The following is a 144,179-nucleotide window of genomic DNA, read 5'->3' on the forward strand; positions in this document are numbered from 1 at the left end:
AAAGAAACGAATTTAGTGGGAAGTTGATCATGAAAAACTGTCAGGAATTCAGAGGAATCTTGCCAAGTCTGTGGACTTCTACAATCAATGGGAAAAGGTTAGAATTAAGCTTATCTAGATCTCGAGAGGTCCTGAGACCACAGTCGATAGCTGGGTTATACTATATGAATTAAACATCTTTCCAATGAGGAGCAGCGTTTCGTGAGGCACAAATGAGATGACATCTGCTTTCTCATAAATACATCATGTGTCGGGAAAAATGGAGGAGGTGGAAACATAGTTAAGTCTGTAAGGAAGCTGTGGAACTAAGGTTGACAGAGAAAATCTCACAACTCCCATTGTAGAGGTCTCCAAAATCCACAGAGCCCGAAGAACCAAAGAGTAAATCCATTAGTCACAGAAGTCCAAACCAGTCACCAAAACAAGGCCCCAACTCAGCTCTCTGAAGGCAGAGTGCGGATCTAGGGGTCTTTGAGCCCCCCGGGAAGCACTGACAATGCAGAAGCCGGCCTGGGAACCCCCTGCAACAGACATTTGTGTGTGAGCCGAGGAGTCAGTTGGAGAATTGGCCACATTCAAACAGTCAAGCAATGATGAATGAATTATTAATTCAAGCCCAAACCAAAACTAAGTCATAATCATTAATATTGCAATAGACTTAACTCCTGATTGTTCACATGGACCATTAGCCATCCCTGGTGCGTGCTGAGAGAAACCTCATCCTTCCAGATTGCCGAGATGGAGACTGAAGCTACCTCAGTGTTTTCTGTCTGAATGGGGGCTCTGAACAATACCAATAATTGACGTAGTATCCAACGATGTCAATCCGCTAATCTTATATAACCCTCGCTGGAGGTAGTGCTTGTAACATGACATGATTTTTCGTGTTTTCTCCCTTCCTCTACTTTGATGTATATGTTAACTGAGAGAACTGGCTGAGAAAAGATGGAAGGGGGGTCGAAAAATAATCATCCGTAAACGGGATGACCAGCTGCCAAGTAACCAAGAGCCATCCGTCCTGTGTCAAGGATCCTTTATGCTTATTTCTAAACCATGGGCCATGATTTAAGCAGAGCATTATTGATATCAGACCCAGCAGGAACGGAACTCACATTCTTAAACTCCACTTCCAAAAGAGGCACACACTATTATCTTATTTATTTTTTGTACATATACTTCCATATATTACATTTATTTGTTTCCATTATAAAACTCTTAAAAGACATGGAAAACTATTAAATATCAATTTCTCAACTGCAGCGTGGAACAGCCACTTCTGACAGGACCTGCTACAATAGAACAAGACAGAGTGTGACCTTTTGGAGCAGTCAGATTCCTTTACTGAATACCTGGAAGTTGGAGGGGAAAACGGAATGTGCAGACAGATGCTGTTTCCTTCCATGTCTGCATCTCCTCCCACCACAGTTTGATATAAAGCATCCCAAGCCCTGAGATGAAATCCCATGACACTGGTAGGATCAGAACTGCGACTTAATATTTTCAAGTTCATAACAGGAGCTTACTTCAGCAGCATCTTGAATCTGCCTGGAGTGTAGAACTGAAAGTTTACAAAATGGGGACAACTCAGAGCTTATTACTTATTTGATTTCAGTCTGGTTTGATCTCTGCTTCATCCCTTAAGCAGGGAGATCTTGTCCTGTTATCTCCCTTCAACAGAGGAGGTTGCTGAAGCTTATAATGGTTACAGTGATTAGTTCAAGTTCACAGATTAAATTCAGAACCATGATTTAAATCCAAGACTTGTGACTATTAGGCCACCGTCATGCCCATGGCCCTTCTTCCTTATCATTTGCTACTGCCCCAAAAGAGGGCTACATGTGGCCACCCCCATCAGATATTGTCCATATTTTTTTTCCTGCTGCCCTGACCCTTGTTCTAACTATGAACTGAGTCCTTTTTTTTTTTAACCTATTTTTTAAAATTATTTTAAATTGTGGTAAAATGTACATAACATAAAATTTACCATCTTAACCATTTTAAGTATACAGTTCAGGGGTATTAAGTACATTCCCATGTTGTGGCAGAGCACACACTATTCTTAATTGACCAATGGATTTTAAGTAAAAACAACACAGAAATGCTGGGCTTTAGAGCTTGTCATCTCTCCTGCTCACAAAACAAATATTGGAAATAATTGCTTTTAATATGCATCAGGCAAAAATCTCTGATGTGAACAGTCCCCGCTAGACAGTTCCAGTGACCTCTGGACTGGCCTCCAGGTGCCACTGCCCCAGTCCACCCCTCAGCCTGCTGGGTCCAGTCCCCATAGCCCTGGCTTAGGCATGCTGGTCCCTGTACCGAAAACTCTGATGGATCCTCACGCTCTATAGTGCAAGTCTATGCCTGTTAGGTTAGCATTCATAAATCTATCGAGTGCCTCCGATGTTGCTGTGGAGCCACTACTAACTACTGCTTCCCTATCTGCTAATGACTGCTGCCATGTGTGAGCCCTTCCTATGTGCTCAACACCGTAGGAAGAGACTTGGTCATCTCATTTAATCCTCTCATCAAAGTTAAGAGTTGTAGGTGTTGCTGAAATCAGTTTACAGGTCAAGAAACTGAGATGAAGCCGAGTCAGGCACTTTACTCACAGCTTCATTACTGGTTACGTGGGTTCTCGTTTAGCCTCTTGTTCACCTTCCAGCTCCTGTCATAAAATGGGGTGGTCGTGTTTTTATCTGCCATAGCACCCCTCAATCTCAGGGGAGAAACTAGCTTCAAACCCAGACTTATTGGGAGAGAAAAAAATATTTTAGCAGCCTAGAGCAAATATAAATTGGTAAAGGAATCTGTGTTGATAAACAGAAAAGCTACATATTCTGTGACTCAGCCATTCTACAACTAGGAATAAATACATCCTGAGGAAATCAGAACCATGAGTACACATTTGTCTGCAAGGATGAACACTGGAGCATTATTTATATTAGTGAAAACAACACTCAAGTCCAATAAAAAAGGGCTGATTAAATTATACATATAGTTTATACACATATCCATATTATAATAATTGTTAAGATTATTATTAAGAGTGCTTACCATGTGCCACTCATTGTTTCAAAGGCTTTATTGGTATTAACTCATTTAAACCATGTGGTGGATTGCAGTATGATCCTTAAAATGAGATTGCACAGGAATACTTATGGCTTGAGAAAATGTTCATGATCTTTTTTTTTGGCTGAGCCACGTGGCTTGAGGGATCTTAGTTCCCCGACTGACCAGGGATTGAACCAGTGCCCCCTGCAATGGAAGCACGGAGTCTTAACCACCAGGGAAGTCCTGTTCATGATCTATTGTTGAATGAAAGAAGCATATTTAAAAATTATGTTTAAAAACTATAAGTTTATAGCAGCTTTATTCATAATTGCCAAAATCTGGAAGCAACCAAGATGCCCTACAGTAGGTGAATGGATAAATAAACTGTGGTACATCCAGATAATGGAATGTTATTCAGTGCTAAAAAGTAATGAGCTATCAAGCCATGAAATGACACAGAGGAAACTTAAATGCATATTCCTAAGTGAAAGAAGCCCATCTGAAAAGGCTACATACTGTATCATTCCAACTATATGACATTCTGGAAAAGGCAAAACTATAAAAACAGTAAAAATATCAGTGATTGCCAGGGGATGGGGTGTTGGTGGGGAGTGATGCCAGGTGGAACACAGAGGTATTTAGGGCAGTGAAAATACTCTAAATGATACCATAAGGATGGATACAGGTCACTATACATTTGTCCAAACTCATAAAATATACGACGCCAAGAGTGAACCCCAAAGTAAACAAACTATGGACTTTGGATGATAACAATATGTCAGCGTAAGCTCATCCATTGTAACAGACGTCCCACTCTAGTGTAGGATGTTGACAACATGGGAAGCTGTGCATATGCTGGGGGCAAGGGGGTATATGGGAAATCTGTTCCTTCCCCTCAATTTTTCTGTGAACCTTAAACTGCTCTAAAAAAAAGTCTTAAAAAAAAAACTACATAGTAGAAGTAAAATGATAGTAATTAGGTCTGAGAAATGGAATTACTATTTTTTATTGTCTTCTTTGTAATTTGGAGAATATTCCACAATAATAATCACTTATTACTTTTTAAAAAAACTGATTTAAAAGTAAACACATAGTCAAGGTATTAGATGGCACCTGAGGACCTGATGGCCAGAGCATCAGGCAAGGTCACTGATAAATAAGTGAGCCCGGCTGGCACATTGGCCAGGGAGCCAATGACCCTGGGGCTGACCACAGGGGCCCTCAGCAAAGTGACCCAACAAGGGCCACTCTGTGCTGTGGGCCCCGCCTACTGCCCTATTTGCTCAGAAGTTCTGCTGCTTTGAGGCCCTGGCACTGGGTCACCAGGGAGGAATCCAGTCACTCTGGCCAGCACTAAAAACAGAGTTCAGGGCCTGACACACTCAGGACCAAGATCAAAGGTCTTATTCTAGCTGTGAGAGGACTTCGCTGTCTGGCTCCTGCTGATTTTTTGGACTCAGTTTTCCACGGCTCTGTGTCACAGAACTTCACTCCAGAAAGACCATTTTCTCCTAACTTTCCTATGTCCCCATAATGCACTTTCCTCCTCCTGCACGCTTTCCAAACTTTCCTTTCTCACTCTCTGCTCCAAATATACCCTTTCTTTATTTCAAGTCTGTGGATGATGCTGATGAAACATGATAATGTTGATGCAAACTGCTCTAAACTTAAGTGTAATCACAATAATAACAGCTACAATTTATGTAGCAGTTAGTGTGTGTTCTTTAAATACACTGAATCCCACTTAATCTTTACAGCTCTTCTGTGGGCAAGTACCAGTGTTCTTCCTTACAGATAACGTATTGAAGACTCAATGAGGTGAGTTCATTGTTTACTTGGGCATGGCAACTTATAGGCAGTGTCCCAGGGGAGGCATCACATGGCCCAGGAAAGCCCACGACTTCTGTCTGATTTCACCCCAGGACTGGAGTCTCAGCACACTGAGTGGTCCTGGGCTCAGCCAGGCCCCTATGGCCTGCTCAAGGCTTGGCAGAGAGGAAGAGTGATTCAAGAGTATGGACCCAACTTGAGCAGCTGCATTGAAAAGATCGCTAGAAATAGTTTCTTTACATACACACTAATTCCTGAAATCCTTTTCTTAGAGGATGTGGCATTTTTCTTGGGAGATGGTATTTATGAAAGAGTATATGACTACACATTGTTTGTTTACTTTGGTCTTCATACGTAGGAGTTGACCAAATTCAGGAATCATCACCTTCACAGGTACTCTGGATAGAGGATGAGTGAATTTAGTTCACACATGTATGCCACACTCCTTATAACAATTCATGCATTAAATATGTGTGAATTGAGCCATATTTTAAAATGTGCCTATTAAGTCTGATAGTTAAGGGAATTCTGCTGTGAATTAGTTTTAAAGTAAGGACCTTTTTAAAGTAATTAGTCCCTAAGTTTTTTTGGTAACAACTTTATTGAGATATAATTCACTTACCTTGCAATTCGTGCATTTAAAATGTAATTTCATGCAATATATGGTCTTTTGCAACTGACTTCTTTCATTTAGCATAATGCTTTCAAGTTCATCCATTGTTATAGCATGTAGCAGACGTCTTTCCTTTTTATAACAAATAATGTTCCATTGTATGGCTACATAACATTTTGTTGTCCATCACTTGATGGACATTTGGGTTCTTTCCAACTTTGGCTACTATGAATAATACTGCTATGAACATTCGTGGTCAAGTTTTTTGTGTGAACATATGTTTTCAATTCTCTTGGGTATATACCTAGGAGTGAAATTGCTGGGTCAAATGGTAGCTCTATGTTTAACTTTTGGAGGAATTGCCAGACTATTTTCCAAACTGGATGCACCATTTTACATTCCCACCAACAGTGTGTGAGGGTTTTGCTTTTTCCACATCCTCACCAGCACTCGTTATTATCTGGCTTTTTATTAATAGCCATCCTACTGGGTATGAATTGGTATCTGGTTGTGGTTTTGATTGGCATTTCCCTGACAGCTAGTGATGTTGAGCATCTTTTCCTGTGCTTATGTATTTATATATTTTATGTGGGCATGTCTATTAAGATCCTTTGCCCATTTTTTAATTGGCTTATTTGCCTTTTTATAATTAAGTTGTAAGACATGGGGAATATAGCCAGTATTTTGTAATAACTGTAAATGGAAAGTAACCTTTAAAAATTGTATTAAAAAATTTAAAAATAATTAAGTTGTAAGAGTTCTTTACATAGTTTAGATACAAGTCCCTTATCGGATACATGATTTGCAAATAGTTTCTTCCATTCTGTGAGGTATCTTTTTACTTCTGGATGGTATCCTTTTAAGCACAAAAGTTTTAATCTTGATGAACTCTAACTTATTTTTTCTTTTGTTATTCATACTTTTGGTGTAAGAAACCATTGCCAAATCCAAGGTCATAAAGATCTGTCCCTATGTTTCCTTCTAAGACTTTTCTAGGGACTTCCCTGGTGGCACAATGGTTAAGAATCCACCTGCCATTGCAGGGGACACTGGTTCGAGCCCTGGTCCAGGAAGATCCCACATGCCACAGAGCAACTAAGCCAGTGCACCACAACTACTGAGCCTGCCCTCTAGAGCCTGTGAGACACAACTACTGAAGTCCACACGCCTAGAGCCCATAGTCCACAACAAGAGAAGCCACTGCAGGGAGAAGCCCGTGCACCGCAAGGAAGAGTAGCCCCCCATTCGCCGCAGCTAGAGAAAGCCCGCATGCGGCAATGAAGACCCAACGCAGCCAAAAATAAATAAATACAAAGAGTTTTAAAATTTTAGTTCTTACATTTAGGTCGTTGATCCATTTGAGTTAATTATAGGTCCAAGTTCATTCTTTTGCATGTGGATATCAATTTGTTGAAAAGTCTATTCTTTCCTCATTGAATTGTTTCCTCACTCTTGTAATTCAATTGACTGTACTGTGAGAGTTTATTTCTGGATTCTCAGTTCTATTTCATTGCTCTATATGGCAATCCTTATGCAAGTACACTCGCTCTCTCTCTTCTCGTTACCAAGTTCCTTTATTATTTCCAAAGGACACTTGATGTTAGCTGGGAACAGAAATCGCCCTGGCTGAGCCGTTCAAGGAGCTTAGAAAGCATCTTTTTCCATTTGGTCAGTAATGTCACCAGCAAGGCCTCTTTCACGTTACCTGTTGCAGTGCCTCCGACCTGGGATTCCTGTCGCAGAGATCAAGCCGGACTGAACCCTTCAATTGTGCGGGAGGAGAGCGGAGAAGCCCGGCGACCTAACAGAACCGCTGGAGGGCGCCCCATCTCGCGCTCCGCGCTTCCTGATGTCCTTCCTCCCGGGTGGAAATAAGGGTCGCGGGGGCCGCCTGGATTTCTTCGGCTTTTGCAAATGTCCAAGTACTCCAAACCCCTAGTTTTCCCGGTACTCTTTACCATAGGCGAGGGTCCCCGAGACTGTGCTTGGGCAGGACCTTAGAACCTCGGCGTCAGGAGGCAGGAAGGCGCAGCCCCCATGAGCAGCCGGCAGGGGAAAAGCCGCGGTCCCCACTGCGGGACCGCCCCCACGCCTCCCCAGACCCCAGATCACCCGGTGGTTTGCGGGGCCGAAGCTCTCCCGCTGCGCCTGCGACACACTGGGCCCCAGCAATTGCGAAGTTTGTGATCCTGGGGCGATCTCTCCTGGCTCACGAGGTCTGAAAAGCAGGCCAATTAGCTGTGGGATGGAAAACAGTTTTTTCTGCCAAAGAGAGTTATTTCCAGTAGATTCTTACGTGGCCTGTTTGTGCTTCTGCTCTTCTCTCTATTCAGCTGGCCTTCTGCCACAGAGGCATTGGCTAAGCAGTATTTGAACGGATGTGACATTAACATTTCCCCATGTCCATAAGAATGGTTCAAAAGTAGCATTTTTATCCGTGAAAAATATTACATTGTCTGATTGTATGGTAACTGACGTTTAACCATGTCCTCCAGAAAGAGACTGGGACCTCTGTGGGGCACCGGCGCTCGGTTCCTAACAGACCTCCCTGGATGAAGCTGTGTGTCACCGGCATTGGTGTACTGTCACCAGCACTACAGTCACGCCCCATCTCCCCAACTGGGACAATCCACAGGCAACTCCCATCACTTCAGGGTCAGTGGCCAGGTGTGGCCTGGCCCTCAGTTCGGGTTCTTCTGTAAAATCCATGAAGCCTGACAGGCTTTGGGCTACAGAAAAAGACAGTTTTCCCAATGGGGTGTGTTAAGATTCTACACTTTAAGTGGACCAGTTTATTTTTAATGTCAATCCTGAAAGAAATTAAATGGGAAGTTCCTGTTAGACACGGGCTGTTTACAGTGTTTGTGGGAACCTAAGAAATTGCTGGGTGAGCCCACATGAATCGACCCAGGTGCCAGGGTCTGGGTGAGTCAACACTGGACACTCAACATGAACAGAAGGGCAGACATAGGCCTGGAAAGCGCCCTGTGTGCCCAGCAGATTCCCTGAAGCCTCATGGCATTGCCTGTAGGCTTGATGGAGTCTGTGGCAGGACCTCCACGGTTCATGCCCATTGTTTTTGCCTGTCCCCCACCTCACTGGATGGCCCCTGTAGAGCTGCCCTAGTCACCCTCCCAGCCTCAGGACCCGTGCATCACTTGCCAGAGCAGGTAGCCCCCTCTTGACATCTTTTCTTTACCTATAGATTCCCTCTGAGCCCACACTTACCTCCCTTACCAGTGTGAGAGAGCTCTTTGAACGCATGACACATGTGGTGCCACTGTGTGTTCACATGTATTTTAGATAATAGGAATGGTAGTGGGCTTTAGACCCTGTTCTGTTTCTTAACCTTTCTTCCTCAGCCCTGTGTTGTTGCTGTGTATGTATGGTTTGTCGTTCCTCGGGTCTCTATCAGTCTGATGTCAAGAAAACCAAAACCACTAGATGAAAAACACACTTCAGCAGTTTTGTATGGTGCTGACTTGCTGAGATTCCAAGACCCAAACAAATGTTATCCATGTTATCTTTGCATTTCACTCACGAGGAATTATTCTCCTCGAGATGCACATAATGTCAGATTTTCTTCCCTCTGATTTATTATGAACCACCCACTAAAGATTGGGAGGTATTTAAAATCAGTTTCCTCCTTTGGGTCCCACAAAGACTCTGGGTGGGGGTAGGGGTCACACAGCCCCAGAGAGGTCCCCCAGGTGTCCAGACCAGGGTGGCTCCCCCCTCTGGGCAGTGCTGGGCCTCACCCCATAGCACACACGCACTGGCCTCCTGCCTCCATCTGGAAGGACCCTGCCAAGGAGGGGGCCTCCAGGGCAACCCCATGCCCTCCCCGCTGGGCCTGCCCAGGGCCCTCCACACGGGCCCACCACGTCCTGCAGCCATCTCTCCCTCACAGGTCTGCGCAAGGCTTCTTCTTCCCGGCCCCTCAGAGAGAGAGGGCAGGCTCAGGCCACTGTCTGCTTTTCACACCTCCAAAACACAACACATGCATTCTGCCCCTTTGTGCCATGACAGGGCATCAGCCTTAAAACCACAAAGGTTTTCTGGATGTAAGGAGGGGTCTTAAGAATCTTGAGATCTTAAGGATACCAAATTCTGGTTCTCTTCCTGGAAGAAGAAACATAGCTTTCATTTTTTTCCTAATTAGTCATAAGTCGACTCTGCTCCCACCCCACAAGGATGAACAGAATTACTTAAACAAAACATCCACAAAACTAAACAACCAAAAATTCTCAACCTCTCAGCCAGCATCCTGCTACGCTGATATTTACCGAGCACTTGCTGTGCTCTAGATGCTCTGCTAGGCACTTGATAGAAGCGAGCTCATTTTATCTTCACAACGATGCTGCAAGGAAGAGATAACACTCTCTGTGCTCCAAATGAGGAATGTGAGACTTAAAGAAAAAGTTGGGGAACTTCCTCAGCATCGAGTAGTAGAGCCAGGACTGGCACCTACCTGATTCTTGTGGTTGAGATTTGTGTAGATATTCTGGGTTGAATGGATTTTATAACCCAATGCCTTTCATCAATAGAAAACTGCATACCATCTGCTAAGCCTTCCTTTGTCTAACGGTAAGGACAACTTGCTGGATTACATAGTGGATTCTGCCTGCCCCTCCCAGGGCTCTGCCAAAGCTCCAGAAATTCATTCTGTTATGTCTTTTGCTGCCCTGGTCACTGCCTTCCTGGGATGAGCAGGGCCAGGCTCTTTCAGAAAAGGTTGACAAGAAGTTCAGCCACAAGGAAATTGGTCTCCTACTTCTTCTCCTTCCCCTCACTTTCAGGGGGATTGTTTATGTTCAGTGACAGAACCAGACAGCAAAGGGAAGGCCCTGGAATTGGACATCCAACAGCAGGTACCACAAATCACCTCTCCACAACATCCCCAAGAGAGACTCCAGTTGCTGTGAGGTCTCCACTGGCCAGGTTTGACTTTGACTTTGTGGGTTTTCACTTCTTTTGAGGCCAAACTAGTCTTTCACTCTGCCAGCCCACCCGTAGCCCCTTGGCTGTGTCAACTTGAGGAAGCAGGAAGCATCACTCATCTGCTGCATGTTTCTAACTATGGAAAATTACTTCCAAAGGATGGACTCATGAATCCAATTGTAAAGGTGCTACACTGGCACATTTCTTCACTGTAGCAACACCCATGACTATGGGCCAACTGCCTTAAACATGGGGAAATCACTTGCCATCAATTGCTCCTTTTAGTATAAGAATTCCTTAAGCTGTAGGTGAGGAAGAGATCATCCCAGTCAGACAGATGGAGAAACTGAGGCAAAGAGAGGATGAAGGGCTTGTTTCTCATCAGAGAGCTGGAGAGCAGAACCTGTCTCATGCTTTTTCCCTCAGACCAAGTTTTTCCACCTGATGCTATAAGGGCCCACACCAAGTTCATGGCCCTCAAAATGCCTTCTATTTCTTAAAATCCAAAAACATGAATATAGCCCCAGGAACTTAGTGCCACTGCAGCTGCTGAGGCCAGGAAAGGTTACTCAGTGGAAGGAGCCTGATGCTGGGCCAGTGCTGCCCCCTGGTGCCCACTGGGAGTTGTGTTCCCAGCTCTCCCAAAGGGGGATCCTGGCACACACTTGCTCCCCGCTTCATCTTCTCCAGAGAAGAGGGATGAGGACAGACCGGCTTCCACCCACACATCCATTCCTATAACTAGACCACCTGCCAGGCAAGGTCAGCAGGCTTTTCAAGTGGCCAAAATAACCCTGTGAGGGCCCACAGTGTGCTGTCACAACCCCAGGAGAAGCACATGAGTGTGTATCAAACCCCTTTTCCAGAGAGGTCCCCCATCCACTGAGAACATGGTAAGGTCACTGGGGACTCCTAGGCCAGGCTGATACTCAGGAGAGGTCAGTGTCTCCCCCTTCCCAGCCACCAGAGAGCTGATGCCCTATTGTCCTTGACCACTGCCCAAAATGGGCACCACTGGGGTGATCATCCTCCCCTGACCCTAACTTCTCCCTGACCCAGTCCCATTACTCCTAAGCATTTCCACTGGACACTCAGGCTGCCCTACACCATATTGCAAAGAGAGCAAACTCCCCTGGTATAGGCTGAAGGTTCCTTCCACCTCCTTTCGTTCCACCTCCTGCTCTCCCAGCTCTTCTCAGATCTGGCCTCCTTGTGATGTTCAGGCCCCCATGAGAGTGAGCAAGAAGCAAGGAGGAGAAGAGCCACCGCCAGGCAGGCTGGGCAGGGCCAGGTCAAAATGTACGGAGGCTGTAAACCCTTAAAGACTAGCACCCCGCCGCCCATCCATCCAATTCAAAATGAAAACCAATGTAAAATTGTAAACAGTGCCAAAAAAATCCAGGATTCTGACAAAATCTTGGTTTCCCATGGAAAATAATTTGATGTCTCTTTAAAAAAATATCAACCTGCAAACTTTTCTCCTCCCCAGTTTTTGGAGACATAAGCGGAAGTTTGATGTGCCTGTTGGGCAATGCACACAGGGTTGGGGAGGGAGGGAGGTGAGGTAGAGTGTGGAGTCTCTAGTAAGAACAGGAGTGGGTGGAGACAGTGATGGGATGGGGAGAGGGAACTTGAGATTTCAGAGGGGCAGGGCATGAGGAGGGGGCTGCTGGAGAGGGGAAGGTCTCTGGAGATGAGGTGGCCATGGTAGCCCCAGCCATGGGGCCTCAGGAGTAGAGAGGAGCCTTGGGAGGCCACCAAGGCCTCCTGCCCATTATGCTAATCTGGGCTTTGAACTGGCTGCACTGGGTTCTAGAACAGTCATTGTCACTCTCTGTCTTGGGGAAACTTGGGGCCAGTATGCTAAAGCCCAGACCAGGTCCAGGCCAACGTCAGAACCCACTGGAAAGCAAAGGGAGAAGAATGAAGCAGTGATGACTCACCAACTGCTGCTCCCAGGGAAATGCGATGGTGTGGAAGGCACTTGACCATGGCTGCTGGATGCTTAGAGACAAGCTGTCCATAGTGATCTCGCATGGTTTGCAATCAGCTCAAATCCAATCCCTTCCATTTACATGACTTCAGACTCCAGTTAAGTTACTTGACTGCTCCTGCCTCAGAGAGGTAGAATGGTATGTAGAGAGGCAAACTCAATGTTTTTTCTCTCTTTCTTAACTATTTTTTAAATTATGGAAAATATATATAACATTAAAATTTCATTTTAACCATTTTTAAGTGTACAATTCAGTGACATTAATTACACTGACAGTATGCAGCCATCACCACCATTTTCAAAAATATTCAACACTCCAAAGCAAAACTCTGTACCCATTAAGCAACAACTCCCCATTTCCCCTCCCGAAGGGCCCGGTAATATCTGGTCTACTTTCTGTCCCTATAATTTTCCTATTCTAGATATTTCACATAAGTGGAATCATACATTTGTCCTTTTGTGTTTGGTGTCTTTTTTCACATAGCATGTTCACCCATGTTGTAGCCTGCGTCAGAATTTCCTTTTTATGGCTGATGAATATAGTCCACTGTATGTATACACCACATTCTGTTTATCCTTTCATCTGTCCATGGACACTTGGGTTGATTCCACCTTTTGGCTATTGTGAATAATGCTGCTATGAACACAGATGTGCAAATACCCACTCTAGTCCTTGCTTTTACTTCTTTTGGGTATATGCCCAGAAGAGGTATTTCTGGGTCATATGGTTATTCTATGTTTAACATTTTGAGGAAACTTTAAACTGTTAATGTTTTCTTTATGTTTGGTTGTAATGTTCTGTTTCAAGAGTCTAAGTTACTTTTTTTTTTCTAAGTTACCTTTGTAACATTCTTAAAACTCTTCCCTCAATAAATTAATAAACAGTCTTGAAGTGTTTCTGAAACAAAAATAAAAGCCAACAGTTGAGTGGAATTCAGGGTTGGCGGGTGCTCTGGGAGCCCCCTGGAAAGCCACCTCCTGGCGCAGGGTTGCAGGGTGCGTGAGGATGCTGCCACCTTCTGTCCCAACAGCCACCGTCCGCCGCTGACACTCGAATGGCGGCCCGTGGGAGTAAGGCAGGGTCTGTATCCACAGATCCTAGCCCCCACTTGACCCCAAGAGATGGGAGGCCCGAGAGGGAACTGGCTGGACAGGCGCGGGGCAGCCTCGAGAGCTACTTGCATGGGGAGCAAGGCCCTGCGCGGGCTTCTAGCACCGGTGGGGCCAGGCTGAGGCCACTACCTTCCACTGCCTTAATCTTCGAAGCCCCCTTGAGGTGGCAGTGCATTTCTGTCTCACCGAGGAAAGCGGAAGTCTTGGTGTGCGAGAGAGGACACCTGGCTGTCCCGTGCTCAGAGGTCAGATGGAGAGAATGAGAATGAATGAACGAATGGATGGTAGAGAGAGAAGTGACACCTAGGCTCAGGTGTCAACCTGGCCACTGATCCCATCCAATCAACTCACAGGGTTTATTGGTGATGAAGAGGTCCAGGCCCAGGGATGCTGAGTTGATTCCCTTTAAATTTATTTGAAGGAATATGCAAGCACAACAGCCAGAACTGGGAGCTTTGGGCCATAATGCAAAGTGCAGTGTACATAAATATGAACACACAAATATATAGTTGAAGATAAGAACACTCAAGCAGGTCCATGTAGCAAGGGACTGAGGCCTCCTGACATCAACTTGTCAGTGATCTGACAGGATCTATAAATGTTAAGTCTTATTAAAAGCTCATTAAATTTCATCAAGTTTTGATTATTATTCTATTATATGAGAATTTCCTTTTTTCTAGGAAATACACACCTATTTAATATAAAGGGCATCGGGCTTCAAAAGACTCAAAAATGGTTCAGAAAAAAGTACTTTTTGCCAAAATTGAAAATCAGAAGGAAAAAAGTTCATTAAAAACCTATAAATGGGGGGACTTCCCTGGTGTTCCAGTGGTTTAAGAATCCACTGTCCAATGCAAGGGATGCGGCTTTGATCCCTGGTCAGGGAACTAAGATCCCACATCCTGTGGGGCAACTAAGCCCACGCGCTGCAACTACCAAGCCCGTGCGCCCCAACCAAGACCTGAGGCAGCCAAAAATAAATATATTTAAAAAAAAATCTATAAATGGGGAGGAGGTATTTGACAATCTGTTGTGGGTACCAACAGGAAGCCAGTCCTGTGAGGGGGGAAGTGCTGAGATGTGGGCTTTGGGTGCACCCATGACCCATGGAATAGGGGCCAGTGTAAACCCTGGCCCAGGGTGGGCAGCAAGGAGGGAGGGAGAGAGGTGCAGTCTCATGGGGGCCAAGGGGTCTGCCTGGGTGTGGGGAAGAAGGCTGTAGGCCAGGTGGAGCTCCACAACAGCCAACCCAGGCAAAGCCCGAGCTGGAATGTGGGGTGTGCATGGAGTGAACTGGTTCAAATGCCCAGGTTGGCTGCAGAATTGGTACTTCATTTACCCATAATCCCTAGGGGGAGACAAGTTTGCAGGGGAGAAGTGGTACTGTTTGGCTCACAGTTTTTACTTCTGTGACCACGGCTTTGCCACCCACCCTACTGGGCCTGTTGTAGTTCTTCACTGTGATTTTTCAAACTTTCGGGCAGGGGAAGAACTCTTGCTCTCTTCTCTGGTTGAAACTGTAAAGATGGAAGCCTGGAGTTAATTAAGGCCGTGGGTTGGGCCTGTAGGGACATCTGATCTGAGTGGGGAGGAGGCAGTGGATAAAATATTCTGCGTGATGCCTCCCAAAAACCTTGACAGAGGTTTATGAACCTAAAAGGCACAGACTTGCTGACTTTGTTGATGTTGACACATAAGCCTATAGAAACTCGCATATTTGGGCAAGAAGATGTGTACAGAAATGTTCACTGCAGCGTTATTTGTAAAAATGTTTATTAAACAAAATACTTAAATAATTTTGTTTATTAAACAAAAATTTGAAAAACTATTTATTAAACAAAAAGATAAAATGTTGTAGCAGTGGCCTCCTGGCACTCCAGCTTTTGTACAGCTGCCTCCCACATTGAACAGGGCTGAGCTGCATCAGCAATAAATAGCATATTGAAGAAAGGACACTGTGTGACTTCCAAAGCTAGGTCATAAAAGACATTGTGGCTTAAACCTTGATCTCTCTTGGATCACTTGTTCTGGGAGAAAACCAGTCACCATGTCAGAAGGACAATCAAGAAGCCCTATAGAGAGGTCCATGTAGTAAGGGACTGAGGGCTCCTGACATCAACTCGCCAGTGATCCGACAGAGTCATCTTGTAAGCAGGCCCTCCAGCCAACATCTTTAATGCCATCCCCTAGTCAGAACTACCCGGCTAATTCCTGACCTGCAAAAACTAAGAAAACAAATGTTATTATTGCAGTTTACATGTTATCATTACTAAGGTTAGAGGGCAGTTGTTGCTTTGCATACAGCAATGGATAACTAATACAAATATTATATAATTTTACAGTTAAATTTTAGTCTTTTTTTTTTTGCTTCTTTTTTTATTGGAGTATAGTTGATTTACAATGTTGTTAGTTTCAGGAGTACAGCTAAGTGATTCAGCTTTATATATATATATTTTTTCAGATTCTTTTCCATTATAGGTTATTACAAGATATTGAATATGGTTCCCTGGGCTATACAGTAGGTCCATGTCGTTTATCTATTTTATATACAGTAGTGTATCTGTTAATCACAAAGTCCTAATTTATCCATCCCCCTCCTTTCCCCTCTGGTAACCGTAAGTTTGTTTTCTATGTCTGTGAGTCTGTTTGTTTCATAAATAAATTCATTTGTATCATTTTTTTAGATTCCAAATGTGATATCGTATATTTGTCTTTCTGACTTACTTCACTTAGTATGATAATCTCCAGGTCCATCCATGTTGCTGCAAATGGCATTATTTCATTCTTTTTTATGGCTGAGTACTATTGCATTCAATATATATACCACATCTTTATCCATTCTAGTCTGCTTGTTATTAATGAGGGATTAAAATGGCCATCTCATAGAATTCTACAGATCTTTCACTGAGAATCTATGTGAACTCTGTATTTGGCACATAGCAGGTACTCAACAAACACTTGTTGCTTTGCTTTTCGATGATTTTGTTCCCTTGCCTCAATTTCCAAGTGAGCTTTCTCTCCTTTGATAAATAGGAATTCTTCCCAGTTTGAATACTGTCAAAATGTTCACATTTGGTAGGATGAGTTCCTCAGTCCTCATAGTACAAGTTGGAGAGAAAGCCCATCTCCTCTTTGGGACATGGGTTATACTTGGGTCAATCCCAACTGAATGAAGAGTTCACAGAAGTGAGCTTGTCTCAGTGGCCTCTTCTCCATCTTCCAAGCATGACTACGAGGGATGAGGCCTAATTAAGCACTAATGAAGTAGAGGTTTGGGAGAGAAAATGCCAACTTGAGTTCCTTATACCTTTACCCAGCAACCCGAAGGTCTAAGGAAGATTTAATTTTGGTGTCTGAGTGAAAGAACTGTGTTCCTAAAATGTTAATTACAACACTGCTTTTTTTTTGGTTTGAAACGTAAACCACACTAAGCCATAGATTTGTATAATCAAGAGATTTATCCCTAGGGAAAAAATTGACAGCTATCCCAACTCCCAACCAGACAAAACATATATTCCTTTACTTCTGAAAAGCAAGGGGAAAAAGCTCACATTAACTCTGGGGTCTGTGCCACGGCACCTATCACTTCACCCACCATTTGCCAAGTTGCTTAAATTACTAGCTTACCCCAAACACAGGGAACTTTTCTGGGCTTGGAGCATACATTTAAATATGAAAGAGCCCAGTGAAATTCAAAGACAACAGAATTAAATGAGGGGGGAAAAAGTTGTAAGCCCCTGCTAGACCTAGTTCAGTACCGCACACTTGGATGAGAAGCAGACTCCTACTCGTGGGGCTTCTGTGGTCTGCTGTTTCCTTGTAAGTATCCAGGGTGAAACACTGTTCCTTGCAACACACCTGTAAGCTAGGAAGCTAAGGACTCACTTTGAAGAAGATAACCAAAAATAGACACTTGTTGGCAGCGTCTTACCATCTCCGCCAATTAGCCTCCCACCTTATGCCAAGTCCTCACAGATCTCTATTCTCAGAAGTGTCAACTACTACTTCTTCTCCCTATCCCAAAGGATTTCAGAAAGCCTGAATGGCATTATGTTTCAGCAGGTCCACAAACACTGCATCTGGGTGGCCAGTGGGGTTTCAGGCTACCCTTTGAGAGCCTGGCACAGAACAAGGTCTCCTTTCACTTGACCCTCCTTTGCTAATACAATGCTGTTTGGCTGGGCCCAGCACTCCATGGAGCAAATGTTCAGGCCAAGAATAGTCTTCATTCTTCCTGTGAAGCTTTGAAAGTCTTCTAAAGAACACAGGAAATTGTCAGTCCCTATTTTCTGCTGAAAACGGCTGACACTAAACTCTGAACATTCTATGGATTAATCCCAAATCATGGGAACCAAGTTTTCTGGAAAAGCAGCAATGTTTTCATAGATGAGATACTGATAAACCATCTCAGCATTACTTCCAAAGAAGTTCAAGTTTTATAATTCCCATTACTAGCATTGCAGAAAACCTGCTCTTAACCAGAATTACCTTATTTCCATAATGTACCCTACTGTTGAAACATACCTCATTTAGTAACTCCAAAAGGCTGTGTACAAAGAAGCAGGTCTGGACACTTATCATGGCACCATGCACACTTACCTAAAAGTGGGAAAAGACAATACTTTTGTCATGGCCCTGGCATCACCACATCCATCAACATTCTGGGAGAGGAGGGAGGTGTTGAACTGTTTTTGTTTTTGTGTTAATTGAATTTTCTTAAAATTCAAGGATAATCTCTCAAGGTCCAGACACCTTCACGTGTGCAGTCACAATGTAATCTTCACTCTGAACCAGCAAGGGAGATATGGGCCCTACTTTATGGCTTAAGAAACAAATATTCAGAAAGGAAAGGTAACATAGTTTATACAGAGATGGGATCTGAACCTAGATGATTAGCGTGTCCAGTGTTTTCTAGCACACACCAGGGGGTCATATGGCATAAGACTGAAGCACACAGGTCCTGGTGTTGCCAAGACCAGTTCAAACTCCAGCTCTGCCAGTTACCACCCGTCTATTGGGTAAGTCACTAACCATCTCCAAAGCTGTTTCCACATCTGTAAAAGGATGACACTGGTATCTATTAAGGATTAAATGAAGATAATGCACATAAACCATTTAGCTCACTGTCTGGGGTAGGGTAAATATCCTAAATGAAGGACATGAACTTTTGTTTTCACTTGCAAGCTATTTATTAGAAAGGATTTCAATTTACTGGAGTGGCAGACAATAATCTTTCCTTTTACATCAAGTAGGATACCACAGCAGTACTCACTAGGACTTCCTTGGGGATTAAACAATAACTGAATATTAATCATCTACATACTACCTACAACCATACTAAATCAAGGGCTTCCAAAGTAGAGTGTACTAAATAATTCACTGGGACTTGGGAAGAGTGCTAAACTTTTTTTCAATTTTTAAAATTTTGTTTCATAATATTCACATTAACATAGTGCTACATGTATATGATTTACTATACAATTATAATCAGATACATGCTCAAAAATATTTTCGTAAGGAAACAGGATCAGGTTTGGAAACAGTGATCTAGATGACGTGCTAAGTCAACACTTTGCTCTTGTTGCGTTATCAGACAACCTTCTTTCCTTCTTATTTTTCCTCACCTACTATACCCTGACTTCCACATTCCTAGGTCTTTCTCCAAGAGAATAAAAGGCACAAAAGGTGCAGGTTGTACTGTGACACTAAGCTAATGAGTTTGAAAAGCAGGAGTTTCTATCTCCTCAGCTTTCAAAATTACAACCTGAGCTACACAGAAATAAGCCGTATGTCCAATTTATTGTCAACTTCCCCAGTTACTGGTGAACTTGATAAAATCAATTAGATCTTATTTCCAGTAGGTGGCAGTAAAACTCTGCCATGTGGTGCCCAAGATGTTCACTGGCATTAGTGCATACTTGGTCAGTCTCACTTAATTAAAAAGATGGCATAGTGGTTAATGAGTGACTTCAATTATATAATGCCACTGACAATGGAGACTAGGTATTGCCCGTTTTGCTGTTTACAAGCTAGCCTTTCCTTACGCCTTCCTGAATGTTATATGTATTGTGAATAATCACCTAACAGTTGTCAAAAATCCACAGGCCATATAACAAAAAAGCCCTCAATATGCTTGAAAAGCTTGGAGTCAACCATCAAAAGACCCAGTCAAGTTGTATGGGTCCTATATCAGATTCAGATAAAACCTTAGGCATGACATGGATAAAGACTATTGAAAGTTTTCACTAGGCAAGTAGAATAAAGGTGACTTTTATAAAGTTATCACAATGTACAGAATTTTTAAATGGCATCTATGAGAACCTTTTTCAGCAGTACTTACCAGTTAAGCAGGTGGTCAATATAAACTTCCTCATTTTGCAGTCTCCAAACTCAGTAGGTTATTCTTAACTTCCTAAAACCAAACTTTTCTGGTTAGGGGTGTTAACCCAATCTCTCTTAACATAAGAACCAAACCAAACAAAAAAACCCCTGCACGTTTACTTACAGTTATTCCTGAATATCTGATTCTGGTCTTGAAATGAAAGCCAATTTTTTTTTTTTTAAGCCATTTGTAGGGCTTCCCTGGTGGCACAGTGGTTAAGAATCCGCCTGCAAATGCAGGGGATACGGGTTCAAGCCCTGGTCCGGGAAGATCCCACAACTACTGAGCCTGCGCTCTAGAGCCTGGGAGCCACAACTACTGAAGCCCGCACGCCTACAGCCAGTACTCCACAACAAGAGAAGTCACCGCAATGAGAAGCCCGCGCACGGCAACGAAGAGGAGCCGCCACTTGCCACAACTAGAGAAAGCCCGCACACAGCAGCAAAGACCCAACACAGCCAAAAAAAAAGGCATTTGCACTATAGTATATTCTCCAGTAGAGGAAAGCATTTTAGGATTAACAAAAGTTTTCCAAGACTATCTTTAACTAGTAATGGTCATCAAATACGGGTAAGTATTTACTGCAGTATTCTTTTTTTTTTTTTTTGCGGTACGCGGGCTTCTCACTGTTGTGGCCTTTCCCGTTGCGGAGCACAGGCTCCGGACGCGCAGGCTCAGCGGCCATGGCTCACGGGCCCAGCTGCTCCACGGCATGTGGGATCTTCCCGGACCGGGGCACAAACCTGCGTCCCCTGCATCGTCAGGCGGACTCTCAACCACTGTGCCACCAGGGAAGCCCTACTGCAGTATTCTTAATATCACGTTTTTAATGCCCTATAAGATCTGCTTTAAAAATAGCACTCCAGGGCTTCCCTGGTGGCGCAGTGGTTGAGAATCTGCCTGCTAATGCAGGGGACATGGGTTCGAGCCCTGGTCTGGGCGGATCCCACATGCCGTGGAGTAACTAGGCCCGTGAGCCACAACTACTGAGCCTGCGCTCCGCAACAAGAGAGGCCACGATAGTCAGAGGCCTGCGCACCGGGATGAAGAGTGGCCCCCGCTTGCCACAACTAGAGAAAGCCCTCGCACAGAAACGAAGACACAACACAGCAAAAATAAATTAATTTAAAAAAAAAAGCACTCCAGGGTGAACTTATATGTAAAGTCAAGATTCTGTAAGGTGAATAATCTTCCTAATATGCTTTACACTTTATATCTATATATCTTTGAAAAGCAACAAGATCTTTCAAGCATACTGATTTGTTTAAACCCACCAGCCTCTGATGTAAACAAAAATATTGGCTAATCAGAAATATCAGTTACTTCCTTCTGCTTGGATCACTAATTTTAAAAAGTAACAGATATGATGAAACTTTTTAAGGTAACAAACTGTGTTGCATTAATTATACTTAAAATATCATAAAGCATTTTGTTAAAATCTATATCATTTGACCTTATAGTGAAAAGAAATTATACCACCCTCCTTCCAGTTAAAAAATTTCAGTCCAAGTACTTGTGAGTTCACCTGGGGAGTTGAAATTCATTCTCAGAGAAATAACGTGTTAATAGGAGACAGAAATGAGTAGAGAGATACTATACCCCATTAGTTAGTTAGTTAGAAAATCAGGGCGTATGCATTCTAAATGAAACAAACATACAAGAGAAAAGATAAGAGTTACAATCATGGAGGAAGCAAATTGAAGCTGAAAAGCTTCTTTCCAAACACACTGTACACTCTTGTATATCAACTGTAGAATATTTAAGACCCCACGCTCAGTTACATCACAACATTGTTTATTATGTGAATTTTTTACAATACAAACAAAAAAATACAGAAATGCAATATATGAATACAGCTAAATGCAGAATGGTGACTTTTTTTTCTTTTCAATAGGCCATGATTCCCATTTCTAGTAAAATAAAGAGACTGCACATAGGTAGAAATAGGTTGGTTGTTAGCTTCACAATTTTGCCTAGAAATGATCTATAAATGCATTTTTTCCCCCTGCTACTTACCATAAAGTGTAAAAGGGAATTAAAGTTTCCTTGTTGGTTCCTACCATATGAAAGATGCTATATTCTATTTTAGCAGGGCCAATATACGGAAAATACCTAAATTAAATGTTATTACAAAAATGAAGCAGTAATGAGATTCTGGCTAAAGAGGGCACTAAATGAGAATAATATATATTTAAAGAATCCAAAACAAACAAACAAAAAAAGAGGTTGTTATAAAAAAGCTCTAGGTGCGTTGTAAGCATATAGGTTTTTTTTTCCATGTGTATTTTTAAACAATGGAAGTGTCAAAAAATAGGGTCAACTGTGTTAGACTAAATTACATTATTGTATATGTTGCACTGAATGGAACCTTTGTATTATAATTATCATAAAGAAGCATAGTTTGCATCATATTATGGCAATTTATCCTCAATGAAAACCTTCCAGAGTCCTTTTATTTTGGAATATCCTGTAAACAATCAAACTACCAGAACATGATTGTACAACAGTAAAATGTTTTCTTGCATTAAATTGAAGACATCTGTTTAATAAAAAAAGAAAACATAGGAAAGGTACTTAGAGCTGTTAGTTTCTAAGTACACAACACCCTAGACAATTAAAGGCATCTTAATCTCCGTCAAGAACAAAAAATAATAATAATAATTTTTGTCATGCTGTTAAATCCATCATTAAGGATAAAACCGGTGCAAATTGGTCAAACGGATCCAACAAACACTGATGTCCAAGCTGGCATGTTGGCAACTAATATGTAACTGGTGGTCAAAAGAGGGTTTAAAAGATCTTCCCTTTCTTCTTGTTCTTTTCCAAGGTTCTAAATGATTAAAGGAAAATAATCAAAATGAGTGACCACTTTATAAACACAGATAACATATGGTAGCAATAGCTAAACCAACTACAACTGTGTTGGATTTTCAAACACTACAATTTCATTTAAAAATTAGATTTAAAGTTAACAGTAAGGACAATACTAGTCTACAATATTATTTTCTTGGACAAATATTTGACAAAATTCCAAGACAAACAGTAAAAAACATAACAAAAACCCATTTTTAATATACAAGCACAATTTTTCCTAAATGAAACAGTGCAAATCAAAAAAGATCAACTGACATCAACCAGGGTATCCTTTTCTCCTACTGTCATTTGCATTCTGAAATGCTTCGCTTTTACAAATATATTTTCTTCTTCCTTGGGGAAAAAGTTAATAGAAGGATAGTGTTGAAAATCTTGAAAATGTTTAGCAGTGAGCGTAAAGTGTAGAATCCTTATAGGGATACAACTTTTCAGTTTTAAATGGGACTAATGAGGAAAAGAAGAAAACCAAAGTACAAATACTACTGATTTTTGTGTAAATTAAGAGTAACTAATTAGCTGCATTAGGAATTAGATATCCAAAATTTTATCTTAATGAAATAATTCAACACAATTAAGACATACCTCTAAATGTATAAAAGATCTTTGTAGCAGTGTTCTCTATGTTTGCCAAAAATTAAATACAACTATTATGTCCAACATTTGATGGGAAAAGGTGAGCAACTGATTATGGTGAATCAACTGAAGAGAATGTTATGAAGCCACTAAATTATGAAGATTGTTAAGTCATGGAAAATGTTTACAGTGAAAAAAATACTGTTACGACAGACTGCATCCATCTATATAAAAGATTCATCCATGAAAATTATCTGTGCTTGGGATTTATGATAATGGATGATGTCTTTTTAAATGTTATTTTAATGTTTTTCAAATAAATAGGAAAATAATTCTTTAAAATATTAATACACACATTTCTTGGGAATCTGATATTAGATACCTTGAAGAGTTCTGTTGCTCTAAAATACGTTGTTGGGCTTCCCAGTTTGCTTTCTCATCTTCAAACTGACGACGTTTTTCCTCTAATTCTTTGTGCTGTGCTTCCAAATTCTTTTTCATTTGCTCATGGCGCCGTTGGAGCTAATTCAGAGCACAATATATAAAATAAAACTGTTTGAGAAATCACGAGCAGAAGTACATTTCATCCAGGCATCCTAATGAGCATTCAGTTCTTATGCTATAAATTCAAAGTATCACCTGGTTTTAGCACTGTCTAAAATTTTAGCACTAAAATTCCTCTGCCTATAGGACTTACCACCCAAAAGGCCAGTGATCAAAGAGAATAATCTTGGTAAACAGGGAAAAAAAGAGTACAATAAGCTACAGTGTGTAGCACTTTATAATGGGCATACCCTATCTTATCATCTCATTTTTCCTTACTCACAAAACATGTAGGAAGCTGGGCAGGGAAGACACCACTGCTCCCACTTCATGGATGACCAAACAGTTGCAGAGTTTATGTCACTTGCCCAAAGTCATTAGCCAAAAAGTGGCAGAACCAGGATTTGAACCTGTCTTGTAATTCCAAGTTCAGAAAGCTGAGACAAGTGAAATGAAAGCAAATAGATGAGGATCTAAGAGTTACAAGATCACGGGATAAGGTCCCCGATTCTTAAAAAGCAGTGTTTCTCATTTGTCAGTCTTCGTACAAATCACCTGAATGCTTGCTAAAAATATATAATCCTGGGGGCCTCCCTGGTGGTGCAGTGGTTGAGAATCCGCCTGCCGATGCAGGGGACACGGGTTCGTGCCCCGGTCCAGGAAGATCCACATGCCGCGGAGCGGCTGAGCCCGTGAGCCATGGCCACTGAGCCTGCACATCCGGAGCCTGCGCTCCGCGATGGGAGAGGCCAGAACAGTGAGAGGCCCGCGTACCGCAAAAAAAAAAAAATCCAGAAGCCGAGTCTTTATAAATTGGATTATTTAAAAAAAAAAAAGAATTAATGCTATAAAGAATGCTGGCTGAAAGGTGGAGAACACTCATGCAAAGTAACTGCAGAAACAAAGAGCTTATCTAATAGTTCATTAAATAATTCATTTAGGTGCTAGTTAATCCATTTCTGAGGAAAACAGTCATAGAAAAAAAAACTACAGCGAATAACTAAGAACTACTAATATTAAAAACTTTCAGATGTCCAGGAACTATGTTTTATTAAAGACTGTATTACACCAATGAATTATCATCTTGAATTTGGATTGTAATTTCGCATACAACTTGTTTTCTTAATTACTTTGTAAACCCACAAAAAGTGACTTTATATTCATTCCCATTCCAAATTATTTCATGCAGTTCTTACAAAACAAAACCATCTAAAATATATTTAAGCAAACATGAATCAAATTTGAGGTAACATCTTCCTGATGACAGCAAACAAGTTACTAAGAAAATGTCAGAAAATAGGAACACAGGAAAATGCCTTTGGTTATTTAAAAAAAAAATGCAAGGGAATTATATACACACAATTCAGAATAGTCACCTCTGAGAAGGAGAGAGAGGGATACAATAGGGGAGAGACACAAAGGGGCCTCAAATGAACTGATGATGCCTTATATTTTTAAGCTGGACCACAGGTTCACCAGTGTTCATCATTCTTTACCTGTATATTTCTGTCACATATACATATCTTTGTGTTAACTGCATGTAGGTTAAAAGTACAGGTCACAATCCCTCACTTCCTAGAAACCCTTGGGGTTAGATGTGTTTCACAGTTCAGAATTTTTCAGATTTCAGAAAGCCAATACTACTTAGAAAGGTCTATATACTCTATTTACAAAACAACTCCTGGGCTGTCTAAGGTAGCACCTATAACCAAACACATTACTATTTTTTGCAGTGAAGTATATAAATATTCACATCAAGTGGGATAAAACTATTAGTTCTATGTCTAGTTTTGCAGTTTTCTGAAATTGTGGATACATGATTGTGGACTTGTCTAGTGATTAAGAACAAAGTTAAGTGTATTCAAATAATGGCTTACAGCTATGCAGCACAGACCAAGTTAATTTATCTTTCCTCTCATGTAAAAAAGGGAAATGGACAATAATATCCATCTTGAAGGGCTGTGGTATGAATTAAATGACATAATCCATGGAAGATGCTTAATACTGAGCCTGATACACTGTGCTGCTGGATATTAGCAACTGTGCCCCGAACAAATATTTCTAGCACTTGAGAAAAAACAGTATTAAACAAGGTTAAATAGGTTTCTTCACCTATATATTTACATACTTATATGGCTTACTGAATTAGGAGAAACTTGGTCGAGATCTCTTTACAGGTCCTTTTAATGTTAATAAAGATTCTATCCTTCAAAGAGCAGTTAAGTTTCGCAAAACTCTGTTTTCACCATTCACAGTAATCGTAAAAACTCTCAAAGGGTTCTATAACTACAGTTTTATAATTGTTTGTTTATAACATTTACTCTTAGGAGCAGGCCCTAAAATAGGTCTATACCAAATGTAAATTCAACTCCTTTTAGATTTTCATCATAATCTAAGTGTGAAGATAATGCAGACTCTTGATTACTCCTGTTTTTATTCACCTTCTGATACGGATTTTCCAGATTATTTATTAATTAGTGAAGGGGTAGAGACTTGGATGGATAGGTCTAATAAAAAGCTAATTAATAAAAAAGACTAAACTTAATCTCCTAAATGTCGTCTTAATAACAGATGCCAGGGATGCTAGTTCTGCAGTGCTTGGTAGTCTTAGACCAGGAGGAGCTATTCTGTATCCCCACTGAATTAAGCATATGATAAATACAACAATAGCGAAAGTTTTTTTTCATAAGAGATTACATGAAAAGCCCAGTGATTTAAGAGAAATCTAATGTGGAATAAAAACATTTCCTCAAAATTACTAAATACTTTACTCCATGCATTCCTTCTACTCAATGGATCAGAGTATTTTTGGTTATGTATTTAGTCAGAGAAGGTTTATGTATTTTATGCAGTAATTCATTACAAAAGCAAAGAGACCAACTGTAAGGATCTAACAGACTAGATCGGAGTCTCCTTTTAATATATTTAAACACAAATATTATTATATTAGTGGAGTCACATATAAACACAGGGATCTCACTGAATTTTATCATTAAAAGTAATTTGAGAAGTATTTCATATTAATGTCATCCCATATATTTAAAAGTAATTTTCAGCACAATGATAATAAATCTGTGCTGAGAAATTATACTTAAATTGTTGACTTATTTTGTGTTTACCTAGAGTTTCTTCTACTGCTCTTGGACATCAAGCCAACTACTTACTGTATAGATGCTTGTGTTAGTGTGGTTTTTTTCCTCCATCTTTTCTTATCACTTATTGAAGGATATGTCTTCATGATCTTTTTGATTAATAGAAACTAAATATATGCCTCAACATCTAGAGAGATTCCAAGGTAGTATATCAGCTTGCTGGAATGCTTTGTCACTACCCTACCTGATTTTTGTTAACAGTCGGAATTACGTTGACACTATATTACAAATAAGGCCCACCTCATTTATAAAAATCACATTTCTTCATTTTTTCCTCTGTCTGTAATTTACCCTGGCATGCCTATAGTTTAACTAAGGTTCTTTCTTTTTCATTCGTATGCAAATAAGCCTGGTCTATTATTATTACCCTTACACTAGTTTTTATTCTTACATCCACCTAAAACTCTGATCTTTACTTTTCTTATATTGACTAGATGGAATGGCTTATAATTTCATTTCTTATAACTTGTTAATTATAGCTAATAAAATTTATTGTAAGTATTCTACTATGTCTTCCTACCAAGTATACTTGTATTCAAATACATATTAAAATATATATTATTGTAAACATAGTGCTTGCTTTTATTTTTCCATTTTATTGTTAGCATATTTGAAAAAATCTAGAGAAAGGTTATCTATGAATTTTATTAAAGGTATTTTTTAAAGGACTATTGTGCCTATAAAAGTTGAAAATATTAGGTTGATTACCTCAGCTTCAGAGTCCTTCAGTTTTTGAACTTTTTCTTTGACCTTCATCTCAAACACCTGCTCCATCTCCATCTCCATCTTCTTCATCTTAGCTACATGCTCCCTTCTTTCTTCTTCCATTTGTGCAAGAGGGCTCCTGTGAACATTAAAGATAATCATTAAATGTCTAAAACTGAAAAGTGTAATACAAAACTCTGAAACAGTGATGAAAACAAATGAGCCGCTGTGTGCCATTACTAAATTCTCTGCTGTTTTTTGAAAACAAGTTTCAAAATAATTTTTCAATTATTCTGACACCACCTTAAATGACATGGAACACAGATTTGAAGTTTTATATATGAACATGTTAAAAATTCTTTAGAAACTTTTAAAATTTATAAATATTTACAATTTAGAACTTCCTTCCATGAAGTTTCATAGCTAACTTGAAAATCTCTAGTGAATAATTATGAAAATAGATCTACCAAAGGCAACTATTAGCAGAACGTTTCTCTAAACCTAATGCATATCAAATCTAAAGATAACACATAAAATAAACTGTAGAAGGAAAATGGAAAGGACACGTTCCTTAAATACATTCTTAGAAAGGAAAACTAGAAGAAAATTACTTAATTTTGTATTTTAAACAAAATTTTAATGTGAAAAAAGGTACTGAGTTAATGAAGTCAATACATGTAGAATATTTTTAGTTCTATAATTTTCCAAGTGTTATAATCTCTCCTTTTAGACGACTACTGACATCACAATAATTCAAACCTATTTTGGTTACTGAATTGATATGCTAGAAAAAACTACCAGGCAATACCTAGAACACTCTTCGTTTAGGCAAGCAGAGTATTTCTAGGCCACTTAATGTAATTTTAATGCTCTTGAAAAATTCATTCCACCTATGTCAAATATTTTAGTGTCTTAAGTTTTAAAGATGGTCAGTGATCACACACACATCAGAGAGAGAGAGAGAGAGAGAGAGAGAAGAAGCAAATGAATATCTTGACATTTCTGAAATGCCAAACAATAGACACAAGCACAGTTAAATAAAAGTAGTTCACTCTATTGACATTAAACTCCACAGGCTCAAATCTCTGCACAATTTTGTTCAAAATTTTCATGTTGAAAAATACTACAAATGAGCTTTATGTGAAGGCTAGTATATTTACAGACACAAGAGAATAACCAAGTACCAGTAACCCATTACAGCCCCAGGGAGGAAACAAAAGTGGGCTCTGTGGCTTTCACGATCTCTAAAAACAATTCAATACACTGGGACAACTTAAAAGAGGCAGGCCCTTTTCTGACTTTATTGATAAAACATGTTTATTTTGCCTCCACAAAAACTGGCTTTGACCATTTAATTGTACATATTAAATTGGTGAACTTTATCTCAATAAAGTGGTTAAAAAGTTAAATCATGGCTTAAAAACAAACAAAGTCAGGCTTTGTATTTCATCTACAACTTCAAGGCTAGTCACTTTAATCCTGATTTGACACACTTGATTATGGTGACTTCTCTCCTTACAAGGCTGAGTATTTTGACCATTACAACACTATTCTACCCTCTCAAGGAGGAGGACAAGAGAGCAAGATGGAAAATATTAAACGAGCAACAGGACAGAAAGAACACTGGCTACTGATTTTTCTTAGCAAAAAGGAAGGACAAAGATGTGATGTACTGTTGTGACCAAAAGGATTTGGTTTTCCAGTTAGTGTAAGTTAGAACAAAATGTTACTTAACTAAAGGATACTCCTTCACCAAAAGAAAACTTACAAACCTTCAGTATGTCTTAACAATTAAACAATTAATCAGAAGTTCTGAAAATGAAAATAAACCAAACATTAACTTAGAAGAAGAATCAACATTCAAAAAGTGAGGTAAACTGAAATAAATTTTAAAGCATAAATATCATTATTTCATTAAAAGCCGATAAGGCCCTTCATATTAATATATTTCTCATCTTTATGGCAGGTGTTTTTAATATAGGGGCCTCAGATCTCTTGGGCAGAGTGTCAATGAATGCCCTGAAATGACATACCAAATAAATGTGTGTTTGTGTTGTGTATTCATGCAAGCATTTTTCCAGTGAGACGGTTCAAAGCTTTTGCTTGATTTCTGTAAAACTCACTTCTGCCACTCCCCAAAACATTTTTAGGCTCTAGAAAAAAAAATACTCATAACGATTTTTTAATTGGCAGTCTTAAACAACTGAAACTGTATGTTTAAGCAACTTAGATTATCCAACAATACTGCTGCAATTTGAAAACAAATATATTGTAAAAAATTATAAAAAACTAGAATTTAAAAAAATAAATTAGAATTCACACAGAATTGAGATTTTAAATATATACTCTTACTTATAATAACCTATCTATAAAATGCTCATTTAATTTCATCCTTGGGAGGAATAAGGCAATCCATATAAATGTAAAGAATTTGCAGTATAATTTGCACATGAAAAGGCTACCACCTTACCAAGAGTAAACACTGGCATCTAGATTATTATTTAAATAACTCTTGGGGGAAAACAGAAGACTGCAGAGAAACATGCTATGATGTTTTGAAATTTGCTTTTAAATTCAAAATTTAAATATTAAAAATCTTCACATACTAAAACTGCTTATGTCTTCGGAAAAACAACCACTTACATGCCTTCAACTGTGTCATATCTAAAAGAACAAAAAATACAGAGACTTAGCACACTTAAAGTAAATGACACTAAAAGCAGCAACTAAAGGCAAATCCACAGATTTCACAATAAAAGTATGTGCCCTAAAACAAAAGTTTATGGCCAAATTTGTTGAAGCTAGTTAATTTCTTTTCCAAATTCTGTTAGTAATCCCTATACCAAATCATTATAAAAATAAATAGGCTGTGCGATTATCTTCTGACAGCCTGCTCAAATTTCTAAACTTATTTAAATATGTATACTTTCAAAGAAATTAGCAATATTTCACATTTGAGATACTTTAAGCTTTTCAGCCTTGTAAAACTACTTGACCCCTTAACCAAATGAAGTGATATTACAGTATTATAAGAAAATGGTTACACGTATCTAAAATGAATTTTTGGAAACCTCTCACCAGTCAAAATGGTGTTTCAAATCTAATTTTTAAAATAATTAGCACCCCAATTCTAGTCATTTTTATTAAAGTGATATTTAGAAAACTGTAACACAAAATTGTGCTTATAATGTAGAAAATGCAGGAAAAAGGATCACTTTTTAAAAGATTAATTTTATTAATTTTTTATACAGCAGTTTCTTATTAGTTATCTATTTTATACATATTAGTGTATATATGTCAATCCCAACCTCCCAATTTATCCAACCACCACCACCAGCCCGCCACTTTCCCCCTCTGGTGTCCGTATGTTTCTTCTCTGCATCTGTGTCTCTATTTCTGCCCTGCAAACCGGTTCATCTGTACCATTTTTCTAGGTTCCACACATATGCGTTAATATACGGTATTTGTTTTTCTCTTTCTGACTTATTTCACTCTGTATCACAGTCTCTAGATCCATCCACGTCTCAACAAATGACCCAATTTCATTCCTTTTTATGGCTGAGTAATATTCCATTGTATATTTATTTGTACCACATCTTCTTTATCCATTGGTCTGTCAATGGGAATTTAGGTTGTTTCCATGACCTGCCTACTGTAAATTGTGCTGCAATGAACTGGGGTGCATGTGTCTTTTTGAATTATGGTTTTCTCTGGGTATATGCCCAGTAGTGGGATTGCTGGGTCATATGGTAACTTTACTTTTAGTTTTTTAAGGAACCTCCATACTGTTCTCCATAGTGGCTGTATCAATTTACATTCCCACCAACAGTGCAAGAGGGTTCCCTTTTCTCCACACCCTCTCCAGCATTTGTTGTTTGTAGATTTTCTGATGATGCCCATTCTAATTGGTGTGAGGTGATACCTCACTGTAGTTTTGATTTGCATTTCTCTAATAATTAGTGATGTTGAGCAGCTTTTCATGTGCTTCTTGGCCATCTGTATGTCTTCTTTGGAGAAATGTCTATTTAGGTCTTCTGCCCATTTTTGGATTGGGTTGTTTTTTTTATATGGAGCTGCATGAGCTGTTTATATATTTTGGAGATTAATCCTTTGTCCGTTGATTCGTTTGCAAATATTTTCTCCCATTCTGAGGGTTGTCTTTTTGTCTTGTTTGTAGTTTCCTTTGCTTTGCAAAAACTTTATTAGGTCTCATTTGTTTATTTTTGTTTTTATTTCCATTACTCTAGGAGGTGGATCAAAAAAGATCTTGCTGTGATTTATGTCAAAGAGTGTTCTTCCTATGTTTTCCTCTAAGAGATTTATAGTGTCCCGTCTTACCTTTAGGTCTCAAATCCATTTTATTATTGTGTATGGTGTTAGGGAGTGTTCTCATTTCATTCTTTTACATGTAGCTGTCCAGTTTTCCCAGCACCACTTATTGAAGAGACTGTCTTTTCTCCATTGTATATCCTTGCCTCCTTTGTCATAGATTAGTTGACCATAGGTGCGTGGGTTTATCTCTGGGCTTTCTATCTTGTTCCATTGATCTATATTTCTGTTTTTGTGCCAGCACCATATTGTCTTGATTACTGTAGCTTTGTAGTATAGTCTGAAGTCAGGGAGTCTCATTCCTTCAGCTCTGTTTTTTTCCCTCAAGATTGCTTTGGCTATTCGGGATCTTTTGTGTCTCCATACAAATTTTAAGATTTTTTGTTCTAGGTCTGTAAAAAATGCCATTGGTAATTTGATAGGGATTGCACTGAATCTGTAGATTGCTTTGGGTAGTATAGTCATCTTCACAATATTGATTCTTCCAATCTAAGAACATGGTATATCTCTCCATCTGTTTGTGTCATCTTTGATCTCTTTCATCAGTGTTTTATAGTTTTCTGAGTATAGGTGTTTTACCACCTTTTGTAGGTTTATTCCTAGGTATTTTATTCTTTTTGTTGCAATGGTGAATGGGATTGTTTCCTTAATTTCTCTTTCTGATCTTTCGTTGTTAGTGTATAGGAATGCCAGAGATTTCTGTGTGTTAATTTTGTATCCTGCAACTTTACCAAATTCATTGATTAGCTCTAGTAGTTTTCTGGTGGCATCTTTACGATTCTCTATGTATAGTATCATGTCATCTGCAAACAGTGACAGTTTTACTTCTTCTTTTCCAATTTGTATTCCTTTTATTTCTTTTTCTTCTCTGATTTCCGTGGCTAGGACTTCCAAAACTACGTTGAATAACAGTGGCGAGAATGGACATCCTTGTCTTATTCCTGATCTTAGAGAAAATGCTTTCAGTTTTTTACTATTGAGAATGATGTTTGCTGTGGGTTTGTCGTATATGGCCTTTATTATGTTGAGGTAGGTTCCCTTTCTGCCCACTTTCTGGAGAGTTTTTATCATAAATGGGTGTTGAATTTTGTCAAAGGCTTTTTCTGCCTCTATTGAGATGATCATATGGCTTTTCTTCTTCAATTTGTTAATATGGTGTATCACACTGATTGATTTGTGTATATTGAAGAATCCTTGCATCCCTGGGATAAATCCCACTTGATCATGGTGTATGATCCTGGAAAAAGGATCACTTTTTGTCATCACATTTCAAATGAAAGTTTTTTTATTAGGTGACTAGAAACACCATTTAAATTATATCATTACCTGCCTGCTTTTTAATGAAAACTCTTCTTCACACACGTAGATAAGCTAAAGTTTATAAACTTAAACTTGTCAGAGAAATTTAAAGCAACTCAGTCAAAAAAAATGAAAAGACCTGGTAAAAAAAATTTTTTAAAAAGGCTACAATATAAACTGAACAGCACATTAAACCCCCAAAGATACAACTTAGCTCCTTTTAGGGATCTATTCAAGGGGTGACAGTTCCTGAAAGCCACCAGATGACTTACCCTTTTCATGTGACCAACAACAGAATCACAGCAAGGACCACACTTAAGGCTGACCCAGTAAGGCCCTACTGTGGCTGTCTTACATGACCCACATTTTGAGTGTAATGGAAAGACAACCACATTTCATTTAAATTATGTGTGGTCTTTTCTGAAGAACTCATTAAGCAAATACATTTACATATTTTTGCTTCAGTGGTGTGGTAGGTCACTATGCATACACACATGTAGCAATTTTCATACAAAATTTTCCAAAGGAATTTCACTTAAAATAAGAATTTCAAAGAGCAACAAAAATTTCCAAACATTCTGGGAAACAACAGTTACCAGCATTTTATTTTGCCAAGTGAGAGTGTTAAAAATAAATGTAAATAAAACAACACTATCATTATATTTTCATGAAAGGACACATGAACAAGAGTAAAAGATATAACTGAATAAATTACTTTTTTTTTTGGAAAAACTTGGGACAAAATTCAGAAAATTGTCTTTATATCTCTTTAGATCAATGAAAACTTTGTCATGTACCAAAAGAGTTCTGAGGATTAGCCTTTAGAAACCTGTATTTTCAGTCATTTATAGGAATTCAGTTATCCAGAGTTTTCCCAAGACTACAGATGGAGAAGGCTGTAGAAAACAAAAATAAGATTAACATATGGGAAAGAGGTAACGCCAACCTGACCACCTCAATAAAGCAGAACAGATATAGAAATAAAGTGAGTCACACAAGTTTTCTGGCTTCTCAGGGCACATACAAGTTATGTTTACACTACACTGTAGTCTATTAGATGTGCAGCAGCATTATGTCTTAGAAAACAATGTATATACCTTAATTGAAAAATATGTTATTGCTGAAGAATGCTAACCGTCATCTGAGCCTTTAGTGAGTCGTAGGAGGAACATCAAAGATCACTGATTACAGATGAACATAACAAATATAATAATAATAAAGTTTAAAACAGCAGTCCCCAACCTTTTCGGCACCAGGGACCGGTTTTGTGGAAGACAATTTTTCCACAGACTTGGTGGGGGGCGGGGGGGTTGTTCAGGTGGTAATGCAAGCAATGGGGAGCGATGGGGAGCAGCAGATGAAGCTTCGCTTGCCCGCCACTCACCTCCTGCTGTGCGGCCTGGTTCCTAACAGGCCATGGACCGATACCAGTCTGCGGCCCGGGGGTTGGGGAACCCTGGTTTAAAACACTGTGAGAATTATCAACGTTAACACAGAGACATGAAGAAAGCAAATGCCGGTGGGAAAATGGCAAAGACAGATTTGCTTGATGCAGTGTGCCACAAACCTTCAATTTGTAAAAAACACATTATCTGCGAAGTGTAATAAAGCAAAGTGCAATAAAACAAGGTATGCCTGTAAAAGATGTAAGGAAGACCATGAAGGAAGAAGCAAGTAAAACTTTAAAAAAGCATGTTGAACAAAAAAGGATACCTCTCCCCTTATGGGGGATTACTTTAAGAGATCTGCAATCTTGACATGGTTAATTCTCCACTTTCCTTTACAACCTTGTTGAATCTCTTTTAATTTGGAACCTGACCTCCCTTTCTGTTACTTCTAACCATCCTCCAGCCTCCGGACAGGGGTGGGCAAGATATACTCTCCCTGAGGAAAACAGATGACTTGATATTTTCTTTGCCAGACACAAGTGATACCTGAACAGCTGCTAAGAATAGAGCTCACTTTTCCAGACTCCAGCCTTGAGACAAACCAGTATTTGATGAGACAAGCTCAGCTATGTTTCAGATTTTAACCATATAATCAAAATCTTGGGTTTTGTCCCCAGCTTTACTGAGATATAACTGACATATAATATTGTCTCAGTTTAAGGTATACAATGTGATGTCGAGGACCACTAACATAAACAGAAAGGCACATTTTGAAACATATAAACCAAATACCAAATATTTTTATTTTTAACCCATGGTTCAGTACACTCTACAGTCCATCCAAAACTGGCTCCGAAAATTAAATATAAGAAAATTAATCTACTCTATGCTTAACATTAAAAAAAATAACTTATATTCTAAAACCAAGTGTAATTAGCACTCTGTGGAGCGTACACTGCCAGACAAAGGTTAATGTAACTATAAATTTTAAATAGATGTATATCTGTATGTGTATTGTATAAGAACAATTAAAAAACACAGGTCCATCAGCAATCAGATGAATAAATGACCTTATTCGCAAGTTTCTTTCTCAAATTCCCTGCAGATACTGTTTAGAGACCATACGAAGTAATAAAGTGATAAAATGACCACTTTTTTTTTTTAAAGGACCAAAGTTCAGTGGTCTTCAAACTGAGGTCTCTATTTATATGAAGAGACTTACTTGAGTCTGTGCAGTTTTAAGAGAATCAATTTCCAGATCCTCAACTTCCATACAAAGTTTTGCCTAAAGTGATCTGCCTGAAAATTTCCAAGTTAACAGATAGTCCATTTCTCACATTACAGAAGAAAGACCTACTCCTTCTTACCTATCCCTTACTAAGGTACACTGTACCTGAAGGTATGAAAACCTCCAGGTGACAAGAGAGAAGTCTCTTTCAATGATTAATCAAACACTATAACATAAACCTGTAAGAGTGTATCTCCAAGTATTAAACATGTTTCTATTAAGGGCATGGTGTGGTGTTAGGTGTTAGAAACATGGTATTTGGGTCCCTGTCAGGATGCTCTGAATTAAGATATATAGCAAAGGGAGGTGGCTGGAGAACTGGCAATTTCTCTTTAATGACTCTACCTTTTCCACTCTGAGCTCCCTGAAACCTCAATCTCTCCGTACCACCATTATCAAAGGATGCATTGCTAGGGAGAAAAAAGTCCCATGGGAGCAATACAAATAGAACATCAATAAGAAGCCCAGACTCACATTTGCTTACTTTACATATTTAAGTATTAGCCATTCTTTTCAGTTATCTGTGGATGGGTTCATAGCTATAAAGAAAGGCACCTTACATTGGCTAAAGCACCATAAATTGCTGGTACTGATTTTTTTTTTCCCAAAAATTCAACTGGAATGAACAGCTAACATTTTCAAGACAATACTAGATACAATCAAAGGATAAAAATTCCAAGTGACTTCTTTCAGATTCAGTATGTATCATTCAATAAAGTAGTAAAAACCTAATTTAACAAATCATATATCAATGCCTGTTCTAATTCCAACCATTCCCCAGTTGGTTCAATCTTCAAAAATATTTATTTTTCTATTACTTAAAGGAAAATTAAATAATATACTAACTCCTGGGGCAATCTGCTTTTTAGCAGTACAAACTTTTTTATTATTTTCATAGGCAAAGTTTAGACATGATTCATCTCATTAAGAAATACATTTCCAATAGAATCCTACTTTTCATGTTTTCACCTGGATTATAGTTTAACTCAAGTAATCCACACTAGAATTCTGTATATGCAGAAGAATTTTTAACACTATTTTTCTCTGAATTACCTTACCTGCATCCAACAGTAAAAAATATCCCAATAGCACTATTTTAAAAGTCTTAAATTCAAACTATGGAAAAAAAATCCTTATTTCTAGCACATTAACAAACGTTTAAAAGAAAAAATCGAACATTAAGTGCATACACTTAATGTATGCATATAATGAAAGATATGTACTGACAATACATTTCGCTTTAACATATTACAAAACTACCAGTGGCTTTAATTGTGTATGTTTTTCTTTTAAACAGTTAAAAAGTCCATAAACTAGTGAAATGCATTTAAAATGGATTCAATTTTATGAACAATATTCACTATGATGGATCTTTATATTTCTGTGCTAAATAAGAGTTGTTTGTTTGATACAAATTCTGCTAAAAAGAAATAGATTAAAAACGTTGCCTTTTTTCATGCACTGAACCTTACCTCAAGTAGAATCTTGTATTTTAAATATTAAAAAACATCAATTTTTAAAATAGCAGTAGTAAATTCCTATAAGTCAGTGTTTTGCAAAGCATGCGTTCGTTACTAATCACCTATATCGAAACCATCAAGGGTTAAAAAAAAAGGACGGGGGTGGTGGATTCCCTGGCGGTCCAGTGGTTAGGACTCCACACTTCCACTGCAGGGGCCATGGGTTCGATCCCTGGCTGGGGAACTAAGATCCCACGTGCTGTGCGGCACAGCCAAAAAAACCCCCTCAAAAACAAAAAATCACCTAGGGTGCTCATTAAAAATACAAACTCTCAGGCCCATCCCACATGTTTTGAATCAGAATCTCTTGATAATGACTGAGTCTAGAAATTTAACTTTTTACCAATTACTCTGGGACTTCCCTGGTGGCACAGTGGTTAAGAATCTGCCTGCCAATGCAGGGGACTCAGGTTCAAGCCCTAGTTCGGGAAGATCTCACATGCCGCGGAGCAACTAAGCCCGTGCACCACAACTACTCAGCCTGAGCTCTACAGCCCGTGCGCCACAACTACTGAGCCTGCGCTCTAGAGCCCGTGCACCACAACTACTGAGCCTGCGCTCTAGAGCCCGTGCACCACAGCTACTGAGCCTGCACTAGAGAGCCCATGCTCCGCAATGAGAAGCCCACCCACTGCAACGAAGAGCAGCCCCCACTCTCTGCAACTAGAGAAAGTCAGAGTGCAGCAACGAAGACCCAACGCAGCCAAAAATAAATTAATTAAAATTTTAAAGTAAAAGCAATTGCTCTCCGGAGATCTCTAAAGCCAAAAATCTAGAAACTGATCAATTAATTTCCTCAAATAAGCAGGTTAATAATAGTGTAAGAAGAAATTCAAAATTAAGAAAGAGATTAGGGGCTACAACCCAAACATCATGAAGAAAATAAACACAGAGTTAGGTCCAAGATCAGTTTTAAAAGAGAACTGCTTGTGACTCTGCCAATGATTATTAACGCTTTGTGCACTTTCTTATGGAATTTAGGGCCACTGCGGAGACATAACTAAAAAAGCAAAAAGGAACATTTTTCTCTTCCATTATAAGGAATGCTGACCACTATAACACAGTATTGCTACTTTGAGAACTTGCTTCCCTTATTATTTATTATGCAGATGATCCTTCAGGATTATCCTCTAATAATATCAATACATAACACCTGGCTAAAAATGTACATACATTGTTAAAATGGTTTTCATAATACTTACGGTCTTCAACAACCCCAAATAAAGGAAAAACAGACATGGTTACCATGGTTAACAGACATGGTTACCAAGTTTATACCAGCTAACTCACCAGCCTCCTCACACATCTCTTTTCCCTACACCATCATAAAACCACATCTTGAAGATACTAGCTCAGGTGGGTGAAGCTATACACTCAGGAGTCACTCACACCACTCTACCAACCAACAGAAGAAATCCAAACTCCAGCTAATTTACTCCCTGGAAATACACAATAGCAATAGAAAAGGTAACCAAGACTACAATAATTAAATGTTCCTTTTGTTTGGTCCTGTCCCTTATTTCTATATAATCTTCTAGTAAACACTCTGCTTCCAAAATGGTTTATTTTAAAAAGACATAATAAAAGGTAGAAGCTCTATGTTTATTCTTTTTAAAGAGACTATGGGATGTTTATCTTAAAGAGTAAAATGGGTTTAAGGGTTACTTGGTAGAAACTGTTCTCTTCCCTTAAAAAAAAAAAAATGCTGAAGGAGTTATTTGATTTCTAGTTGGGGATCTATTAAATGTGTTACATAGGTTATTAAGATGATGGCAAAGACCAGAAGAGAATGCATGGCTCTTTCACTTAAGGAACAAGGTTATAAAACTACACTTCCTCCAACAAACAAAGCTTGACAATATAAATTTGACTGTTGTACCTAAAGAACTTTATCCCAATTTTCTATTGAGTAGCCAAGAGGAATTTGATGAAACAATATGATTGTTTACTACATAAATAATACCTTTTCTGGAGGAAACAATGTATACTTACTTAGTAAGCTGCCCTTTATTCTTGTTATTATCAACTCCATTATAAGTCACAGCTGCCAGTTTTCTGCTCCGGTAGTTCTCATAGTGTACATTATTAGTGACATCTTTCAAGTCCTGCATGTGTGTTCTGTCATAAAAAATGACACATCAAGAGTTTGCTTCTATTAAGAAAGCTTTGGTGTAAATTCAAAATTTTAGTAAAACAAAAATTTCAGACTTAAAATGAGCAAAAGACTATTCTTAAGGGAGATGGCATCCATCTGTCTTCATTCACATGTAAGGCAGAGTAAGACACAATGAGCTAACTTGACACCAATGGAAAATTAGGTTCCAGATGAAAGTTTAGGAGCATAAATCCTCTCAAAGCAGTTACTAAAGAATGACATTTCTAGAGAAGAGTATTTACCTTTTTAGTATATATTTTATTTTACTAGAGAAGGAAAAGTAGATTAGCTCCTACTAAAGTTCACAAAGCAAAAGAAATTGCTTTCCTTTTAGCAATATTATTAATATTTGAGTTTTTATTCAGGTAATACATAGGGACACTTTAGATCACATATCAAGTTGGATGCAAACTGGGGAATTTTAATTTTGAGTAAATTTCTGTTTATTCAAATTGTCCATTAAATGTGGTTATTTTGGTTAAATGAATGTCTGCTCATAGCGTATCTATCATACATAAAATCAATCCATAGGAGACAACTATACAATACATGAGACAATTTCATCATTCCTTAATGTTTCAAGATGCTAAAAGACTCCCTGAGCTGCTCTACGGTATCCTTTACCAATGCAGCAGTGTTTTTGGATATACGTAGTGTGGGAGTATTCTGTATCATTTGATCTTCCCTTTTCTCATCATCCATTCCTGCAGCTGCAATCCCCCATCTTTCATCTCCACCACTTTACCAAAATCCCCTTATGGGAGACAAACATAAAGGTGTTACTCTGTATTTATTCTTCCTGATATCCAGGAAACAGTTATTACTACTTTCCCTTTTGTAAACAGAATGTGATGTTCAATTACTCTGATTCACCTAGTATTGGACATTTCCATGCAGTTTTCTGATAGTTTAACTCCTCCTATTTCTAAGACTGTGTTTTCCACAAGCCTCATCTCCCTTTATACTCTGTCCCTTGATGAATATATCCTCTCTATGGCCACTAGAGTTACACCTAAAGCCTTCTGTACTTCAGTCAAGTCAGACAGTTCCTTACTCCTAGCATATCCAATGACTGGGACTGAATAGTTCATGTTAATTTGTCACTGACTCTCAAACTTCAGAATTCTACTGCTTTGGGAGCTCTCTTTGCAGTCTCGAAGTCAAACCACTCTAACCCAGGACAACTTTCTCCTTGGCGGTCAGTCATTTTTTTGGTACCAATATATGTTATAGGTGACACCACATAACGTTTTCAACTATACTGTAAACTCCCTTTTACAAAAAACATGCCATCACCTTCTGTACTCTTGCCACAGATAGCACATAATGGGCTCTTTAAAAAGAACTGATTTGAAGCTGAGTTATAATAAACACTGTTGACTTTCTAAAATTACTGTTATCAGTTTCTCTAAGCAGAGAATAATGACTGTGCCAATATGAAACAATCTTCTTGTAATTTTTAAATATTATCTCATCAATGAATCACTGAAAAATAACTAAAGGACCTGAGGTAAAGTATTTTAGTAGCTGAAATACAAGATGTATAAAATAAAAATAAGGTGGACTTATTAACTAGTTGTTAAACTATTTTTGTTAATGTCATCAACATTTTAGATAGTGAAATATTCTTCCCTTTTACTAAAATAGCTTTCTTTATGATTACCTGGTTCTGGTATTTTTCAGGATATAGAAATCTCTATTTCCACTTACTTAAATATTTTACTTTATCCTTTTAAAAATCAACCCGTTCCTCCACTCTGAAAATAATTAGTAATATAGTTTTCTCCACAGTTTCTGGAATTTATTCATCTTTTCCATTTCTTATTGCTGATAACAAAGCACTCTCTTCCCTCCTTTTGTTTTCCTTCTCTATTTGATTTCTGCACTGTCCACTGCCACACCCTGAAACTTATTTTTATCAAGTTTTCCTCTTTCCATTGTCTTCCTTGGTTTGCCTGCAACAGCTAGTTCTCTTAATTAGTAAAGTGACACAGCTTTGAACTTGAATGTTTCTTAGAAGCAACCACTACTCCTAAATTTAACCTGCAGGATTTCAATTACTTGGAACTTACAGACATATGGAACACTGGCATTGATATTTCCTTCATGTATTTATTAAATATCCACTAGGTGCCTTTATCAAAGACATGAGTTACATAATATATACATCGTTCTCATCTCTCCTCCGAACTTAAAAGGAAAAGCAATAAAGTAAAATATTCCTAAGCTTACCATTTTCAAAGCATACTTATCAAGGATGTTTTACACGTCTCAAAGACTATAAATGAAAAATTGTGTTAAGAAGCCAAATGAACATCTAGCATAAGTGAACATTTATGCCTTAGGAAAGAAAAACAAGTGTGCTAAAACAAATTTAACAAATAAATGAATTTTTTATTAAGCAAATTTGCCTAATCATCTACCTCAAGGAGCTGAAGCCAATATCTTCATCCTACTTGTTTAAAATGTTAAGTAGGACCACTCCCAATCCCACAAATAAACATTTAATGACTGTATTTATCCTAATCCATCTTAAGGCATCTATTTCCATGAATCTCTTCCTATCTGACCCACTCCATGATAACATACCACTTACCACTTACTCTGAGTTTCTTTAATACATCTAAGCAACCTCATCACAGCACACATCTACTTATATATTACATAATTTTAGAATTTTTTATATTTTCATACATATGTATGATTGTCCTGTTGCTTTCCTGTACTAAATCTTCCTGCAGGAATGGTCCTTCCTGCTTATAATGCTTCCATACTAGTGAGTCCCACTCACCAGATGTCACTGTGTACCTTCAAATGTTCAAAGTCTAGCTTCTGACTCAGTAACTAGCCTTCTTGTCTATAGTATTTTAGGTATATAGGCAATTATTGATTGCATATTTAAAAAACACATAAGATGGGCTTCCCTGGTGGCGCAGTGGTTGAGGGTCCGCCTGCCGATGCAGGGGACATGGGTTTGTGCCCCGGTCCGGGAGGATCCCACATGCCACAGAGCAGCTGGGCCCGTGAGCCATGGCCGCTGAGCCTGCACATCCAGAGTCTGTGCTCCGCAGCGGGAGAGGCCACAACAGTGAGAGGCCCGCAAAAAAAAAACCAAAAAACAAAACAAAACAAAAAACACATAAGACAAATTTATAGAATATCATTGTGTCAGGCACTAGGCAAGTAGCATAGATTTAAAATTGAGGAAAAGAATAAAATCAGAGGGAATGTACTGGCAATTAATACTTATGAAACATTCCTTACATATATAATATCATAAGAGATTATTAGCTCTTCTGAAGTCACATCTTAAAAATGGAAGTGAAAGGAAAGAGTTCGTAACAGAACCTGAAGTGTTGTATTCTCAAAATCAAGAGATGACCACCCTTTCATATGCATTTGCTCTTCTCCCACTGTGTGAGGCACGGCAACCCCAATGGCTGAATTAACTCCATCATCCACTTTCTACCAAAACACCCCGTCATGAGGTCTTTTGAGAAAAACCAATTACATGGCAATCTCTTTGATTTCAAAATTCACTTTCATCTCTTGTATATTTCTTGAGGTAGCAGTTTGACTCATATTTTCCCCCACTTTTAAGAACGATCTTATTCTTGTTCCATGATTTCCAATTATCATCAATATGCATGTTACTACTTCAACATAGCTCAAGAGATTCCTGTGTTTTGGGAAAGTGAATAGTATGAAAATGAAGAGACACCAATTTAAGATGACCATCTAAAACTGGAGGTTGAAGAGAATAGTACATAGTGAGGGTCTGGAGAAGCAAGCAAGATGAGAGAGGAGAGAAGTAGCAAAAGGGTATGAAATGGCATGAGAAAGGAATTTACCTCAGCATGAAAACACTGAGGTTCATTGTGATCCCCTTTCTGTTCCTTGCCCACTAATGTCTCTGGTTCTTTTCAACTTTTTCTTCAGGATTTCCCTCTCTGCTACTGATTTTCCAATTCAGGATTTCCCTCTCTGCTACTGATTTTCCAATTTTCCAATTCTGCTACTGATTTTCCAATTTTCCAATTGGTCCTCTAATCAGAAAATCCTCAACGTCCTGTTCTCACATGCTTTCCTTCTCTTTCATCAGGTGCACAAGGTACAATTTAGGAGTAATGTTTTCCCTCCTGGGAGGAAGATCAGTTTTGTTCACAGTGTTCCAGTAATAAAAACACTCCACTCACCAGCTACCAAGCTATGTATTTTTAAATACTCAAAGTCAAGTTTTTGACCCAAAACTTAGCCCTCCCTTCCACAGTTTCCACATTAAAGAGGAGCAAAAGCCTTTTCCTTTCCACTTTCCATACCTCTTTCAGTATTAAACCTTAACACAAAGTATAATGATCAAGAGACCCATTTTCCTATATATCCCTAGCCACACAGCCTATTTTGTATTTTTGCTCTTGACTTCAAAACCTTGGCAAAATAACCCAAGTTGTCTCTATGCAGTGCTTACTGCAGTGCTTACTGCGGTGCTTACTTCAGGGCTAGAACGAAGATACCACTTTAAATTAGCTAAATTTATACAAGACAAAAAGTTAAATCTGTCTAACTCTAATTTTATTTAGGGGAAGAAAAAATTTATGTTATTTTCATCATTACTCACACTTACCTTATCAACATATTTCTTAGAATTGTAAAATCACAATGTTCACCATTTTCAACTATAAAAAAAAAATAGATCACATACATTATTTCCACTAAACCCAGTCTTTTCAGAGGAAACTGGGTGTTAACAACAATGAGAGAATATGCAAAATAGCTTAGATCAATTTTTCATTAAGATTTAACGCTGTAACATAGTACTTAATTTAAGGGCACATCAGACGACTGTGCTATATTACTTTATTGTAGTTTAATCCTCAATGATAAAATATAAACCTAACAAATGAGCTCTCCAAAAGCAAACAATTTTGACATTTTGAAAGAGGACATCATATATTTCTCTTTATTGGTTGAAAATATATTTATTCCATAATAAAATGCATTTTAAAAATTCAGTGTTGGGGGTGAGCAGGGGATCACTTTAGAAAAACTTCCCTGAGGTAACTAAAATGAAAACTTGAGCCAAGAACATTAAGGTTCTTTATTTTTTAAAAACGTATCACTAAAAGAACACTCTTTGGTGGGGGAGGTACCTAAAACTAAAGATACAAAGCAATTTCTTCTGTGCGTATTTCTAAGGGCTGTACTAGTTCTAAAGCCTCAGCTCAGCAACTGAAGGTTACATGGCGATGACAGAGCTGGGAATGAGCACAGTATCACTGGTCGGGAAAGTCACTGATAACAACTAACTTGGAAAATATTCTAAAAATTACAGAATTTTTCAAAGTAATACCAACAAAGAGAACAATCATCACTCAAATCTTGATTCCAAGTTACTATAATACAGAAGATTAAATATTAGTAAAACCAGTATAATAAACACAAATTTGGGGAAACATGTCTATTGCCAAGAAGGCCTTGTTGAGAATTGATGCTATAACTAAGATTTTATTGTTGTTTAACACTCCTTAAAAAATTAGTAGAGGATCTCTTAATAATGAAATCTTTTTGCTCTAAAGATGTGATGCCAAAAAAGGTGACTTCTGCCCTGAGGAAAAGAAACTGTGAATGTTTTAATTGAGCTTCTGACAGTTCTCATTCTTGAGGGTCCCAGACCCATCTGAGACTCAGATAAAAGTGACAGGCCTTTTCCAAAACTGTTCTCAATTTCAGAAGGTTTATTAGATCCCTTGGAAGCAATCTTTGGTCCCCACGTAAAGAACTCCTGCATTGTAAGAGTTTTCAAACAAAAAAACAGGAATAGACTTAATGGTGAGGCAGAGGTGGCAGGGTGGGTACTGACAAGTGGCTTCTAAAGTACTACACCGTTAAGATTTAACACGTACTTGCCTGACTTAGTAGGACACAAGGTCTGAGAAACTTGAGGAAATGAGACTCAGTGAAACTGAATTCAGAACTATCTTTGAAAATCTAGACTGTATCAATGCAGTATGCATATCATACTACTTACTATAAATACAAATATTTTTAATCACATTTGTGAGATCTTATAGAAAGCCATTCACTGAAGAAAACCTTACCTTCAGCAACACCCCAAGGATACTGCCTTCCTCTGACCCTTTTGCCATTAACTTCAATGATAGTATTACTACCTACCACAGCAAGAGGTAAACGGTCCTATAAAACAAAGTACTCTTGTTCAAATATATCTCTGTAGTCCTCACAAATTCAATAATAAAGAAGTTACATTACTCAACAGATAAGCAAAAACAATTATTACCCCGACAGTTTCTGCATTCATTTTTATAGGCCATTCAATTACTATTTAGTAAAATGCCATTATATGGTATTGTCACCAATGTAAACAATAAATACAATATTTTCACTGAAAATTTAAGAATACTAAGGCATATGCTGATCAAATTATTTGTTAAAACATCATTCCAAAAAGAAGCTGCCCCATATTGGAAAAATTAAAAAGGATAAAAAATATATTAGCAGTTAGAGGAAAAAAATGAGGCTTGTGGCTAGCTTGCCTACCTGATCACAAACCAACCCTAACAGCCCTGGAGGCAGAGAATGCCATTAGTCAGTACATCATTTTTAGGTCCAGGGTACTTAGGAAACCACTATAATTTAAAAATACAGAAAATTATGTCGGTATAGATTTTTGGTTGATTCTTATGAAAGGACAAAAGAAAACATATTTTTGGTCTTAAAACAAAGATTAAGCATAACAGTGCTTAAGAACAAATCCTTTCCCTTCTTATTACGCCCCCCTTTTCTTTCCCATTACCTGTTTTTAGGGGGAAAATTATAAAATATCAAATCAGTTAACTGAAAACCACATGAAGACAAGAATTACATTATTCATCTCTCTATTCCATATAATGCTTTATGATACATAATAGCCAAACAACAAAGTTAATCATAAAGTTGAATTCAATACTGAATAACCTCTCTATTTAGTTTGTAAGTCAACTGTTTAAAAACACTGATATTTTTGGTCTTTCCAGCAGCTATTATAGTATCTTTAAGTCCCTAAAACATTTTAGTATATGTATGGGAATGAACCTACCTTTATCTTTTTAACAAGCTTATTTTCTTCTTCATCATCTGTCTCTGGGAATTCATATATTTTAATTTTATGTTCTTGGATTTCTTTCATTATCTAAAATGAAAGAGGAAGTCAGCAAAAGAGCATCACACATAATTTTAGTACAGTAGCCTTATTTTTATTATACTCTTCTTAAACTCCTGAGTCCTCAGTTCCAGTTCCTTTACTGTTTTTCAATGATGCAAAATGTCATCTAAAACCAAAGTACTATGCTAGTCTTTTTTTTAACCATAAAGTTGATATATAAAAGTACCATTCTCAAAATCCAATTACTGCAGAAGTGTTAAAAGTCATATGGTTATAACCAAAAGAGTTCTAAAAATGATGTAAGAACCCAGAAAGGGATTTCTCTAGCTGATTTCTACTCTAATGGCTTTAGGTCATTTATTTATAATGACTGAGATACTTCCTCTAGATAAACTCTTACCAACTGTTTTATTCATCTGAATCAACAAAGCTTAAACTCACCTAAAATTTTTAGTAGAATTTAGCAAAGGTAAGGAAAATTAAGTATAGCATTGGCTCCAGGAAAAACAAAGTGCACACTTATCAGAAAATATCCTTGCATGTACATGTGCATGCACACAAATCAAGGAGCAACACATATAAGATCAAGCAAGCACACAGGGAGAAAACATGCCCTGGAAATTAAGAAGCTAATGAGTTTATAAGAATAATCAATGAGAGTGCAGAAAAAAGAAAGACAAACTTATTAATAGCATCAGAATGACCTAGTTCAAATTAAATTATCTTGTCCAAAATCACTCCAAATTCTAATAAGAATACAGACATCTAAATAATGTTGAATACCTACCCTATTCAAACTCATAACAAACTGATGGCTAATATACCTATAGCTAGCTCCCTGCCTGTACTGGTAGTTCAGCACTTCTCTCACTGCCGGGGTCCCCAGCAGCAGTAAAGGGAACGTAAACAAAATGTGCAACACAGTTACTAAACCAGACAGAAGTAAAACTGCCACTGAGAAAAATAGGACCACATATTTTTTACAATTGAGTTATATATGTCTATATACAAAAAAACCCAAGAAGATAAACGATGAGATGTCAAATACATGACTAGAAGAAGAAAGGAACACTAGCAGCTAGCTCTAGGAGCAGTGGTTCTTAGTCAGAGGTTGTATATTAAAATGGCCTGAGTGAGCATCTTCAAAATAATGAATACAGAAGCCCTATCTTAACCTACAGAACCAACTGGTAGAAATATGCTCCAGTAACTCATTTTGAAAAAGTTCTCTAGACGACTCTGATCAACACCCTTGGTTAAAAACGTTTTTTAGGGCTTCCCTGGTGGCGCAGTGGTTAAGAATCTGCCTGCCAATGCAGGGGACACGGGTTCGAGCCCTGGTCTGGGAAGATCCCACATGCCGCGGAGCAACTAAGTCCATGCGCCACAACTACTGAGCCTGCGCTCTAGAGCCCACGAGCCACAACTACTGAGCCCGCATGCCCTAGACCCCATGCTCTGCAACAAGAGAAGCCACCACAATGAGAAGCCCGTGCACTGCAACGAAGAGTAGCCCCCCGGGCTTCCCTGGTGGCGCAGTGGTTGAGAGTCCGCCTGCCGATGCAGGGGACACGGGTTTGTGCCCCGGTCCGGGAGGATCCCACGTGCCGCGGAGCGGCTAGGCCCGTGAGCCGTGGCCGCTGGGCCTGCGCGTCCAGAGCCTGTGCTCCACGGCGGGAGAGGCCACGGCAGTGAGGGGCCCGTGTACCACAAAAAGAAAAAAAAAAAAAAGAGTAGCCCCCGCTTGCCGCAACTAGAGAAAGCCCGTGTGCAGCAACGAAGACCCAACACAGCCAAAAGTAAATAAATAAATTTATTTAAAAAAAAGTTTTTTAAAAGCATAAACAAAGAAAAAGAAAATTGTACAACCCTACAATGTGACCAATCTGGAAGTAGAGATCATTGCTTATTCGTCTTTATCTCTTAGTTCTTAGAACAAATACAAATCAAGAAACATACAAATCAAGACAGAAGAGGAGAAATGTTATTATATGATTAGTATTTGAACTTAGAAACAGCACATTACAAAATAAAAATGGAGTGAATAAGCATAAAATAAAAACATATACTCCTGGTAGAAATACCAGATATATGTAGTAAAAATGATACACTAAAACATTATCAAAATTTATACAGATTTAACACAATTTCAAAGCAAATTTCCACGGGCTTTTGTTTTTGTAATAGGTTTCAAGTTATTCTAAAATTCATACTGAAATAGGTGAAGAACCAAAGTATCTTGTTACAAAGGGGACTATAAGGACAATAAGAGATAATTAACTCTAACATCTGTTTAAAAATATTATACAACATAGCTGCAGTTTAAAAGACAGAAAACTGGCCTAAAACTTAAAAATAGGAAATTGGAATAGGAAAGTGGAATAGGAAAGTGGAATAGGAAAGTACAATAGTTCCAGAAACTGACCCTACATTTCATAAAATATAATATATAGTAAACCAAACACAACAATGAGGGAAAAATAAACCCCTGCTTTAAAGTGTTCAGCTTTTCTGGAAAATTAAATTAAATCAAATTAGGTACCACTTTATTCCAAAAAAGTTTTAAAAATAAAAATGACAAACAATGCTGGCAAGACATTGGAACAAATATACCCATTATAAAACGAATTTGATTGTTTTATTGGGAAAGCACCATGACAAAATGGGTAGGTGGGGGAGGGAGATAAAATAATCATACCCTTTCAAAAAGTAATCCTGTTCCTGGGAATTCAGTCTAGGAAAGTAATTCTAAAGGGTGTGGGAGGGGTGCTGGTGGAATCTATACGGAAACATCTAAAATAGCCTATTTAAATTGAAAGGATAAGGGCATATGATAATACTTATGGGCTCCTAGGAGAAAACTAAAGCAGAAGACTATTTTCAAGAGTTATTTTTAATACACTGTAAACAACCATATAGTAAAGTAGCAAGAGGAATACACTGTAACACATTATACTGAAAATACGAAAAACTGCAAATTACATGAATGATATTAGAAACCCAAGAGTTCAAACTCATTCTACTTACCTGTTTCTTAAACTGTTGGCACTCCTCTGGTGTGAGTGTGTCTGCTTTGGCAATAAGTGGAATGATATTCACTTTTTCATGCAAACGCTTCATAAACTCAATATCCAATGGTTTAAGTCTGAAATACACAATATTTAATATGACTGGATTGATCAGTTTGGGAGAAGAGATTCTTCACATCCCAACGTTAAATTACATACATTGGAACTACTTTACTTACTCATCAGAAACACTCCCTGAAGGTGTATTGGCCCAGCAACAGTTAGGAAGAACAGGATTTCAAGAAGCATTGGAGGGGCTAAGAAGGCTTTGACTCCTGTCTTTTAACACCCTGGTCATAGGGTTTGGGCCCTAAAGAAGAATTAGAAAAACCAGGAAGGCTCCTAATAGGCTTTCCTACAGCGGTCTCTACATTTACTACTCAAAACTTGGGAAATCTTTGTTTTGTTTTTAAATGAAAAATTTAGTCCTCCTTCACTTCTTGCTACCAACTATATTTCTCAGAGAAGAAGCTCGAAAGAGAATCTTCTTCATCCCTTTTACCTATTACACTCTAACTGCTGCCTCCACTTTGCCATTATACTTTCAAGAAGGTCACCAAATACTACCATGCTGCAAATTAATTAGCAGCAGCCAACTCATAAATACTGTGGTGTGTACCAGTATTTTTTAATTTGCCCATTATGCAGCATTGACATTACTCCCTCACAAGCTGTTCACTTAGGGTAATTTTCAGGATCATCTTTGTAAGCTAGTCTCCTTAATAGGTACATTCCTCAGAATTCTCTAGAAGGTCTTCTCTTCTCACTCTGCATTCTGTAAGCTTATCATTAACTACAATGACTTCTATTATCCTCTATGGGTCAATGACTCCCGAGTCTTTATACCCAGCTCATCTCACTCCTGTGTTCCAGGCTTGTGTCCACCCAGTGGAAATACTACTCGGATATCCCATTTTGGCACCTCAAAATAAAAAGCTCATCTGAGCCCCCACGTTTTCCCTCCCCTTCTGTGCTTTCTATCTCAGTGAACAGCACTACAATCCACCCAATTACTCAAGTCTGAAACCCAGAATTCCTCCTTCCTCTAATCCTCAATTCCAAAGATTCCCCAGGACCTGCTGAACAAATAAAGATATTTATATATTTATCTCCATTTCCATTACTTTGATTCAGGCCACCAAAGTATACTTTTAGTATGGATAATGACAAGAATCTCTCTCTCCAAACCATGCACACTGCAGTCAGAATGGTTTTTCTAAAATCCAAATCTGATCATCAGGTCATTCCTTGACTAAAAACCTTACTAAAGCCAGATTCCTTAGCTAGTGTGGCCTACAAGCCCTGTGAAAACATAGCCTCTCCAGCTGTCCTCATCTCTTAGCATCCCTTAGCATTTTTGCTACCTCCTACTTCCAACGTGCCAGCCTTTTTGAACTTCTCACAATTCCTTAAAAGCACCATACTTTGATCTCTGGCCATAAGCTACTACTGCCTTTGCCTGGAACACACTCCATTCCCATCCCCCTTCTACTTGGCTTGCCGAATTCCTAGTCATCCTTTAGGACCTAGCTTACTATCCTCATTTCCTCTGGGAATTCTTCTCTAACCTAAGACTAGGCATCTTTCTAAGGGATCACAACACTCAATTTGCCACATAGTAACTGCTTACTTATGTATTTGGTTTTCCCATCTTCTCACTAGAAGATCCTCAAAAGCAAGGCCTTTGTCTCATTCATCTGTATCTCTTATATCTAATACAGTGTCAGTACTTGAGAAGGTATCCAATATCTGTTGACTAAAAAAGTAAGTTGCTGTGGTTTTCCTTACATCTTTGAATAACTTTAAATAAAAACCTGCTATTCCTCACATCTAGAATACACTGTAGACTAAAAATTAATATTCTACAAAAATAAATGAAGGTAACAGCAATATTTTGTGCAGAAGTGTGGTATTCCTTAACTTTTATAAAACATGAGGAAAATGGAATAAAGATCTAATTTCATTATAAATTTTATTGACTAATATTTTCAAATAAAGAGAAAGCCCTTCTTAGCGTTCTCTTAGAGTACTATAGTTTAATATATATACAATGTTGGGCGTATTGGGGGTCCAGAGACTAATGAGGTATTCCTTTTCACTAACAAATAATACTATATACTTCTTTGTGGTAGTGACACTGACTGGCAGAAAGATGGGGTAAGGAGGCAGGAAGGCAGATACAGAGAAATAAGATAGCTACCTCCAATTCTAATTCTCGTCTTAAATCCTCTGAATTTTGATCTTGGCATTCAGAGAACACTACAGAAAAAACTTCAGAAAAGAGTGTGTGGCTGGAATAACACTATATTTATCTGTAAATAGCACCCTTACCTCACTAGTGCTAACTGAAAAACCTTTCAATTTTTGAGAAAAAATTTAAGTTTTGATTGTTTCATCAATCATTACATCATGACACTAAAGATAAAAGCCATGGCCCAGTCAATCAATCTCAGATTTGTAAATTTTTAGGGTTCACCTTCCAGATTACACTCATGACAAATTTAAATTACCACCACTACCACCTCATTAAGCCGGTGACAGAATCAGTTAATCTAAAATTTTAATAAATCATAAGAGCATTTAATATAAAATATTAAAATCAAAATCCAAGTTAACAAGATTTTACACTTAAAACAACATTTGCAGAACATTATATTATTTCAACTTGATGCTTGAAAATAGCCGTGACAAGGAAATTGGGAAAGTCAGCTTCTCAAATATAAAACAACAGGGCTGAAGTACATTTAAATCAGTTAAAAAAAAATCAAACTTTAAATGTAACCTTTATTAAAGCCCCGATAAAATCTTTCCGCCCTTTTAAATTAGAATACAAATTTCAGAAGCATACAAAATGTCAACAGCAGAAAACACTTATTTCACAGTAGATTACATTCCGGTTGAAATTTTTCCTCTGTCCATTTAGTTTTATTTCAGGTCATCTTTTCCAACAAATTTAGTTTTTAAATGTTTTTTTTACACAATGGAAAGTCCTTTTTAGAATTTCTAGAAGATAAACCCAAATTAGAGGGAAAAGACTATTTAACCTCAAAGCCTACAGCAAAATAAGTAAAATGACTAGAGGGCAAATGACAAGTATTTATTAAATATACATACATATATATATTTCTAAGGGAAAAAAACTATATAAAACTCACTAAGTGACACTGTTTTTTCAAAGTGGCAATCAACATTCAAAAAGTTTGTAAAAACACCATTTAAAAATTCAAGTTCGGGGGCTTCCCTGGTGGCGCAGTGGTTGAGAGTCCGCCTGCTGATGCAGGGGACACGGGTTCATGCCCCGGTCCGGGAAGATCCCACATGCCGCAGAGCGGCTGGGCCCGTGAGCCGCAGCCGCTGAGCCTGCACGTCCGGAGCCTGTGCTCCGCAACAGGAGAGGCCACAACAGTGAGAGGCCCGCGTACCGCAAATAAATAAATAAATAAATAAAATTCAAGTTCAGGGGCTCCCCTGGTGGCACAGGGGATAAAACTCTGTGCTCCCAATGCAGGGGGCCCAGGTTCGATCCCTGGTCAGGGAACTAGATCCCACATGCACGCCACAACTAAGAGTTCACATGCTGCAACTAAGGAGCTGGCAAGCCACAACTGAGAAGCCGGCAAGCTGCAACTAAGGAGCTGGTGAGCCGCAGCTAAGTAGCCCACCTGCCACAACTAAGACCTGGCACAACCAAATAAATTAAAAACAAAACAAAACAAAAAACAAAATTCAAGTTCCAAGTCAGTTACCAATCACTGAACAAAGAAAATGAAGCAACAACAGCTGAAATCATAAATTAACCCTTTGTTCAGTGACTACAATTGGTGGGGTGAGATGGGGGACACTGAAAATACGCTGTTGCACCAATTTATATTTACTCCAAAAACAGTACGTTTAAAAAGGGAATCCAGGGATTACCCAGATAAGACAGAAAGGTCCTAATTCATCTATTATGTTGCCTGGAATTTCACTATGTAGTGAGCAGGGAATTTGGAACTCTCTACGGAAAATTCAGTGTCATATTCTTTCACTTAATCCATAGTAGCACATACCAATGGGCAAAACTTTGCTCCATTTCTAAAAATAGTTAAGCTGAGAAACTACTCAAAATCATATTTTTATACATTAAGAAATTAAAATTTGGAACTCTCATCCCTTGTGACAAACAAGAAATGGCCCAAAGCCACTACACATAATTTCAAATTTTTTTCTTTAAATAAAAAAATCGTATTTCCCATGCAATTTTAAGAAATATATTTTCCCACAGGGAATAAGAGAAATGTGATTTCATGAGAATTACCAAATCTTGGTGAGAGTCCAAAAGATCTAAAATAATAAAACTGGATATAAACTGACAAATTTCTATTGACTTAACTGCAGGTTAAGATTTTACCCTGTTGGCTTCCAGGAAAAAGCCCTAACAAGTTAAACTAGAATGATAAAATATGTATATATATAAATTCAGGAAGACGCTAACAAGGACACAGAAAAAGCCATACAGTGTGGTATTTCTGAGAATTTTTTTTTTGAGTCTTTTAAGTAGATGAGTCAATTTTGTGCTTTAAATATGTAAATTTCTGAGAATACTGTAGAATAATATTAGAAATAAAAGAAGAAACATTTGCACCACTACAGTCAGACAGTGCAAAAATGGTAATCTAACGAATTAAGGCTTTCTGCTCAGCCAAGATGGTGATAATGGGCACTAGCCTATCTAGCAAAAGGTGAAGAAAAAAGCAAAAAACAGAAGAGAAAGGTACTCTTTTGAAGGAACTGGTTTACACTACTGTAATTTGGGTGTTAGATGACTTAATACTATTTAGTCTGATGCTATAAAACAGTCCAGTTCCTTCTGGTGGAGAGATGGTGGAGTTACAATCATCAGGTGGCTGAGTTATGCTGAGTCATTTATCCAAAGATGAAAGAAGAGTAATTACGAACATCTGCAGTTGACAATGACCCACATATCTACTCAAAATGACAAAGAAATACAAACAACAAAACAAGGATTATAGGCCGGCCATACTAACAGATCAGATCAGATAAATGTCTAGATACTCAGATCTTAATTTTAACTCCTAATAAGTAGAAGGTTAGTACTGATGATATGATACTTAAACAATTTGACTGTGACAGCTAAGGTGAAACAAGAAGACAAGTAGATTTAGTGAAGAAAAAAATGGCACATGAGAACCTTGGTATTTAAGTTTTTTTTGCAGCCTTCTCTACCAGATCTATAGTAAATAACATCTTTGGAGTTTCTTAGGATATGTCTAGCTAATTTTGATGGCTGTTTCTCCTTATTTGATCGTTCAATTAGTGGCAGATTGGTCAAAAAGAAAGCTAAATTAGCCACACTGAGACACCAAACATGATGGAAACAATATTCCTTTCCATGAAGCAGGTAAAGTCTTATGCATGACAAACTAAGTAAAATCATTGTTAGTTTGTCTAGGACTTAAAAAAAGGCTTCCTATAAGCCATTTTTATATGGAATTTGGAACTTTACAACTGGTAAAGTTAAATGTACTCCACAGAGATGAGGGTTACTAAAATATGCACCCAAAGATGAGTAATAATAAAACAACAACAAAAAAGGTTATCAGAAGCATCAAGGTACTGACCCATGTCCTGAAGGAGCAATGAAGTATAAACAACACTGCACTCTGTTATCAGGCATCTGACGTCTGTTCACTCTAGATTCTGCATTTAGGTAGTCCTCAAACTTACTATCAATGTAGTCGATAACAGGCTGCCAGCTGTAGAATGCAGATAAATAAAATAATTAAGTTGTAATTCTACATATGAACATACAACTGATGACTCTGTTAAAGGGCAATAATCAATATTTTTAAATACACAAAACCTATGTAACCAATGGAAAAAAACACCTCAAATTATTCTACATATACTGATTTAAAAACATATAAATTATGTTGAATAAATCTTGATTCATTATTTCTAAACTTTCCAAACAGAAGAAACTGTTTAGAGTCAGACACAACTAAATTATCATATTACTTGCATTTATAAGTATATTAATGCCAAGACACTTTACAATATGAAAAATTATATTCAAAGAGTTTTATATTTCAAATGAAAAGATTAAACAATACAGAAACCTCACAATGAACGGTTACTTAGGTGTTTCAAAAGTTGACAGAAATTTATTTCAAAAAACAATGTGGAACTTGGGACTTCCCTGGTGGTCCAGTGGTTAAGAATCCGCCTTCCAATGCAGGGGAAGTAGGTTCGATTCCTGGTTGGGGAACTAAGATCCCACATGCCGTGGGGCAACTAAGCCTGCGCACTCTAGAGCCTACTTGCCGCAACTAGAGAGAAGCCTACGTGCCCCAACGAAGATCCCGCATGCCACAACAAAGACCCAACGCAGCCAAATAAATAAAAACAAAACAAAAAAACAGTGTGGAACTCAAAGAAAAATTAAAATATTTTTTATAAGCTACTAAGATATTGTTTCCAATTAGAAAGCCATGGGTGTTTTATTCACTTACAACTTATGGAAAAACTGAAGGTTTAAATTAGGATGTGATAGAAAATGGATAAAATTATAGTAAAGAATGAAAAGTTGCAAGTTTCTTATAATAATGAGAATTCTTTTATCTATGTTTTAGAATCTGTCTTCAAAATACTTCTGTGAAAGGTGTTATCTTCATTTTATAGAAGAGGAAATCAGTTCAAAGAAGTTAAGCAACATGACAAGTGGCAAAGTTGATATATGAACCCAAGTCATGTTACATAAAGTTCAGTGACCTTCGCTAAGATGAGAAGCTTTAAAATGTTAAGGTAAAAAAGTCTAACCACCCCCATCCCCAAATGCAGTGGAAAGCAGCAGTGACAAACCCTTCTTACCAATTACTATTATCCACTGCATCTCCAAATCCTGGGGTATCAACTATTGTGAGCAGCAACTGAACACCACCTTCTTTGATTAAAACTTTGGATTGTTCCACCTGTAAAAGTCATTGGTACAGATATTAATACCATACATTATATCCTTGGCTTCCTACAACGTAAGAGGTAGGGAGATGAGTGTTAATCAAAACCAAATGGGAAGCTTTTTGCAAACTAAATCTACTCACTCACACACTTTCTTTAGAATCAATTACTGTTAGAAGTCTTGGTTATTTAAAAGAAAAGCACATATGTAAATAGTGCGTTTACGGCTCACTGTTGGTACAGAGAAGGAAAACAGGAACTGATAAAATAATATTAATTACTAAAGCCATACAATACTTATGTAACCTAAATGCACATCTAATAATACAAATAAACAATGTGCTTGAATGATTAAGTAATTCATAGAGATCAAATGTAATTAATCAGACAAATACATTTAATTTACCATTTGCAGTAAACGTTTTCCTGGACTATCTCCATCTAGTTCAGTCCAAACCAATTACTCAAGTGAACTTATTACCATTTGCAAATCTTTCTCAGCATGGCTGTAATTATTTACACTGTGTTTACATTATGGCTAAGATACAATTCTCTTCTCAAACGTGTTACTGTACATTCAGGCCAAAGCAATCAGCAAAGGTCAAGGCATTGAAAAACAATGTATTCTGGTAGGGTAAAACCCTACTAACTCTGATTAAAATCTTCAGTTCTCTTTAGAATTTGTAAAAACCTTCTATTTGAGAAAAGGTACTGGACTTAAAAACAGTAACAACAGGGGCTTCCCTGGTGGCGCAGTGGTTGGGAGTCCGCTTGCCAGTGCAGGGGACACGGGTTCGTGCCCCGGTCCGGGAGGATCCCGCATGCCGCGGAGCGGCTGGGCCCGTGAGCCATGGCCGCTGGGCCTGCGCGTCCGGAGCCTGTGCTCCGCAATGGGGGAGGCCGCAACAGTGAGAGGCCCGCGTACCGCAAAAAAAAAAAAAAAACAGTAACAACATTTCCTCCTACAGTCTAAGATATTTTTGTAACCCCAAACTCTGTTTTAGAATGTAAAAATCATTCATCTTGGGCATACCCCGCTGCTACATAAAGCAAACACTGATTCAAACAGAAAAGGGGAATCATTCTCCTAGATAAAGATAGGCTTTCATTCAATTTATATCAAGTGTTTATTAAAACTAGAGGTTTCAATTATGCTGATAGGCTAACTTAAAAGGCAAGAATTATACTCAAACTTTGAGTGCTACAAGCCATAAGATGGTATAAATTATTGTACCAATAAGTACTATTAGACCTAAGAGGGAAAGGTAATCACATGAAAAGCAACTTCAACTATTTATGTTGGTTAACAGTGTTTGGAAAGGAAGAGCGGCTAATTTCTGGGTAGAAAAAGTTTGGTTCACCTTTAGAGATTACAGAAATGATGATGTCTTTCCATTTCCCTTTGACATTTTCTTACAGATGTTAGCTGATGGATGAAGGAGTTGAGACTAAGACTGCTGAGCAAGAAAGTATATAGCAGCATTGTCCAATAGAACTTTCTGAAATGATGGAAACGTTCTTTGTCTACACTATCCAATATGGTAGCTGCTTGTCCATGTGGCTACTTACCCCTTGAAATGTGACTAGAGCAACTGGGGAGCTGAATGTTTAATTTTATTTAACTTGAATTAACTTAAATTCAAATAACTTCATGTGGTTTAGTGACTACTGAATTGGACAGTGAAGGCTGATAGAAATCAAAAATTATTTTGTTAAAAGAGTATTATCAAAAAAGAAACTTGCTGAAACTGAAAATACTGCCTGAGATTTGGCGAGGCTTCCAATCTTTTAGACAAATAAGGGACAAAGCTCTTATCTTTTAGACCAATGGTCTTCAGACTGCTTTGATCCTAGTGTAAACTATCAGTGAAAATTTTAAACATCCCAAATATGTTTATTTACCTACCAAACATACACAACTGGCAATCTGAACATTGAATATTAGTGTCAATTTCTCATAAATTAAAAAAGTAAACATCAATAAATAAGGGTTCTGGGCTTCCCTGGTAGTGCAGTGGTTGAGAGTCCACCTGCTGATGCAGGGGACACGGGTTCGTGCCCCAGTCTGGGAAGATCCCAAATGGGCCCGTGAGTCATGGCCGCTGAGCCTGCGCGTCCGGAGCCTGTGCTCCGCAATGGGAGAAGCCACAACAGTGAGAGGCCCACGTACAGCAAAAAAAATAATAATAATAAAATAAATAAATAAGGGTTCTAATATTTTCTGGTCATATTCAATATCAACAATGGTTGCAACACTGCTTGGGAGACCACTGTTTCACACCACATAGCTGAGATAATACCGTTTGTCTAATATCAGCTTACTGTAATAACATGAGGGAAACCAAATAACTGCAGAAATAATCAGACTCATTAGGGCAGATTATCAAAACTAAAAAAAATTAAGTGATATTACTTCATGTGGCTTAGGAAGTTCACATTCTATATATCTGATGGTCCTCTATAGTTAAAAATGACAATCTGGTTATATGTCAGTTATATCTCCATTTAAAAAAAAAAAAGGGGGCTTCCCTGGTGGCTCAGTGGTTCAGAGTCCACCTGCCAATGCAGGGGACACGGGTTCGTGCCCTGGTCCGGGAAGATCCCACATGCCGCAGAGCGGCTAGGTCTGTGAGCCATGGCCGCTAAGCCTGCGCGTCCAGAGCCTGTGCTCCGCAACAGGAGAGGCCACAACAGTGAGAGGCCCACGTACCGCAAAAAAAAAAACAAATAAACAAAAAAACCCAGGTTATTCATTTGTGGTAACTGTCATTGAAGCAGAAATATCCAAAGTAATCATACCAGTTCTTCACCTAACAATTCTTCTACATGACACAGTACTGTATATTAGAACTGATGCAAAATGTAACTGTTCTACATGAATCATCTCCTGATTTTACTCCAAACCATTTCTGGTTCCCTTATTACCAAACAAAGCCCATTTCTACCTTCAGTACTAGATTGTATACTAATCACACACCATAACAGCTTAAATTTTAAGATTTTTGTTTCCTTGTTTAAAAAAAATTAGTTGAACAACTTAACTGTTTATTGAAATGACAAGAAAAATGAATATCTGTATTTTATATGCTTTAACGAGTCTGTTTATAAAGCTTCTTTTCTTCTTTGGCCTATGAAATTCTGTGTATCCATACATGGTCAAATACAAAGACGCCGGCAACATATGGAAGAAATCCAGAAAACATAACTGTAAACTAGTGCCATTCATAGGATCCAACTGTATCCTATCATCTGGTTTTGCAAGTATCCTCATGGGATCCATGGAAAACAAATTAGTTCAAGTCCAGGAATTTCAAACTTTTCTTAAGAAATCTATTCCAAATGGCCACTTTCCCATGCACTTTACTTAAGCAGGTCACATCAGCATATTTTATGGCATCAGAGTTCCAAAAGAATGAATCAAGGGCACTTTCAACTGAGTTTCTCTCTGAAAAATAAAACTAAAGCCTATTTTATTGTCTATGTATAATTAATAAATTAAGGGCTCTTTTGGATTCCTAGATTCCAGAAACCCACACTTTCTTCTAATATTTTCAGTTTTTCAAGCTGAGAGAAAGAAAAAGTCAAACTTTCACTGTTTATACGGCTTCAGTTCTTCCATTGCTGAAAGACTATTAAATACACTACACTTTTCTAACTTAATGTTTGAGTCATTTTTTAAAGATAAATAAAAAGTGTTACTTAATTAACTATATTAAAATTTGAGGAGAGGGTTAAAATTTTCTGTCAGGAGTTTACCTCCAACTATACTTGCTCAGGAGGTGGCATTATAGCCAAAACTCTGCAGAGACTTGAATAGTAGATACTTGAACAGCCTGTGATATTCCACTTAGCTCAAACACAGAATCTATTTTGATTATTTAATAACTCAAAAGACAAACATCATCTTAAACACTTATGTTCAACAAGAAACTTGAAGATGCAATGACCAACAGAATAGTTATGCTTAAAGACTACTTCCCTCTCATCAAGACCCAGAACTAGCTGAAAAGAAACTTGATCTGAAGATTCTAATTCTGCCTTCCACTCTCTGAACCACTACACCTCATTCCCTTGTCTCCTTACACTGAGATCTTAATTACCTTGTCCCTTTCATTTTCTATTAGCAACCTCCCCTCCCAAATCCTTTCTTTTCCTTTCCAGCTCAGATAGCTTTCCATAAAATTCATAAACTTCGACAGGAATTTCCATGCCATATGATGATCCTTTTACTTGTTCCTTCATCTCATGCCTCTCACAGTATGGCTTTTATTTGCTCCTTCAACTCATGTCCCTCCCAGTATGGCTCTTCCCAAGCTCTACCTTACAATCTCTGCCACCATGCTCAGCAAAGCACTTGATCTCCGCTGGAAGAGGAGAGCACCCCCAATTCGTTGTTGCTATTTATTATTTAATCTTTAAAAATTGAAGTATAGTTGATTTACATTGTTTCAGGTGTATAGCAAAGTATGTATGTATGTATATGTGTGTGTGTGTGTGTGTATATATATATTCAGATTCTTTTCCATTATAGGTTAGTACAAGATATTGAATATAGTTCCCTGTGCTATACAGTAGGTCTCTGTTGTTTATCTATGTATAGTGGTGTGTATATGTTAATCCCAAATTCCTAATTAATCCCCCCCCTTCCCCCTTGGTAACTATAAGTTTGTTTTCTAAGTCTGTGAGTCTGCTTCTGTTTTGTAAACAAATTCATTTGTATCATTTTTTTAGATTCCACATAAGTGATATCATATGGTATTTGTCCTTCTCTTTCTGACTTACTTCACTTCGTATAATAATCTCTAGGTCCGTCCATGTTGCTGCAATGGCATTATTTCATTCTTTTTTATGGCTGAGCAATATTCCACTGTGTGTGTGTGTGTGTGTGTGTGTGTGTGTGTGTGTGTGTACACCACATCTTCTTTATCCATTCATCTGTCAGTAGACATTTAGGTTACTTCCATGTCTTAGTGCTGCTGTGAACACTGGGGTGCATGCATCTTTTTGAATTAGAGTTCCTCCAGATATATGCCCAGGAGTGGGATTGCTGGGTCATATGGTACCTCTATTTTTAGCTTTTTAAGGAACCTCTATACTGTTCTCCATAGTGGCTTCACCAATTCACATTCCCACCAACAGTGTAGGAGGGTCCCCAACAGCATCCCCAACTTGTTTGAAGCAACACTGAATCTTCCCTCCTGTTCAGTGGAATAGATCCCTTTTTTTCCTAAGGCTAATTTCTCAATCTATGCTGGGGATTTGACCAATTTCCATTTTAGAGTCATTTTGACAACTATTTCCCCTGTAACTTCAATCTCTTATCTCTTACGGAATGATTCCCCATAGGATACAAACATTCTCCAAACCACTGTCTCTGTCCCCTACACTCAACCTCTAGGTATTCCCTCTCATCCCTTCCTTCATAGCTCTACCCCCATCTTCACTGCCTCACAAATCACTTCTCAATCCACTGTCATCTTCCCCTCTACTCCTACAATTTCACTAAAATATACTTTGCCAAGGTCACCTATACCACCCTATAGCAGCACCTTTCTCACTAAATCATAATTGTTTGCTATATCCTTCATATGACTGTGACATCCTTGAGAACTCTGTGTCCATCATCCTTATAGCCCTCAAACCTGGTAAAAGACAAGCATTCAGTCATCTGTTCTGTGTATGACTGGTTCAAAAAACTATCAAAACTGGACCAACATCAACAGGAGAGTTTCCTAATTGGACTCTGTAAAAATGTTTCAAGGAGTCATAAGATGTTATCTTAGGGATAGGATTCACTGTTTTCACTTCTTCTCACCTCCAAAATTTTTGTACCCATTTAATCTAAAATAGTGATTTATTGGACTTCACAGATCAACAAAAAAAGTTTTAAAGGGGACCAACATAAGGCTACCAACAAAGAACTTAAAAAAAAAAACTAGCACTGTCATTTCACAAAAGAAACTGAAATGGATTTAGTCTCAGAATAAAGGACAGTCTTTCCCTAGGAGACAGTTGGCAACCTTTTGCTGACATGAAATAAGATATATTTTCAAATATAACAAAATTATAAAATTTGCTACCATATATACAACATTGTATGTAATATTTTTCTTAAAATTTTTGTTAATCTGAGCACCTATATTTGAGATTGGAATATGAAGTAGAGCTCAAGTGTTCAATTTTTTCTATCACTTTATTTTAATCAGTCTATTGGGAAAAAATATATATATGAATGAAAGTGAAAGTAACATAGTGCCATTTCATTCTATTTGAAATATTCTGAAAGAACTAAGGAAAAACAATTCTCTCTCTTACTTTCTTCCCACAGAGATAGGATGAAACCAGTCTGCAGCAGTCCAGAAACTCTACAGAGGAGTGGTCCACAAAGTATAGTACCCAGACTGGCAGCTGCATAGTTTGGGAACTTATTGGAAATGCAAATTCTTTGGGCCCTGTCTCAAACCGACTAAACAGAAAACTCTGGGGAGGGGGACTCAACAATCTGTTTGAGCAAGGCTTCCAAGTGATTGTGATACACACTGAACTTTGAGAACCACTGGTATAAAGAACAACAGGACTAGAATGTCAGCTCACATTTGGAACTGCACAGCTCAGGTACCTAAGGCCAAAGATAGGAGGTTGGGAATTAATCTCAGAAGACTTCTATCTATTACTGAAAGTTCACTCAAATCAGAACCACTAATATACTGGAAACTCAGAATCATTTCTCTGCTCAGAGTAGACGGTTTCTCCTTCCTTCCAAGACTGTGAATGTGAAGGAATTTCTTCTTTAGGATATAAGCCTCTTGTAAATAAATAATGCTTAGGGAAGAGATTATGAAATTGTGGTCTTTATTAAAATTTCACTCCCTATTTGCCACATCACAGGATGTTTCTTCTCTTCTTCTTTTTGACAGTTGAAAGTGTTCCAGAAAGGCTTCAGGTCAGGGAAAGTGCAGATATTTCCCTTCTGAAACTCAGGATTGTATGTTTTTCCTGGTCTAATATGCCTGGGCTGAGATGTAATACTTCTGGATCACTCTTCACTAAAAGAATTTAAGAGCTTCTAAGAGCAGATCATCTGCTAGATTATCAAGCTTGGTGAAAAGTCAGTCAACTAAAAAAAAACTACATTCTATTCTCTAACTACACTGAATGACTAGGAACATGTCATGTTCTCTCCTGGGTAAGTGAAGAAAAGAGTTCAGATGATCTTCATCTTGTTTCCAGTATATCAAGGAATACCTCCATGGTACAGTCAGGAAAGAGGACTTCTCTGGGATTCTAATCAGAATCAACCCAGTTCTCAACTGTTAATGTCTCACTTTTGGTAAAGGGGGGAGATTTAACAGTAGTACACAAGCCTTTGTCTTAAAAATCTTACTAGAGATACCCTTAGTCCTAATTACTCCTTTGTTTTCAAAACAGGGAGAGCTAGGAAGATATTCACAATAGAAGAGGACACTTAATGTTATCTTAAAAAGGAAGGCAAAGTGAGTTTAGACAGGATTATTTTGGAGACAGACCAATGTAAATAGAATTCTGACAAACTGAGAGCCTCTCCCACCACCTTTAACAGATGGCAGCTGGGAGAAATTATCTGCAATGACTGAAATGTAAGGGACTATTACCTAGATAAGACACTTCTCCAAATTAAGAAGGAAAAGATAGGAAATATTAAGATTGTCAAAGCACTCAATGAAATCTGAACAATTAATGAGTATAAAAGACACGTTCAATCTCATAAGAAATCAAAGAAAATAAAATGAAATGACGAAATGTCTTTAATGCACACACACATGCACAACAGAAATGAGTACTTATGTCCACCAAAAGATATATACAAGAATATTTATGTTAGTCAAAAAGTGAAAGCCCAAATGCTTATCTACAACAGAGGGGATACACTGTGATATATTCATGCAGTGGAATATTATGCAACAATGAAAAGAACTACAGGTACACAACATGAATAAATACCACAGACATAATCTTCAGTGAAAGAAATCAGACAGGAATATACCTAAACGAAGTTCAAGAACAGACAAGATTAATCTATGGAGATAGAAGTCAGAAAGGTGTTTAATTTGGGGGTGGGTATAATACTGAGTGAGAGGAGGCATAAGGAAGCCTTCCAGGGTCCTAGAAACATACTATATCTTAATCTGGCTGTGGTTAACTGGATATATGAATACATATATAAAAACTCATCAAGTTCTATGCTTAAATTTGTGCCCTTTTAGTACACAAATTAAACATCAACTTAAAAATTAAGGGCTTCCCTGGTAGCACAGTGGTTGAGAGTCCGCCTGCCGATGCAGGAGACATGGGTTCATGCCCCGGTCCAGGAGGATCCCACATGCCACGGAACGGCTGGGCCCGTGAGCCATGGCTGCTGAGCCTGCGCGTCCGGAGCCTGTGCTCCACAACGGGAGAGGCCACAACAGTGAGAGGCCCGCGTACAGCCAAAAAAAAAAAATTAGATTAAAAAAATTCTGCTCAAGACAAAATAAAAATAAAACTTCAAAAAAGATAATCAAATTTAAAATTTAAAAAGACTCTCAAATTTAAAATTATTCCACTTAATCTATGATAGCGTTTTATAAACACTATCACTATAGTGTTTAGTCCAACTAAACACTAAGTCTTATAAATTTTTAAAACTTGTTTGTTCAGTCATTCAACAAACATGGGATGCTAACATGTAACAGATGCAGTTCTAGGAACTTAGCTTGCAGCAGTGAATAAAGTGAAGTTCCTACCCTTGTAGAGCTTACACATTTGGAGCCTGGGGTGGGAATTAGAAGGAGTTTATAGGGTGGTCAGGAAAGGGCTCCTTAAGAAAGCAACTTTTAAGCAGAGAACTGATGAAAATTATTAAGCAAGCGAGAAACAGAAGTGGAAGGCCCCGGCGGTGGAAGTAGGAATAGCCTGTTCAAAGAACAGCAAGGAGGTTGGTTTGGTCAGAGCAGAATAAGCCAAAAGTGGACAAGTGTAAGAACTAGGTTGGGGGGAGGGGGAGTAAAACAATCTCTCATTGTTTGAGCAAATACTTTTGTTGCAGAGCATGTTAAACTAGATTTCTATGTGATGAATTCCTTAGACTGCATGTGCCAATACTTTCACCTGTTCAGACACTAGCAAAAATCACTGCATTGGGTGACTCAAGAGAACTAGAAATATTGTCCTTTATTAAACAAAGCAAAATAAAACATGGTAAGGTACAAAACTTTTATGAGTTAATTGGCTTCCATCATCCACCAAGCAGTTTACTGGAATTTCAAGCCTAGTCCTACAGTCAGTCAATACCCTCCAGAGTCCAGTTTAAAAATTCAAATCTAATAAGCAACAGCAAACATCATGTACGCACCATTTGATATTTTAAAAATAAAACAAACAAACAAAAAACCACTTCTCTTAAGTATTCCTTACTAGCCAGCATCAGACAGATCAGCCTTATGACCTAATTTTCTGGGTTTTTTTTTTTTAAACTAAACTTTCACATATTACATAACTATGAAGTGATGACTTCACTGATCAAATCATTTTGTCTTCATTTTGTCTAAACTGCCTAACTGGGAAAACTATCTCCATATGTAAGGTTTTTAAAGGAAAAGGCAATATAAATCAAAGAAAACTGACAACTTGTTGGACCAAACATTATTAAAAAGAAAAGCTAATCCACTTATTAAGAAATGGTTAATCTGTTAAACTAACACTTATTAAATATCTACAGTATAGAGATAGTACAGTTGATACACTACAGACTAAACCAGAGTGCTTAGATTTGTATCCTAGTTCTGGTACTCTAACTACATGATCTTGGCATATCACCATCTCTGTGCCTCAATTTCCACATCTGTAAAATGGGGAAAAGAATACCACTTACCTCATAAAGTTACTGAAAGAATTAAATAAGTAAATGCATCTAAAGTGTTTGGAATAGTACCTGGAAGATGTTAATGACTGTTGTTTTATTATTAATCTAGACCTGGCATTATGCTATGTGCTTAAACTACAAAGAGGACTCAGAAAATTTCCTCACCAGCACTAATCACCAAGAACACCACTGGCAGATACATGACCATCAATATTTAACAGATATTTTACAGTAAATATACCTGAATTTAGGAATCTACACTGTGGGGTTCCCTTAACATTTCTACATACCTAGTTACTAATCCTGGATTTAAATACTTAAATTAAGAAAGCTAAAAGTATATCTTCCTGCTTAGGGTTAAAATGTTCACTACATCACAAAATAAGCAATGCAGTACAGTATCAAGTTTTTATCAACAGAACACATATTTGCAGGTAATTTGAAATCTCAAGCTCCATGAAGGATATTTTAAAAATTCCTGGGCATCCCTGGTGGCACAGTGGTTAAGAATCCACCTGCCAATGCAGGGGACATGGGTTCGAGCCCTGGTCCGGGAAGATCCCACATGCCACGGAGCAACTAAGCCTGCGCACCACAACTACTGAGCGTGTGCTCTAGGGCCCGTGAGCCGCAACTAGAGAAAGACCATGCGCAGCAACGAAGACCCAACGCAGCCAAAAGTAAATAAATAAAATAAATTAAAAAAAAATTTTTTTAATTCCTAAAACAGAGAAAACTTTAAAAAGGAGAAATAAAATATCCAGTTCCAGAGTCACTGCCTCAATAAAACATGCTCCTGCCAGAACTGTTTACTCCACTTCTCTTCTGCTTCTGTGCTGCATCAATCCATCAACATTTTTTCAATCAATAGTTTAGAGCGGTGCTGCCCAACAAAAATGTAACGTGAGCCACATAATTTTAAAATTTTCAGTAGCCACTTCAGAAAGTAGTAACAGGTGAAATTAATGTATTTTTATTCAGCCCAATATAACCAATTATCATTACTGCAAAATGTAATCAATATAAAAATTTTTAATGAAATATTCTTTTTTACAAACTAAGTCTTCAAAATCTGGAGTGTATTTTATACTTGTATAACATCTCAATTTGGACTACCCACATTTTAAGAGCTCAACAGCCACATGTGGCTACCAGCTACTGTACTGGACAATGCAGAGCTAGAGAGTCTAGCACTTCACTATATGGGCCAGCAACATGAGCATCACCTTGGATTTTGTTAGAAATACTGAATCTCAGCCCACCTCAGACCTACTAGAACAGGAACTGAATTTAACAAGCTCCCCAGGTGATCTGAATATACATTAAAGATCGAGAAGTACTAAATTAGACCACACATAGCTTGTAAGCCTTAACAAATTGCTATTGCCATTCAACTATCATGTGGTATCATGCCACTCACTAATACAGAACACTGTATTTAAATAATAATGGCTTCCACATGAATCATGTTTTCTCTATGCTGTCCAAAAGAATTTTCTGCAATGGTGGAAACATATCTGTGCTGCCCCAAATGGCAGCCACTTGCCACATATGACTACTGAGCATTTGAAATGTGACTGGTACAACTGAGAAAGTGAATTTTTAGTTTTATTGACTTTTAACTCATGCAAACTTAAATAGCTACTACATATAGCAAGTAGCTACCATAATGCAGCATAACTCCAGCTGTTACTACATCCCAGTATACTCTCTAGGAGGGTCCTCAAGACAAACTTATAAGGTTCTAATCAAGAAAATTCCTCTAATTACCTGCACTTCTCTCAATAAATCAATCTCTCTTTTTTATCAGCAACCATGTTTACCACTTTACATTGGCTAAGGTCAAACTTGAAATCTACCTCTATGGAAATACAATATAAGTTATAGAATGTGTTTTGTATCTGTTAACATTACCCCACCTTATCATCAGTTAACAATATACATACCTGTACAGTCTTTTTTATTCTATGGGAAGGACCTGGATACTCTGGGGAATACAAATCTGTGAGGAATAATGAGTTGATTAATGTTGACTTTCCCAGTCCAGATTCACCTAAAAGAAATAGAGGTGGAAATCTGTTAAACTCAGCTACCTTATCAAGCTTAAATATTCAACCAATGCTATAATCAAACTTGCTTTTATGCAAGTACTTCTTAGTGGGACAAGGAAGTGACATTAGAAATTATACTATAAAGACTCTCTATTAGAATAAATTCTTTGCCTTCATTTTCTTATCTATCAAATTAGACTCATGTTTCCAAGGATTTTTACCTTTATAATTCTACCATCTGTGTTCGCTAAAAGTAATGTATCTGTAGTCACCATTTTTAACAGTAATGTATTCCTAGAGATGAAAGTTAGTCATGAAGGAAAACAACCCAGTTGGATTATATATTGCTGCTTCAGTGAAATAAAAAATAAAAGTATAAACGTTTATTACAATGAATGACCAAGGAAACAAATCATGCAGCTATAAAAAGTAGAAATCTGCTGATAAAAAGAAGAAAAATTAATCACAATGCATCTTAGTACAAAAGTGAACCACAAAAAAATACTTCCAATTTACCCATATACCAATCAGCTTAAGTATAAAGGGTACTTCTCTATAAACCAGACTCCAAAAAATCATGGGTAATTACTTTTTATAAAAATGCTCCTGCCTGAAGTAGGAAAGGAGAGAGGTAAGACATGATTTCCACTAAGATTCACATACTCTTCTCTGACCCTTCATGTCAAGTCTAGTACACCATACCAAATGTACAGATATTTTTTACTAAAATATAAACAGCTTCAGGATATACAAAGTTAAAATAGATTAAAAGTCATATAATAATTATCAATTAATATGGCACCAGGTTAAAGAATCTAGTTATTGTTAATAGTTCAGTGAGTTTAATAGGCATCTTTAGCCTAAATAACTGATAGCACAATATTAACCTTACTATTTCTATTTATAGGTTGAGTTCTTTTGATATTGGCTCTCAAGAAAGGTAAGAACCGGGTGACTTCCTTGGAGCCACAGTGGTTAAGAATCCACCTGCCAATGCAGGGGGCACAGGCTCGATTCCCTAGCCCGGGAAGATCCCACATGCCGCGGAGCAACTAAGCCCGTGTGCCACAACTACTGAGCCTGTGCTCTAGAGCCTGTGAGCCACAACTACTGAGCCCATGCGCCACAACTACTGAAGCCCGTGTGCCTAGAGCCCGTGCTCTGCAATGAAGAGTAGCCCCTGCCCGCTGCAACTAGAGAAAGCCCGTGTGCAGCAACGAAGACCCAAAGCAGCCAAAAATAAATAAATAAATTTAAAAAAAAAAGAAAGAAAGAAAGGTAAGAACCATTGTAGTGGTCTGGGCTTACTCCCTTTGAATGAGGGAGAATATCCTTTTTTCTAGACGTAGAAATTTCTAAGTCATGGGAAAATAAGTTATAGGTTCCCCATACCTGCTTCTTTCTAAACTCTTAAACCCTGAATAAAGGAGGAAAGACTAGAATAAAACCCAAGTACTTGGGGATAATCAGAAGTATCTACAATATTTTCATTTAGAAGCAACACTGCCCTTGAACCATTGCTATAAAACTCCTCACCAAATCCTCCTGGGTTGGGACACACAATTCTCGAGGCACAAGCCCGCTGTGTCCCCCTTTGCTTGGCAAAGCAATAAAGCTATTACTTTCTACTTCACCCGAAACTCTGTCTCCAAGATTCGATTTGGCACCAGTGCACAGAGGCTGAGTTTTCAGCGTCATTCCCTCAAACAAGAAGGAACAGAGCAGACTTTACTCAGATAAAACATTCTAACCTCTTTGGGGCTATCAGAAGGACTAGTGTTGCCTAACTGGGATTTCAGGTTGGAGAAGCACTGGGCATCACTGGTTAAAGTGCAGGAGAACTACAGATGCCTGGAGCAAAAAATTATGGGTGGAGAGACACAACAGACCACCTAAGGCCTTGAGGAGACGCTGAGGTAAAACTCCTTGGAGAATTAAGACATTCAAAAGAAACCATGTATGCAGGGGAAACTGAGAAAGCCACATACAGGCTCAAGCAATAAACATGCTCAGAAAAGTTGTGAAAAGGCATTAAACTTTCACTTTAGGCTGGATCTCTAGGCTCAGAGCATGCCCAGCTAATCATCAGACATCTGCCCTGACATATGACCAAGTCTGCAAAGACAGGGCAGGGTGAGTTTTTTCAAATGCATATTTTTCAACAACAACAAATCACAAAGCATTCAAAGAAACAGAAAACACAGCCCATAAAAAGGAACAAAACAAAATCCCAGAAACCATCCCTGAAGCAGCACAGATAGTGGACTTGCTAGATGAGGACTTTAAAATAGCTGTTTTAGAGAAAGATAAACATCATATCTCTTATATGTGGAATCTAAAAAACAGGGGGGTACAAATGAATTTATTTACAAAACAGAGATAAGAGTTTTGTAGAAACAAAGTAGAAAACAAACTTATGGTTATGGGGGTCAGGGGGATAAATCAGAAGACTGGGATTTACATATATACACTACTATATATAAAATACATAACTAATAAGGACCTACTATATAGCTCAGGGAACTTTACTTAATACTCTGTAATGGCCTATATGGGAAAAGAATCTAAAAAAGAGTGGATATATGTATAACTGATTCACTTTGCTGTACATCTGAAACTAACACAACATTGTAAATTAACTATACTCCAATAAAAATTTTTTTAAAATAAATAAATTTAGGGACTTCCCTGGTGGTCCAGCGGTTAAGACTCTGCGCTCCCAATGCAGGCGACCCGGATTCAATCCCTGGTCAGGGAACTAGATCCCGCATGCCGCAACTAAGAGCCCACATACCACAACTAAAGACCTGGCGCAGCCAAATAAATAAGTAAATAAATTTAAATAGCAAAAAAAAAAATAATAAACAAAATAGCTGTCTTAAATATGTCCAAAGAGCTAAAGAAAACAATGAACAATTAATGGAAATCAGGAAAACGACGTAAGAACAAAACCAGAATTTAACACAGAAATAGAAATTGTGTAAAAAAACCAAACCAAACCAAACCAAAACAAAAATTCTGGAGCTGAAACACACAATTGAAAAAATTCACTAGAGAGGTTCAAAAGCAATTGAGCATGTCTAAAAAAGAATCAGCAAACTTGGAAGACAGGACAATTAAAATTATTGAGTCTAAGGAGAAAAAAGAATGAAGAAAAACACAGCCTAAGGGATCTATGTGGGACACCATTTATTGAACTATTATATACAGTATGAGAGCTTTAGAAGGAAAAAAGGAAAGGGTCAAATAGATTATTTGAAGGAAAAAAAAATGACCAAATTTTTTCCCAATTTGATGACAGACATGAATCTACAAATCCAAGAATCTCACTGAACTAGTAGGATAAACCCAGGAACCCGCACTGAGACACATCGTGATCAAACTGATAAAAAACAAAGACAAAAAGAGAAACTTGAAAGCGGCAAGAGAGAAGCAACATATCACATAGAAGGTATCTTCAATAAGATTAGCAGCTGATTTCTCAGCAGCAACTCTGGAGACCAGAAGACAATGTGATGATAAAACTGTCAAATGAGAATTCTATATCTGGCAAAATTGTGCTGAAAAGTTGAGGTAGAAATTAAGATATTTCCAGATAAACAAAAACTGAGGGAATTCATTATCACTACACATCCTCCACATTTCAGTTGAAATGAACGAACCCTGGACAATAACTCAAAGCCACATAAAGATCCCCAGTAAAGGTAAATACATGGACAAATATAAAAACTGGTATTATTGTAATTTTGGTTTCTAACTCCACTTTACATTTTCTGTAAGACTTGAAAGACGAATGAATAAGAAATAATTAGAAGTCTGTGTTATTGAGTACACAATGTTCAAAGATACAATTTGAGACATCAATAATAAAAAAAAGTATGTGGGGGCTGTATATGAGTAGTTTGTATATATAATTAAAATTAAATTGGTATAAATTCAAGTTAGGTTATTATAATTTAAGATTTTATATATAATCTCTATGATAACTACAAAGAAAGCATCTACAGAATATACAAATAAGGAAATGAGAAAGGGAATCAAACGTGATGCTACAAAACATCAACTAAACACAAAAGAAGGCAGTAAAGGAGAAAATGATATATTCAAAAGCTGTAAGACATACAGAAAACAACAAAATGACAAAACTAAGTTCTCTGTTACCAGTAATTACTTTACATGTACATGGATTAAATGTCTTAATCAAAGGCACAGATGGCCAGAATGGCTAAAAAAAACCCGATCCAACTGTATACTATCTGTAAGATCTAAAGACTTTAGATCTAAGGACACACACAAGTTGAAAGTAAAAGGATAAAAAAGATATTCCATGTAAGCAGTAATCAGAAGAGGTGAGATGGCTATACTTGTATCAGACAAAAGAGACTTAAGTAAAAAATTGATACAAGATGCAAATTAGGATTTATTATTAAAAAAGGTCAATTCATGAAGTGGATATTATTACAGAATTATAAACATATATACACCAAACATCAGAGCCCCAAAATATATAAAGGAAACACTGACAAAATTTTGAAGGGGAAAATAGACAGTTTTACAATAATAATTGGAGAATTCAATACTCCACTTTAAATAATGGATAGAAGAAACAGACGGAAGATAAATTAGAAAACAGAGGACTTGAACAACACTATAAACCAACTGGACCTAATAAACATAGACAAAATACTCCATTCAACAACACCAAAATACACATTTTTCTCATGTGCACAGGGAGTATTTTTCAAGACTGACCATAAAACCAAGTACGACTTGATAAACTTTTTCTTTTTTTTTTTTTTGCAGTACGCGGGCCTCTCACTTTTGTGGCCTCTCCCGTTGCGGAGCACAGGCTCCGGATGCGCAGGCTCAGCGGCCATGGCTCACAGGCCTAGCCGCTCTGCAGCATGTGGGATCTTCCCGGACTGGGGCACGAACCCGTGTCCCCTGCATCGTCAGGCGAACTCTCAACCACTGCGCCACCAGGGAAACCCATAAACTTTAAAAGATTTCAATCATCTTTTCCTATCACAACGAAATGAGACTGGAGATCAATAACAGAAAGAAAATGAAAAAATTAACACATATAAGGAAATTAAACAATACACTCAAACAGCTAACAGGTCAAATAAGAAATCCCAAGGTAAATTAGAAAATACCATGAAAAAAAAAAGAAAATGAAAACACAACATACCAAAGCTTATGAGATACGGAAAAGTCGTTTCTAATAGAAAAATTTGTAACTGTAAACACATACATAAAAATGAGGATCTGAAATCAACAATCTAACTTTACAACATAAGGAACTAAAAAATAAAGAACTAAACCCAAAACCAGCAAAAGAAAGGAAATATTAAAGTTAGGAGATAAATAAAATGGAAAACAGAAAACAACAGAGAAAAATCAACCAAACCAAAAGTTAGCTTTTGGAATAGATCAACAAAATTAACAACTCTTTTAGCTAGACTGATTGAGAATAAAAGAAAGAGAAGATTCAAATTACTAAAATCAGAAAGTGTGGATATTACTCCCAATTTTACAGAAATAAAAAAAATTATAAGAGAGTACTGTTAATAACTGTATGTCAATAAAGTGGATAACATAAATGAAAAGGACAAATTCCATAAGACAAAAACTTAGAAACAATGAGGAATTAAGAGAACATATACAGTGAAAGGCAAACAGGCCTCTCAGATACTGATAAAGTGATTAAAAAATGGAAATGATCTAAATAATTAATATGGCTGATTTTCAAAAAAATACAACAATTCCTACCCAGAGAAAAAACATATTTTTCAAATACCTATGGAGCACTTACATAATCAGATCATGTTTTGGCTATAAAGAAAATCAATCAGTACTGAAAAACACAGAAATCTACAGATCATATTCTCTGACTACAAGCAGTGAAATTATAAATTAACAACAAAATAACACAACCCATTTGCCCACTTAGACATAAAACAGTATCTCCCCTCAACTCTTATCTGAAAAACTACTCAAATACAAACAAAATGAGTAATATAAACAAAAATCTAAGATATATGACTAAACTGGTGTTCAGAGAAAAACCTGTGCCTAATTAAGCCTAAAGAAAATAGATCAACCTTCAGAGTGGCTCTTGGAACTGTAAACCAGTATCGCTTTTCTTTTTTTTTTTTGAGGCAAGGAGTAATGACTTTATTCGAAAAGCCGGCAGACCAAGAAGATGGTGGGCAAGGGTCCCCAAAAATCCACATTAGTTTGGTCTGAATGCCAGCTCCTTTTATAGAACAGAGAGGGGAAGGAGGTGAGGAAGTAAAGTAAAAAGGCCATAAGCCTTGCATATATCTCCTAGAATGGCCAGCCTCCAGGAGCAGATGTGTTAATTTCTTCTTTTCTGCAGCAATTCATAGGTAGAAGGGTCAGGATGTTTCCCTGAACAAAGGCACTTTGGTTTAACATTCAGACAGCGGGTCACGGTCCCGAGGCAGGTCATTATGTATGATTATAATAACAAAAGCAACAAAAAGCAAAGGTTAAACTCAAAGAAACAGATCCAACAAGGAATCCGATTTAGCTCTTCCCTGGTATGGAAACTCAAGGAAAGGGTCATTGGAAGCTCCAATTTTACAGCTGGTGGGTCAGAAAGACCTGGACTTATGACTGGTGTCTGAAGTGGCAACTGGGGGAAGGGGGCAGTCTTATAGGATTGAGCCTTTAACTTGTAGAATCTGATGCTATCTCCAGGTAGATAGTTTCAGAATTGAATTGATTGTAGGAAACTCAGATGGTGTCCGAGAATTGCTTGGTGTTGTGTGGACTCCTGCCCCCATGTTACTGAACTCAGGTTTGGCTGCTCGCTGCTCAAAAGCTAATACTTTTGAGAGACAAGTGCTGGTAGGAATGGAAAGGTTGCTTTATGCAAGAGACTGGCAACTTGTGTCCAAAAACCAACTCCAAAGATTCTGCTCAACCATGAAAGTTTTTAAAGGGAGACTCATTAGCGGAGGGGGTCAGGGTCATTATTATCTTCCACTGTGTGCAGACTTTCTTCTGATTGGTTGGTGGTGAAGTAACAGGGTGGCATTCCAGGAATCTTGTGCTCAGCCTGAAGTTACCATCTTCCACCTGGGTGGGAGCCTTAGTTCCACAAAAGAACTCAAAGGTATTGCTGTGTATATTCCTTGAGGAGGCACCAGGACCTCGCCCCATCGCTGCACTATTGTTTCTTTCTTTTTTTTTTTATTCAAACAGAAAGTCACAAAAATTATAATCATCCTCATCAGTTCACTCAGTCCCATGTAATTAATTTTTTTTTCATCTTGATCTTTTGTTAGCACTTTTCCATTAGAGTTGTGAAAATGCTTATTCATTCAGTTCAGCAGTATAGTCAGTTACCAGAAACATGTACTTGTCAGAGTCTGTTCCATGAATTCCTTGAAGATGAAACCCTTTTACAGGAACATTTTTGCAAAAGCATCAGAGTACACCCAGAACAGTCTGTAAATGACAGAAGACTTAAAAATGACCATGGTTAAAGATTTGATGAAGTTCATAATAAGGCAATTGACAAGGAAATTTAGTTATTTCTGAGATATACATTTTAGAGCAATAACTAGAATTATGACTTGTAACATTATACCAGAACATATAAGATTTTTAGAAATTTCATGTAATGTCTGAAACATTTATGTTAACATATTTCCATACAAATAACCCAAAAAAAGTTTAGTAATTAGTTGTGGGTTGTTTTGTTTGTTTGTTTTTCTATACTGCAGGTTCTTATTAGTCATCAATTTTATACACATCAGTGTATACATGTCAATCCCAATCGCCCAATTCAGCACACCACTATCCCCACCCCACTGCAGTTTTCCCCCCTTGGTGTCCATACGTTTGTTCTCTACATCTGTGTCTCTGTTTCTGCCCTGCAAACCGATTCATCTGTACCATTTTTCTAGGTTCCACATATAAGCGTTAATATACAATATTTGTTTTTCTCTTTCTGACTTACTTCACTCTGTATGACAGTCTCTAGATCCATCCACGTCTCAACAAATGACTCAATTTTTATGGCTTTTTATGGCTGAGTAATATTCCATTGTATATATGTACCACAACTTCTTTATCCATTCATTTGTCGATGGGCATTTAGGTTGCTTCCATGACCTGGCTATTGTAAACAGTGCTGCAATGAACATTGGGGTGCATGTGTCTTTTTGAATTATGGTTTTCTCTGGGTATATGCCCAATAGTGGGATTGCTGGATCATATAGTAATTCTATTTTTAGTTTTTTAAGGAACCTCCATACTGTTGTCCATAGTGGCTATATCAATTTACATTCCCACCAACAGTGCAAGAGGGTTCCCTTTTCTCCACACCCTCTCCAGCATTTGTTGTTTGTAGATTTTCTGATGATGTCCATTCTAACTGGTGTGAGGTAATACCTCATTGTAGTTTTGATTTGCATTTCTCTGATAATTAGTGATGTTGAGCAGCTTTTCATGTGCTTCTTGGCCATCTGTATGTCTTCTTTGGAGAAATGTCTATTTAGGTCTTCTGCCCATTTTTGGATTGGGTTGTTTCTTTAATATTGAGCTGCATGAATTGTTTATATATTTTGGAGATTAATCCTTTGTCCGTTGATTTGTTTGCAAATATTTTCTCCCATTCTGAGGGTTGTCTTTTCATCTTGTTTATGGTTTCCTTTGCTGTGCAAAAGCTTTGAAGTTTCATTAGGTCCCATTTATTTATTTTTGTTTTTATTTCCATTACTCTAGGAGGTGGATCAAAAAAGATCTTGCTGTGATTTATGTCAAAGAGTGTTCTTCCTATGTTTTCCTGTAAGAGTTTTATAGTGCCCAGTCTTACATTTAGGTCTCGAATCCATTTTGAGTTTATTTTTGTGTATGGTGTTAGGGAGTGTTCTAATTTCATTCTTTTACATGTAGCTGTCCAGTTTTTCCAGCTCCACTTATTGAAGAGACTGTCTTTGCCCCATTGTATATCTTTGCCTCCTCTGTCATAGATCAGTTGACCATAGGTACGTGGGTTTATCTCTGGGGTTTCTATCTTGTTCTATTGATCTATGTTTCTGTTTTTGTGCTATGCTATCACTTTTCTGAGGAACAATTAGGCAGTCTATCACAACTTAAATGCACATGCCTTTTGACCCAGCAATTTTACTTTTAGAAATGTACATTATACAAGCTTTTATACGTGTGCCTAAAAATTCAAGGAAATTAAGCATTGTTTAATTGTCCATCAACAGTAGACTGTATAAATCATGATAATCACACAGTATTGAATACCCCATACTCTGAAGAATGAGTTACTTTATGTACAGACATGAATAAAAGTATAATATATTAAATGACAGGGAAAAAAACATTCACAGAGTAGTATTTACAGCACAGTACCATTTATATAAAAAAGAAATCTACATGGGAATGACTACTGTATATAAAATTATAGAAAAATGCCAGAAAACTTTTAACAACTTAATAATGCTTGTCACTAGAGAAGGGACTGGAACTGAAGGAGGGAGAAAAAGGGACTTCACCTTACTAAATGTCTTTAGAATTTACATCTTTTAGAAAATAAAAATGTTTATATTTATAAACTTTTCTTTTTGGGGGGGAATAAACATGTGAGACATTTGAGAACAGAGCAGAAGGGTAAGGTTGACAACATAATGATTCTAACAGGTACTAGCCTCAAAATAAATAAAAAGAAATGTTGAGGCTTCCCTGGTGGCGCAGTAGTTGAGAATCTGCCTGCCAATGCAGGGGACACGTGTTCGAGCCCTGGTCTGGGAAGATCCCACATACCACAGAGCAACTAGGCCCGTGAGCCACAACTACTGAGCCTGCGCATCTGGAGCCTGTGCTTCACAACAAGAGAGGCCGTGATAGTGAGAGGCCCGCGCACCGCGATGAAGAGTGGCCCCCACTTGCCGCAACTAGAGAAAGCCCTCACACAGAAATGAAGACCCAGTACAGCCAAAAATAAATGAATAAATTAATTAATTAAAAAAAAAAGAAATGTTGACTGCAGGGAAGTTATGCCTGAGTTTGGACATTAAATTATTAATTCCTACCTATCTTTAGTAGAGTGATATTTACTTCCAAACCAAAATGTCAGATACCCTATAATCATAATACAAAATATAGTAGCTTTGTCTTAATACTCTCAAGGTGACATAACTATAATAGATTCTTGCTCATTGGCTTTAGTAAAGGGAAAGCAATAGCGTTGCTAATGCAAAATAACTGAGAGTTAAATTAATCCCATCAACTCCAACTCTACTTAAAGAATCTGTGGAAACAACCTCAATCAAGTTATTTATCATTATTATTTAAGAATAACAAAATTCAGAATCACACATCCTAGCTTAAGAAAACAAAATTATTCAATAAATATAAACAGAATACCTATCTGTAACATTTTCTATTTCTTTATAATTAACATAATATTTTAAGATCTGTTAAATGATCCAAATTAATGACACATTTATTTTACTTTGAAATGCACTATAAACGTTCTGCAACAAAGTCATTATCATTCCCTTATTTTACAGACTTTAAAAAGGAAATAACTGGAATTAAATTTTTTTCTGTCCTCATTAAAACAAAATATTGTTAACACAATTTAAGATGTTAAATACTTTATGAAAATTATAAGAGTAATTAACTAGAGTCTAATATTATACCTGTAGTTTAACATTATCAGCAGGTTAAAATAACCCATTTCCTCTTTATCTTTGAAGTCTAGCCCATGAAACCCATGCCATCATCATTCAAGAGTATTACACTTCAAGCCTAAGAATGAAACAGTCATGAAATGTTTGTTCATAAGGTTTTGAAAAAAGTTAGATCACTATTTATAATAAAGTCACGTTCCTTTAGGTCTTTGGGATTATAAGGGCTCTGAGAAGTCCTACAATTAAAGAAACTGCTTATCTTTTTTTTTTTTTTGCTTATCTTTGTTTTACCCAGCACCTCCTCAATTCTACAGCCTTCGATCATTTCCACCAACCCCTTGAAATATTTATTAATATCTGACACATGAAACACACTGAGACATTATACCATATAATTCTTGGGTAAATTATTTTTCCTTGACCATATATAGTTATAGCAACTAATATAAATAATACTGTATTACTGTATCAGTTAAGTAGAAAATTCATAGGCAGCTTAAATTTTGAGGATTTTTCCTTTGTATATTGCACATAAACACTTAACCACAGATGCTCCTCTGCAGTTCTATCATTAGCAGCTTGGGAAAACCCATTTCATTACACAAACTGTGTAATGAACACATACAATGTGTTCTACATCATCCTGCTAAATTATGTAGAGTTTCAGAACATTGGAACTGGAATAGTCCTTAGAGATACCAGAACAGCAGTGTTCTAACTCCTAGTCCTCAATTCTGCTCTTCATGTAAATCTGCTTCTAAACGAATTCTCTTGATATTCTCTACTGGACTCTCCCACTGGGTAGTGGCTTTCCAACTTACTTTACCACAGTTTACAGTTAAAAGCAAACAAACAAAAAAACCCCAAACACACATTTTTCATCAAAACTCAGTATACACAAATATATAGGTATACTTATCTGTACTGTATAAATGTATGTGTACAAATTTACAACTTTCATGAAACAACAGTCTTGCTAAGCAAAATGCAGTCTATTTTCTAATCATTTCTATTTTTCATTCTTTTAAATGATTCACCAAATTGATTTAATGATCCAGCTTGGAAAAAAAAAACCTGCCAAGGAGCAAAAAGGTTTAATTCAGATGAATAATCTCATCCCAACATCCTATAGCTTTTCCATTCCAACAGCTATCCTCTGATGGACTATTACAATTGATAAAAAGCAAAGACATAAATTCATTTTATTATTTATTGAACAGCTGCTAAATGCTAGAACTGGGGACATTTTGCCATCAAAAGGTATAATTTTGTTGAGAAACAAGCTATAGTTACAATTAAACAAAAAATACAGTAGGAATACATAAAGAACACCTAAGTACAGTTTGAAGGAAATCAAGGATGGCTTCACAGAGCAAGCAAGCAAGCAGCATTTTACTGAGACATCCGTAGAAACTAATCAAGCAAACCAATGAGCACTTAAGTAATGCTAAAATGTGGAACGGTTCTTTTAAAAAGATAAAATCTTCAACCTCTCGTTTAGAATTTGAATGAAGAGGAAAGAAAATACAGAAGGATAAATAAGCTTAGAAGAAATAAAATAATTAGTATTAGAGAAGTAAAAGGCATCTAGTAAGAGCTAATAGGTAACTGAATATAGATTTAACTGGATAAAAAACTATTAAAATAAATAAAGGCGTCTACACAGACTGTTTCACAGGAATCAAGGTTTTTCACTTCTCTTAGAAAAATGAAACTAGGGCCTCCCTGGTGGCTCAGTGGTTAGGAATCCGCCTGCCAATGCAGGGGACATGGGTTCGAGCCCTGGTCCGGGAAGATCCCACATGCCGCAGAGCAACTGAGCCTGGGCGCCACAACTACTGAGCCTGCGCTCTATAGCCTGCAAGCCACAACTACTGAGCCCGCGTGCTGCAACTACTGAAGCCCGGGCACCTAGAGCCCGTGCTCCACAACAAGAGAAGCCCCCGCAATGAGAAGCCCACACACTGCAACGAAGAGTAGCCCCTGCTCGCCACAACTAGAGAAAGCCCACGCGCAGCAAGAAAGAACCAACACAGCCAAAAATAAATAAATAATTTAAAAAAATTTTTAATTAAAAATTAAAAAAATAGTAATCAGAGATGTCACATAAATAACTTCAGCAAAATACTTAAACATCACGTCTTTATTGAAATGTACATAATAGCAAGTACAAAAATCAATCTTGTTAACAAGAATGCAAGCTACCCAGCTAAACCTTATTTATAATGAGAAAAGAACAAGTTTTTTCCCCCTAAATTCTCTCTGCTTTGGCTAAATTACTTCTTTGAAATAAAATTCATATAACATAAATTTCACCATTTTAAATTGTACAATTCAGTGGTTTTTCTATATTTACAATGTTGTGCAATCATCACTGGTTAAATTACTTTTATTACTAAAAGTAAAATAAAAATACAGAGCTCAGGGAAGAAAATTTTAAAATATTACTCAAAGTATTTCAAGTATCCAACATATCTTAACTGCAGGCTTAAACATAATTCCATTAAATGCCCAACAGCTTAGATACAAAATGGCCAATATTACTTTCAATTTCTTCAACTAACTCTGGATGTTATTATCAATACATCACTTCAAACACCAACAAAAAGGTGGGAGAAAATTATCTATGACTGTCATTGTATATCCTATCACTGACTAAATACCTCCTAAACTTTTACTAATAAGTCATACACAAAAACACATTATGATAGGGCTTCCCTGGTGGCGCAGTGGTTGAGAGTCCACCTGCCGATGCAGGGGACACGGGTTCATGTCCCGGTCTGGGAAGATCCCACATGCCGCGTAGCGGCTGGGCCCATGAGCCATGGCCACTGAGCCTGCGTGTCCGGAGCCTGTGCTCTGCAATGGGAGAGGCCACAAGAGTGAGAGGCCAGCGTACCGTAAAAAAAAAAAAAAAACACATTATGATAAACTTTGAATCCCAAAAATGGCTAAACCACCATATTCTAAGCTCCCTTCCACCTAAAAAAAACAGAAATGCCAGTGCCACTAAAAACATGTGATATATGTCGAATACATTATGACAATAAAGAAAACCTCTGCTACAAAAATTTAGCAAAGTTTAATATTATAAAAATGATTGAACTGTGAATTTTATCTTCAAAGAACCCAAAATAATAGACTTAATGCCACTTGATTTTCAAAATATTTTCTGGTCAGATAAAGCAATCTACAATCTTTCTGAGTTCTACCTCTTTGAAAGATTCTAGTAAAATCAAGATTTTAGAATTAACATTTTATTCTCAGAGCAAAAATTAAGAAGCACACAAACGATTTTCAAATTCCAAGCCCAAACAGGTTTGACACTTGCTGAATTAGAGACCTAACTGTCTTCATTATTTGATATGTCTGACACAGGGTTTTAAAGTAAATTTTCAAATAAAGAGTCAAAATCAAGAATTCCAATCTTTTTATCCTGGAGGCAATGAAGGTCTTCAAAATTTAGGCTAGCCTACCCTTCCAGCCTTATTTCCAACTATTATAAAGTTACCATTTCGGGGTCAGATCCTAAAATCAACATGCAGTGCAAATTAACATTGAACTGCCCCCAAATATATCATCCATAATGCACAATTACATATAAACTGACAACTTGTTTTTCTTCCTGCACTAAAGCAGATACCTGTTTCTTTGAGCACATAAGAAGTAACTAGTTTATATTAAGGCACCTAGACTAACTCAGCAAGGTGAGATGCTCATGCTATAAAAGTATGTGGAAGCTGAAAATGACTGGGGGAACAGTGAATTCACCTCTTCCACCATGCCTACCCTAGCACAGGCACTCATTCCGGTAGAATGGCAGAAAAAATTGCTTGCACTATTTTACTCTAAAATTCTCATTCATTTCCTCTTTCTCTCTGTCTGTCTCTCTGTCTCTTTTAATTTTTTTAGGGAAAACAATATCTAGTTGGAATCATACAAGTTCAAGGCATACTGGACGCACTCAACTGAACTCTGCACTATATCCAGTATTCCCAAATGAGCCTCTGCATAGTGCCTAAGAACACACCAGACTGAGAAACAGACCGGGTTTGGTTCTGGCATCTGCTAGCAGTGTGACCATGGGCAAGTAACCTAACATCTCCATGCTTCAGTTTCTTCATCTCTAAAAAGGAGATAACAATACTATAATACTTACATCATAGGGTTATTGTTAAGGACTGTATGAGTTACATAATAAAGTATCAGTATTTTATGTACTTGAAATATTCCCTGGCACATAATAAGTTATGCAGGGTTTGGTTATTGTTTTCCCAACTGGACTGCCCGCTCAATGTCTATCCCAATTCTATTCTTCAAAAATCTGCCCTAATACCTCCTTCTCAAGTAAGGCAATAATAATTCCAACCAGGGAACCAGGGAAAAGCTCTCCTATACCTTTACACATCTATGGCTCTTAATTTTTGTATGACTCTACTAACTTATATTTACTTACTAAAAATGTTACTTATCTTTTTATGTATACTTTACATTGTCATAAAAATTATTAGCTCCTTTAGGGAAGAAAATATGGGAAAACAAATTATGCCTCTTTTATACAAAAAAGTCACTCAAGTAAATATTGCTTATGGAGCAAGGTTACTGGATAAAGGTTTCCCAACAAAGGACAAAGAGATAAAATCAACTGTTAAATACAGATTCTCAGTTTGTATCAATGTATAAGTCTCAAACCAAGAATTATTATAAGAACCAAAGCTGCTCTGAGCATAAATCTCAAAAATGAGGACTTAGCTCATAAGGAATAGCTTGCAGTCTCTAAGTCAAGAATATTAAAGTATGGAAAGTCTTAGCTTTCTGTGATTTACAAACAACATTGTTAGATTTGGCCTAAAGTCTGAAAAACAATGTATTAAAAATATTTACTTAAAAGATGACTTTTTAAAGAATATTTATCTATTTACTTATATTTATTTTGGCTGCGCCGGGTCCTAGTTGCGGCATGCAGGATCTTTTTAGTTGCAGCATGCGGACTTCTTAGTTGCGGCATGCGAAGTCTTAGTTGCGACATGCATGGGGGATCTAGTTCCCCGACGAGGGATTGAACCTGGACCCCCTGCATTGGGAGTGTGGAGTCTTACCCACTGGACCACCAGGGAAGTTCCAAAAGGTGACTTTTATGTGTTATACACTGCAACTATGTAGATGAAAAGATTTAGACCCTGCACTCAACAAGTCTATACAAAGATAGCTAATTAAACAGTAATGTTCAAGGTATATTGGGGATAACAATAACAATATTAACATCCATTCTCCTTTATCCACAGTTGAAGTCTTATCAAAGAAGAGAAAAACAAAAGCTGTAGTTGACAAAAGGACTGACCGGAAAAACAAGTTATATTCAGAGATTGTGTATTTACTCTAAAAATCAAGATCAGCTGGTTATTAACTATTTCATCTGGACAAATGTCACAGAAATTTCAAACCAAATATCTGGCCTGGACCACCAGATATTACTCTACTAAGTATATATTCAAGAAGTTATTCTTTTGTTGTTGTTTTCTTTTTCTTTTTTTTTTTTTCCGGTACGCGGGCCTCTCACTGTTGTGGCCTCTCCCGTTGTGGAGCAACAGGCTCCGGACGCGCAGGCTCAGCGGCCATGGCTCACGGGCACAGCCGCTCCGCGGCATGTGGGATCTTCCCGGACCGGGGCACGAACCTGTGTCCCCTGCATCGGCAGGCGGACTCTCAACCACTGCGCCACCAGGGAAGCCCCAAGAAGTTATTCTTTAAATTTTAATATTAAAATTTTTTTGGAAATTGCTATGGTTCTCCTAATGCACCTAAGAAGTTTTCTACAAATTAAAAAAATGATCTTATATTTGTCCACGGTGTGTCATTTAAGATCACTAACATTACATAGTAAAGGTAAGATGTAGTATTTCTTCACATACCATGATTATGTTACCAATCTATGGAAGAAAAGGTATGTCCTGCATATTTTATCCACCTATTTAGACCCACACCTCTGGTCTACACCAGCAGTTTGCAAGCTAGGTATACTATGCTTCTTACTCAACCAGAGACAGACAAGTTAACCAACTCTACCAAGTATCAAGTTTGCAGACTTTGTACCACCATGTTTTAACTATGAACTATTACAATGCAGATATTTCCAAACAGCCACAAACCTACCCTCAAGTAAAATACTCTGGTCAGTTGATAAAATATTCTTCCCTTCAATGAAGGGGTATTTCATACCTAATTCAATTAATCTAATTCAACACCAAAATAAAAATACCAGGAGTTGAATGTAATTAGCAAATTTAATGCACAGTACATAAAGGTCCAGCATCAACTCAATTTTCTCTGTCATGGATATAGTCAATCCACTATTCTGCCTTTTACTTTCATAAAACAAATAGAGAAATACAACAAAATTGCATCAAACTGAGGAGCTAGGTTATAAAGTCAGCCTATATGAGGTGAAAATATTATAGTCATTTAAGACTGTCATTTAAGATAACTAATCTTATACATGGTAAAGTGTTTTTATATATATATTGATTATGTTACCAACCTACAGTCAAAATAACCCTTGACAATCTCTTAAAATGGACTACAGGCAGGGAAAGGTGCTCACAGGACAAAACACACTCATAAGAAAAATGAGAGTGAACTAAAGAACAAGGAGAGTCATCATATTTCACTAATTCCAGGGCTTACACTTAATGAATGAATTCCCAGGGTAATCATTTGCATGATTATGATCCTCTACCCCATCCTTCTTTTTCAAATTCAGAGAACATATGTTTAAGTTAAACACTCATGTGATATGGCTTCACTACACTATATGAGCCAGAGAATAAAATTATCCTGGGGCTTCCCTGGTGGCGCAGTGGTTGGGAGTCCGCCTGCCGATGCAGGGGACACGGGTTCTTGCCCCAGTCCGGGAAGATCCCTCATGCCACGGAGCGGCTAGGCCCATGAGCCACGGCCGCTGAGCCTGCGCATCCGGAGCCTGTGCTCCGCAACGGGAGAGGCCACAACAGTGAGAGGCCCGCGTACCGTCAAAAAAAAAAAAAAAAAAATCCTGGAGTAATAAGTAACCACCAGATGCTATTTCCTTTTGTAGCATCATCGATTGAAGAGAACTTCTCCAGCGTTCTATTCAACCACTACACCCCCCACCCCTCTTCTCAACTTTTACTGAGTTTCCAAAACTGTGCCATCTATAAGAAAGAGGCAAGAAAATACTGAAATCCCATTACGCCATCAAGTTAAATTTTAAAATGTATTTGCATAACAAAAGAAAATATAACACATGATCCCTGCAGTTATTTGGGCTATTGTTTTCTCAAATCATTCAGAGTTCATTAATAGTTGGAAACATATCAAAACTCAATTTTAGTGAGAAATCATATCTTACCCACAACCATAAGTGTGAATTCAAACCCTCTCTTCACTGATTTTCTGTATACTTGATTTGGGAGATTTGCAAATCCCACATAGCCTTCAAGGTTCTTCTGTTGCTGAGAAAAGCAAAAGCAGTCCGGTTATTCATATATCAATAAATCACTTCTGTCACACATTTCAAATTCCCTTCATTAACCTATTTTTAGAAAACTATATAAACTAATATTATTCATGGTGAATCAAACTGATTTTACAGTGTTACCAATAAAAGTATTAGTTAATTGCAGAAATGGACAAAATGAATTGAGCACAAGTTGACTGACAATAGACAATTACAAAAACCCAAAGGAATAAAATAAAAATTAAAGAAACCTGCCTCAGAGCAAAGATTTCAATTTATAGTAACTTACTAATAATAAGATTCTGACCAATCAACTAAAAAAAACGGAAGGATTTTTCACAAAAAATTCAAATCCCCTTAAAATTATATTAAGGACTCTTTTAATCATTCCCTTTGCTCATACTAATTACCAGAGGCAGGAGTTTCTTGAAATTTATCTTCTTATTCATGAAATAAAATCAAAACGTGGAGTTTAAAATTTTTCATGAACTCTTAAAAGCTCTCATGATCAATGTCAGTCAGTAACATTATCTTTCAAGCTGTTATACTAGGTCCAATTATGTCACTTCAAGATTTTTACATGCGTCTGCTGCCTCTATCATCAGGGACATCAGATTTATCCAGGTTTTAAAGTAAATTTCAATTCAGTTTTCTGTGTGGTTTTTGATTCTTTGATGATCTCGGTAAGTTTCATGAGTAATTCAAAGAAATCTACTTCTAAATTGTCATAGTAAATCAGTCTGATTTTCAACTTACCCATTGGTGAGAAACACTGCCCACAGTTCAGACCATCTGAGTGAGTAGAGTCTTACTGATTAATTTACTTAGGGGTAGGTCTTATTCATTCATTAAAATATAATGGCAAGGGGCTTCCCTGGTGGCGCAGTGGTTGAGAGTCCACCTGCCGATGCAGGGGACATGGATTCGTGCCCTGGTCCGGGAAGATCCCACATGCCGCAGAGCGGCTGGGCCCATGAGCCACGGCCGCTAAGCCTGCGCGTCCGGAGCCTGTGCTCCGCAACAGGAGAGGCCACAACAGTGAGAGGCCCGCGTACGGCAAAAAAATATATATATATGTACATATATATAAAATGGCAAAATATTCCTAAGAGGTACACATTTTTCTTAAAGATTTTTGCCACATTTAAATTCTCATCCGAAAAAACTCATATGGGATCAAAGTACTAATTCAATACATTTGGATTTAACAAAGAACAGCAATCTGCATTTCTTACTAGCATCACATATGTAACTAAATATTCCATCCATAATATTTTTATCTTTTTTAAAATTCATATAAACTGATTTTTAAGACAAATATTGAGAAGATAAGTAAGCCAATTAAACTGAAAGACTAATTTTAAATATACTAGTTAGGATACTGATCAGAATATTTTAAAGTCAAATATTTGAAAGCCTACTACATGCAGAGCTAAGAATATGCATTAAATTTAAGGCTTTCCTTGGTTCATATTTCATCCAACTATAACTGAAATTTAACTTAGACGAGAAAAAAGCCTCTCTATAAATTATGTAGCATACTCACAGCTACTTTGTAAAGAACACATTTCCATCATTCCAGTGTTCCAGATTCCAACAGACAGATCCACAGAGGAACAGTAAACGAGGAATTCCAAGAATCATACACGGCACATTCAGTCGAACAGGAGAGAGAAATCCATTGGAACATAGTAAAAGATAGAGGGAAAAAAATGAAAGTTACTTACATGTAACTCAACAAATTAGAGGTAAATTACAAATAAATTGAAGGCAGACTTTTTTCTACTCACGTCAAGGTAATATTTTTTGTCGGATATAAGGCCCAATGAATTTTAATCCATTTCAGCAGCTCTCCTGATCAAACACAGAATCAGAGGCCTCCTATCTATCTTTTTATAAAGAACAATTACTATGCCCTGTACCTGAAGTCTTACAAGAAATGGTGAAAAAAGTGTAAAGTATGGGGCTTCCCTGGTGGCACAGTGGTTGGGAGTCCGCCTGCCGATGCAGGGGGCGCGGGTTCGTGCCCCGGTCCGGGAGGGTCCCATGTGGCGCGGAGCGGCTGGGCCCGTAGGCCATGGCCGCTGGGCCTGCGCGTCCGGAGCCCGTGCTCCGCGGCGGGAGGGGCCACAACGGTGAGAGGTCCGCGTATCGCAAAAAAAAAAAAAAAAAAGTGTAAAGTATGATGTTTCAAGAAGATATACAGGGACCAAATTTAAATCCCAAGAAGAAAAAAATGTAAATTTCATACAGTTTTGCTCTGTCAGTCACTGGATTAAGACAGCCCACTTCAGATAAATGCCAATGTTTTAGTTGAAATCTTTATACAGTGCTATATTTCAAGTAATTAAAGTTAAGAACTGGAAGAAATGCAAACTTGTAGATACAGGAAAGGGAAGGAAGCTAAAGATGGCAAGCAGTAACAAATGGAAAGACGAAGTAAATGTGACCTGTAATAACTTAAAGGCAAATAATATAGCAAAGAGAAGAAAACAGACTATCCTTGGACAAAATGTCTTTAAAAAGGGTATGTCTTTATTCTATATTGAAGAAATCTATGAGTTATATCACAACCTAGAACAGATGATGATTCAAATGTCACCTTCAAAGAGAGGACTGCCCTGATCACCCTTATCTAAAATTACAACTCATCTCATCAGCACTTTGCTGCTTTATGTTTTTCTCTTTAGCACTTACCACCATTTAACATACATTTTACAAATCTTGTTTATTGTGATCTCCACCCACCCTACCTCCAACTAAAATGTAAACTCCATCAAGGTACAGATTAAATGAACTACATAAGTTGTGGCATCAAAAAGAGGAAGCCATCTGGGAGAGCTGAAGAAGTTTCAGAGAAAATATTTTAGGTTACATATTCAAGGAATCCACCATACAAAAAGGTGTAAGAAAAACATCTCCATCTACCTGTGTGTCTTATTTATTGCTTTATCCTCAACTCCTAGAATAGTCTTAGGCACAACTAGGAGACTGAATTAAGAAAAGGGAGAAAAGCATTCTAGGGCTAAGGAATGGGCCCTAAAGTGGGGATGAACTTGGTACTTTCAGGAACAAAAAGAAGGTACATGAACTACAATGAGGTGAAGTAGTGGACCAGGGGATAAGTGATAAAAAATGAGGTCAGGGAGGCAGGCAGGGGCCAGATCATGTTGTACCCAGCCAAAGTAAGAAATCTGGATGTTATTTTAGGCATGATGGGAAGCCACTGGAGGGTTTTACACAGGCAAGTGACCTGACCTGATTTGTGTTTTAAAGATAGCTCTTACTGCTAAGAGAAGAAATGGAAATAAGAAAACTAGTAAGGAGCCTACTGCAATAGTCCAAGAAAGAAAGGGTATACTGAATTTAGATGGTATGCATGCAAAGAGAGATGAAGATTCAGAATATGTTTTGGAAGAAGAATTGTCAGGACATTGCTGGTGGGTTAGATGTGACTGGCAAAAGAAAAACAGACAAAAGATGAAGAGACAAAAGATAACTCCTAAGTACTTGGCTTGAACAACTCAATGGCTAGTGATATCTCCAGGGAAACAGGATACAAAGGGGAGGAAAAGAGTGGGCTGTGAGGGCCAAAATCACCAAAATCAAAAATAGCTTTTAACATGTTAAGTGGAGGTGTCTGTTACATATTCAAGAAGAGATGGCCAGTAGGCAGTTAAACATATGAATTCAGAAATTCCAGGGTTGGTTGGTGCTGAAAATATAGATTTAGGAAACATAAGCATATAGATAGTATGGGGAGAGGATCAGATTCCCAAAGAGAGATTATAGATAAAAGGGGGTCTAGACAGTGTCCTGGAGCACTCCAACATTGAGATGTTAGGCAGAGAAAGAATGAGAAAGATTGATCAGTCAGTGAGGAGAAAGGAAAACTAGGACTGGCTCAAGTCACTCACTTGTGTTAAATGCTACTGAACAGTCAAATGAAATACCAGAGATGTGAACATAAAATTTGGAAATAAGAAGATTACTGGTAGTTTTGCACCAAAGCAGTCTCAGTAACAGTGAGGAAGAAGAGTGACTAGGTTGAGAGTAGATAATTCTCTGTACATAACTACTATAACATTTTAAATAATTTCATGTTTTAAATTAAATTATTTTAAAATTAAACATGTTACTTGCCAGTTTCCCAACACAACTTATTTCCAGGAGAGAATCATGTCATATTCATCTCTACATTCCTAACAGAGTGCTGATACACAGGAGTTATTAAAAAAGATAAAGGACAAAAATATACTTTCAGGAAAGTTTCTTCTGAGGAAGAAACTGTGTCTCAACACAAAAGACAGACTTAGGAAATACACCAATAATATAACACTGGTTGACTAAAACACACAGACTTTTCACATATCATTAAAAATCTTTCCTTACCCCAAATTCTAAAATCAACCACAGTCTATAATTCAGAAGACCTAAACTGATTCTTTTTCTGCACAAATATAATGTTCACAGTGCCAGTGTGAAATACAACCTCTGGATAAAGAAATATTACTTATAGACCTGAGTGATATAACTGTGACATTTATAAGCATGTGAATGTAGATAAAAGTATATTCACCCAAAATATCTTGAGGTCTTAAGAGTATTACTTGATTTCAAACATCAGTTACATAAGAAGAAACAGTTATCAAATCATCTCTTCTAAAAGCATATGCTTACAAAATCTTTTGGTTACTATCTAAAAGATATGCCAAATCTCTATGACAAAATTCACATTTAAGAAAATCAAGCTACAGGGTCTTCCCTGGTGGCGCAGTGGTTGAGAGTCTGCCTGCCGGTGCAGGGGATCCGGGTGCATGCCCCGGTCCGGGAGGATCCCACATGCCGCGGAGCGGCTGGGCCTGTGAGCCACAGCCGCTGAGCCTGCGCGTCCGGAGCCTGTGCTCCGCAACGGGAGAGGCCACAACAGTGAGAGGCCCGTGTACCGCAAAAAAAAAAAAAAGAAAATCAAGCTACAATTCCACTGCTTGCTATTTCACTACCTGTGGAAAAATCAACTTAAATACAATATCCAGTAATTTCAGTGTTTAACTTATTTAAACTTTCTTCTAGAAATCAATTATATTCAAAGAACAAGATGCCTCAAAAAGGTTTCAATTGACAGATTATTGGAACCCTTGAGATTTGTTTATATTCTCTTGCCATTTGTTCTTATTCCAAAGAATAAAGTTATCAAAATCTTGGCATGTGAAAATCCATTGTCATTTTAAAGGTCTGAATATTAGTATCTATAAATATTAATATTTATAAATTAATATATATTTTCCAAAGGAGAAAAGTAGCAACTTGTTTTGAAAACTGCTAAATATGCTTTTCAGTAACAATAACGAAATTGAGTTGTGACAGGTTGGAAGTGACAAAAGTTGGAATTTGAGGAAAATTAAAACATATTTTTGGTAGGATCTACTATAAACCTTCAGCTCTCCCCATCTTTACAAAAAGAGATATTCAGCCCCAAATTACATAAATATGACCAGGATTCTATTTCTCCCCTTAGTAACTACAATTCAAACAAACAAACAAAAAAACAGACTGCAAAGATCCAAGGAAGGGTTACATCAGTAACTTAAAATTTCAAAGGTAACATTTGATCTTTCCTAAATAATTTCAAGTTCAAGCTGTACCACTTTGGATTTTAAAACACAAACAAACTGTATGCTGTTTCACATACTGACAAATACAATTAAATTTTTTTCTCCTAAAGTTTACGTAATTCTAAATACAAAAAACTACTCACTACAAAAGAAAAAAGATACATAAATTTACTTGTCTACTCATTATTACTAACAAAAGCCTTACATCATACACATAGATGAAACTGTCTAGCACTAAGTCAAATTCCTCCCATTTCTTACATAATTCAAGGGGAAAATTAAAGAACTTCACTATTTAAATGCCTTAAGTATTTTAAATATAACTGGTGTAAAAATACCTAGATTGTAGATTTAATATAACAAGAACACTAAGATGTTACAAGATAACATAAGCTTGTCCTAAATGTTAACTTTGATGTTCCCTCCCCAATTTTCTCTAAAGAGCATATCTTAGTTTGCATGCCCCCAGCTCCACCCTTTTTACTGAGATGAACAATTGTGTACAAATGAAACCAACTTTTATTTTCTTAATCTTATTCTGGATTCTTGGTTAATCTACTTAAAAGATTTTAATATTTAATTGTATGAACACATGTAAGAATGAGATAACTTAAAAGTTTAAATACATTTTTTTCTTTGCTCTGAACTTGGAATTTAAATCTCTACTCACAGAATTACTGGCCACACTCATTCAATCAACACAGTTACTGGACCCTTACAATGTGTGTATTAGTAATTAGGGATGTAAAAGCTAATAAGAACAAGGTCCCTGCTTATAAAACTAAGAATCTGAGGTCAGGTAAGTTAGAAGACAATTATATTAACACAGTGATAAATACTATAATGGAGGCAAGCACAGAAAGATGGCTATGAGAACGAAAAAAAGGGTGTTTTCTCCTATCCTGGGGCCAAATCCTTCAGATCCTGAAGGACTAGTAGGCCTTAGTCTGATGAGAGATGTAGGTAGGTACTAGAGAATATGAGCAGGCTAACTGGTAACTGTAAAGGTACAAAAGCAAGAGGAGAGAGCACAGTTCTTTATGGTAACTACAAATAGCTCAATACAACTCATTATCAGGGTCCAGAAGATACAGGGTAGAAAGTTAAGCAAAAGCCAGATTATAAAGGACTTTGTTGGCCACACTAAAGAACTTAGAATAGGCTTCATCTTGAAAACTTATGAACAGCATTAAAGGATTTGAAGCAGAAAATTGCACAATCACATTAATTCACATGCCGAGTCACATTCATATTTTAGAAAATTACCACTAACAATAATATTGAGGATGAACTGCAGGAGATAATGGTAGCAATCCCAAGATCTGTTGCAGTAGCCCAGGGAAGACAGAAGCAGTGGGGATGAAGAGAAATTAAGTTAGAATGCTACTGTCCGTAACAGTAGCCACTAGCTACATGTGGCTATCGAGCACTTGAAATTTAGCTAGTCTGAATTGATATATATTCTAAGTATAAAATAGAAACCAGGTTTTGAAGACCGATTATGAAAAAAAGAATAAAGCATGTCAATTTTTATACTGATTACAGGTTGAAATAAAATTTTAGCTATACTGGGCTACATAAAATCTGATACTAAAGTTAAACTCACGTGTTCCTTTTTACTTTTTAAATGTAGCTGCTAGAAAAGTTTAAATTACATATGTGGCTTGCATTAACTTCTAATGGACAGTGCTGGGTAAGATATTACATGAACTGACAAGCCTCTGTAACTTGTGGGGGGAGTGGTAAGACTCAAATTTATGAATTTAGGTTGAGCAACTGGATTAATGGTTGTTCCAATCATTAAAAGCAAAATTCATTTGCGTTTAAGGTGCAAAATTGGCTTTAGGGAGACAAATATCTAGTAGGCAGCTACATATATAAAAGTTAGAAGTTCTAAAAAATGTCTAGGTTAGGCAGATATTAACATTTTAAGTCAACAACATTTAAACGGTATGAAGGCCATGGGTATGGATCCAATTACAGTATACAAAGTAGGAAGCAGGTCAGAACCAACAGCAACATCCCACTACCACCACCACTATCACCTACACAAACCTAGGAAAAGGGGAGAGAGAAGAATGAGGAAAGTAGTTCTTAGAAGCAGTTCAAGGAGGTCAACTGTAGTGGCCTCCTTCAAGAAGTGGTCAACTGTACCAAATGCTCTGGAGTGGTCAATACAGAGACATAGAAGAATCTATATATCATTATCAGGGACCACTGTCAGAGCAGTGGAAAGATAGGGGAAGATAGATGAAGGCAGACTGGAATTAAATAAGCAGTGAATAACTAACTGCAGACAGTGAGGGTAAACAATTCTTTCTGAAAGCTTATCTGTGAATAGAAGGGCAATAAGGTAGAAGCTAGAGGACAATAAAGGGTTATGCAAGTTTTAGGAATAAAAAAAAATGATCGCTGCATGTTTAAATGTTAATAAATGCTGCGAGTTTGGTGTTAGTAGGTGCAAATTATTACATATAGAATGGATAAACAACAAGGTCCTACTGTATAGCACAGGGAACTATATTCAATATCCTGGGATAAACCACAATGGAAAAGAATATAAAAAAGAATATATATATGTGTATAACTGAGTCACTCCGCTGTACAGCAGAAATTAACACAACACTGTAAATCAACTATACTCCAATAAATAAGTTTTTAAAAAATGCTTTAAAAAGTAAAAAATAAGTTTAAAAAAAAAAAGAAAAGATTACCTAGACAGGGACTTCCCTGGTGGCACAGTGGTTAAGAATCTGCCTGCCAATGCAGGGGACACGGGTTCAATCTCTGGTCCGAGAGGATCCCACATGCCACGGAGCAACTAAGCCCGCACACTGCAACTACTGAGCCCGCGTGATGCAACTACTGAAGCCCATGCACCTAGAGCCCGTGCTCCACAACAAGAGAAGCCACTGCAATGAGAAGCCTGTGCACCTCAATGAAGAGTAGCCCCCGCTCGCTGCAACTATAGATAGCTCACACACAGCAACAAAGACCCAATGCAGCCAAATTAATTAATTAATTAATTAAATTAAAAAAAAAAAAAAGATTACCTACCCAAGCAGCTGAAGAAAGGAAGGTAAACCAGGATACAGATAACATTCTGGAATGATGGACAGGATTTTCTGTGAACTCCAGAAAAAAAAAATCACCTGCTAATCCTAAAAGAGGAGGGATGGACCAGGGAATTTTAAGAGAGAAAGATTTGAATCAGCAACCACCAAAACAAAAAGAAGGGCTAGGAATACACAACAGGCAGCCAAGGAATTCTGTCCACTAGTTTAGGCTGAAGATCTATGTGAATGTATCCCTAAAGCCACGAGATCTTTTACTCCAATAGCAATCTGTAACTTGAATGTAAGCCAATAAGCTGTTATTTGAAGCTGTTATTTTGCAGAAAGGGTACACAAAACTACAAGGGATCAAGGGAGCTGACAAGTATGGTTGAAGTGATTTAGTGAACAAAATGGAGAGAGTCAAGGATCCAAGGTATGAAGTAAGGAAATGAGATAGCTAAGAATATGAGATTGTGAATAGAATGAGCCATACAATTAAGATTTCAGAGGTGGAACAGAAGTTCCAGATGATGACCACATGGAGCCATTAAAATGATGGCTCAACCATAATCCAGATACTGTGAAGCTAAATTATTGAACAAGTTTTACACATGGGCACTAAAAACGCCCCAGAATGGTAAGATAGCTTGGGGTAGAAAGAAAAACTGAGTGTTTGGTGACATCTTTGACAAATAAAGAGAAAACAGGGATGTGGTAACCAACAAATTTAAGAAGGGTGAGAAAATACTGTTGTTAAATAGCATAAGCTTTAAAGAAGCAGGGCTTTTTTTAAAGGAAGAATGGTCTAGAGTCTAGACAAGCACTATCTGATAGAAATGTAAGGTGAATAACATATGTAATTATAAATATTCTAGTAGACACATTATGGAAGTAAGAGTAAAAAGGTGAAATTAATATCATTTTATTTCACCCAATGTATATACAATATTATCATTTCAATATGCAATCAATATAAAAAGTTATTATGACTCATTTTACATTATTCATTACTCTACTTTCTTTTCCTTTGTAATAATCTTTGAAATATAGCATGACTTATTTAGGACTAGCCACATTTCAAGTGCTCAACCGCCACATGTGGTTAGCGGCTACCCTACTAGATATAGAAATAGAAATTTCATAGATAGAGGACATAATACATTACCAAAAGATCTACTAGAGAGCACAAAACTAAATGAATAGTAGTACCCAGTAGTAAGTGAGGATGTGGGAAAATAGGCACTTTCGTACATGACTGGTAGAATATAAACTGAAACCACTTCCCAGAAGATCAATTTGGCCATGTGCATCAAAAACTTAAGTTTTCATGCTCTCACACTCAACAAATTCCACTTTCATGAATTTATAATCTTACAAATATATAAGATTTAGATAAAAGAACATTCAACAAAACACTATTAACGATAATGAAAAATCATAAAAACCAAAGTTTCAAAAACAAGTGAAACGAATAATACATTATGGTACTCTCATGTGTTAAAACACCATGCAGCCATTAAAATTAAAGTTTTAGAACAGAAATGACAGATAACAACATACTGAATGGAAAAACTATTATTAGACAGTTGGCGCAGTAATATTTACCTTTAAACATTCTCTTATGTATACACTGGAAAACAAAAGGATATAGACTAGTGACATTAACGAAATTAGCAGTAGACTTCAGAAAATTCTCTCCTTTGTTAAAATCAAGAGAAAATTTCTTCCAACTGGAAATTAACAAAAGGCTTGCAGCAATCCAAAGAGCACTTATTCAAGAAAAAGGGCTGAATCTCAGTAAAAACTGCAGCATTTGTTGCATTTTAACTCGCCTATTCTTATTTCCCTCATCAGCTCTACAGTAGCCTTGAAAACCCACAGCAGGCAATCATGGCAAAAATTAGCACCCTGTCAGCAACTGGAATAGGCAGAACAGGCTCCTTCAGAGCCCCATTCCCAAAGAACATTATGTGACCTGTTTGATGATTCCTTGCAAGACCCCACAAATAACCACTAGGATAACCAGAGACTTCAGTGACAACACATGACAAAGAAAATAGACTTTACAGAATTAGTTCCCCAAAAGTCACTAAACAAGCAAACAACAAACAGCAATAATAAATAAACCCTGAAGGGTGGAGGAGAAAGGGGAGAGGGAGAATCTGACCACTGGTGTCACGCTGTATCGTTTAAAATGTCCAGTTTTCAACAAAAAATTATCAGACACGCAAAAAACCCCAAGAAAGCATAACCCATATTCAGGCGGGAAAGAAGCAATCAATAGAAACTAACCCTGAGAAAACTCAGATATTAGACAGAGTTTAAATCTGCTATTTAAAATATGTTCAAATAACTAAAGGAAATCATGTCTAAAAAACTAAAAGTATAAGAACTACATTCACCAAATAGAGAAAATTAATAAAGAGATGGAAATTATTAAAAAGAACCAAATAAAAATTCTCAAGTTGAAAAGTAGAATAACTGAAATGAAACTTCACTAGAGAGAGAGGATCAAAAACAGATGTGAGCTAGCAGAAGAATTAGCAAACTTGAAGATAGGTCAAATAACATTTACCAGTCTAAGGAACAGAAACAAAAAAAGAGTGAAAAAAACCTGAACAGCGCCAGAGACTGTGGAACAAAATCAAGCATACCAACCTACACATAACGGGAGTCCCTGAAGTAGTGGAAAGGAGGAGGGAGGGAGAGAGGGAAAGAGACAGGGGGAGAAAGGGAGTAAGAGGCAAAAAGTATGTTTGAAGAAACAACGGCAGACAATATCCCAAATCTGAAGAAAAATATGTTTACACATTAAAAGCTCAGCAACTCCAAACAGGAAAAAAGCAGAGATCCACACCTAGACACATCAAAATCAAACTGCCAAAAAACAGAGACAAAAAATCAGGAAAGCAGCAAGAGAGACTTTAAATGACCATATACAGGGGACTCTTAAAATGAATAATGACTAACATGTCATCAGAAACCACAGAGGCCAGAAAGTAGATGGATGACATATTCAAGATGTTAAAACAAAAAGACTGTCAACCAAGAATTCAGTATCTACCAAAGGCATCTTTCAAAAACGAAGGTGAACTTAAGACATTCTCTGATAAGCAAAAACTGAGAGAATTCCTCACAATCAGATATGTCCTACAAGAAACACTACTATAAAAGACAGTACAAACATAATTTTTATTTGCAACTCTCTTCTACCTGATTTAAAGGAACACTTCATGAAGCAATAATTATTAAATTGTGTTCTTGGGTTTATAAAGTAGAAAGAAGAGCACAAAGAAGGGAAGAGAAAATGAAAGTACACAGGAGCAAAATTACTGTATTCTATTAAACTAAGTTGGTAATAACCCAAATTACAATGTTATCAGTTGTTAATTGTAATCACCATGGCAATAACTAGATAAATAACCTAATTAACTATTGGGCACAGCACTTTAACTGATATTCCCTCAAAGAAGATATATAAATTGACAATAGGCACATGAAAAGATGTTTAACATCATTAGCCATTAGGGAACTGCAAATTAGAACCACAATGATACCACCTCACTCCTACTACTATAGATTAAAGGGACAGACAATAACAAATGTGGACATGGATGTGGAGAAATTGAAACCTTCACACATTGCTGGTGGGAATGTAAAATGCTACAGCTGCTTTGGCAAACAGTTTGGTAGCTCCTCAGAAAGTTAAACATAGTTACCCTATGATCCAGCAATTCCATCCCAAGGTATAGATCCAAGAGAATTGAAAACATAAGTCCACATTAAAAACTGGTACTTAAATGTTCTTGGCAGCATTACTCACAACAGTCAAAAACTAGAAATAACCCACATGTCCATCAACTGATGAATGGATAAACAAAATTATGTGGTATTTTCTATGCAACAGAATATCATTCAATAATAAAAAGGTACAAAGTACTGATGCATGCTATCAATACAACATAGATGAACCTTGAAAACATCATGCTAAGTGAAAGAAGCTAGCTGCAAAAAAATACTGAATGATTTCATTTATATGAAATGCCCAGAATAGGAAACTCTATAGAGATGGAAAGTAGATTAGTGGCTGCCTAGACCTGGGAATAGGAGAGAATTGGAGTAATTGTTAATAAGTACAGGGTTTCTTTTTGGCCTGATGAAAATGGCCTCAAATTAGATAGTGATGATGATGGTTGCACAACTCTGTGAATATACTAAAAATGACAGAACTGAATTTTATGGCATGTGAATTGTATCTCAATAAAGCTGTTATAGAATCAAGTATGTAGTGTCTATAATACACTACCTTTCATATATAATTTTTATATCTCCTTTCCTACATGTATCTTCTCATTTGTGTAAAAAGACAGGAATAAACTAAAAACTAAGCAAGAAATTATTAAGATTGGTTACCCATATGGATGGGTGGTTAAATGGCAGAAAAAGAAAATGAGAATAGGGTAAAAGAGATGAGAGGTGGAAGGGATACTTCCTGACATACTGTTTTACAGAATTGACTATTAACACCACAATAATGTTTCACATATTCCAATGAAAAAAATAACCAAAATCAGCCAGGATGTGACAAGAGCTCAAAATGGACTAAAAACAGTAACAAATAAAACTAACTGTATTTCAAATGAGTAACATAACACCAATGAACAAGGGTAAGAAAAGAACATAACTCTGGAAAACAGTATGCTGACTGAATAGTATAAGACTAAAGACAAAAAGAAGTGTATGGAATACTACACTCTAGTAAGTAAATATATTTACAACAGCAATTCTGAAACTACACTTATGTGTATACCAGAACTGAACAAATAAGTAAATAAATTGTAGATGAGAGTCAGGTTTTCCACCGTTGGAGAAAGGAGTTACAAATAAGAAAAGAGAAAGGCTAGACTGAATCTTGTGTTAGTAGATTAGAATTGGTGTATTAGTATGAACTCATGGTTTTTAATATACATAAACATATATATTTATGTTAACATATATACTATATTATCTATACATATGCATAGATATGTATAGAAATACAGATGTGTGAATGTACACAAAAATATAACTTCCTAGATCTATGTTCAAAACACCTAGAAGCAAAAACACCCCAGGAGTAATGAGCACTTTTAGTGCAGAGACCCTGGCTTCTAAATACTATTCTGAAATAAAAGGAACCTGAACTCCTTGGAAAATGGTCAATTCCAGGGCTTAAGGAAGAAAAATAAAAGACGAATCAGAAAATAAGTGCTCCAAAAAAAAATTATGAGGCATGTTGAAAGATGAATAGGAGCTAATGGGAAAGAGCTCCCAATGGTCAAATTCAGGACAACTGGAGCAAAAAGCAATGATAAAATTAATATTCATGTGTCCTAATATTAATAAATAATTGAATGAATGAATGCATGAGATAGAACAATTCTTCCTTACAAAAGAATTCCCATTAAAAAATGTAGCATTGGGAATCCCTGGCAGTCCAGTGGTTAGGACTTGGCACTTTCACTACCATGTCCTGGGTTCAATCCCTCATCTGGGAACTAAGATCCTGCAAGCCACAAGGAGTGGCCAAAACAAAAAAAAAATTGGAAACAAAAAATCACTACTGAGGCAAACAGCACAGTAATAATTGTGACAGACAAGGATTATTAACAGTAGATAAAGGTATGATGAGAAATAAGTTATTTGCATAGTTCAACAAAGGACTAGTATCTAAAATAAACAACTCAATTAGACAACAAGCACAACTTAAAAATGGACCAAAGATTTCAACAGACCACCAAAGACATACAGATGGCAATAAGCACATGATAAGATCAACATCAGTCATTAGGAAAATGCAAATTATGATCACAATGAGGTATCTCTACAATTCCACTAGAATGGCTAAAATTAGTAAGAGTGGCCATCCCAGGTGTTGGTGAATACGTGAACCAACCAGAATTTTTATACACTGTTGATGGGAACATAAATGTTAACATCTATGTGGGAAAATGTTCTGGCAATTTCTTAAAAAGTTAAATGTACATCTACCTATAACTTAGCCTAAGTATTTACCCAAGAGAAATGTAATCATACGCCACCAACATTAAAGTTTTTAAAAGTTTACAAAGAAAAAAGTCAAAGAGAAAATACATCCAAATGTTAACACTGGTTGTATTTTGCTTACTGGATTTGGAGGTAAGTCACTTTTATACTATTTTCTATTTTCCAAGTTATTATTAAGGAACCTGAAGCATTTCCATCCAAAAAAAAAAAGTCACATAAAAAGAAAATGAAGTCATATTCAGAAGTCACTATAGGTTTTCTTTTTGATAAATCAGATGTTTATTTTCCATTTCTGACATGTTCATTAGAATGCATAGGAAGAAACTGTACAGATAATTCTGACAAGATTTCAATCATGATGTGAATATGGACAAGGCAGATTAACAAAGGCTGGAGTACAAATAAAATAAGATAGATTAATAGCTGCTTAGCTGTGTATCAACTTCAACAGAATTACACACCACAAGGATCCAACCCTAATTAAGCCCAGATAACATTATATAATATTTTGAGATTTTGAGGGCTTCCCTGGTGGCGCAGTGGTTAAGAATCCACCTGCCAATGCAGGGCACATGGGTTTGAGCCCTGGTCCGGGAAGATCCCACCTGCCGCGGAGCAACTAAGCCCGTGCGCCACCACTACTGAGCCTGCGCCCTAGAGCCCGCGAACCACAACTACTGAAGCCGGTGCTCCTATACCCCGTGCTCCACAACAAGAGAAGCCACCGCCATGAGAAGCCCATGCACCGCAACAAAGAGTAGCCCCTGCTCGCTGCAACTAGAGAAAGCAAAAGACCCAACACAGCCAAAAAGAAATTTAAAAAATAAATAAAACAAAATTTATTTAAAAAAAATATTTTTATAAAAGCATACAAGATATACTTTAAGTGTACACATGATAAAAGCTAAAAAAGTAACAAATACTTTATAAGACACAGTCAGACACAAATGAAATTCCATATGGAAATATGTGGATCCAAACCTTGTCCTTTTATCCACGCTCAAACCAGAATCTGATAGATAAAGTTTCAGTTAAGGGCAGAACTACAAAATGTGACGCAAATAGTAAGGAGGAGGTGGTGGAACACATTTCACCCACTCAATCAAGAAGTTCCTCTAATTTAAAAAAAAAAAAAAGTGTTGAAGAAGCAAAATGAAACAATAGCAGCACAAGTGGGAAAGGTAGAGACACCTTAGTTGACACTATGCGCCACATGTCAGTAAGGAAATAGTTACCCTAAAAGATAACTTTAGGCCTCGTTAACAGATTTATATAGCACATAGATGGACACAAAAGATAGATTTATTCAAAACTGCAATTTAAAATCACAAGATATTCATTTCAGTTCAAGGTGTCAGCAGGGATATGTACCAAATGAAGAAAGTTCAGAGGGGAGTAACAATGGTTGGACGGATATAACCACCTGCCACATAACATTTTCCTTGTTAAAAGAAATGGAAAGACTAAAAGTTGGCACAAAAGATTCAAAGAGAGAATTGTCTTCAAACTATTAAATAACAATATTAAAGACAGAAATCAGGTATCTTTTTGGTCTTAAGGAGTAAATGAGTATATCTGAATACAAATATCAAAGACAGATACATATAAAAATAGGAAGAGGGTTCAATATGACAGAGTAGAAGGACGTGCGCTCACTCCCTCTTGCAAGAGCACCAGAATCACAACTAAGTGCTGAATAGTCATTGAGAGGAAGACACTGGAACTCACCAAAAAAGATACCCCACATCCAAAGAGAAAGGAGAAGCCACAACGAGACGGTAGCAGGGGTGCAATCACAATAAAATCAAATCCTATAACTGCTGGTAGGGTGACTCACAAATTGAAGAACACTTATACCACAGAAGTTCACCCACTGGAGTGAAGGTTCTGAGCCCCACGACAGGCTTCCCAAGCTGGGGGTCTAGCAAAAGGAGGAGGAATTCCTAGAGAATCAAGACTTTGAAGGCTAGTGGGATTTGATTGCAGGACTTCGACAGGACTAGGGGAAACAGAGACTCCACTCTTGGAAGGCACACACAAAGTAGTGTGCACATCGGGACCCAGGGGAAGGGGCACTGATCCCATAGGAGACTGAACCAAACCTACCTGCTGTGTTGGAAGGCCTCCGGCTGTGGCTCACCGTGAGGACAAGGACACGGCAGCAGAAGTTCTGGGAAGTACTCCTTGGCAAGAGCCCTCCCGGAGTCCTCCAATAGCCCCACCAAAGAGCCAGGTGGCCTCCAGTGTTGGGTCGCCTCAGGCCAATCAACCAACAGGGAGGGAACCCAGCCCCACCCATCAGCAGACAAGCGAACTAAAGTTTTACTGAGCTCTGCCCACAAGAGCAACACTCAGCTCTACCCACCATCTGTCCCTCCCATCAGGAAACTTGCACAAGCCTATTAGATAGTGTCATCCACCAGAGGGCAGACAGCAAAAGCAAGAAGAACTACAATCCTGCAGCCTGTGGAACAAAACCCACAGTCACAGAAAAACAGACAAGATGAAAAGGCAGAGCGCTAGGTACCAGATGAAGGAACAAGATAAAACCCCCAAAAAACAAGTAAATGAAGTGGAGATAGGCAACCTTCCAGAAAAAGGATTCAGAATATTGATAGTGAAGATGATCCAGGACCTCGGTTAAAGAATGGAGGCAAAGATCGAGAAGATGTAAGAAATGTTTAACGAAGACTTAGAAGAATTAAAGAAAAAACACCTAGAAGAATCAAAGAACAAACAAACAGAGATGAACAATACAATAAATGAAATGAAAAATACACTAGAAGGATTCAGTAGCAGAATAACTGAGGCAAAAGAACGGATAAGTGACCTAGAAGACAGAATGGTCGAATTCACTGCTGTGGAACAGAAAAAAGAATGAAAAGAAATGAAGACAGCCTAAGAGACCTCTGGGACAACATTAAACACAACAACATTCGCACTATAGGGGTCCCAGAAGGAGAAGAGAGAGAGAAAGGACCCAAGAAAATATTTGAAGAGATTATAGTCGAAAATTTCCCTAATGTGGGAAAGGAAAAAGCCACCCAGTCCAGGAACTGCAGAGAGTTCCAGGCAGGATAAACCCAAGGAGAAATATGCCAAGACGCATAGTAATCAAATTGACAAAAATTAAAGACAAGGAAAAATTATTGAAAGCAGCAAGGGAAAAATGACAACATACAAGGGAACTCCCATAAGGTTAACAGCTGATTTCTCAGCAGAAACTCTACAAGATAGAAAGGAATGGCATGATATATTTAAAGTGATGAAAGGAAAGAACCTACAACCAAGATTACTCTACCTGGCAAGGATCTCATTCAGATTCGATGGAGAGATCAAAAGCTTTACAGACAAGCAAAAGCTATGAGAATTCAGCACCACCAAACCAGCTCTACAAGAAATGCTAAAGGAACTTCTCTAAATGGGAAACACAAGAGAAGAAAAGGACCTACAAAAACAAACCCATAACAACTGAGAAAATGGAAACAGGAACATACATATCGATAATTACCTTAAACGTGACCGGATTAAACGCTCCAACCAAAAGACACAGGTTCACTGAATGGATTCAAAAACAAGACCCCTATATATGCTATCTACCAGAGACCCACTTCAGACCTAGGGACACATACAGACTGAAAGTGAGGGGATGGAAAAAGATATTCCCTGCAAATGGAAATCAAAAGAAAGCTGGAGAAGCAATACTCATATCAGATAAAATAGACTTTAAAATAAAGAATGTTACAAGAGACAAGCAAGGACACTACATAATGATCAAAGGATCAATCCAAGAAGAAAACAAAACAATTATAAATTGATCTATCTGGACAGATCAACAGACAGAAAATTACTAAGGAAACAGAAGCTTTAAATGACACAATAGACCAGATAGAATTAATTGATATTTATAGGACATTCCATCCAAAAACAGCAGATTACACTTTTTTCTCAAGTGTGCATGGAACATTCTCCAGGATAGATCACATCTTGAGTCACAAATCAATCCTCAGTAAATTTAAGAAAACTGAAATCGTTATCAAGCATCTTTTCCGATCACAACACTAGGAGATTAGAAATCAATTACAGGGGAAAAAACATAAAAAACACAAACACATGGAGGCTAGACAATACGCTACTAAATAACCAAGAGGTCACTGAAGAAATCAAAGAGGAAATTTAAAAATGCCTAGAAACAAATGACAATGAAAACACGACGATCCAAAACCTATGGGATGCAGCAAAAGCAGTTCTAAGAGGGAATTTTATACCAATACAAGCCTACCTCAAGAAACAAGAAAAACCTCAAATTAACAATCTAACCTTACACCTAAAGGAACTAGAGAAAGAACAAACAAAACCCAGTTAGTAGAAGGAAAGAAATCATAAAGATCAGAGCAGAATACATGAATATAAACAAACAAAAAAAAACAACAGCAGAGATCAATAAAACTCAAAGCTTGTTCTTTGAGTAGATAAACAAAATGGATAAACCTTTAGACAGTCACATCAAGATAGAGAGGGAGAGAACTCAAATCAATAAAATTAGAAATGAAAAAGGAAGAGTTACAACGGACACTGCAGAAATACAAAGCATGACAAGAGACTACTACAAGCAACTCTATGCCAGTAAAATGGACAACCTGAAAGAAGTGGACAAATTCTTAGAAAGGTATAACCTTCCAAGAGTGAACCAGGAAGAAATAGAAAACATGAACAGACCAATCACAAGTAACGAAATTAAAACTGTGATTAGGGCTTCCCTCGTGGCGCAGTGGTTGAGAGTCCGCCTGCCGATGCAGGGGGCGCGGGTTCTTGCTCCGGTCCGGGAAGGTCCCACATGCCGCAGAGTGGCTGGGCCCGTGAGCCATGGCTCAGCCAGGCTGCTGAGCCTGCTCGTCCGGAGCCTGGGCCCGTGAGCCATGGCTCAGCCAGGCTGCTGAGCCTGCTCGTCCGGAGCCTGTGCTCTGCAACGGGAGAGGCCACAGCAGTGGGAGGCCCACGTACCCCAAAACAAAACTGTGATTAAAAATCTTCCAACAAACAAAAGTCCAGGAACAGATGGCTTCACCGGTGAATTCTATCAAACATTTAGAGAAGAGCTAACACCTATCCTTCTCAAACTCTTCGAAAAAATTGCAGAGGAAGGAACACTCCTGAACTCATTCTATGAGGCCACAATCACCCTGATACCAACCAGACAAAAATACTACAAAAAAAGAAAATTACAGACCAACATCACTGATGAATAAAGATGCAAAAATCCTCAACACAATGCTAGCAAACAGAATCCAACAACACATTAAAAGAATCATACACCAGATCAAGTGGGATTTATCCGAGGGATGCAAGGATTCTTCAAAATACGCAAATCAATGTGATACACCATTAACAAATTGAAGAAAAACCATACGATTACCTCAATAGATGCAGAAAAAGCTTTTGACAAAATTCAAAACCCATTTATGGTAAACACTCTGCAGAAAGTGGGCATAGAGGAACCTACCTCAACATAATAAAGGCCATATACGACAAACCCACAACCAACATCATTCTCAATGGTGAAAAACTGAAAGCATTTCCTCTAAGATCAGGAACGAGACAAGGATGTCCACTCTCGCCACTATTATTCAACATAGTTTTGGAAGTCCTAGCCACGGCAACCAGAGAAGAAAAGGAAATAAAAGGAATACAAATTGGAAAAGAAGAAGTTAAACTATCCCTGTTTGCAGATGACATGGTGCTATACATAGAGATACCTAAAGATGCCACCAGAAAACTACTAGAGCTGATCAATGAATTTAGTAAAGTTGCAGGACACAAAATTAATGCACAGAAATCCCTTGCATTCCTATACACTAATGATGGAAAATCTGAAAGAGAAATTAAGAAACACTCCCATTTACCACTGCAACAAAAAGAATAAAATACCTAGGAATAAACCTACGTAGGGAGACAAAAGACCTGTATGCAGAAAACTATAAGACACTAATGAAAGAAATTAAAGATGATACAAACAGATGGAGAGATATAACATGTTCTTGGATTGGAAGAATCAATATTGTGAAAATGACTCTACTACTCAAAGCAATCTACAGATTCAGTGCAATCCCTATCAAATTACCAATGGCACTTTTTACAGAACTAGAACAAAAAAATCTTAAAATCTGTATGGAGACACAAAAGACTCTGAATAGCCAAAGCAGTCTCAAGGGGAAAAAACTGAGCTGGAGGAATCAGACTCCCTGACTTCAGACTATACTACAAGGCTACAGTAATCAACACAATATGGTACTGGCACAAAAACAGAAATACAGATCAATGGAACAGGATAGAAAGATCAGAGATAAACCCACACACCTATGGTCAACTAATCTATGGCAAAGAGGGAAGGATATACAATGGAGAAAACACAGCCTCTTCAATAAGTGGTGCTGGGAAAACTGGACAGCTACATGTAAAAGAATGAAATTAGAACACTCCCTAACACCATACACAAATATAAACTCAAAATGGGCTAGAGACCTAAATGTAAGACCAGATACTGTAAAACTCTTAAAGGAATATATAGGAAGAACACTCTGACATAAATCACAGCAAGATCTTTTCTGATCCACCTCCTAGAGTAATGGAAATAAAAACAAAAATAAATAAAAGGGATCTAATGAAAACTTAAAAGCTTTTACAAAGCCAAGGAAACTACAAAGAAGATGAAAAGACAACCCTCAAAATGGGAGAAAATATTTGCAAATGAATCAACGGACAAAGGATTAATCTCCAAAATATATAAACAGCTCATGCAGCTCAATATTAAAAAACAAACAACCCAATCAAAAATTGGGCACAAGACCTAAATAGACATTTGTCCAAAGAAGACATACAGATGGCCAAGAAGCACATGAAAACCTGCTCAACATCACTAATTATTAGAGAAATGCAAACCAAAACTACAATGAGGTGTCACCTCATACCAGTTAGAATGGGCATCAACAGAAAATCTACAAACAACATATGCTGGAGAGGGTGTGGAGAAAAGGGAACTCTCTTGCACTGTTGGTGGCAATGTAAATTGATACAGCCACTATGGAGAACAGTATGGAGGTTCCTTAAAAAACTAAAACTAGAATTACCATATGACCTAGCAATCCCACTACTGGGCATATACCCAGAGAAAACCATAATTCAAAAAGACACATGCACCCCAATGTTCATTGCAGCACTATTTACAATAGCCAGGTCATGGAAGCAACCTAAATGCCCATCGACAGATGAACGGATAAAGAAGATGTGGTACATATATACAATGGAGTATTAGTCAGTCATAAAAAGAACGACATTGGATCATTTGTAGAGACATGGATGGATCAAGAGACTGTCATACCGAGTGAATTAAGTCTGAAAGAGAAAAACAAATATTGTATATTAACACATATATGTGGAACCTAGAAAAATGGTAGAGATGAACTGGTTTGCAGGGCAGAAACAGAGGCACAGATGTAGAGAACAAACGTATGGACAGCAAGGGGGGAAAGTGGCGGGTGGGGGTGGGGGGTGATAAATTGGGAGATTGGGATTGACATATATACACTAATATGTATAAAATGGATAACTAATAAGAACCTGCTGTATAAAAAAATAAATAAAATTCAAACATTTTAAAATAGGAAGAAAAAAATTAAGTGACAGCTATTGAAAGATGAATGTACTATCTCAGAAGGCAGTAAGTTTCTAACAGACTAAATCAGCACTGTTTGTTAGAAATATAACACAAGTCATACACGTAATTTTAAATTTTCTAGAGGCCACATTTAAAAAAGCAGAAATAAAAAAGTAGGGCTTCCCTGGTGGCGCAGTGGTTAGGAATCCACCTGCTCATAATGCAGGGGACACGGGTTTGAGCCCTCGGCCAGGAAGATCCCACATGCTGCAGAGCAACTAAGCATGCATGCCACAACTACTGAGCCTGTGCTCTAGAGGCTGCGAGCCACAACTACTGAAGCCTGCAGGCCTAGAGCCCGTGCTCCAAAACAAGAGAAGCCACCGCAATGAGAAGCCTGCACACCTCAATGAAGAGTAGCCCCCCGCTCACCGCAACTAGAGAAAGCCTGCACGCAGCAGCAAAGACCCAACACAGCCAAATAAACACATAAATTAATAAATTAATTTTTTTAAAAAAGAAAAGAAATATCAAGAACATACTCAAAATTTTTAAAGGATTAACTTTAGTCAGTTTTAATCAGTCACTACTGTATCTTGTGCACTGATGACATATATGCATTCTGTATACAACACAGCAGTTTTGTCAATGAATTCAAATTATTTCCTGTATATACCTCTCAAAGCAGCTTCTTAAAGACATAAAAGCCATTTCTTGTCAGAATATTGAATCCCATGACTCACAAAATGTTTGACTGATACTCATCTTAGCATTACTTGCCTAATAAAAAGAAATGTAAGTAGGCAGAAAAAGTATTCATTATTACCTGTTTTTTAAAAATTTTTCTACAGCTTACCTACATTACAACACCATACAGAAAAACAGAAATTCAATTCCTGTTATGGACTGAATTGTGTACCCCAAAAATTCTTACGATGAAGCCCTAACCCCAATGTAACTATATTTGGGAGATAAGGCCTTTAAGAAGTAATTTAGGTTAAAGGAGGTCATAAGAGTGGGGTCCATCATATGGGACTGGTATCTTACAAGAGGAAGAGACACTAGAGATATCTCTTTCTCCCTTCATGAGTGCACAAAGGCCATGTAAGGACACAGTGAGAAGGTGGCCATATGCAATCCAGAAAGACCCTTCACCAGAAACCAAACCTGCTGGCACCTTGATCCTGGACTTTCCTGTGAGAAAACAAATGTCTGTTGTTTAAGCCAGGGGTCCCCAACCCCCAGGCCGTGGACCGATAGCGGCCAGCAGCCTGTTAGGAACCAGGCTGCACAGCAGGAGGTGAGTAGCGAGTGAGCAAAGCTTCATCTGCCCTCCCCATCGCTCGCATTACCACCTGAACCATCCCCAACCCCTCCCCCACCGCCACTGGCCCAGAGAAAAATTGTACTCCACGAAACCGGTCCCTGGTGCCAAAAAGGTTGGGGACCACTGGTTTAAGCCACCTCATCTGTGGTATTCTATTATGGCAGCCCTAGCAGACTAATAAATTTCCTAAGAAAATACTTGTAAAAAATTGCATTGCAAAGTAAATTATTACTGTTGAAATTATTAATAGACTGTGATAAATGTTTCTGTATGTTTATAAATTTACTCTACAACAAAAGATTTGAAACGCCTGCCTTGTTGAGCTACTGAAGCAACCAAAGTAATCTGATACCTCAAAACAGCAAATTCTACTTTTTTCCATAACCAAGGTCTTTAACATATTTCATTATAAAAACAACATTCTACTCAAGATCAGTACTATATATAGTAAAGATCAGTGGAAGGCTCAAAAAAGCATGCCACCCATCACAATACTGCAACACTACCCCAACAATATTTGTAATATTAAGCATAAATAACTGATAATACATTTTTAAACACTGACAATGCTGTTACCTACTAAGAGAGCAGTCTTAAAGGAGTTTAAGGCAAGGAAAGGATCAAAGACTCAGTTGGGTAAAGTCTCCCGAATGAGTACTTTTGAGCTGGGCCTTCATTAATGGATGAATGCAACTTCAAGGTAGGTAAGAACAGCATACGCAAAGCAAGAATACAAAACATAATTTGATCTGAATGGAAGAAAAAGCCAAGCAGAGACCCTAAAATGACTTCCTAAATTTTTAATGAAAAAACATATTAGAGAATCATAGGGCAGTACAGTAGTCCCCCTTTATTTCAAGTTTTGCTTTCCGAGGTTTCAGTTACCAGCTGTCAACTGCGGTCCAAAAATATTAAATGGAAAATTCCAAAAATAAGTAATTCATCAGTTTTAAATTGTGTGCAGTTCTGAGTACTATGATGAAATCTCACACCTTCCAGTGCTTTCCTGCTCCGTCCAGCCCATGACATGATTCATCCTTTTGTCCAGTGTATCCTGCCTGTTAGTCACTTAGTAGCCTTCTCTGTTAATCAGATCGCCTGTTGTGGTATTGCCGTGCTTGTGTTCAAGGAACCCTTACTTCATAATTTTACTTAATAATGGCCCCAAAGCACGAGAGTTGCGATGCTGGCAATTCAGATATGCCAAAGAGAAGATTTTGTAAAGTACTTCCTTTAAGTGAAAAGGTGAACATCTTGATTTAATAAGGAAAAAAAAATTGTATGCTGAGGTTGCTAAGATATATAGTAACAAGGAATCTTCTATCCGTGAAATACAGAAGGAAAAAGAAATTTCTGCTAGTTTTGCCGATGCACCTCAAACTGCAAAGTTACAGCCACAGTGTATAATAAATGCTTACTTAGGATGGAAAAGGCATTAAATTTGTGGGTGGAAGGCATCAACATAAAGTGTGTTCCAACTGAGGGCAACATGTCGCGCCAGAAAGCATAGAGTCTATATGAAAACTTAGCAAGCAAGGGATCCCCTAAAAGGAGTGACACCAAGCCATTTACTACATATACGAGATGGTTACACAGATTCAAGAATAGATTTGGACTGAAAAATATAAAAATTACTGGAGAGGCTAAGTCTGCCAATGAAGAAGCCACTGTCACATTTCTGGCAGAGTTGAAGAAGTTGATTAAGAGAAACACCACATTTTTATAACTTTTATTACAGTATATTGTTACAAGTGTTCTCCTTTATTATTAGCTATTGTTGACCATCTCTTACTATGCCTAACTTATAAATTAAACTTTATCATAGGTATGTATGTATAGGAAAAAACAGTATATATATATAGGTTTTGGTACTATCTGTGGTTTCAAGCATCCACTGGGGATCTTAGAACGTATCCTCCACAGATAAGGGGGGACCACTGTATAAATATAGTTAGAAATCTGAATTCTAGCACCTGCTGTAACTTAAAGCTATGCTCTGTGTGGATAAGTTACATAACCTTTCTGAGCTTTAGACTGGGATAACATATTTATGAGGTTATTAGAAAATATATAAGAAAGACTTGAAATATTTGGTACTTCAGATACAATAAGCACAATAAACGACAGTTGTGGGACTTCCCTCGTGGCACAGTGGTTAGGAATCCACCGGCCAATGCAGGGGGCATGGGTTCAATCCCTGGTCCAGGAAGATCCCACATGCCGCAGAGCAACTAAGCTCATGCACGACAACTACTGAGCCTGCCCTCTAAAGCCCATGAGCCACAACTACTGAGCCCACATGCCACAACTACTGAAGCCCGCGCGCCTAGAGCCTGTGCTCCACAACAAGAGAAGCCACTGCAATGAGAAGCCCGTGCATTGCAACAAAGAGCAGCCCCCACTCGCTGCAACTAGAAAAAGCCCACGCGCAGCAACGAAGACCCAACAGCCAAAAATAAATATTTAAAATGTTATTTCCCCCCTTAAAAAAAAAAGACAGTTGTTACAGTGGTTGTGCAATACACAACAGCTATTATTAAGGCCTCTGGGCTTTTACCTTGCAGTGAAATGATTTCCAAACTTGGCTATAATCAGAAGCATCTGGGAAGCTTGATAAAAACAAATACCTGGGCCCTAGCCTAGAAGCAGGGAATTAGAATGTTGCTGGTAGGGCCCAGGAAATAAGGTTTTGGTTTTGTTTGTTTGTTTTGTTTTGTTTTTTTAACAAAAACCTTAGAAGCTTGTACTATAACTGAAAGATATTTAAAGTTCTATAATAGGCCAATTATTTTATGAAAGTAGTGTTTTAGTACAATAATCTTACAAAGATTCATTAAATGAAGTGAGAAGAGTCTGAAAGCAGTTAAGACCAATGAGGAAACTACTCATTAGGAAAAAAAGTATTGTTCACCTTAGTTAGATTCTAATTTGTTAAATGGAATCCACTAGTGAATAAGAACACTATCCTGGGACTTCCCTGGTGGCACAGTGGTTAAGAATCCACCTGTCAATGCAGGGGACACGGGTTCAAGCCCTGGTTTAGGAAGATCCCACATGCCGCAGAGCAACTAAGCCTGTGTGCCACAACTACTGAGCCCCCAGGCTGCAACTACTTAAGTCCACGCGCCTACAGCCCATGCTCCGCAACAAGCCACCGCGATGAGAAGCCCATGCACCACAACGAAGAGTAGCTCCCGCTTGCCACAAATAGAGAAAGCCGGTGTGCAGCAACCAAGACCCAACACAGCCATAAATAAATAAATAAACAAAAAACAAACAACACCCATCCTTCAATTAAAAAGCAATGGCATCTCCCAGCCCTATCCAGAAACCTTCAACACAGTTTTAAATAAAAGATGTCGCCATCAAGCATAAAACTTCTCCCTTTTCCCTTGCTCCTGGCTAGTACTAATGTTGATGGTGCATTTATCTCATAATAACACACTGTATATGCATGTTTTTGGTATTACTTCTGCACTTCGTCCATGTTCACCAAATATTTAACTTTCAAAAAGATAGGGGCTACAACTTTTCATCAAGTCTACAATTATTCGAAAATTTCAAAAAAGTAAAAAAAAAAAAAGTAACTACATCTATATAATTACTTTTTAACAGCACAGCACCATGGTCAAACACAAACAAGTATTTTTGGTTTGCCAGATAAGTTATTCTAGTTATCTTTTAGGCTCACAGTTGAATTAATCACCTGGTTAAGTAACTCCTACTTTTCTGTATTAGATCAATTTTGATATTCTAATACAAAACACAAGACAGGACTGACTATAGTTCTATCTAAGATCACTAATTTAATCCTTTCATGCCAAGTTCTCATGTCTACTCAATTTGCCCTTCTCAGTAATCAGAAAACAGACTACAAGTTGTACTCAGAGCAACTGTGGTTTTGCAAATTATATAATGAATACATATTTTGGTTTTCATGGTTGTTTTCTATTTGCACATTATTTTATATATCCATAAAACAGGAATCATTTCTACTTAATTTCCTTTTCACTCAGCATGTCAGAATATACTGTACAGAATATAGCTGGGAATTAGAAATGGAAATCTAACCCAATACTTAACAGATAGCAGAACTTCAGTAAAGAAATGAACCAGGGACTTCCCTGGTGGCACAGTGGTTAGGAATCCTCCTGCCAATGCAGGGGACATGGGTTTGAGCCCTGGTCCAGGAAGATCCCACATGCTGTGGAGCAACTAAGCCCGTGTGCCACAACTACTGAGCCTGTGCTCCAGAGCCCGTGAGCCACGACTACTGAGCCTGTGTGCTGCAACTACTGAAGCCTGTGTGCCTACAGCCCATGCTCCGCAACAAAGAGAAGCCACCGCAGTGAGAAGCCCGCGCACCGCAACGAAGAGTAGCCCCCACTTACCGCAACTATAGAAAGCCCATGCGCAGCAAAGAAGACCCAACGCAGCCAAAAATTAATTAATTAATTAATTAGTTTTTAAAAAAGAAATGAACCAGGAAATAAAGACTGAGCAGCTAAAACACAAAGATTTGTAACAGCAAACTGGATAGCTACAAACTTCAAGGGCAGAAGACATCCATGAAAGCAGAAAAATGTGAAAAACTATGTATAATTTAAAAACAAAAACGACTCTCATGCTGCATTATTTAATAGACCCATATTATAAGTCATAGCACAAAACCAAATTCCTGATAGTGCCTTTAACAAGTTCAGTATATTCTAATGAAAGTAGGGAAGCTAACTGGATTATACATAACAAAAATCTCTCTCCAGTAATGTAAGAAATATAAATTAAAAACAAATTTAAGATACTAAACTAACAAATGACCTGGGAAAATAACCAGGGAAAGCAGAAGAGGTTTAAAGATACTTCTTTTTTTTTTAATAAATTTATTTATTTTATTTATTTATTTTTGGCTGCATTAGGCCTTTGTTGCTGCACACGGGCTTTCTCTAGTTGCAGCGAGTGGGGGCTACTCTTCATTGCAATGCGCGGGCTTCTCATGGTGGTGGCTTCTCTTGTTGCAGAGCACAGGCTCTAGGCACGTGGGCTTCAGCAGTTGTGGCACGCAGGCTCAGTAGTTGTGGCTACTGAGTAGTAAGCCCCAAAGATACTTCTTAAAATACTATTTATAGGGGCTTCCCTGGTGGCACAGTGGTTAAGAATCTGCCTGCCAATGCAGGGAACATGGGTTCAATCACTGGTCCGGGAAGATCCCACATGCCGCAGAGCCACTAAGCCCGTGTGCCACAACTACTGCGCCTGCATGCTAGAGCCCTTGGGACACAACTACTGAAGCCCACACACCTAGAGACCATGTGCCACAACAAGAGAAGCCACCGCAATGAGAAGCCTGTGCACCATAACAAAGAGTAGCCCCCACTCACTGCAACTAGAGAAAGCCCGTGCACACAACAGAGACCCAACACAGCCAAAAATAAATTAAATAAAATAAATTTTAAAATAAATAAAATAAAATACTCTTTATAATAAATTCTAAAATACTGAAACTACTAAATGTCTCAAAATAATAAATGGCTAGATAATTAGGATATCAACATTGGAACACCATATAAATACTTAAAATAACCTATAGGTGAATACACCAAAAAATATTATTAAATATTAAGTGAATAATACCTTGCTTTTGTATAAAATTTAAGAGTTTACAGAGTACTTTTACATATATTACCTCATAATATATAATTTACATCAGAGGTTATCAACCCTGGCTATTCATCAGAATTACCTAAAATACTTAAAATGCATATTTCTGAGCCCCACCGCACACCTAGTGAATTAATGAGCCTCCAAGTGTATTAAGCATTGGAAGTGTTTCCAATGCCTAACCAGTGTTAAGAACCACTAACCACAAATATACGACTAATTACAATCATAAAAAAAATGTAATTAAGAAAACACAAATCAAACTTCAGTGATTGAAATAATTTAATGGCTTTTTTTCCCACCTGGTTTATCTGTTTAAATTAATCGTAAAAGGAAATAAGTATATCTATTAAACTTTTTAAAATTAAAAATGGTTTAAAATGTTGATGCTTGAAGGTATACTAGTTACTGAAAAAATTTTCCTTGTACAGACCCCAGAATGCTACATGTAACAAATGAGGGAGTACCCTAGTTATTTTAATAGTATAAACAGAAAGCACCAAGATAAAATTGCTATGAAGATTTGCCTCCTCTTATACAAATAATTATCTCACTCAAAATATTTCTAGTATTCTCTAAAACTGATTGACAATATATACCAAAATCTTCCTCAAGAAAGAAAGAACCCTGATTAGTCTGAATGGACAATTTGTCTAAGGATACGTCACTCATATAAAGAAACATTAGCAAGAAAGTCTGAAACAGCTACTGCTTTGTAATGTACCAATAAACAGTTTTTAATAACTAAACATTTTAGTACTACTCAAGAAATCAGCGGGACTTCCCTGTTGACACAGTGGTTAAGAATCCGCCTGCCAATGCAGGGGACACAGGTTCAATGCCTGGTCCGGGAAGATCCCACATGATGCAGAACAACTAAGCCCGTGTGCCACAACTACTGAGCCTGCATTCTGGAGCCTGAGAGCCACAACTACTGAAGCCTACGCGCCTGGAGCCCGTGCTCCACAACGAGAGAAGCCACCGCAATGAGAAGCCCACGCAACGCAACAAAGAGTAGCCCCTGCTCGCCGCAACTAGTGACAGCCCGCATGCAGCAACGAAGACCCTACACAGCCTAAATAAATAAATAATTAATTATTTTTTAAAAAAAGAAAGAAATTGGTCACCTCAGTCTAACTGTGAAGAACACATAAATTTCACACAAATCACTTTATTTCAATTTCCTTCAACTCTACTCACCAAACCAAAAATACCAAGTCTTAAAAAAACAGTACCAAAAAATTTACTGACCAAACTAGAGTACAGCTTTTGTTCAATATAGCAGATTCAATTACTAAACATAAAAATTCAAAGCACAAATGAATAAATTTACAAAAACCTTAAAATGCTTATTTTCTATCCTAGATGTCTCTCCTAGTATTGAGACTCTACCAGACATGTTCACTTACCTGTCCTGCAGTCCTCTTGATTTCATGTTTTAAATTACCTCTTTCAAGAAATGGTTATCTACTCACCACCCATTCACTCAAGCCAGAAAGCTCAGATACTATGGATTCACTACTCCCTACCTACATCTCCTCACGTACTACTTAACCTCACAACCATCCCCTACACTTCATACCTTTTGCCACTGCCCTAATTCTGTCCTTTAGCCTTCAGTCCTAGGGCTGCTAGGTTAACCACCCTCCATTGGATAGCCCCACCTTGGTACTTTATCTATCCCTACTGGAATTATCACAGTGGTAATATATCATAGTTACCACTCTTCTTTTACTGTATGCGGGCCTCTCACTGTTGTGGCCTCTCCCGTTGCGGAGCACAGGCTCCGGACGTGCAGGTTCAGCGGCCATGGCTCACGGGCCCAGCCGCTCCGCGGCATGTGGGATCTTCCCGGACCGAGGCACGAACCCGTGTCCCCTGCATTGGCAGGCGGACTCTCAACCACTGCGCCACCAGGGAAGCCCCACCACTCTTTTTTTAAAATCCTTCAATAAAGATTTTTTTTAAATCCTCAGCACAGCACACCAGATCTATACTTATCTCTCTAGCCTCATACCCTACACTACCATGATATCTCAGCCTAGAATAAGTATCCTTCCTCTTCTTCTGCCTAATCATTCTTACCCATCTTTGAAGATTCACTTTTTTCTAGTTTGGAAAAGGTATCCCACTCTGTACTTCCACTGTACATTCTACATACCTTTAAATCATACCACAAATGATTTACTATGTAAAATGTCAGGTTGGGAATACAAAAGTGAACAAAATACAGTCCTTGACTTTAAGAAACTTACAATGGAGGCTGAAAAGTAATTGCCATTTAGTTTGATAACTTTTTTTAAGCTAACATCTGAGTGTTTGTTATATGCTGGGCTAAGAACTTGACATGTATTTTCTCATTTAATTCTCCAATAACTTTATGATCCCCACTTTACAGAGAAGGAAAGAGAAAAAGCTGTTACTTGTCCAAGGTTCAGTTAAGCTTTAAAGATGTGAATCCAGGTCTGAGTCCAGAACCTAAGCTCTCAATTACAATGACTTCTGTTTCTAAAGTCACAGCATTTTACTCAGTTTCCCCAGTGACCAGCATACAGCAGGCACAAGATATATATTTGTTAAATAAATGAACTTGAGTCTTGAAATCCCAGCTGGTAATGACTTAACATCAATACTACCACTTTAACTGATAATGCCTTGTGTCAAAGAGCTCAAAAGCTCTGAGATGCTAACACATGTGAAATGATCAATGTCCCAGGTTACTCATCACGTCAAGGTTTATAATAGCAAAGTACTGGAAATAAATGTCTATCAGAAGGGGACATGTTAAATAAATTATAGCCTATCCATATTATGGACCTATGCAGCTACATAATAAGAATGCTCTTCATGAACTGATATAAAATAATCTAAGATACACTAAGTAGAAAAAATTAAAAGATGAGAAAGAAATGTGTACCTGATGCTATCATGGGTGGGGGCAGGAGGGATATATGGTTGTTGTTTGTATGTACAAAAATCACTCTTCACATTTCAAATCTTTCACAATGAAGAAGTTAGGGGGAGAAAACTTTAAAAAGCTACCCAGAAAAACCAATCTAATTGAGTCAACTGTAGATGGATTATATCTCAATAAAGCTGTTTAAAAAAAAAACTAATCTATAGATACTAGAAATCAGATCAGTAGATCCCTGGAGCATTAGGAGGATAACTGTACAGGGACACAAGGAACTCTGGAGTGACGTAAATGTTCCGTGTCTTGTTTGAAATAAAAGCTACAAGGTGTATATATTTGTCAAAATTCATTGAACACTTAAAATCTGTGCATTTTACCATGTTTGCTGACCTTATGTAATTATCTGTCATCATTCTGCCACAACATAATCACAGTATGTGAAGATTAAAGAAAACATGATTTAAAAAAAACCTGTGCATTTTATTGTATGAAAGCTATACCTCAATAAAGTTACTTAATAATTTGGAAAGCATTTAGAAATGCAGACTCCTGGGCCCCTCTCAATGGCTATGAATCACTGGGTCTGTGGTGAGAACCAGTTAATCTGCATTTCTAACAAGAGGTTCTGGATGACCCCCATGCATGAGGTTCATCAGTTATATTTTGGAAAATACTGACCTACCATAATGTTGTATATCCAGTAATTACCGATCATGTTTTGCAAAAATTCATTAATTAAATGATAAATTTACACAAACACACAAGCTACCTAGGCGATTCTGACTCCCAAGTTTGAGAAATACTAAGTTTTAAGTGGTAGGCGTTCTAGGAGGAAGAATTATAGACTAGATAGTTAAGAAAGACTTCTTTTCTTCTCCATCTGCTACAATCCTTCAATGGTTCTCCATCACCTAGTGTGATGGTTCTAAATCTGGCCACCTCAGGTGACATTTGGCAATGTCTGCAGACATTTTTTTTCAGTGTCACCACGGGGGAGGGGGAGTGCTATTGGCATCCAGTGCTACTGGCATCCAGGGATGCCAATAAACATTGTACAATGCACAAGACAGCCCCTCAAAGAATTCTAAAACTCCAAACTGCACTAGTGCCCAGTTTGAGAAACCGTGACCTGAGCCTCACCTCAAATGAAGCTACCAAAAGTACTTGGTTGTGGCCCCAGAGGTAAACAGAACAACAGAATTAACATATTACATCTTCAGGCAAGTCAATTTTTACTTCCAGTTTGGTGGGGAAGAAGGAGTGGGGATCATCTTTATATTGTACATAAATCAAACAAATATAGATAAAATGCAAATGTCACATGATTACCTAAAATAAATGTCACATGAATACCTAAGATAAACTTCAAAATAATGTAAGCAGGATCAGGCTTTACTCCCCAACCTTAGGGGATCTTTATGTACCCTTCTCAGTCTTCAAGTACTTTTGAAGTTAAAAAACATTGGCTTAAAATAAAGTACATAAACTTTAGCATGACAGGCAAGATCTCATCTTTAAGCTACTCCCACTAAGACTTTTAGGGCTATTTGTTACTGCAGCATGGTCTAACCCAGTGCTATTCAAAGTGTGGTCTGTGCACCAGGGAGCCAGTCTGATTGTTTACTGGTTTACACCAGAGAAGTACAAAAATAGAGAGCATAGAAATGGAAATTTTTATACCAGAATAATTTTATGTCTATTGGATCTTTAAAAATTGCGGCTTTTAGTTTTGCCTTTTTAATTCCATCTTCATTACTAAAAAATTTGCAGTAATTTCTATTTTACAATTTTGTCAGTCAACAGTGAACTGGAAATTTAAAAAAAGAAGAAAAAAGGTCCTTCATCAGTTTGAGAAGCATTAACCTAACCTATCCTGACTGATACATCTAGTAAGTGGCAAAACCAGGATTTGACCTCATGTCTGTCTGACACCAAAGTACTTTTTCTTAGTCATTACACTATATTTCTGTTATTATTAATACTTTGAATTCAAACCCCTATGTGTAATCCCTACCTCTGCAGAGCTAGACTGCACAAGGTATGAATCACAATGACCTTTTGTGTGTCTCACCTAAGGCCTTCAACACTGAATGAAAACCAAGCTGCCTTCTTGGCCCCTTTTCCCCAGGCTCTTGCTCAAAATTTGGCTCTCTTGATCTTCAATGATGCAAAAGGACAAGCCAAAAAAATTTTTTTTCTCCTCGAGGTCAAGAGCAGAGACATAATATTTAATGACATATTTAATGTCATAATACTATCAACCCTGCTTTCTATATGACTTTGGGAGATGACCTCTGCTCAAGGAGAAGTAGGCCCCAGATTCTCTAACCACACTAGCTACATAAAGTATAGAATAAATTAATCAAATATAAGAAAAAGCCACATAGACTTAACAGCATTTAGTCTTCCCTCCTCACACTAAGACCTCCAACCTCTACCATAAAGTTTAAAGACATTCGACCTGACCCATCCATACTGCACATCCCCCAAGTGTTTTTATAAACTTTTTTGATCACAATTCTTAATTTCAAAAAAATGTTATATCCCAGCTCAATACACAATACTTATAGAACAAAATTTATCCCCCCCAAATTTTTACCAAGTGCAATGTACTGCTATTTTTTAATTTCTTTCCTACTTTTTAGAAACTATTGGAAAAAATCCACAAAATTGATTTCAAGACCCACTAATTGGTCTCATCCTGCAGTTTGCAAGACACTGCTGTAGAGACCAACAGTCTACATTTAACAGTATGCTCTCATCTGGCAAGCCTAACCCATAATCACCCTACCTTAAAATTCTACTCCTCAAAAACATTTTTTTCTACATCAGTTTCATTGTACAATAAACCTTATGTCATTTACAGTCCAAACTTTGTACAGAAAAATACAAAAGTTAGTTTTGTCTCAAAATTTAGTAAAATGCATAAATGTTAAAGTTAAAATAAAAATGTTCAACCTCTAATCAAAAACTGAAGACAGTTTATTAGCTCAAAATGTGAAAAATGTTCTCAGCTGGTAATTTAATTAGATAACAATGCTCTGTTGGCAAATCCCAGAATAGAGTCTATAGTGAATATGCATACCATCAATTTACAAGTCTGAAATCAACTTGCTCTATCTTCACTTCTTGCACTATCTTCTTGCACTATCTTCACTCCAACTGGTCTACTCATCTGACCACTCCCCATTATTGAGAACTGGAAATCTAACTCCTTCTTCTCCGTGTGTGTGTGTGTGTGTGTGTGTGTGTGTGTGTGTGTGTGTGTGTGTGTGTGTGTTGTCATTTTTAATTCTTGACAATTGCTCTAAAGTCTGCCAGCGGTCCCACCTTGTCTCACACCAGCTCAGAAGTCCTGTCATGTACTTATTTAAGATTATTTCTATGGGAAAATACACAAATCCAAAGAATCAATTTCATAACAAACTTCTGAAACATAATCTATAGGTAACTGTATTTGATACATAATTTACCTTTCATGTAGTTACGTATTGAATACCTTATCTCCAAATCAAAACCAGAAACCAAACATTTCTTGATTTCCACAACTATAATATTCTTTCTGTAAATTAAAATCTACTTCACATAAACACAAAATAAATTTCTCAGTTATGAACTTCAATTCTGTGAGCCTCAGAGTGCATGTGATATTTTTAATAACTGTATTGAGAAGACCTGGCTCCATCATGTTGTCCCAACACAGAAGTACACAATGCTACCATACAAACCATCTATGTAGCTTCCACATTTATTTCATAGCTCCAGTCAACCCAATCTCCTCTAGCCCCACCCACTGAACAGCTGGGTGGGATGAAAGATTGTTTCCTGACCGCCCTCCAATGCCATGCTCCTTCCCCTGCTATTTGGAGGAATAAGGGATCCAAGCAGCATTTAACTAGCTTCTTAATTGTTTGTATCCTGCTAAGGCACTATCCTTTAGTCTATCAGGATTTCATAAAGTTCATCCATACCTGTACACTTAATGCCTAAAAAGTTTCCTCAACTTGCTTATAAACTTGGGGGGTGGGGGGGCTGACCATACTCATCACCTGCATGTACATAAATACGTAAAACGAGTAAAATGCTTTTGAATCTAGATTATCTGTTCATTTAGATTATCAAGGGCACCAAGGAAAATATCCTTCCATTTCATCAAAATAACAACGCGAAAAGAAATCGTTAAGTTGAACTATAACAATATAAGTCGCAAGAATAAATTATCTCGGTATCTAAGCAAACACCTGATCTTACAAGTTCTTTCCCTGCACTATAAAAACCCAGATTTGAAAAGTGTACTCTCAAAATGTAACTTAGCAAATGGAAATGTGTTAGAAAAATCTCAATTGCTTACTTCCTACTATACACAGTATGAAATGGAACTTGGGAGTGGAAAATGTGAATGAAATGGCCTTGTTCTTTTTCCAATACGTGGAGCAGGAAAGGAAATAAAAAGCCTTCTTAAGAGAATAAATGAGAATACTAAACTATTTTCAAAAATTAATTTCCTTAAACATCACCAATCCGAATCTCCAACTCCCTCCCTTTTCCAGAGACCCTTCCCACCCCTTCCGCTCCTCGGGAGGGCGCCCTTCCTAAATATTCTCTTTTCCCTTTTTCTTAAAAATTAAGCCCAAACCAGGCTCCTTATCCTCCTTGCTCAAGCCTTGCCCGCCATCCACCGGCCTTCGGGGCCGCGCCTGGGGAAAGGAAGCCCCAGAGGCGGGAAGGGGAGCCAGGAGGCGACACAGTCACTGGAGCCGCTGCAGCCGCCGCCTCCACCGCAGCTTCAGCCTGGTGCATCCTTCTTCCTCCCTCCCCGCCGCCGCCCTCCCGGGGCCGGCCCACACAGCACCCTCACCCGGGCGCCCACACACATCCCCACCCTCCTCGCCAGGCCCACTCCCCACGAGAGGAGCTCCGCCGCGGGTCCTGCGACCGCCGACGAAAAGAAGCAGGGCCGTGAAGCCGGCTGGCCCGGCGAAGGCGACCCCGCTCGGGTTGCTCGGGCCGCGGCGGCGGAGGCCGCGGCTCAGCTCTCGCGGCTCACGTCTCCCGGCTCCCCAGGCCCGCCCGCCGCGGCACAGGAAATGCCGCCGCCTCGGCTCTCCTCACATTCAATTCAAACTGTCACTGCCGCCGCCTCCCCTCCCCCCGGGCCCGCCGCCGCCGCCGCACCCCGGGCCCGCCGTCGCCCCCACCCCACCTCCCTTCGCCGCAGCCCCCCGCCTCGCCTCAGGGCGTTCCCCCCACCAGGTCAGGGGGCCGCAGAGCCCCTCCGCGTCCCGAGCCGCCGACCCGAGTCGGGACGGCCCAGAGCTGAGACTCACCCATGGTGCTGCTGTTGACGCTCCTCTCCTCAGCAGCAGCGGATCTCGCACTGACCGACATCCCCTCCCCCCTCCGCGACCAGCCCGGGCGCAGCGTAGCCCGCGGATTCTCCAAAGCCGCCTACGCCGATTCCGCGGCGTAGCCGCCCGGCGTCGCTGCTTCGCTTACGCAGGCGACAGCAGGCGGACTCCTCCACTGGTTCTCGCCCGACTCCTGCTCCCTCCTCCGCCCCTCCACCCCTCCGCCCCTCAGCCCCTCTGCCCCCTCAGTCGAGGCTTCCGGGCCGAGCGGAGGCTGGCTTCGATCTCGCGAGATTACTTCATCGCTGCCCCACCGACTTGCTCGTTTTTCGAGCATGACTTCATTGGCGTCAGCCCTCCTTTGCTGGTCGGGTTTGGCTGCCATGTTAAAATTGGCGGCATTTGGCACCTCCGGGGTCATGGATAGTCAGGCCTCTATGCGTGTTTCTTGAGCACTCCCTCTAAGGTTAACGCCTTACGTTTGTGGGTGAAAACCCTGGGGACGCTGAGAGGGAGTGGCCGGTAGGATGCGAGGGTGTGGTTTTGCCCGAATCAAAGATGGCCGCCGTCGGTGCAGCCCCGCGCAAATTCACGTCAGGTTTTGGAGCTGGGGGAGCCTCGGGGTTGCCCTCTGCGCCTCCTTACGAAATTGGCGTAAGGCGAAGAGGCCAGACTGGGGGGCTACGCTCAGGGCAGGGGCCGCGTACACGCTTCCGCTCCTAGCTACTGACCTGGCAGCATTGTGAGTTAAGTGGAGAGACAATTTGAGGCAGGTGTCTGTGCCCCCACCGTCCCTGTTTCCTCAGCTTCTTTGACTTTAGGAGTGAAAAGTGAGATTAGGCCCTGGTTGCCCCGACATTGCCCTCGCGCTGTCACTTTCCGGTGGCCTGGCACAGCCAGCAGGTCGGCTGCTGCAGCTTCCACTGCGGATTCTCCACGGTCACACTCGTATTGGCTCAGCCTGTTGGTGCCCGGTTCGGTCCTCCTGGCGCTCACACTCTAGTTGAGAAACTGAATGGACACAGGTGAAACTATTGGGTATCAGTTAAAGAGTAATTAAGGGTTAAAATGTGTGGTCTCGTACTATTAATTAGCAGTGAATGTCGCTTGGTCGTTGGAGCCGTCCCTAAATATTTTCTAGTGAAAGTAGCCTCGTATTGCTCAGAACAACCCGTGATCTTTTGTACCTTTCATAAAAACTAATCGCTGTCTTCGTTTGTATAGTTCATGCACACGTATTATCTTTCCTGTTAAACTGCATGTTATAGAATATATACATATGTAGTTATGAGCCCGCACAAGAATGTTCATAGCAGCATTGCTTATATTAGTGAAACAATTTAAATGTCCACTTACGGGAGAATGGATGAACAAGTTACATTATTGGACAAATTGACGTACACAGAATGCTAAAAGATGGAAATTAATGAACTAAAACTATTAGTAATATTAATTTAGAGTTCATTAACATAAATTGAGAAAAAAAGCAACTTACAGAAAGATGTATATGGTATACCATAAATAAATAAAAGTTTAAAAACAAGAAACTGTGAGCTCAAACTGTGTATCATGTAAGGAAATGATAGATACCAAATTCAGAGTAGCGGTTAGTGCCAGAGAGGAGAAGGGAATGTAACCGGGTTCACCTCATAGAATGTTTCATTTTCTACCAAAAATAATTTGCAGAAAATGTGACAAAACATTAAAGGTAGGTGGAGGATACATGAGTGTTAAATTGTAACTATTGTCTGCACTCCTCTGTATACTTGAAAAGTTTCCAAGTAAATTTTTAATGGAAATTTTATCTAAGGAAACAGCTTATTCTTGATACTGTTTCTGAAGTCTCCATTGTTACTAAATTGCTCATAAAGTGTGTTACAATTTGTCTGCTCAACCAATCATTGTGTTAAATTTCTGAAACCTCACAGGAGCCCTTTACTTGGAAAATTTTGTTAAATTTCTTCTTTGAAGAAGGCAGTGCAGCAGAGAATTTAAATGTGTGGCCTCTGGAGTCAAACTGCGTGGATTCACATCCCACCTCTACCATTTTCTAGCCAAATGCCCAAGGACAACTTTCTTAACCTTTCTGTGATCCAGTTTCCTCATCTATAAATGGGAGTAATACTTATCTAATGGAGTTTTTGTGAGAGTTAGATGTGCCCAGTCCATAGTATATGCTTAATAAATGTTACCTATGCACAGATTATTTTAAAATATAAAATTATTCTAAATACCATTATTGTTTAATAAAATCTAATAGTTTATAAAAAAGAAAATCTCTGCCTCCCATCTCTGTGGATATGTTTCTTTGAGGGGAATCTCTTAATGGATGTGAGAGAGGTGAATTTTGTTATTTTGCTCTCTGAAAAATGGATAAGTTCTTAATATAAATAATAAGTTCTTTGCCTGAGGTTTGTTCATATTGTCCTACAAATTCCATCCCACACAATAATAGCTTCACCACTTTCCACTGAAAATTAAATGGAGGGTTACAAGCAGTGAGATTATGACATCTTATGGAACTTCCTCCCTGAGGAGTTCTAACAGTCAATGATATTATACGTAATGTGTGTGAGTTTGTGTGCATGCACCTGTGTATTATAAATTATATTGGGAGGGGATGGAGAGAGAGATAATTATTGTATTAGTTTCATGATCTCTACTGCACTGTCTACAGTATTATATTTGTAAATAAAATATAGTCTAGACCTTAACCTTCTGATTCAGAAATAGCTTTTTAGAAACCAAAAACTGACCTGAAATTCTGGATAGACTATGTGGATTGTTTTCACTACATATTTATAATGTCCAATCTTAAATGGGCCTTCAACTTTGCCAAGCAATGCTCGTTTCCCTAGTTAGCTCTCTTCCACAACAGCCGCTTCAGATTTTCTCCACTGTTTTCAAACCAACTCCCTCATTTATTCTCAGCAAAAATTAGAATGCATCAGCGAAGAACTCCAACAACTTCCTGCCTCCACATTCATAAGCCTACCTACATCTACACCCACCTTTCAGACATCACAATGGATCAGGTGTCCCCCCGTCTGAGGCACATATTTCTACATGTTCTCTGTATTCCATCTCTTTGGCCTACTCTTTGGATTCTGTCTCTTCCTACCTTCCCAGGAACTTCACTCAATGAATTATTTATTTACTCAATAAATTTCTGGGTTCTGTCTCTATCACTCCACTGAAATTCTCAACAAGGATCACTAACAACCTTTTCGTTCAACCTAGTGGACACTTTAAAAAAAAATTTTACTTGAACATTTGATACTAGTGACCTGCTGTATTTACATCCCTTGATTTGTGAAACCACACTTTCCTAGCTTTCCTCCTAGATCTCGGGCTTCATTTTACCTTCTAGAACCTTTATCTTCTGCCTGTCACTTAAGTGTCCATGTACCTCAGAGATGTATCCTAGTCAGTTTATTCCTATCTCACTTTTTATACTCTCCTTTAGTGATCTCATTCAGTTCCATGGCTCAGTGACCATATATAGGCTGATAACTCCTAAGTATAAATTTCTAGTCCAGTTCTTTCTCCTTTCTATAAACCTACATACCTGACTGCCCTCAAAATATATGTCTTGATGTTCTCAAAACAGTATATCCCAAATTAAACTCATTTTCATTATATGTGCTTTTATGTTCCCAGTCTCTAAGTGGTATCATCATCAACCCAACTGCCTAAGCCAGAAATGTGGGTGTTAATACTCGGCCCCTCCCTCTCTCTCACCTCCTACAGCCATCAGAAAGTCCTGGCAGTTTTTCTTTCTCTCATATCTCTAATTTCTGCATTTCTCTCCATCTCCATTACTACTATTCCAGCTAGCTATTCCATTACTACTATTCCAGAAAGAATAGTCTTTCTGCCCTGTCACCCTGTTTTACTCCAATTCATTCTTCACATTGTACCTAGAGTGAACTTTCTAAACTTACGTCAGTCCCCTATATAAAGTCTTCAAATTATCCCTCAGGAAACTTACATGATACATTTTCTTATTAATGGTCAATCTGCCATGGCTTGCTCTCTCTCTAAACTCTAGCAAGTCTTGCTTCTCCCTATGTCTGGGACACTTCACTCTCCTTTTATACTTGCATTCCTTACCTGGCTTTCTCCTTTAAGTCTCATCATGTTCTCTAAAATCCTTCTTTGATGTCCCAAGATTGGGCAGGGTACCCTCTTACACCCCACAGGATCTTGTATTTACTCCAGTGGTGGTACTGATAGCACAGTTTTGTAAATATTTGTCTCTTCCATTGGAATCTAAGCTCCTTAAGGCCAGGGACTTCTGTCTTGTTCATTTGTGTGTCCCCAACACCTAGCACAAGGTATGGTATTCATTACTTCATTCAGCAACTATTTCTTGAGTCACAACTGGATCCTAGACACTAGCTCAGTGGTTAATGTGTGGAATGGTGAACCCTTGAGGGAGGTAGGTCTCTGAGATGTGAGGGAATCCATGAGGTCAAAATTATTTTAATTATAATACTAAGACTTTGTCTTTTTTTTTTTTTTTTTTCTGCGGTACGCGGGCCTCTCACTGTTGTGGCCTCTCCTGTTGCGGAGCACAGGCTCCGGACGCGCAGGCTCAGCGGCCATGGCTCACGGGCCCAGCCGCTCTGCGGCATGTGGGATCTTCCCGGACCGGGGCACGAACCCGTGTCCCTTGCATCGGCAGGCAGACTCTCAACCACTGCGCCACCAGGGAAGCCCTGTCTTTTTTTTTTTTTTTTAACCTTTTTCATTTTCAGTCTCTCATGAGCGTAATAGTGGAGTTTTCCAGACACTACATGAAGTGTGTTAACTGCAGCAGAATGAATGTGAGAACACAAATAATCCAGTTGTCTAATATTAAGCCAGATATTAAAGGGATTTGCAAAAATGTAAAACAATGGCATTCAAACTATTTTGTTGTTGTTGTTTTGGAAGATATGGCTATTTTTCATACAAGTGTTATTTATGTTAACATTTAGTGGATTTATTGTTTTTTAATGAATAAATCATATTTTTTAACTTATCAGTTTTAATTTCGAATACAGTAATATCAATAAATACATTCCACATAACCAAAAAGTCTTTGGGATCCTCAATAATTTGTAAGAATGTAAAGAGATCCTGAGCCCAAAAGTTTGAGAATTGCTGCACTAGCACATATTATGTGTGTTCAATGGAGATGTGTTAAATAATTAATGAATGTCACTTTGCCAAAACTCTGGCACACAGCTGCTGAATGTTTCTTAAAGCTTCTCCCCAAATGCCCAGAATTAATATCTGAATAGGCAAAAAAACACCCAGGCTTATTATCTGAATATGCATAAGTGAAAGTATTTTTTAGGTGAATGTACTTTGTAAACTATGAAGTGTTATACGAATGCAATTGTTTTGGTAATTGTCTATGATAAATATGCTACGTTCTAGCTTTGGTAATAGAGCAGGACTACCTATCATAATCTGATAGTTGACTTGACGATAAGAATTTTTATAGCCAGCCATTTCTCATCAATCAAATTTAACTGATATAACAATGTTGTGGAATAGATATTACCCTTATTTTTCAAACGAGGAAACCAATGTTCAGAGAAGTGAAGTGATTTACTCAAGGTCTCAGAATTTGTAAGAGCCTGCGACAAAGTTCAAATATCTCACACTTTTCAAATACACAAAATATCAGATGGAGAGATTTGTTCCTCTGTTTTCCTGAATCCTATTCTCATTTGCTAGACATTTGGTCTGGTGAAAGGGTAAGATGGGTTTTCGTTTGTTTGTTTGTTTTTTACAATTTTCAGGTACTTCTTCCTTTAATGCAAGAAGAAAGACATGTGAATGCTATTAGGTCTATACGAAGGTTTTCCTTAAGCACCAATTCAGAAAATGACATCATAAGTGAGATGGTGCTTCTTATAGAACAAGTTTGTCCTGTTTACTACATTGCCAAAACTTAGCAGACATAGTCCGGCTGGGTGGTAGGAGTGGAGCTTGAAATTTCAGATGTGTATTTTATGAAGTGGGTTAGGCAATCTGTAATATTTCTTTGTTTACAGTAATGTCCAAATATCCAAAAAGCCCTTGAGTACTTTTCTCCTTTGAAGAACAGTAGAAGAGCATTAAGAAATGATATGTAAAATAGTCATTAACTAACTAAAACTTTTTTTCTTGTGAAAAAGACATAACTTATTCACAAAAGCTGAAGCTAATTTAGTTTCATATTATTAATGAATATGAGAGTATATTTTGTTCAAGTCACATTTTGAATATGAAACCTCATAATTCAAGATATTCCCCAACAGAAATATTCTACCACCCACAAAATCTGTTTTAAGTGTAATAAAATACAAACACAGGGAATCAAGGTAAGTATGGTTTAAATACTTTTGTATTTAAAATTTAAATATTTGAAAACTAATAGTGCATTCTAGTGTTAAATTCACGATCAAATAGCATAGTTATCAGAGAAAAGTTCTATTGAGATCAAAGAATTTAACTAAAATAATTGGCAGTGTTATGTTTTACAAATGAAAGGGAATAGATATTGACATGCCCTTTTATAGATTAAGAATCTATATGGTACAGGAAGTCAAGTGACACCTGCAAGGTTATACAACGAGTGAACAGAAATTAGAAAAATTAAAGCCTCATACTTCCTCTTCCTTTGTAAAGATCAAACTTTACCCCACAGAGGAAGAGAGGCCAAAAGACACAGCAGTAATAACAAAACAAAAAAATAAAATGAGAGAACCATGCAATTTGAAGACCAGAGATTTAAACAAACAGCAAATAGCTCTCATTCTTAAATTCTTTACCTTAGAAGGAGGAGTTTTTCTTTTTCCCACCAGCCAAGGAGGGAGTCAGGGAGAAAGCAGCACAGAAGTAGGATGTCTGAATCCAGACTGCCCCGGGAGGCCTCATTTATCTCAATTAAACACTGGAGCCTCAAGGAATTTTCAAATTCCAGGGCTCTCCTGGAAACTTACTTCTAATGCAGATGAGAGTCCCACTTTCCTCTGAGGACTCCATGTCCCTGGTAATAAGATTGGCAGCACAGTTGCCTCTGGGATTGAGGGAATAGAGGAAGTCATTTACCTTGAGGTTTCCTTGCCAGTCATCACCACGTTGTGAGCCATCCAATCTGATTACATGGTAGAAATACCACTGAGCACAATATTGGAGAAAAATCCAAAGTACATTAAAAAAAAATCTATTATAAGTGGAAAATGCCATTGTTGCCAACTCCCTTTGGCATTTCCTACCACTGAATAATAAACTGACTGAAATAGGAAATAGGGACACATGGTTTTATGGGAAACCAGCTGCCTTCAACAACCAGACTTAATATATTGACTTTGGCAATGACTGAATGCCTCCTGCTATATAAGAGGTTTGTGAAAGTGAATTGAATTGTACTTAAGTTTGTGTAGATGGAACGTGTTACATTAGAACAAGGCTGTCACTTTAAGCAATAGGAACTTACCCTCTCAAAACCACTTTTCCTAGCAGACCTCTGAGTGAGTGACTAGTTCCTGAAGGTGGACCTCAGAGATCTCATATCCAGGAAAACAGGAAATTCAGAGAGGAAGCAAATGCCTGTGCCAGACTAATGTGCTTGCTTTATGTGAAGCAATTGCATTGGATTACCATGAAGGTTTACTGGCGGAGGACAAATGCTTAGTAATAGTTAAAATACTGTGTCATTACTCCCTTTATGAGGCTCCCAACAACTTAAAGACTCTTTCTTGTACTATACCTTTAAGCATTTGACATTGATTGGTACCTATTTTAGAGAGATGCTTATGCGTCTGATAAAAAAATAAAAGATCAAATGATAATGTTTGTGATTGTTACCCATGATGTGATCCATTTCATGGAAGGAATTGTGATTGAGATTCATTTATTTATTTACTTTTTAGCTGATACTCTTTTTCCTTGATTTGCTTCTAGAAATTTGGCAGTAAATGATAACATCTTGCCAGTCAACCACTATAAACAGATAAACACATTTTATGAAACAAAAATAATGGCCATCTTTAGTATCCAAAATGGTAGCAGCACAGCATTAAACAATAATGTTGAACTATAGGTATTTCCTCCTGGAATTCTTATTTCAAAAGGCTACATTTGTGTCTTAATAGAATCTAATATCTTAAGAATTGGAAGAGGTCTTCCCTGGTGGCTCAGTGGTTGAGAATCTGCCTGCTAATGCAGGGAACACGGGTTCGAGCCCTGGTCTGGGAAGATCCCACATGCCGCGGAGCGGCTAGGCCCGTGAGCCACAACTACTGAGCCTGCGTGTCTGGAGCCTGTGCTCCACAACAAGAGAGGCCGCAATAGTGAGAGGCCCGCGCACCATGATGAAGAGTGGCCCCCACTTGCCACAACTAGAGAGAGCCTTCGCACGGAAACGAAGACCCAACACAGCAAAAATAAATAAATTAATAAACTCCTACCCCCAACATCTTCTTAAAAAAAAAAAAGAATTGGAAGAAATCTTATAACTACATCAGCCACCTACAAATTCAAAAACTTCCCCAAATATTATTTTTTTCATGTTATGTATAAGGCCACGAGACCAACTACTGAAACTATACATGTTAGAATTTGCATTTAAATGAAGCAGATGTATTGCAGATGATATTAATATCACTTTATAGTCCTATAGTTCACATATGGTGTGGGTGTAACCCTTTTCCTTTTACAATTTACAACATACAAGTGAGCAAACTATTCTGAAATCCTTGTTTCTGATAAAAGTGTTCATTTAATTGCTTATTATTTCAAAATGTTTTTGGTTTGAGCTAAACGTCAGTGACATTTAGATGCTGTCAATGAGCATTAGACAATTAAAATGTTTTCTCTTCTAAAATTTAGCTGCTTTTACAAATCTATGAGCTAACATGACCATGAATTACTTTTGCTATTGAAACAGGAAGGAAGTGGGCAGGGCACACCCTTGAAAAAAATGACATAGGCATAGGACATGACAAAAACTGGTTAAAAGCAACCTGGTCCAAGATGGCAGAATATTCGACTTCTAATGGACCTTGAGCCTTATCATACTCTCATTGTAATACATTAGCATGCTAAATGACAGTCCCACCAATGCCATGACAGTTCTAAGGCTAACCATAAAAGGCCAAAAAGTGGGTGGTGGCCCAATTCCTGGAAATCTCCACCCCTTCCCTGAAATAATTGGAATAATCCTTCCACTAATTAGCCTATGAAATTACCCAGCCCATAAAAACTAACCACGCCATATTTCGGGGCCTCTCACCTTCTGAGATGGCCCATACTCTGTCTGTGGAGTGTGTTTCTCTCTAAATAAATCCACTTCTTACCTATCACTTTGTCTCTCACTGAATTTTGCCTGCGACGAGACATCAAGAACCTCAGATTCACCAGGAACACTGAGACTGCAGACACTAAGGATAGACAAAAGCTTAGCTATCTTTTTATTTTGTGCAAACCCAGCATAATGCCTTGCACCTAGTAGACACCCCAAATTTTTTGGAAAATACCAAAATGTTTTGGAAATAATTGCATATGTTTATAGGGTTCATATGTGTCATAGGAAACTGAATAGAGTAGAAAAAGCTACACCAAAAAAGGACCAAAAAATGGAACTTGAGTATTGCAAATAGGAAGGATTATTATCTTCATATTTGCTCTTTAATTTATCCCCAGCTTCCATGACACACATACAAACACATTAAGAAAAAAGTCATGCAAAAAACAAAACCAAAAAACACTTTCCTATACAATCTCCCCTTCACCCCCAGATAGATTTATCTGTTTTTTTTTTAACATCCCCATGAGATTTCTGTGTTTGTTTGCTTTTGGCATCATCCTGACACTCAAGTGAAAGGCTTAGCTGACACTTCTGTTAGCGAGGTTGCGCAGAGAGAAGAAGGTCCACCTTTACTCCTCTTGTTTCATCCTTGCTGCCTCTCACCCTTCTCTCTCCCTCCTGATCAGTTCGAAGTAGAGGCAGGCCTGACTCTTAGCCTCCTAAGATATATTACTACCCTGTTGGGGAAAAGTAAGCACAAGCTCCCCAAACCTACGGTGTGGTGTGGTACATAAGCAACCAACGTGTACTCTGAAAAGAAAATGCAGAGAATGAAGAGATCATACAAGTATAACCCTTTTTTCAGTCAATGGCAGGTACTTTCCCTCTTCCTTTCCTTTTGTCTCTAGAACACAGCAGTCTCCAGTAAAGCAATCTCTCACTTTACAAGTAAAAGGAATTGCTGAAGGAAGAAAGAAATATTAGGAGACCTTGAGACCAATTATTCCATCTACTGTGGCTGTGTAATTTTGGGTGAGTCACTCTTCTTCAGGAAATTGAAAGAATGTCAAATATGCGAAAGTTACTGAGGATGGCTGCAGAGCAGAATGTGGATCCTGGGGTAATTTCAAGTTTCCTCCCTACTTTCTCCCAGAAACACACACATCAGATATAATGAAGGCTGAGGGGGAAGGGATGGTCAGGGAGAGGGAATGTGTTAAAATGAGGTCTCAAGGGGTGTGTGAACTCGACCTAGCCAATCAGTGGAAGAAATGTAAGCAAAATTATGTGGAAAAGATTTTCTTTGTTTCATAGTTCACATAATGAAAATGGAGGATAAGTCAATGGGAAAATACCTTAATATCTTCTTCCTGTTATTTTAATGCCATACCAACCAGAATGAGGCACATCAAAAAACAAATTGTTCACAAACATCCAAACATCTTTCAAATCCCCCAAGGGTCATGATAAACACCCCTTCTTAAATAAACTGCAATGAGCAAGGAGAGTGAGGACAATAAAGGAAAGGACAGAGAGGACATGGGATGAAGAAAGTAGGGAACAAGTGGCTTGAACAGCTTGCTTATACCACACGGACCTCAGCTCAAAGCAGAAGGGCCACAAGGACCTTGAGAAAAACCCCTCTGTATTAGTTTGCTCAGGCTGCTGTAATAAATACCACAGTCTGGGTAGTTTAAACAACAGAAATTTATTTTCTTATAGTTCTGAGGCTTGAAGCCTAAGATCAAGGTGACCGCCTTCTCCAAAGGCCTCTCCCCTTGGCTTGTAGATGAGTGCCTTCTCTCTGTGTCCTCACATGGTCTTTCCTCTATGCATGCCCATCCCTGGTGTCTCTTTGTCCAAATTTCCTCTTCTGATAAGGATACCAGTCAGACTGGATTAGGGCCCACCCTAATGGCCTCATTTTAACTTAATCACCCCCTTTAAAGGCCCAAATACAGTCACACTCGGAGGTACTGGGAATTAGGGCTTCAACGTGAATTTTGAGGGGACATGATTCAGCCCATAACACTCTTCGTGCAAGCTGGCAGAGTCTAGTTAATATGTGTGTCCTGGGGCTTCCCTGGTGGCGCAGTGGTTAAGAATCTGTCTGCCAATGCAGGGGACACGGGTTCGAGCCCTGGTCTGGGAAGATCCCACATGCCACGGAGCAACTAAGCCCGTGTACCACAACTACTGAGCCTGCGCTCTAGAGCCTGCAAGCCACAACTTCTGAAGTCTGTGTGCCTAGAGCCCGTGCTCCACAACAAGAGAAGCCACAGCAATGAGAAGCCCGTGCACCGCAACGAAGTGTAGCCCCTGCTCTCTGCAACTAGAGAAAGCCCACGCACAGCAATGAAGCCCCAACACAGACAAAAATAAATAAAAATAAAATAAATTAAAAGAGCCTGTACCTATAGCTTAACCCTTAAAAAATATATGTGTGTGTGTGTGTGTGTGTGTGTGTGTGTGTGTGTGTGTCCTTTGACTAGGCTATTCCTCTTCTAGAAATTTATCCTAGAAAAATAACTAGCATATATGCCAAAAAAATTTTTCATAAGGATGTTTATTGCAACACTGGTTGAAACAGCAAAAAATAGTAAATAACATAATTGTCTATTTATAGGAGATTTGTATAATAAATTACAGTCTAACCCATACAAATAGAATACTGCGTCTGGAAAGATGTCCAAGATCTTATATAAAAAACTCAAGCAACAGAACACTGTGTATAGTATAAACTCATGTTTAGAAATTATATCATATATTTGTATAGGCCTAGAAAAAGGTCTGAAAAAGTATATATCAAACTCTTAACAGTAGTTACCTCTAAGGTATGGAAGTAGGGCCTTTCACTTTTTATTTGTACACTTATATAATCTGAATTTTTGCAACAGATGTGTTTGCTTTTGTAGTTAAAATATGAAAGCATTAATGAGGAACATGGTATAGACAGGTTTAAAGCCTATGAAGTTTGACAAATACTGTAAAAAAATAACAAAAATGGCCTGTATTGAGCATCTACTATTTATTCATTCAACAAAAAAGTTTGAGTCCCTACGTCCCAGGCATTGTTAGGGACTTAACATATCATATATTACACGCAGTCCTCACAAAAAACTTCTTCAGGCAAGTTTTACCATTTTGATTTTATCATGGCAGAAATCAAGGCTCAGAGAAGTCAAGTAATTTACAAAAGTTGCACAGTTAATAAGCAATGAAAGGACTTCCCCGGCGGTCGGTCCAGTGGTTAAGAGTCTGTACTTCCAATGCAGGAGGAACGGGTCTGATCCCTGGTTGGGGAACTAAGATCCCACATGCCATGGGGTGCGGTCAAAAACCTAAAAAAAAAACCTTTGGTCTACTTTACTATGTTGCCTTATAAAATTACTGTTCTGTTTTATATACAGGATACAGAAAATTGTCATCCAGCTTAATGTTATCACATTTACAGGTCATTACTATATTCTTTCAGCAAACTACCACCTTTATAAAGTTTATTTATTTTTACTTATTTATTTTTGGCTGCACTGGGTCTTTGTTGCCATGCCCGAGCTTTCTCTAGTTGCGGTGAGCGGGGGCTTCTCTTGTTGTGGAGCACGGGCTCTTAGCACGCGGGCTTCAGTAGTTGTGGCGCATGGGCTTAGTTGCTCCACAGCATGTGCGATCTTCCCGGACCAGGGCTTAAGCCCGTATCCCCTGTATTGGCAGGAGTTCTTAACCACTGCGCCACCAGGGAAGCCCCAAGCTACCACCTTTAAATCTAAATCAATCTATGTATCTATCCATCCATCCATCCACCCATCCATCCATCTATCCATATTTCATAGCCACTAATCAAAAATATTTGCCAGAACATTTTTGGACTTACAAGTGATTTTGATAAGTCGAGGAAAATTCCAGAATTTTGGGTTCTCATTAACAATGATTGAAGGGTGGTGGGTGAGTACCAGGAGAGCCACTCTTGTTTACTCTGTTGATTGTAGGGGAGGGCAGTACTGGTATTTGGAATATTGATAAAGCAGTGTCTGGGTCTATAACTTCAGTTATCAAAAGAAAGAGGCTTTGATGGATTATGCCCACTGATTACCATCTCTGTGAGAAGCACACACATATGTATTGTTTCCTGTGAAAATGAGGACTTTGTACAGATAGGCTGGTACTGTGGGATGAAAAGTACTTCAAGAGAATCTCTAGAGCAGCAGGACTCTTGATCATCCCATCCCCTGAAATGTTATCATTCCTCTTCAGGCAGCAATAGGATCCATTTGAATGTGCTACCACCTATCTACAAGTGTGATTTCAGGGAATTCAGCATATCTCCCCAATCCTTCCTAGCTCCTGCCTCTGATATCAACGTCATTCCTCTAACTGCCTGCTCTTTGTTCGAAAGCAGTAGGTCCCAAAAGCAAAATGCTTTCATCTGTCATCAGACATGTACTACTTGATGTGAATGGAGGTGAAGATCATGAGGACAGTAGGCCCCTTCTCAGGGATTGGGGAAGAAACAGGTAAAATTGGGGATACTGGGGACACAAAGACAAATTTGCCAATTTTACTACGCTGCCTAGGACATAATCTGGGAATAATGAGAACCCTGTCAGTCACGAGTCACTGGGAATTTATTTTAACCACTAGTGAGTGGAGTGAGGATGGAAATAGTCAGCTGCCTGATGCCTCATGTGAGCAGAGTCCTTTACTGTCAAATGATCTTCCTAGCTATCACCCCTGTGTAAGCCTGGCAAGCCTTTGCCCCAGTCCCTGTAGATACCACAGAGAGACAGAAAGAGTATAGGTTTTGCATTCAGAATAGACTTAGGTCCAAATACAACTCATCCACTTACTGGCCATCTGACCTTGGGCAAGTCAACCTGTCTCACAGGGCTGTCATGAGGATAAAATGAGATTTTGTAAGTAAAGAGCTTTGCACAGTGCCTGTTACACAAAAGGGACTGAATGAATATACAATCAATCCTTTCTGGGTCCCTGCTGAGAATTCCACCAGGACCAAAGCCCAGCCTTGAACCTAAGCCCAGTCAGCTCCGAGTCCTGACCACTTGTCCAAATCCTGCTGAGTTTTTCTCTAGGCTTGCACCCTGTTTTCTTATCCTTTTCAGCATCAGGATGAAGCTGCAAACACGTATCCTGCCTGCTTTACACCCACCAACTACACTCCATAGATGGCAGTGCCAGCTTCAGTAAGACTAGAGTCTGCTCTGGTTCCCGTCAGACTTGGTGAGTTAGACCAGGGGTTCCCAACCCTTTTGGAACCACCCAGACCTAAACTTCTCTGTGTGCAGAGCCTGGAGATATGCATTCTTTAAAAAGCTCCTCTTCCCTCATTGCAAGGGCCATCTCACTAACCATCACCCATTCTTGCTTCAATGCAGAAGTTCCTAGCATGATGTGTAGCCAAGACTGGAGTATCTACCTTGCAGATAGTGGGTGCTTAATAAATGTTTATGGAGCAAATAAAAGTTTTCTGTTGGGTGTTATTTTTTTCCTTACAAAGATATTTAGCCATGGAATTTAAAAATAATGTTAAAATAATGGCACATACTAGATGTTCGATGAAGATTGGTTACTGAATGATTAAAGCCTGTTTTCTTTTGGGATAGCAACTATTTGGAAGAATGCCTGTGAGTACAGAAGTTCCATGGAAGTAAATGAAATGACAGCATATGGAAGAGTTTTATGAAGCGTGAAGGAATATTTGAAATAATAATGATGTTATACCATTCAAATCTTAACGTTAGTACATTCTAATTTGTTCTGGAAAAAATGGAACTGGGATAAGCAATTTCTGATAGGTTACAGTGTATGTCAGCAGGAAGGGGAAAAGCAAGAAAGGGGTCTCATTGCTATACAAGCACAATAAAAGGACTTATCTCCTTTTTTGCCTTTAAAACAAAACTTGTTAGTATGGAAAGTTTCAAACATATTTAAAGTAGGGAGAAGAGTATAGTAAATCTTCATATCCATCACACAGCTTCAATAATTATCAACACTGTCTATATTGAACTAACCTATGTGATGCAAAATGGGGCTTCTGAGTTTAAAGATGGTTTGAAAAGAATGTGTAAATAAATGCTTCAGGACTAGGTCAACATTCTTTGAGAAGATTTAGAGATAACGTGTACTCCCAGAGCCAATTTGCATATATTTTTCAACATCTGGCTAACAATTCCTCTTTGAGTTGGATGATTACAACATCCCAAACTCTGCACAATCTCCTGATGAGTGTATATAATAGAGTACTTGTCTCTAAAAAAACAACCTATTTTTAGAACTTTAGAAAATTGTGGCTGTGTCCCCATCTGGGCTACAAAGGACCAGTGAGCCCAGTTTACTGTGGTTCCTGCATTCATGACTACAGATATCCCACCACCAAGCTAGTATTATGACAACCGAGTGAGAGAGGCTGCAGGTCTGGGTTCATCGACTGTAGAAAGAGTCTCTGAGTGTGAGTTTATACTCTAAGCCAAAACATTAGGGAGTGGTTAGTAGTTTCATGCTGAATATGAGTAATTTCCTGGGAATCACTATTATTTACTTGGTTCAACCATTCATTTAAGTATATGGTGATGTGACAAGGTTTAGCTTTTCTTTCTTCCAAGTTTGTATTTTCCTTTTTTTTTTTTTTTTTTTTTTTTTGCGGTACACGGGCCTCTCACTGTTGTGGCCTCTCCCGTTGTGGAGCACAGGCTCCGGACGCGCAGCGGCCATGGCTCACGGGCCCAGCCACTCCGCGGCGTGTGGGATCTTCCCGGACCGCGGCACGAACCCATGTCCCCTGCATCAGCAGGCAGACTCTCAACCACTGCGCCACCAGGGAAGCCCTGTATTTTCCATTTTTAGTATGAGGTCATCAGGTGTTAAGTTATACTCTTTGACAGTGGGAAGCAAAATCTTAATCTTAATGAAACCATTGCTTGGGAGGAATCCACCACATCATGTTTATTGCATATAGTTTCACATTAAACCCACAGCTCAATATGTATTTATTGAATGAACAAGGTTGAATGTCTTCCTTCCAAGTATTTTTCTAGCTGCTCATGTGTTTTAATATCACATTAATGTGTTTTTAGTCGTATAAAAAAATCTCACCTATAGCCAGTGTATTTTCCCTTGGGATTCAAATTCCATGTTGATAATCTTTCTAACTCTCTGACCTATCAGTTCCTTTGCCTTGAGCTCTGTGGCTCCATCTCATTCTGCCTCAGATCTCCCTTAGTGTCGCCACACCTTAGTTTTCACCATCATCCATAACGTCTCCACATTTGAGACTCTCAAACTTGAAAAGTTTCCTCTGACCACTATCTGTCTATCTCTCCTATTACCTCACTTTTTTCTGACCCATCCTTCACATTTTCAGGCCCATACCCTTTGCTCTTTCTCCATTTGCCAGCCTTCCTGGCCTCTCAGGATGTCCCAAGCCACCTACCTGAGGAATCTCAGGGACAGTTCTTCCCACTGTGCTCGCCGGACCTGCAACCTAATGACTTATTTCACTCATCTTGGTTCACAACTGTCGTGTCAATCTCCAGACCTGGTTAAGCCAACCATCTGTTTCTTCTTGTTCCTTTTCTAGGCAGCTGAACAATTCTGGAGAAAATAGACATAACCAGGTTGATTGGATGCTCTAAAATATATTTTTCCAATATGTCTGGGAATTCAATAACCCTGGGAATTCCTTTTCTTACCTATCATCAATTCACCCTTATAATACACATAGCTGTTGTTCCAGTCTTCTGTACTCCCTTTCAATTTCTACGCCTACCTCCACCCTCTTTTGCTACCTACATTATGGGAAGCTGGAGAACACCTGATACGAATACTACATAAATTTCATTCTGTTCAAATTACCACCCATTCCTTTTGTCTTCCCTCCAGTCTCTGAAGACTTTTCCTGATTTCCTTCTAAGGCCAGTGTTTCCATCTCTCCTTTTCTCTCCTCCCTCCCTGGGTCCTTCTTGACTTTGATGCCCTTCCATTTTCTCCCCTTCATCTACTCCCTTTCCATTTTCTGTGCATCCCCCCACCCCCCTTGATATCTACAAACCTTTCTTTCCTGGCCTAATACTCTCCCTTGATTCTAATTTCTGTTCATGCTATTTCTGTCAATCATCTTCCTCTCCATCTACCTTGGTTTCTTCTCCCTCTTGATCCTCAGCACCATCAGCCTATGGAAAGTCTTAAAGCCAAAACATCTTCGTAGACCTGCTCAAATTCTGTTTTCAGCAGAATTTGACAACATTGACCACCCTCTTCTTACTAGAACTCTCATCTCCACTGGAGCCCACATTACATTCTTTTGGTCCTCCTGCCTCATGGACTGCTTCTGTTTAGTTTTCTCCCAAGATTCCTAACCTGCCTCACACCTTCCCTGCCTTAAAACAAGCCCTTTAATCTGAAGATTCAGTGTTCAGTCCTCTCTACTTTAAGTCTTGACAGTCCCTTGGTAATCTCATCCTATTTTACAGCTTGATCTATCTAGCTATCCTCTTTTTAAGACTGACTCCCAGCTCTGTACCTTTAGCCCTTATCTGTCTTCCCTTATTTACACGCTGTTCCTAACTATATGCTGAGCATCCCACACTGATGTATTAAGTCTGATCTAAATTAAACTCATCACTTTTCACTCCTGGGTTTTTTGTTTTGTTTTGTTTTGTTTTGTTTTGCGGTATGCAGGCCTCTCACTGTTGTGGCCTCTCCCGTTGCGAAGCACAGGCTCCGGACGCACAGGCTCAGTGGCCATGGCTCACGGGCCCAGCTGCTCCGCGGCATGTGGGATCTTCCCGGACCGGGGCATGAACCCGTGTCCCCTGCATCGGCAGGCGGACTCTCAACCACTGCGCTACCACGGACGCCACACTCCTGGGTTTTTGATCTTGGCTAATCAACCCAATGGGATCTGTTTCCACCATTATTTTTCAAATCCCATGGGATCTCTTTCCACCATTATCTTTCAAATCAATCTCCTCGGTTTACTACCTTTCTTCAGAAACTCATTAATTCTTGCCTGGACCATTGCATAGCCTCCTAAATGGTCTCCTTGCTTTCAGTTTGTTTTTCCTCCTTTTAGTGGAATAATAGCAAATCAACTTTGCTATTCACATGTTAAGTGCTTTTGCATTAAACAACAACAACAATAACCCTTTCCCTTTCTTTGGTTCATTTAATTGTCTTTCCCCAGTAATACCTTAAATGTTGGCTTTTCTGAACACTACTGCTAGTCATCTTCCAAAGGTGTGTCACTTTGAGCTCAGACTTTCTTTTCCTACCCATTGCCTTCTACTGTCAAAGCCCTCCATGATTTGGTCTAAATCCATCACTCTAGCCTTATCTCCCACTAAATTCTTGCACCCTGGCGTGCGACAAGTCCAAACAGGTCCTATGCTCAGTTGCTTTTTTTAAACTATTTCCTCTGTCACTCACCCTTCCTTCCAGATCAGCTTTTGTAAGTTTACCTGGTCTTCAAAGCCTAATTCACATCATTCTCCTCCAAAATGCTCTTTCCCCACCACCAAAGTCAAAACAACAGCCTCCCCACATTATTAAGTACTTGGTTGATATCTGGAACACAGAATTTAGCACAATTAGTTTGGCATCCAATTGTTTGTTTCTCTTCTCCATTAGACCATACACTTAGAAGAGAGGGACAGGGCTTCCCTGGTGGCACAGTGGTTGAGAGTCCACCTGCCGACGCAGGGGACACGGGTTCGTTCCCCGAAGATCCCACATGCCGCGGAGTGGCTGGGCACGTGAGCCATGGTCGCTGAGCCTGCGCGTCCGGAGCCTGTGCTCCACAACGGGAGAGGCCACAACAGTGAGAGGCCCGCGTACCGCAAAAAAAAAAAAAAAGAAGAGAGGGACAGACTAAATTCATTTTTGTATCCAACCTATTTTGTATCCAACCTGAATATAAAGTGCTCCCATAGTGAGTGCTTTATTGTTTATTGAATTCTTGAATTCTATAGAAAGAGTTGCCTTAAGTAAATTTATAGAATTAAGAATAAAATTTAGCTTATTTGGGGGAGCAAGATTTTTATGTTTTTTTCTCAATGATTTGGTCTTTATTGTAATATAAATTTTCCATTCATAATAGAACTTCCATAGTTGGAAATATTCAATGGATAAAAATTCATGATTTTTATAATATCAAAACAAGTCATTGACTAGTGTAACAAATAATAACATGTTAAAAGGACAGCACAGTGTAGGTG

The 144,179-nt window shown here is 38.2% G+C and overlaps 1 protein-coding gene and 1 long non-coding RNA gene across 5 annotated transcripts in view; both read right to left on the minus strand.

Annotated features, from left to right (window-relative positions):
• Positions 1 to 21,703: 21,703 nt before the first annotated feature.
• On the minus strand, positions 21,704 to 88,658 carry SEPTIN7 (septin 7). 2 transcript variants are annotated; one of them, XM_060156857.1, is made up of 13 exons: positions 88,594 to 88,658; positions 86,940 to 87,042; positions 68,766 to 68,872; positions 56,853 to 56,953; positions 55,604 to 55,738; positions 49,942 to 50,059; positions 46,849 to 46,941; positions 45,851 to 45,947; positions 44,377 to 44,428; positions 39,590 to 39,715; positions 27,777 to 27,912; positions 23,756 to 23,895; positions 21,704 to 22,756 (listed from the first exon to the last, which is right to left on the minus strand). In XM_060156857.1, the coding sequence occupies exons 2-13, from the start codon at positions 86,947 to 86,949 to the stop codon at positions 22,717 to 22,719; spliced, it is 1,155 nt and encodes a 384-aa protein (XP_060012840.1). In that variant the 5' UTR covers positions 86,950 to 87,042; positions 88,594 to 88,658; the 3' UTR covers positions 21,704 to 22,716. The 2 variants fall into 2 exon arrangements, with proteins under 2 accessions (XP_060012840.1, XP_060012839.1); XM_060156856.1 differs by lacking the exon at positions 88,594 to 88,658 and adding an exon at positions 87,804 to 88,039.
• Positions 88,659 to 125,397: 36,739 nt separating this feature from the next.
• Positions 125,398 to 144,179, minus strand: part of LOC132524643 (uncharacterized) — a 93,577-nt gene continuing 74,795 nt past the window's right edge. For 2 of the 3 annotated variants that reach the window (XR_009541950.1, XR_009541951.1), the window contains 4 exons: positions 143,424 to 143,529; positions 141,398 to 141,558; positions 131,474 to 131,721; positions 130,283 to 130,469 (listed from right to left, as the gene is read on the minus strand). This is a non-coding gene — a long non-coding RNA (uncharacterized LOC132524643). Of the gene's footprint in view, positions 125,676 to 130,282; positions 130,470 to 131,473; positions 131,722 to 141,397; positions 141,559 to 143,423; positions 143,530 to 144,179 lie in introns of those variants that run through there. The other variant, XR_009541952.1, reaches the window with a different exon arrangement.

Source organism: Lagenorhynchus albirostris, chromosome 8 (assembly GCF_949774975.1).
Source record: "Lagenorhynchus albirostris chromosome 8, mLagAlb1.1, whole genome shotgun sequence".
Classification (NCBI taxonomy): Eukaryota; Metazoa; Chordata; class Mammalia; order Artiodactyla; family Delphinidae; genus Lagenorhynchus; species Lagenorhynchus albirostris.

What these genes read in the sequence shown, in the direction of transcription:
- SEPTIN7 (XM_060156857.1), bottom strand. An exon ending in GCCAACAGTTTAAGAAACAG is followed by an intron (nt 46,942 to 49,941) that starts GTAAGTAGAATG and finishes CTTTCATTTTAG; the next exon opens with ATAATGAAAGAAATCCAAGA. An exon ending in GAGCAACAGAACTCTTCAAG is followed by an intron (nt 22,757 to 23,755) that starts GTATCTAATATC and finishes TTAATCATTTAG; the next exon opens with AACCTTGGAAAAGAACAAGA.